General features: G+C 45.8%; 4 protein-coding genes and 1 long non-coding RNA gene across 8 annotated transcripts in view; 3 read left to right on the forward strand and 2 right to left on the reverse strand.

Annotated features, from left to right (window-relative positions):
• Nucleotides 1-694: 694 nt before the first annotated feature.
• On the reverse strand, nucleotides 695-84,109 carry foxp2 (forkhead box P2). Of its 2 annotated transcripts, none has more exons than XM_068307108.1 (19): nucleotides 83,984-84,109; nucleotides 76,033-76,096; nucleotides 75,330-75,395; nucleotides 48,033-48,219; nucleotides 34,907-34,996; nucleotides 26,845-26,982; nucleotides 26,186-26,275; nucleotides 24,526-24,715; nucleotides 23,502-23,796; nucleotides 21,955-22,059; nucleotides 17,129-17,216; nucleotides 14,954-15,037; nucleotides 12,769-12,979; nucleotides 11,888-11,964; nucleotides 11,635-11,736; nucleotides 9,424-9,545; nucleotides 9,258-9,327; nucleotides 8,468-8,775; nucleotides 695-4,661 (listed from the first exon to the last, which is right to left on the reverse strand). In XM_068307108.1, the coding sequence occupies exons 4-19, from the start codon at nucleotides 48,210-48,212 to the stop codon at nucleotides 4,517-4,519; spliced, it is 2,295 nt and encodes a 764-aa protein (XP_068163209.1). In that variant the 5' UTR covers nucleotides 48,213-48,219; nucleotides 75,330-75,395; nucleotides 76,033-76,096; nucleotides 83,984-84,109; the 3' UTR covers nucleotides 695-4,516. The 2 variants fall into 2 exon arrangements, with proteins under 2 accessions (XP_068163209.1, XP_068163208.1); XM_068307107.1 differs by having other exon boundaries at nucleotides 11,888-11,991; nucleotides 83,984-84,108.
• Nucleotides 84,110-87,878: 3,769 nt separating this feature from the next.
• On the forward strand, nucleotides 87,879-94,276 carry LOC137588996 (glycogen-binding subunit 76A-like). Of its 3 annotated transcripts, none has more exons than XM_068306345.1 (5): nucleotides 87,879-88,558; nucleotides 88,734-88,810; nucleotides 89,728-89,786; nucleotides 89,910-90,007; nucleotides 90,542-90,675. In XM_068306345.1, the coding sequence occupies exons 1-4, from the start codon at nucleotides 87,879-87,881 to the stop codon at nucleotides 89,952-89,954; spliced, it is 861 nt and encodes a 286-aa protein (XP_068162446.1). In that variant the 3' UTR covers nucleotides 89,955-90,007; nucleotides 90,542-90,675. The 3 variants fall into 3 exon arrangements, with proteins under 3 accessions (XP_068162446.1, XP_068162444.1, XP_068162445.1); XM_068306344.1 differs by having other exon boundaries at nucleotides 88,422-88,558; nucleotides 88,632-88,810; nucleotides 90,542-94,276; XM_068306343.1 differs by having other exon boundaries at nucleotides 87,879-88,810; nucleotides 90,542-94,276.
• A 12,680-nt stretch (nucleotides 94,277-106,956) lies between these two features.
• LOC137589304 (uncharacterized) lies at nucleotides 106,957-113,502 on the reverse strand. The gene is made up of 3 exons (XR_011034163.1): nucleotides 113,300-113,502; nucleotides 111,377-111,451; nucleotides 106,957-110,053 (listed from the first exon to the last, which is right to left on the reverse strand). It is a non-coding gene; the product is annotated as an uncharacterized lncRNA (long non-coding RNA).
• A 3,233-nt stretch (nucleotides 113,503-116,735) lies between these two features.
• Nucleotides 116,736-117,963, forward strand: gpr85 (G protein-coupled receptor 85). Its single transcript, XM_068307287.1, has one exon. The coding sequence runs from the start codon at nucleotides 116,830-116,832 to the stop codon at nucleotides 117,961-117,963; it is 1,134 nt and encodes a 377-aa protein (XP_068163388.1). The 5' UTR covers nucleotides 116,736-116,829.
• A 24,864-nt stretch (nucleotides 117,964-142,827) lies between these two features.
• tmem168a (transmembrane protein 168a) overlaps nucleotides 142,828-144,179 on the forward strand; it is a 12,873-nt gene continuing 11,521 nt past the window's right edge. Inside the window, exon 1 of the mRNA XM_068307467.1 lies at nucleotides 142,828-142,917. The gene's annotated coding sequence lies outside the window, so the exon portion shown is untranslated. The remainder of the gene's footprint in view (nucleotides 142,918-144,179) is intronic.

A 144,179-nucleotide genomic window follows, 5' to 3' on the forward strand; every position in this document is an offset into this window, starting at 1 on the left:
TTGCTCCATGACCGACAAGGTGTGGTGGGCCTGCTGGAGTTGATTTAGCCACGCAGCCGCCCCGCCTGGCGTGGCGTTTTTACCAGTCAACATCCATCAATCCAAGGCTGAAGGGTCTTTTTTTGTTTTGTTTTTTGAAAAACGGCGCAATGAAATCATTGTTTTCAACCTTAAAGGGAGATTTCTTCTTTTTTTTAAATTTTTTTACGAGTACGACAACAGATTTAATGATGTCGGGGTTTTTTTAGCGCTCGAGAAACCAACTCCTAGCTGGGGTTGCGTTGCCTTTTTACAAAAGCATTTCTAAAATTTTTTTTTTTTTAAAAAAAAGGTTGCGCAGCGGCGCTTACGTGCAAAAACTGGGACGCAGCAACGGGCTCGAATCATACAAAGGCTAAAAAAAAAAAAAAACCATTACAGGTCCAGAGGGGTGGGCAATTCGGTACCTTGTCCCACTCTTCTAAACAAGACTCTAGGTGCTGCAAGTCGGAACAAAGCCTTGTAACATATGCATTAAAGTTTAATTGTTTTTTTTTTCCCCCCTCCCTTCACATCTCTGAAGTAGCAGCTCCTGAAATGTTTAAAGTGTAATGCCAGCTAGATTTTCATGGCTGTGCCTTTGTAGAATAAAAGATATATGTGTACTAGCAGAGGAAGGAGGAGGGAAATAGTCTCTGATGCTAGAGGTAGACGGTTGCTTTTCAAATTCCAAGTTTTGGTCCTTTATTTTATTCAGCAGTGAAATGCCATGAATACAGAAAATAATGTCTTTTACAACTTCTCAACCATGACCTTCTAATGTCAGAGAACCTGGAACGTATGGACACAGCACACGGTAATGAAGAGTATCAAAAAAGTCGTTTGAAATCTCGAAAAAAAAAAAAAAAAAGAAGAAGGAAAAAACGAAAAGGAAACGGAAAAAAAGAAGAAGTTTTCACCAATTACATAAACATATGTTTGCTACAGGTCCCAATTTTACTGTTTACATAGGGGGATCATATTCCCAATTATTAGAGAAGGATAGCAGTAGAAAGGATACATGACTCAACTGCCAGACATAATGCTTCATAAAGTATGCACAGAGGTACAAGCAATAAATACACACATTAGGTTAAGCCTTACAGCTATGCAAAGCAGATGCAGAAAAAAGCAGGTTTTTTTTGCTATTCTTAGCGAGCAATGAGAGAAACAGTAAAAATTCAGGTTAAGTCAGAAAAAGAAAACACTGAGATTTTTTTTTTTTCTCCCTCTTAGAAAAAAAGTCTGGTAAATTTATGGGTCCACCAACAGTTTTTTTTTTTTTTTTCGGTTTTTTTTGTGTGTGTTTTTTTTCTTTACATAAGTATGCACAGTTATCAAAATACAGACATAAAATCAACCCAGAAAAATCCAGACAAATCCTAAAATCTAGTGGAGGAGCAGATCGCAGTTCTGGAGGTCTTTCTGGTATTTATGTGCAAGCAAACTATTTTAGACATTTTTTTTTTACTTAATTTATACAAAACCCATGCAAATCTACAGGTAATATGCATTCTGTGGCTGACAGGTTTTTATCCGCCCCCCCTTAAACCCACCCCAAAAAAAACAAACCAAACAGTATATCTGAGGTAATGCACTCGTATGCATTGTACGTACATTTAGGCCATCGTCTCGATGATTTTTATTATATTCTTTTTATTGGTTCTTGTTTCCAGTCCACCAAATGATTTTTAGACATGCATGTTTTAAAACACAATATTCCCTTACAGGTAAATCTATACATTATCATTCTACAAATGTTTGAGGACAACCTATTACAATGCAAATCTTTCCATATCTTGACGCGCGGGGGGGTGGGGTGGGGGCATGTAAACGTCGGGTTTCTTTTTTTTGAGACAAGCGCAGTAAAGTGTTAAAACGGCTCTTGTGGCGTTTATTCTAATAAGTCGTGCAATCTGTCGTAATTGTTCTGAATTCGCTGTGCAGAGGTAGAAGCTTTTAGAAAGCCTTTTTTTTGGGGGGGGGGGTAAGTGGGAGAACCCTTTTTTTTTTCTTTAAAAGACGCGGCGCCCCCTTTTTTTATTTGGTGTGATAAGATTATTAAGAACGTCGTCTTCAAGTCCTTTTTTTTTTTTTTGCTGACTCCAGCTAAGTGTTGAAGGGATAAGCTTTGTTCTTGGGCCCCAGTACCCGGTGTGTGTGTGTGTGTGTCTGCATATGTGTGTGTGTGTGTGTCTGCATATGTGTGTGTGTGTGTGTCACAACACTTTGAAAAACAACGAACGCACAGTGTTTGCACTTTGGTCAAATCGGGCCGAAGCGTCGCTCGTCGCAAAAAAACAAAACAAAAAAAGAAGGTCGACAAAAGTTCAGGGCCTGTATGTGTGTGTGTGTGTGTGTGTGTGTTAGCATGTTAGCCTCTGACTGTGTGTGTGTGTGTGTTCTGTAGCGTCTTTATCCCGTACGAGAGGAGGCAGAATTTTGTGTAACTTTGGTTTACTGAAAACAGAAATGACCATTAAAGCAACAACACTTTTCTAGATGACATTGGCTGCGATGGAGAAAAGGGTGGGGGAAATGATGGAACGTGGTCGCCAAGGTAACGGCTTCTCTTCAGGCGTCTATAAATACCAAGTGTGTTATAAAAAGCTTGATACCTGTAAGGAACCGGCTGTATCCATATAGTTTAGAAGCTATGAAACCACACGATGAGTATTTGATCACAAAGTTAAAGCAAATATCACCTAGAAAAGGTCGACTTCCACCTTCGGCAATGGCTATTATTTATTTGCGTCTCCATGGTAACCAAGCCACATCATTTCATTTTTGGACTTGAACTCATGACTTACCGGTATTTGGCTTCACTAGATATTTTTTTCATGTTTGGTTAGCGATGTTTTCAGTTTCAGTTTTGACGAGGCTCGGAAAACAAAAAAAATTATATAATAAAATAAAATAAAAATTAAAAAAATTAAAAAAACGCCACAGAAATAAGATGAAATAATTTTTTTGGACGGTCCCACTTACAACATTACATATTCACCAGGTTGTTGTTGTTGTTTTTTTAAAAAAAGAAAAAAAAAACTATAAAAAACTTCACAACAACACACTGTTTCTGCACTTCCATCGAGTACACACACACATTTTTTTGTTTTGGTCATAAATCCACTTTAACAGTTAGCTGCTCTATACCAATCAAATCACTAGCCTGCAGTTAAAATATCACATCACCTTATTTATGTATTTTTTATTTATTTTCATTTTTTTACCTACAGCACCAGCAGAAAACCTCCAAAGTGGACGTCCTAGGAGTCACGTGACACGTCAGAAATCTCTCTTTTACTCGCCATCGTCTTGGTTATCGGGCTGAACGAAACGATCCCAGAGGTTAGTCGAAGGTAGTTAGAGGGAAAAAACAAATAAATAAACAAACAAACAAAAAAAGCTTCTCTTTGTACGAGTTTAAAGTGGCGGAGGCCGGACCAAGAGGAGTTTGGCGGCGTCCGTCTTTAAGCTATTGGCCATTGCTAGTGTTGGCTTTGGTTTGTAGCTGTTGCCTGTGACGGTTTGCAGGTAGACAAAAGCTCAAGAACGAGGAGGTAACAGGAGAACAGCGGGAAGGAAATCATGCGGAGATGCGTTGGTTTTTTATTCTAAATGTTGCTTTTACACCACGATCCTTTCTTTTTCCCCACCCTCTTCCGATTCTTTTTTTTTCTTTTTTTCCCCCCACTTTTAATTACAAATGGACATTTAACCTGGAAGCCAACTGTTTTTAGGTTGTTTTTAACAATTTTTCTAAAAACTTTTTACGTTTTTTTTTTTTTGTTCCTTTCCTGGACGGCTTGTGATGCGGTTTTGGTGTTTTGTTTTTTTTTCCCCGTTTACTGGTGAGATTCTGGGGGATGGCATTTACAGTCGGTGGTGTCTAAAAAGTCATACCCTTGAAATAAACGATGGTCAAAAAAATAATAAAATAAAGTAAAATAAAATACTGGATTTTGTAATCGTAGCGACAAACAGGCAGTGACAGATTTCTGAGACTATTCCTGTGCAAAATGAGAACGGAGCAACAACAACTAGTTTTGGGTTTATTCACAAACATAAAAATGTCTTCCTGGTTTTTTTGTTTTTTTTTGGCAGTAAATGAGGCCGCTTGCTTTCAACGGAACGTGATTTGCTTGTTTGCTTCATGACCCCCCCCCTCCTTCCCTCCCCAAACCCCTCCATAATCCATCCATCCATCCATCCATCCATGAGTCCATCTCCAATGAAATAGAGTTTTTCATGTGTGTGTGTGGTTTTTTTTGTTATAATTAGACATCTCATGCCTGTCATGTTTAGGGAACCAAAGGGCTGCAACAAAGAGTTCCTCTGGACAGGGGGGGGGCCATGCTCAAATAAATAGTCCCAGTGGTGCGAGAGACAAAGAGGGGGTCGGCGGTGAAGTGGTTTCTAGTCTTGCAGGAGGTCTGAGTGAGAGAAACAGTGCGGCGGGGCGAAGAAGGGGTGCCTGGGTAAAAAAACTCCGTGCTAGTCACTCCAAGTCTTCCGACAAGTTCCCTTCCTCCAGCTCCCGGTCGTCGTCCAGCTCGGGACTGTGATTGGCCGTCGTCACCAGCGACATCGGACAGTCGTCGTCGTCCATGTTCAGCGGCTCCTCCTTCACGTGAATGGGCGGCCTGTATGTGGCGAGATCACAAGCGGCGGCAAAACGTTAAGACTTCCTGCGTGTGTTCGTCGCCATCGTACACGCGGTGACGCGTGTATTCACGTGATGTGAACATGTTTCACTATTCGTGCGTTTTGTCACGTGATGCAAATGTCTATGTGTACGATTTACGGCATTTTTATGCGCGAATCTTGCGCATAGTGACACAGACTGTATATAACTATGTTAGAAGCCTATAGCAAACTTTTTGGAGCTCAAAATCAAATCGATGAGCATCTTTTTGGTTTTTATGTGCAATAAAATAAAATTTTTCTATTTCCGAATTTAACTGCATGTGTCTATTTTGCCCAATATGTCAAAATAATAATTTATAGGGAAGTACAAACTATTTCTTCATATAACTGAAGTTCTTGTGCTGAAGATAAACATACCAAGCATGGGTATGTTAAATCATTTTTAATGTGGTATATAGAGACAAATATCAAAAGTAAAGCTATACAGTGATCCCTTGTTCCTCGCGGTTAATGTGTTCCAGGAACAACACGCGAATAACGAATTCCGCGATAAAGCGACAAACTATTTATCTTATTATTTACGGTAATTTAAACGTTTATGAACCCTCCCTATACTGATATTAAACCACCTTTTTCCCACATTCTTACTGACTGTCTTGCGTCTCACGGAAGTCCGAGACTCACGAAACGTAACGCACTCCCGTATGAACGTTTAAATTACCGTATATAACAAAAGAAATAGTTTGTCGCGAAATCGCGTAATTTTGTTTTTCGCGGTTGGTCCTGGAACGCATCTACTGAGAGTAATGAGGGATTATTATACATCACAGATAGCAATGGGGGGATTTATTACATGCCTTTTAGGTAACAGATAAATATTTTTCCCGCATCAAAAAAATAAAAACTGGCGGGTAACAGCCATTACACGCATTATCAAGCAAAAAAAAACCGCGTTGTTTGCCAGACGCTAATTCGACATGATGCCTCACGTCTACTGTAAGTAAGCGCATGAAAATTGCATGAAAAAACACGGCTCCTGTAAGGCAGATAAGCTGTGATGTTCCAGACATGTTTGGCATTTAAAAGTTTACTGATGACACCAGGTTGAAATACATGAAAAAGGAAAAAAAAAAAAAAGGGGGGGGGGGGAGAGAAAGGGGATGGAAGGGGGGGGGGGTAGAAAAAAAACAGGCCACATGATAAATAATGGAGAATTTCTCATCCCTGAGCCCCCTGGAGCAAAGGCAGAGGAGAGGCTTTTTTATCTAGTTAATAGAAAGCGCAGCGACTCGTTAATATGCAGGGGGGGTGCGTGTCGCTCCTCAAGAGGAAAAACCGGCAGCTAGGTTCTGCCATTAATCAACTTCAGCCCCGGCAGTTGGCTCGGACACCATGATACATGTTTTTAACTCTAAATGGATGAATATCTTTAGCCACTGTCAATAAAAAGCGCCGCGGCAGGAAGCGGCGAAGCCGGACGGCGTTCCCTTCAGAACAACAAGAGGAGTGGGCGGATATATACAGCATAAAAAAAAAGAAAAAAAAAGTGTTGGACGACTAACAAGAATAATAATGCTGTCACACAAACAAGGCATAACATGATCTGGGGGCCCCGAGTCGAGGAGTAGGGGTTTGTGCCGCGATGATAAATCTGACAAAACCTAATTATTTCTGACACGTCGGATGCATCAGGAAGTCCCACCAGACTTTGAAAAAGAGAGGAGAGACTCGCGTTTGGACGCCTCCCGTCAGCGGGAAAGGGAACGCCGGGAGGTTTTTGAATTTGAAAAGAATTTTAAAAGGTACAGATGGCTTTAATATTCAAGAGGCTAATACTGTAAATTAATATTCTGATGCGGAGTGGATGAAGAGAGGAGAGCCGAGTCCGGGATGAATGTTTCTGTTTCTGCGCCTCCTGATTGGTCGGGAAAACGGCGGGACGGACGGAAGTTGGGAGGGATGGAACGAAACTGACGAGATGCAACCGAAAGGAACGTCACTTGAACTCTTTAAATGTTCGGTAATGTCAGCCGAAAAAGATGAAACCACAGATTCAAATTCACTATAAATTGATAAATATTTGTATTTTGAATTTAAAAAATGCTTCAATTTGGGTGAAGATGGAAGTTTTTTCTCTACATTTTATGGCATTTTAACTAACAAAAAACTTGTATGATTATGACATTTTTGTATTTATATCATTGTTTTTATAAAATTATACTGAAAATGCCAAAAAAATGTTTATAACACATAAATTTAATCATTAAAGACCCTACAAGCTGTGTTTTCCTATATTCTCACTCCTTATTTTAAAAAAAAAACATTAAAAAAAACACCTTTATTTTATAAATCGTGAACCGGCGCTGTGAAAACCGCGTTCCCCTGAATGCATCACGTGTTATTTGACTGCATTCCTATTTGTGGGGCTTTGAATCTGCAGCTTTACTAAAACACTTGGAGGAGCCGGTGAGACGTTTAATGACCGTCCGTCATCTCGGACTCACTCAGGAGGGAACGCCGGGAATTTGCGGCGCAATAAATATGCAGCGCTTTGTTAGCGTTAGTGTTAGCACGTGCTTTTCCACCTAGCCGCTCTCGCATCAATTGGAGATTAGCGCCGGCGATCATGCAGAGGTATGTCAAGGATGCAAATAAGGTCATTAGTCCAGGGCGGGTGGATGGAAGGCTGGGGGGGTGGGGTTTCAGGGTGTAGATGGAGAGGTGGGGGGGGGGGTCAAAGATAGTCGTAATATCTCACTATGATGCATCAAGTGACGCCAAAGAGGGGCGGCGTCGACCAATCACACAAAGTTGCAGCTTGTTTGTCGTTTCTTTATTGGCTCGGGCCCGAGGGCGTACACGAGTGTGTTGGACACACACACACACACACACACGTGTAGCGTGGCCTGGGGCGATGCGGTTAGCAGTTAAGCAGGTAGCATTAACCTTTAGATGTTTGGAGGGGGGGGGGGGTTGTCTAATTGTGGGATGGGCTCGGCGGCGCTGAGGATTCCTCTCTGGAGGACGGTCCTTGAAGGTGACGCGCGCTTCAGTTCAGCCTCTCCATTATTTAAACAACATCCTGAAAAGACGGTGGAGAAAAACACATTTCTTCCATTTTGAGGTTGTCGTGGGGCGTGTAAAGGGGGGTGGGGGGGGGGTGGATGGAGGGATGGAGGGATGGAGGGATGGAGGGGGCGGATGAGTGCGTCTCATCCTCTGTAGGCGTTGGCGAGAGGGGAAAGGAAACACTAAACTCTGTGCATCCTTTAGCCATTAGCGCTAGCGGTTCGTGTGTGTGTGTGTGTGTGTGTGTGTGTGTGTGTGTGTGTGTGTGTGTGTGTGTGTGTGTGTGTGCTAACTTTGCATTCTTGAAACTTCTGCAACGATTTAGGACCCCCCCCCCCCTCTCTTTTTCTCTTCATTAAAGCAGAGATGGGAAGGGGGGAGATTTTAGTGTAATTAATGCGACACTTGCTGGATATTAATAGGAACACTCGTTCATAAAACGTCGTAGCTCAGCCCCCCCCACCCCCCACCCCCGCCGCCTCCGCAACGCAGACGCGGCTGTAATTAAAGACAAATGTGTAATAAAGTCTATTTATAGAATTGGAACTGACTGCATAGGATACAATACCAGAAAGAAATGGAACCTTGCCCCCCCTCCCCTCCATCAGGACGGCGCTCCGGGGTTAAATATCAGGCAATTAAAGTTACATATGGCATCAGGACAGCGAGTTTCAAGGTGTGTGTGTGTGTGTGTGTGTGTGTGTGTGATGGGGGGGGGGGTCATGTGACTCACATGTGTGCTGGTGGGGAGTATCCGGGGCTGCTGTGTCCGTTGGTGTCTAGGTGGTCCAGGGTGCCGTTCAGCTCCTCGTGGCCGGAGTGCATCAGGGTGGGCGGGCTGCCGCTCATCATACCTGGGGGGCTGCCGCCCAGCAACCCCGGCGGACTCCCCCCCAGCAGCCCCGGCGGACTCCCGCCCATCAGGCCGGACGCGTCTCCTCCCAGGAGGCCGTGGCAGTTGCCCCCCATCAGCCCCGTGGAGCCGCTGTTCATGAGGCCGGGGGTCCCCAGTAAAGGTAGGGAGGTCTCTGCTAGGGCAGCCTGGAAAGGGGGGGGGGGGCAACATGGTGGGGGTGAGAGTTGGAAGGGTAAATATAAAAGTTTCAGACCCAACAGAACAATCAAATCAGCTGTTTGACTGCCCCCTGTGGCAAACCGCTGAGCTGCCATTCGTCTGCCCTTGTCTGCCTATTAAAAAAAAAAAAAAAGAAGTCCCCCCAGAAAACTTCACCTAAAAATTTTTTTTTAAAAAACCCCTCCTGACACTTTCGTCTGCTGAGCATTAAAGTTCTACGGCGATTAAATTTTTAAAGTTTTCGCCATGAGCACCTCGACGGCGCCAAATCATTCATGACAGCCTGGATAAATATTAATGCGCATGTCCTTGCATTTGCACACGTTGCTATCAATCTGAAAGGGAAAGGGGAAAAGGGGGTGGGGGGGGGAGGAAGGACGGAGAGCCGTGTCCTGATTCGACCATTTGGAGGGAGGAGGAAGAGGAAGGAGGAGGAGGAAGGACGCACCTGTAAGCTGGCGTTTAGTGCAGTTCCATAACCCAGACTGGAGGGCAGGTTCTTGACCAGCGATGGGCTTCTGGGTAAATTTAAAGAAAAGGGAGAAAGAAAACAAAAAATAAGTGAGGAAATGAAAATGTAAACAAACGACAACAACCCCCGACGCTGGCCTCACCCCGTGATCTTCTGCGACCTCCGCTTCTGGTACTCCATCTCGTCCACCGTCCACACGGCGCCCTTCACGTTCTCCACGCGGACAAAACACTTGTGCAGGCTGAGGTTGTGGCGAACAGCGTTCTGCATGGGGAGGAGGGGGTGGGTGTACAAGCACAGGTCAGACAGAAAAAGGTGAAAACGGTCGTTTTCATTCAAAAAAAAGAAAAAAAGAAAATTGATTCATCTTTTTTTCTTTTTTTTTTCCGTGCATTTTTGAAGAAATTCTTAACATTCACGCGTCATTGATTTAATTAGTAAAAACTGAGTGAGAGCCGATGCTCTTACAAGTCCTGCACACAGTACATATCAATCAGAGTAAGTAGGCTAAAAGGAGGTAATCAGCATAGCGAATGGCTTATGCTGGTGACAGAAGTGGTAATGGCGGCCTTGATAATGGCGATGTCAGTAACCCCTTCTGCTCCGGAGGAGCGTCTCTCCTTTAATGGACGGAGATGACGGCGCCGTGTTCCATGGGCGTGTCGCACCACTTAAGGTGAACCCGGTTTTTGACGCCCGCGTGCGCAAGAATTCGTCACATCTGGCGCAGAAACGCGATAAAAACGAAAGACGTATCAGAGATGCTAAATTAAAACAGGAGTCGTCACTCATACGGCCAATAAGGTGAGCTGTTTTCATTCATTTTTAATTTTTTTTTTTTTTTTTAAAAGCGTGGATGCAGGCAAGATAGGGGGCCACCTATGGAAAAGGACGTCGTCTTATATTAATACGAGTGTAATTAAAGCATGCATCAGACTCTACAAATAATAACCTTGGCTTTAATATCGCGGCTGCTCGTATTTATCATTTCCCCTTAGCTTTTGGTGTGTTCCTGAGGTTTCTCCACCAAAAAAAAAGAAGAAAAAAAAAGGGGGGATTCAGAAGAAAGAAAGAAAGAAAAAAAAAAAAAAGCTCATAAGCAGATCTCGCATCTGACCTGAAAATCCCAGGATTTGATTGATCTTAATGCCCATGGCTCTGAATATGATAATTTTAATATTAATGAGCAAATGAGCAGTTTTATTATGCATGCTATATAGTTAGAACTAATAAGCTTCTGGGTGAGGGAGAGAGAGAGGTGTGTGTGTGTGTGTGTGTGTGTGTGTGTGTGTCTGGGGGGGTAGATCCCTCTCTTTGGAGCTGATGAGACCGAGCTGAGATATTAAACTACCTTTCATTTCTTTCTTTCTTTCCATCTCACCCCTATTTTTTTATTTTTTTTTTAAAAATTCTCGCTGTTAATCAAACGACAAGCCCATCGCCGATCGTCCCGCTAATACTTACAAAGGGAATTATTGTGAAGATGTAAATAGATCACACGGTGGGTGGGTGGGTGGGATTGGGGGGGGGGGGGTGATTGTGGCTTTATTTTATCATGATGAACAAAGGAAGTTGTTTTATTTTTGCGAAATGTGAGAACACGCTTTCTCATAACATTATTACGCAGCAAACGCTCCCCCCCCCAAAAAAAAAAAACTGGAAAAAGGGGCACCCATCTTTTTTTTTTTTTTTTGATGCTCATTTGCATTCCAAATCCAAATTAATTCACTTTGCTAAATCTAGCGCCGCCGCCACGTCTTGCATGCTGATGAGCGCCTAGTTTGGTGCCCCCCACCCCCCCCCCACTAACCCCTGCAACCCCTCCAGTCCTGGGCACAGCCACAAAAGCTAAAAGGTGGCTAAAGGACGACCAGCGATTCATCGGTTTCCGCTTGCGTCTCCGGCCTTCCCCCTTTTTTCCCGCGCAGCCGGGGGCTGGTTAACAGGCAAACAAGCCATCTTTCTTCCTAATTAACCAATGATATGCGAGGGAAGGTGGCTTCAGGAGACGGGGGCGGGGGTGTCTCCGGGAACAAAAGGTGCTGATGATGGAGTGGCTGCTGTATAATTAGCGCGTCAGAGCACCTCTCCTCTCCACGCCGAGCCTCCCCGCTATTAATTGCGGCGAATTAGGAAAACGATATCTGAGGCAGAAATAATTCTTGGGGGTGTGGGGTGGGGGGGGCTGTCATCGGCAAACAAGAAAAAGGCAGGGCAGCGGGAAAAAGATAAATAAAAGAAACGGGCAGAGATCGAGTAAATATGTGATCCGCCGGAGGTTTCGTTCGACGTTGAAGGGAGGGTGGGGTTGGGTGGGGGGAGGAGGAGGAGGCGGGGCTTGATCCAAGGTTACCTTCCAGGTGGCGGCGTTGCGTCTGAAGTAGGCGAACGTGCGCGTGAACCAGCTGTAGATTTCATTAAGCGTTAACTGCATGTCGGCAGAGTCCATGATAGCCTGAGAAGAGATGACATCAAATAATGGTTTACTAACGACACACACACACACACACACACACACACACACACACATGCAGAGTGAGCTGCCATGATTCATGCAGCAATTAATTTTAATCTAATCAGGCAAAGTTAATTTATTTCCCACTCACCTGTCTTATGAGGGTTGCATAAGTAAACGGCGGTCTGACATCTGCGTTCTTATAAAACTCGTAGTTTGGGGCGATCTCTGGAAAAATAAATACTGTGTCACCACCTGAAATAATTGGTAAATTTCATTCCTTTAGGTGTTGAATTTGCTCAAGGTTTCATCAAATTAAAAAAAAAAATGGGGGGGGGGAGAAGGGGGAAGGGAGGGGGGGGGAGAGGGAGAGAAAAAGTGGGAGGGGCACATCAAATCAGCATTTTCCCATGTATAACAAAATGCATTTTTAATTAATCTGCCTCATGAGAGATCTTAAACACTAATACATCCCATAAAATGAGATCGGTGTCGCTGGTTGAATAATTTATGCGATCACGCGCTAAACACGCGCAGCGAGTAAACACAAACATCAAAGAGACGCGCGTTTTTAAATGCAAAGCTTCATACATGTAATAAATATTGTATTCTCTCGCCATTATTTGAACTTAATTAACATTCATGTAATATTTATGCGGTGAGGAACTTCTTGTCTATTTACATATAGATTGATTAAACAGGCTTTTTTATTATTTTTTTTAAAATATAAAACGACCAGATATCAGATATCAAAAGCTTCTGAATGTGTGTGTGTGTTAAAAAAAAAAAAAGTACCGGGACGCGATTAAAATTAATAAGGTGGAGGTTTTTGCGCGTAATTTGCTGTTTCAACATTATCTCATCGTTAGATTTAAATCGAGATTCAAGTTTAAAGTGAGAAAACAATCAAGTCAACAAATTCTGAATGGAATTTTAATCCCGTGTGTGTGTGTGTGTGTGTGTGTGTGTGTGTGTGTGTGTGTGTGTGTGTGTGTGTGTGTGTGACATGCAGTGCTGAGTAGTTGGTCCTACCCGACGACAGGGGCATGGAGTACTTGTCCGAGTGGCGCCGGCGCATGGCCCCCATGCTGGGGACGTTGGCCCCGCCCAGCACCGACGGCACCTGGGGCATGGCGGCCATGGGCGTGATGGGCGCCGTGGGCGTGGTGGGGGTCTGAGGTAAGTTGGGGGGCGACGCCGAGGGCAGGTTCTTGGACATGGTGACGCTGGACACCAGGTTGAGCTGTGAGGGAGGGAGGGGGGGAGGAGTTATTGTGCGTCTCCGCGGTAACACAGCTGCTTCCTCTAACAAGCAGCCGTCCCAATTACACAACCACCAAATTATATCATAAGAACTCTAATTAGAGCACGCTGTTCCAGATTATCCAACCATCAGCCTCCCTGTTAGCTCGCTTTATCTCTCTATTTATTGCCCCTCCCGTCCCTCCCCCACCGTTCTCCAGCCACCCATGAGCCCTTGCTCCTTCGCCGGACGCAGAAAACCTCGCACAAACTTTCCCTTACTTCCTCCACGACTGGCTTTCCCACCTGTTCCGCGTTCGCCGGCCGAACCTCCTGTGAGAGGCTCTAACTGACAGTAACTGACTCTAACTGACAGTAACTGACTCTAACTGACAGTAACTGACTCTAACTGACAGTAACTGACTCTAACTGACAGGAAAATCTCTAACTGACCTTTTAGTCTGGGCGCTAATTTAGCCGGAACGGTAATGACATCGTTACGTATTCAAAACCCAATCGCCTTAATTGTGACTCTACAAGTGGAAGGAAACTGATTGAGTTTGAATTCAAATGGGGTGGGGGGGGGCAGGGCTGAGGGTGGGGGTATCATTTGTGGCCATATGTTGATAAATACAAGGAAATGTCAAGTTGGAGTGACGGCGGTAGAAGTCGGGGGTTTGGGGGTGATGATAGAGGCCCAATGAGCCGTAATGAGCTGCAGCCATTGGTTGAGACTGTGGGGGGTGGGGATTTTCAAAATAAAAGCCTCTACCCGTAGATACATAAAATAAAATGCTAAAGCCTCATTTCCTGCCCTTTCTTTATGAAGTGTGATTGGGTGAATAAATGGGGTCACATTAGAGCTTGGCTATAGTTTGTTCCCGGGTTTAGCTCATCAAAAAAAAACAGGACTTATTTCCAGCTACGCTAAGCTAACTTGTCGGCGCAAATCTGTTCAAACTGATCCTCATTTTTATTAAAAAACAAAAAAACAAAAAAAAAAAACAGGGGAGCTTTAAAACTGAAGACTTCACTGTTCGTTTAGGAATTCTGTCTGAATTAACCCCCCCCACCACCACCACCCATCAAATGCAATTAGCCACTCTTTCATGTGCGCTTTATGTAATGCAATACTTCATTAGCATCATTCATTCATATTCAGGGACGGATTATAGGCTGCAAATTCTTTATTGGACAAGATGGAACCAAGCTGCTGGAGTTGTGATGATTTAAATATAAAAAATAAAAAGCTACAGCGACAGAAAATGGTAAAAAGGGGGAGTTTGATTCCTGATGGAATTATGGGATAATTATCCTATCTTGTGATTATCTACATTCCATGATGAGAGGTGATGAGAGGAATTATTCTATTGAAAGTAGGCAGCAGAAACACGCTAACCATGTTTTGCTCTCAAATATTTCAAAGCGGGGGGGGGCGGTAAGGAGGTGGGAGGGTGGGGGGGGCGATAATGGTCTCAAAATGCATCGTCTTTAACGTTAAATTCAAACGTCTCGAATGACATCATTTTCCATCTTCCGCGACCTCTTTCACAATTTTTGGGGGAAAAACGTTTGCCCCGCCCCTTTTTGGAGACCAATTTTCAGCCGCGCCGCCGGCTAGCGTTTATGTCAACATCACACCATCTCCGCCACTCGTTGGGGGGTAATTTTCAGGTGTTTGTTGTTCAAATGACACGTCTTCTCGCCTCTCATCCGTCGCCGGCGGCTTGTTTGGGCTATTATCTCCATCATGAAGCGGTTTTGGACGAGGACTCCGCCGCCGTCGCCACATAATACGACCTTCAGAAACTGTCGTCGATAAGATGTGACTCTGGATTACAAACCTAATTTTTTTTTTTTGTTCATATTGTCTCACTCACTCGCACAAGTGGTGATGGGGGGGTGTGTGTTGGGGGTTAAACTGTTCATTTTCTTGGGTAGCTTGTTTACAGTCGCCGGAGCAATATGCACTCACTGGTTTAGGAGATGACTTGGGTTCTGAGGGCCTCATGTGCAAGTGGGCCATCATCGCCTGAAGACGCTCACGTTCTTTAGAAAGCTGTTAGGAGAGAAGAGGAGAGCGCGTTAGGAGTGGATGGGGGAGGAAGAGGAGGAGATGAAGATGAAGAGGATGGGGATGAAGAGCAGGAGGTAACTTCGGGGGAGGAGGGGGGGTTTGCAGAGCAGAGAGGAGAAAGAGAAGGAAAGAGAAAAAAGGTTTGATGTGAAGCAAACGGATCTGCTGACGATGTGAGGAAGGTGAGGATGAGGAAGAGGAGGGGGCAGATGGGGTCAGGTAAAAAAACAAATAGCGTTTCATCTTTTTGTCAATAGGAGGATTCAGGTCAGCGGCTCTGACAGCAACGAGACGGTCGGTTGTAAATTAGGGGGGTCCTGAGCGTCGGCTCAAAGTCCTGTGGACTCTGTTAGGGGGCTGGAGCGCAGCCAGCAGCTGCCGGGAGGTGAAGGGGTCCTCCAAACAGGGGGCCAGGTGGCCCCGCCCACCCGGTCCAGTTAGTGGCCCCCTGGACATCACCTATCATCAATCTAATTCAGCGGGACTGACAGGGACCAGACCGTAAGAACGCCCCCAACACCGCGTTATAAATATAGAGATATGTGTGTGTGTGTGTGTGTGTGTGTGTGTGTGTGTGTGTGTGTGTGTGTGTGTGTGTGTGTGTAGACACAGAAACAGACAACACACACACACACACACACAGATAGAGAGCCTGGTCTCATTACTAGTGACGGCTCTCGTGTTGGAAAAAGAAAGGGAAGGATGGGGAGGAAGAAGAGGAAGAAGGGGAGGAAGAGGAGGAGGCGGGACGCGCTGTAATTGGTCACACAGGCTTCAATGGGTTCGCGTCCCGACGAGGAACGCAACGGGGATGAAATGAAAGGGAATGAAATAAATAGCAAAAGCGCGGTTGTGTTCGACGTAATGACGGCGAGGAGGAAGGCGCCGTTTTTTTTTCCCCGACGCGGAGCTACATATCTATTTGTTTCCGTCTGTCGGCGGCGCTGCTGAGTCATCAGCGCTCTTATTATCTCGCCGGCGTGACTCCTTAATAAGGTCACGCTCCACCTACTGAAAATAGTTCCCTCCTTTTGAGCTTTATTCAGGTGCAAAGTGCAGTTAATTAACACGGCAGACTGGGAGAGATGCACAAGTCATTAATTGGAAATAAGAAGAAGAAGAAGAAGAAAAAAACCAGGATGGAAAATAAAGCACACACTTAATTCAATTAAAACGGACATAATTGCTTTCGTGCTACGGCCCCAGGATTCTTTTGTTTAGCGGCTTTGTTGGATCCGACGGTCCTGCTTGTCGCTTAAAGCCGACCAGACGTAACGCTAACGCTTCTCGTCTCCGCCTCGCACAACTTTATGAGAAATTAAAAAAAAGTTCGGACTGGATGATCACAGTGTAACCCTCGTTCCTCGCGGTTAACAAAACCCGCGACAAACTATTTATCTTAGTATTTACGGTAATTTAAATGTTTATAAACCCTCCCCATACTGATATTAAACCACCTTATATCTGTATTATATCTGTATCTGTATTATAACTATTACTATTGATTATCATTATAGTATTTTAATTCTTATACCTATTTTTCTATTTATCTTGGTGGGTTATTTATTACTCTTTCTAATTGGTGTTGGTACTACTTTCTATGTGCTGGTGCTACTTTCTGTGTGTTTTTGTGTACTCACTGTAGAGGTAAGATCGGGCCTAAAAAATCCAGCCCGACTCGACCCGACCCGATTTCGGCCCGGCCCCAATTTCGGGCCGGGTCGGGCTTGGACTCAGGTTTGGGCTTAAAATCTTACCTCTATTTGGTTTAGAGGTAAGACCGGGCCTAAAAAAGGTACTAAATAGGTACTAAAGCCCGACTCGACCCGACCCGAACGTAATTATTGACATTTTGAGACATACTCTCTACTCTATTACTTTTCCCCCCACTCTGATAAACCGTTTAAAACACTTTTACGTCGTTTAAAGTCCGAGACTCACGGATCGTAGCGCACTTCCGGATGCTGTCAGCCAATAGAATGCGCGTACGGTGTCACCTGACTACCTCCCAAAAATACGCGATGAAGTGAAGTCGCGTACGATGCGGTTTGGGGACAGGAAGCGAGGACTTACTTGTATTTCCAGTTGCTGTACGACCTGCATTTGGACTCGACACTGGGCGGTGCTCCGGTCGTCCAGGGCGTGTTCGCTGGTTAGGTGTCTAGACGAGGGAGGGGGTTGGGGGGGGTGGAGAAAAATAAGGAGAATTAGGCTAATTTTCGGGATAATTACGGTATCAACTTCCCCTTCGGTTTTGTTTTAATGATAATATTTCTATACGGGGGGGTAATTATCTATAGGATACAGGTAGGCGCCATTGTTCCCGTTTGAAACCAGGTAATTAGACGCCGTGCGTGCCGCCATGTTTAACATGACAATAGCCGCCGCCGTCAGTCGAGATGGCTAACTTTGGCGCCGCCTAGAATAAAAGACGCTAGCCCAGCAGAACGGCTTTGTCTCCCTCGTTTAGCCCCAAAACAATACACACCATTTAACACCGGCAACATTTGACACACAAAGGCGGCTCTTCCCCCCCCCCCCGCCGCCAAAAGGTGGCATTATCAGACGTTCGCTTCATTAGGAGGGGAAAAAGGGGGCCGTCGCGCAACCGTAACAGTCAATGAGGGCTTGGGTCTTGATTGGATTTCGTCTGCGGGACACAAAAGAGCTCGCCGCCGCCGCCACCATTAAGACCAGACCTTTATTCCTAGCAAAGCATACGTACACATACGTGGAGTTTTTTTTTTTTTTAAAAAGGGGGTTTTTAAAGTGTTGTGATGCTGGGTAATGAGCCTCTATCTAAATGATCATTGGTGACAAACTCACAAAGCGAGCTTTGAGGAGGCCTGCTTATGAAATGCCAGAGCTGCCACTTTATCTCCAGTAATTACAGGTTAGCTTGCAGACCCTTCAATGATCATTTACAGCGCTGCCTCCAGCGCATTAGAGGGAGGACAAAATCTCTCTCTCTCGCTTTCTTTGGCTTTCACTTCATCAGAGAACACACACTGAGCTGAAACACGACTGAAACACACACTCCCTGTCGCCGATTTCTTCTATTCTTTGCACACAAAATTTCTCTTTTTGTTTATCTGCGACGCGCAAAAAAACCCCCAAAAAAAAACAAAAAACAAGACCGGATTCTCATCGCCCGTCAATCAAAAAGCTGAATGGAACATCTTGTATTCACAATAGCGGCGTACCTTTCAATTTAAAAACACACACACACACACACACACACACACACACACACACACACACACACACACACATCATCTCCACTTCTGCTTTCGGATGTGGAATGAGGTGGCATTAAAGAAGGAGGCGCTGCAGAAGGAGTGGGATGGATGTAGTGGAGTGTGTGTGTGTGTGTGTCGGTCAGTATAATTGCTGTTTCACAATGTGCATGCAAAAAAAAAAAAAAAAAAAAAGGGAGGGGGGGTGCATTCCATTAATCATTTAATCACGTCCCTTTGCAGGATGAGGGAACTAATGTTGCAAATACCCTTTTCATCCCACTGCCCATAATGCTATCTTATGCATTTGATGTATGGCGCGTGTCACGAATTACAGCTGCTTCAAAAAGCGCTCGCCGTCCCTGAAGATACCTCATTACAAAAAAAAAAAAGAAAAAAGAATAAGGACGGAAAAATCTTTATTAAGTTTGTCTCTCGTTGACAATCGGCTTGTTTTCTGGCTCCTTCTTCCACCGCCGGACGGTTAGCGGCGTGATTACAGGCAGATTACGGCGTGCGTTTATGAAATATTCAAATGAAGGCATGTCCTGTTGTGGATTAATAATATAAAAAAAAAAAGAGGAGGAGGGGGGGGAGAGACAGACAATAATAATGAAATAAGGAACACCTTATTTACCAGGTTTAGAAACCGTCTAATTAAATAAGAATAACTTCACCTCCAAGTTGGATGTGGGAAGTTTTTGCAGCAAAAGTAAGAGAAATCAGAGCAAATAATAGCGACTAAAAGCCTGATAAATAGCGGGGCGAGGGGGAGGGTTCCATTCTGTTTTCACCGGATGCAGCAGTTTCTCTTAAACAGCGAAGCTTTTTCCCAGCGGTTGTGTGTATGAATATGTATGGAGCATCCACATCCACCAAGGGCCCAATAATAAATCTACTCAAGCCAGCCAGTGTGGATGATACACTTCTGCTAATTGTCTGTGTGTATTATCAGGGGCAACAAAGGGCCCAGTAGAGAACTGATAGTTACCCCCCTCCCCCATATTACCACCACCCCCACCACCAACTGTCTGCACGTGACGCACAAACAGCTTCAGTCAAAACTAATACACACATTCAGTTTTTATACAAAAGAGATGACGGGGGAGGCCATATGTGAATACACATGTTCTGCACACACACGCACACACACACACACACACACACACACACACACACACACACACACACACACACACACACACACACACACACACACACACACACACACACACTCACACACACACTCCCCAGCGGTGGTGGTGGTGCATAAGTAATGCCCTCCGTTTTAAAGGTCTTGTCAGTGCAGTAAATACGTGCCTGCCTTCGGTGTGTGTTTGTGTGTGTGTGTGTGTGTGTGTGTGTGTGTGTGTGTGTGACGCCGCCGCTGCCTTGTGGGTTTAATTAGAAGTGGGTTACAGACACCGGCGTTAGCGTTAGCATGGAGCTTCCCCCTTCCTGCCAGTAATAAGGAGAGTGGAGCGGTGACAGGGAGAGGAAGGGGTTAAGTGTGTGGTGATGGAAATGGAAGGGGGGGCGGGGGGGGTTGGGATGCAGGTTTGGTCTAAAAGGTGAAAGGTCGCGGTTTGAAAGAGTCAAACAAACCCTCAAACGATCGACGTTTAAACTTCTACGTTTTTCCATCCGCCGACAAACAGCATTTATTTTTCTCCAGCTGACAAACACGCCCCCCCCCCCCCATCTCCCTCCAAACACCCACCTCTCAAGAAACACTTCCCAGCAATTTCCTTCCATTTTTTGAACTTCACAGAGCTAATTCTGGGGGGGTTGGGGGGGTGGCAGCCACCTCGCGGCTACCTCCGCCAGCGCGGAACACTTAAAAAGCGGCGCGGAGCAGCGATTAAATGCTGATCTTGACAAGTTTCTTCATGCAACAAAACAATAGATGACTAAACGTGTCGCCGCCGCCGCCGCCGCCGCCGCCACCGCGCCGATCTCCTGCAGCGTGCTACGAGACGCCGCCCCCCTCCCACCGACACGTGTAACCCAGCGCCCGACTACCTAACATCTAAACTGTCATCGGAATCTGACACCTGCTCCGCGTAACCCCCGTTTAAGCTTGTGTGTGTGTGTGTGTGTGTGTGTGTGTGTGTGTGTGTGTGTGTGTGTGTGTGTGTGTGTGTGTGTGTGAATGGCATTTCCAGAGACATGAAAGGCCCTCCCTATGACACAGACAATCACCCGCTTCGAGGCACGCCGCCGAGCAGCCATCTTTGTTCTTGATGACGAGGCTGCCTTCTTTGTCGCTGCTTGTTTTCATGTGGCGGTTGGGTTACGGAGCCGCGGTGAAGGTTTTTCTTTTCTTTTTTTTGGGGGGGGGGGGGTTATGTTTTATAACAGCAAAAAAAAAAAAAAACATCTGCCAAGATCTGTTCTCTGAAATCTACCTGTTTTCCCGCCGTCTGTCTTCCTCGCTTTCGCGATTTGACGTTTTTTTCTCTGTGGATTCGCACCGCTAACCCTTCAACTAGCTAACCGGGCTAAGCCACCCCCCCACCCCCAACCCCCACCCTGGAATTGCCCTCGGGTTTCGGCTCGCGTCACCTTTAAGGAAGTAAAAACCTGCTAATCCGACGCGTCGCTGCGTCCGCACGGACATGTTTGCTTGCCCGATCCAAAAGGCAAACGAGAAGTCCGGTCCGCATTTCCATAAGCAACCCCCCCCCCCCCCAGCGCACCCCTGGCTTTTCAAACGTGAAAAAAAACCGCCGCTGACATTGACACACACGCCGCGGATGAGCAAAAACACACCTTGTCAGACTAGAGTCGTAATATATATCCACCTCTTGATTTTGTCTTTTGCATCCGTCGCCGTCAATTTACCGTCTCTTTTGTGGGTCTGGCAACGCATTGACGGGGCGTGAAAATCCCAGCTTAAATATGGCGTCACGCGCGGCGTCTTTCAAAGACTGATAAACATGTTTATTAGCGTCGTCTCCCGTCACAGTCACACCTTTTTTTACTTTTTAATTCCCAAGCTGCTGTAGAATTAGTAAAAGCCTGACCTAAATCCTGCAGCGGCTCCCATGGGTGGACTACTTTATTTATTATTTTTATCCCTGCTGCATATTATAGTCACTTCTGTAGAGAAATGCATAATTTTGGTGGGGGGGTGGCGGAGAAAAAAAAAAATAGAATGTCCTGATTTCAAGAGTTTATGCGAATTTGCGCGGACATTCGCTGAAAAACACTCGCCAGATCGTTATTTCACAGTTAATTACAAATCTAATTAGAATATTCAAATTTAAGCTTCCCCTTTTCTTCTCTGTGTGAGAGCAGGGAGCCGGGGAGGGAGTGATAGCGATGATGGTGGTGGTGGTGGTGGGGGGGGGCGAGTTAGAGAGAGTCACTGAGTGGCAATGTGATAACCTGTAATCGGCGCCGCTGCAAACACCTTCTTTTGATGCCCCCCCCCCGCACACACACACACCCGCTAACATCCAGGCAACAAAGCCGGCCAATTACAAATGAGCTAATTAACTAAATTGTTGATGGAGCATGAAGAGTTCATTCGCTCTGGCGCCCGCGCCGTGACAACAGCGAATGGCGGAGCCTTTTGTTGTCAGGACAGGAAGTGCTGCGGGAATCAAGCGCGCTAGGATAAAAATATTAGCCGAGGAAGCACCGATGGCGTGCTCTTACTTCAAAAACTGTCCGAAGTCCTCGCAGATGTTCTCGCAGCCGGGCCACTTGCACACGCCGTGGCCGTACAGGGGGTGGGTGCCGCCGCTTTCTTCATGTAATGAACTGAAACAGCAGAGAAGAAGAAGAAGGAAGGAGGTCAGGTGTGTGTGTTGGGGGGGGGGGGGGGCGGGGTCAGTGCAGAATATGCAAAAAAAAAAAAAAGAGGGAGAAACATGCGACACCAAGACCCGATGGCGGCGGTCAGATTTGTTCGCAGACGTGCGATAATCATCCTAAATGCAACGTAACGCAATCTGCTGATGGCGTGATATGTGGCGTCCCCGAGCCAATGGGAAACCCGTCGCAACTCAGTCTCCGCCTCCTCCAATCCCGTCTCAGAAAAAGAAATAGGAAGGGGCGGGCCTTTCCACGAGAACATTAAAGACCCAGACAGACACATAATTCTCATCAGCGGACTAGTCCTCCGTCTTACTTGTTCATTTGAGGACATGTTTGGGGGGAGGGGGAGTGGGCGGAGCTAAGAAGCTCCGGGTTTTCCCTCAAATGGCGCCATAATAAGTTACAACTCCGCCTCCACAGCACATCCTATTAAAGCCGACAGTTTAACCTTTAGGCGTGTGTGTTTGTGTTTGTCTGCCCGTTTGTCTGCCCCGCTTGCCGCGTTTCACGGAGGCTTTCCCCACATTGATCCGCGGCGTGTTAGTAAGCAGCGCTCTTGACAATTCCCCGTGTTCGATCATTATTAGACCCCGACGCCGCCCTCTTGGGACGGCGGATAAAAAGTCTTTTCCTCCTCCTCGTCTTCCTCCCTTCTTTCCATCTTCCGTCTAAAAAAAAACAACAAAAAAAAACCCGATATCCTTTTTCAAGCCTCTTTTTTTCAGCGGCGCCGGCGAGATAGCATCTACTTTAAACCAATTACGCAGCACTTCCACCTCCAGTGCGAGTCCCCACCCGACATCAACACACACACACACACACATACTGACACACACGTAGCGTTAGCCTAAGTCCTTATTATAATATCGCCAAAGAAAAGCCTTTGAATAATGCATGGGCCAGATTGGCGGATATGTGAACAGTCAGTGTTTTTACGCCGGGGTGCATTTATAAAAGACAGCATCACAAGGATAAACATCCCGGAAACGCCACTCAACGCATCACGGAGTGTGTGTTTACATGACAAGCAAGCAAGGGAGGTAATTTTCAAAAGGAGGAGAAAAGAGGCAAGGAACACTAAATACTTAATGTACAAGGAGGTTAGCGTGTTTGATATCCGTGTGCAACGGCACGCGTGTTCCCCCGAGAGAACAAGGCCCTTTTTTTGACGCATCACCAAGATAGTGGTAAACAAACGAATAAACAAAAACTTCATCGCCCAACGAGGATAAACGCTCTGGAGTTGTGATGTCTTCCGACATCCCCAGAACAAAGGCAAACGAGCTTCTGGTGGGGGTAAGCAAACAAACAAACAAACGGGAAGTCTCACATCTCCGCCGTGTGAGACGGGAGCGGTGACGTCTCAATTATTATTTTTCTTTTACCTCTCCCGCTCACGTTCCCGTTCCCTTTCCCGCTCTCTTCTGTGGTTGAGGACCGGGGACTGTCCGTTGGCGATGGAATGGTGGGAGATGGGCGGCGACGCTTTGGCGGGATTGGAGGAGGAGGTAGTTGAAGAAGAGTTGTTGGTGGAGAGGTCGAGACCGCCGCCGGTGCCGCCGTTGTTGTTGTTGTGGTTGTTGTGTTTGATGCCGTTGTCCTCCATGCCGTGTCCGCCGCCGCCGCCGCCGCCGGTCACGTCTTTCCACAACTGCTGGAGTTCGGCAGGGCTCAGGCCGGCTGGGGGAGGCGGGGGGGGGAAGATACAGGATTGGTGGGGTAGATAAGAGACATGTCAATGCAAAACCGTCTTCTTCTCTCTTATTGGACACAGATCCAACCTGTTAACTCGTCACTTCCTCAGTTGTCTCTAAGACCTGTGCGTCAACCAGGAAGACTATTCGGGTAAAACGCCCTCCTTCCATTCCTCTCTGTTGTTTTGGGCGTCGCCATTTTGGAGGTAAACAACAAACAAAGATGTTTACTCGGCTGGCGGGGGGAGAAAATGGAGCCAGCTCTCCCTCGCTCTGCTGTCCTTTTTTTACTCTTCAATTCCTCTCCTCTCAGGCTAGCAGAGAAGGCAGTAAACAACAACAACAACAACAACAGGGAGGGGGAATCCAAAAGGAGGTGTGGGGGGGGTAGAAGCAGAAGATGGAAAAACAACAAAGACAAACAGGAGGCAGACAAAAGGACGCCACAATGAGACAAGATGAGGAAGAAGAGACGGGAAGGACGACGCTCTAAACAAAGTGATGATGAGGACAGTTAGGGACAAAGTGGATGGACGGCATACAAATGAGCTGGGGGGGGGGCAGAAAAACAAGGAGAATGACAGGTGAGTTGGATGGAGGGGAGAAACCTGACGACACAGGAGACACGTGACCAGTCACGTGATCTCACACTCCTTCTTCCTCTTCCTCCCATCCACCCCACCATTCGCCTGCCCCCACTTTTATTCCTGCTTACCTTGCGGCGGCAGGGTTTGTCCGGGCAGGGCGGCCTGGCCGGGGGCGGGGCCCGGCAGCGACAGCAGGCCCTGCCGCTGCATGTTGAGGAGGTGCTGCTGCTGCTGGAGCTGCTGCATCTGCAGGAGCTGCTGCTGGAAGACGAGCTGCTGGGCGGCCAGCTGCTGCTGCTGCTGCTGCTGCTGCTGTTGCTATAGCGAGGGAAGGAGGAGGACGAGGGGAGCAAGGAAGTGAGCGGAGAGGAGAGGAGGGAGGGAAAATTACATTTGAATTAACAACTGAGAGAGAAAGAGAGAGAGAGAGGAAGGAGGCGCTGTTTTGTACTCGGGACGTGCACTCGTTTGCCTCGGCGGTGACCTTAGCTACACCTCGTCTCCTGCCCCCTCGTCTGCCTCCTCCTCTATTTACTCATTTCATCTTCCCCCCTGTTTTGTTTTTTTGTTGCTTTTTTGGGGATGGGTGGGCTTCTCTCCACCCCACCCACCCTGGTAGTTAATTGTCTCTCCACCACTGATGGTCTGTTACAGCTGATGTGGCCTGAGGGAGGTGGCACATTCACAGCATCACAAGCGTGTGAACGCCCCCCCCCCCGCCCCCATCCTCACTCGTCCCACCCACCCAGCCAACCACCCCCCAGGCTCCCCTCCTGTCCACCCCCAGCCTCTGCCGCCTGGCTGAGTTGTTTACCGCCGGTCTGGTCAGGCGATTGCGTAACTGCGTGAAAAACAACAACAACAACAAGAAAAGGAAAACGAGTCGGGGCGGGGGTCGACGAGCTTGGTTGGAATATATTCAGTCAAGTTTGTTTGTTTGTTCGTTTACTTATTTATTTTCATTCTCCAGTCCATTTGGGGTCATGGCCGACCCGGAAAGTGCAGTTTTGGGGAAGGGAGGGGGGCAAAAGCTTCTCACTGGAGAACAGGATGCATAATGGAATAACGGAGGAAGGTAGACCACCACCCCCCGGCTACTCACCCACACCCCACCATCCCGCCTCCAGAGAAATAAGGCGGCAATTTCTATTCCATATTTGATGGGGGGGGGGGCTCATGAAAAACTCCATTGGCAAATCCAAACAGAAACAAAGCCGCCGGGAGGTCAGCGGCGGCTTCCTGAGGAGGCGACGTAATGGGTAGCTGGAGGAGGCATCGAGAGGTGTGTGTGTGTGTGTTTCTGATCAATTTAACCGCCTCCATGCGTGTAGCGTCGCCTGGATGTGCACCCCCCCCCCCCTTCCCGACTGCCTCTCAGAGTTCAGCGCCGTGTGAAACTCAAACACGGTTACGCGAACGCGGCTGTCATGCTCATCTCCGCCGCCGCCGAGAACGAGACGTCTGTCCACCAGCTGCCTGTCAGCGTGATTTATGATCACCGCGCACTCCGTAACGTCAAGCTGTTTGTGTGTGTGTGTGTGTGTGTGTGTGTTTGCACGCCCAAGGAAAAGCGTTCATTAGCGCGCCGGCCCGACGACCCTGTAGTCGTCGGGATTTTCTCGATAAATCAGCGTTTGTGTCGCGTTTGAGCGCCAAACGACACTCCAAATGCACTCGGATGACAAAATGAGAGCGAAGATCCGCGGACTTCTTTTCAGATGTGTGTGTGTGTGTGTGTGTGTGTGTGTGTGTGTGTGTGTGTGTGTGTGTGTGTGTCTGTGAGCTCACCTCCTTCACTTGTTTGCCAGGATGTTGCTGTTGGAGAAGCTGCAGATGGAGCTGCTCCTGTTGTTTCTTATAAAACTCCTGCAAGTGTTGCTGGAAAAAAAACAACAACACAAAACGGATTTAAGGCAAATTTGGTCCCAACTTTTCTATCGCTTCTGACGTTCGCTTCCTCGCCGTTTTGTGAAGTGTTCTGCAGATCTTTAATGCCGACCATGTGACTGTTTGCTAGGGGTGCGCTAAAAAGGCGCCGCGCTGACTCCCAATCAGCCTGATCGCTATTAATGACGAGGGATAATCAGACTGACGCTCTTAATTAAACCATTCCCTTCCCCTTAATCAAATCTACGAATGAGAAATGAATCTGAACTCCGACAGGTGACTTGCGAGCAGAGCGTTACATCATCTACTCCGTCGGTCCCTGATGGACGCCTGTGAGGGAATTGAACCCGCGACACGCAGAGGACGATTAATTAGAGGCGACGGTTTCAGATTGGAAAGCGTGTCAAGGACGCGGATTCCATTGGCGGGTTTCGGATACAACCGGAGCGCGGATGGGAAAAAAAGGGGGTCGGGGGGTGGGTCATGTTGCATGCATGCATCCAGGTCAGTGCGTTCAGATCATGCTACGTTAGCATGCATGTGCTAAATGCGCTACGTACCTGCTGCAGCATGACGGCCTGCTGCTGCTGGAGCAGCGCCTGGAGCTGCTGGGGGGAGAGGACCTGCTGCTGGAGGATCTGCTGCATCTGCTGTGGCGTTATCACCTGGGGACTCATCATGGCCACCGACACGGGAACCTGGAAGAAAAAAAAAAAGGGGGGGGGGCGCAAGGACAGGAAGTCAAAGATGGCGCCACCAGGAGAATCGGGTCAGGGTGGGATAAAGGAGGGCGTTGGAAAAGTAGTCCGTTATAGATCCGTGACGGGCCTGCAGAAGGACGCCGTTGTGTTGCGTGCAATATTAAGCTCCGCCTCCCCCCTGCTGGGAAAAGTAAGGGATTTAAATAGATGCAGACCTTAATTAGCAGGACCCTTGAACTGCCCCCACTTCAGCGCCGAAACAGCTCGAGAACGCTAGAAAGTTGATTAAAAGTACGCTGATGAAGAGGACGAGTCAGCGGGACGCATGGGGGGGGGGGGAACCAGGGGCCCCACCCCGTGGAAAAAGGAAAGAATTGAGCACATGAACGCTCTTGTTTGTGGAGTACACTCAGAAAGATCGAGTTACAGTTACTATTATACTCGCTATTCTTTAGTTTCAATAAATGAAAGAATTTAGTAAATACAACTACATTTGAAGTAAACTTTACAAGTAAATATTTCGTAAACTTAACACTTTTAGTTCTATGAACTTCTCTTTTTAAGTGCAATCTGTTTCCTGGATTCTTTTAAGTAAACAGAACTTCTCACATTTTAGAGTGCAAATGTTTTATTTTGGTGCCAATCTTTATTCCAGTGTCAATAAAACGGAACGCGTCTGAGATCGCACATTTCTAGTTCCCGCCAAACTGATTTCTGCTTCCAATCTACATCCGAAACGACGCCGGCGCTCGATCGTGACACTTCCTGTCGGCGTTTCGGAAACATTCTGTCGGGTTCAGATGCCAATCAATAACGTACAAGCTGTTGATGATGCGTTTGCAAAAGAAATCAAGGGGGCGACGACGGGGGGGGGGGGGGGTTCAGAAGCAAATCAATACTTGTCTGCTCACTCCGAGGCTATTAGTCTTGTTACGTTTGCGTTTCTTTTTCTAAATCCAACATTGGCATTGATTAAATAAGAAGTTTTTCCCCTTTTCTTTCCCGTTTGACCTTTGGAAACCCAACGCCATCCTCCTGGCTTGACGCTCCGATCCGATCTGTCCTCCCCCCTACTTTTTTTTTATAAAGCCTTACAATGAAACGTCGCCACCTTTACTTATTTTTTCTTTTTTTTTACGGACACTAATTGCGACACTGTCTGGCGTGCGGCTTCCGTGACAGTAGCTCGCCTCTACTGGCGTGTCAAGGGGCCAGTAAGACATCCCCGTCCTCATCGCCGGCTAATCAAGCTGCCTTGATTACTTTCCATGCTTGTCTCTCCTCCCTCTTTCTCTCTCTCTGTCAGGCCTTGACACGTCCTTGTTTAGCTCTCCTCTCCTCGACTACCCCCCCCCCATCACCACCACAGGTTTTCCCCCCTCTTTGATTAGCCGAGACATTTGCATGGTCACTACACATTTTTCATTTTAGAAGTCATTATGCATTAGTGGCTCCTGATCGCCCGCCTTGACTAATCCTGATGAACTGAAAATCACAGCTGAAGGTCAACTTCCAGCCGGCCCCCGCTCGCACATTCATATTCATATTCAAACAAATCCTGCCTCCATTGTTCATTAGGGGGGTCTCAGAGAGAAGGGACTCCATCTAAGGAGGAGGAAGGAGGAGGAAGGATCTCTTTTCTTCTCTGAACTCCTCGATGCAACGGTGCAAAAAAAAAAAAAAAAAAGCGCGCTCACAATAAAGCGAGGTGGCGAACAAAAGCCATCAAAAGTTGCAAATTAAACAGTCCGTGTGTAATTATGCAAATGCTCTGCTTACACCTTCAACGTTATTAACCCTTAAAGGTGCATTTGCGAGTAAGTAATTACCCCTGCAGTCACTCCTGGTTTTTGTTTTGGATGCGGCGACAATGGGACGAGTTCAGCTGGAGAAAAAACATGAGTGATGCACTCATTAAGACTATTAATTGGATGCTGGCACAAAGACGTTTGGTTTAACAAAAGGGATGTGGCACAAATGTGTGTGTGTGTGTGTGTGTGTGTTTATAGAATAATTCCTGCATTGCACTTTGAAAAAAACGATTTACGACTTCTAGAAGTGTCGTAATCAAGAAAAAGAAGAAGCAACGACGCCAAAAAAAAAAAAAAAGTCAAATAACCGGATTATGAAATCGAGAGCTCCCTTTACGTTTTCATTAGCCTAACCCGAGATAACCATCTTCATTTCACCTTTGTTCCAAACAAAACAAAAAAAAAAAAACAAGAGGAAGAGGAAGAGGAGGAGGAGGAAAGAAAGAGAAAGGAGAGAAAGTCCATTGTGAAGAGCGGCACAATTCTAATTCCAGCATTTAACCGCATCCTTTTCTGCTCGACGTACCGGAGTCTCCGAGATGAAAGCAGATAAGTAATTGCTCTCCTGGTTCTTATTCTTCACTGACAACCCATAAATTTAATTTTACACACACGTTCATTTACATTTTCAAGTATATGACATGATAATTGCAGGAATATAACACCTCCATTTTTGCGGGATGCCGCTGCCGGGGCTTGATTGACGGGAGCGGTGAATTGAAAGGAACAGGGAGGCTGACTTGCCTCCCCCCCTCCCCCCCCCCCGCCGCCCTCCCCTCCCCCCCTTTTCCAAATGATTCCGCCGCGAAGGGATGAAATTAATGAGCATTTACGCCACGGCGCCGTAAACATCCGCGGGATGGAGGGAAGAAGAGGAGGAGGAGGATTCCCTGGAATCTTAAAAACGCGATCAAGCCTGTTTTTAATCCCCTTCACCGCCGTTTGAACCCGTTTTTTGTTTACCATCCCGCGTGTGGAGGAGAGCGATGAGCGGTATTGACATGAACTTTGAAGCCATGTGTTCCGCCATTGAGGTTGGAGAGCAAAAAACAAAGGACCTTTAAATTGGCTCCTGATGTGAAAACACTGGCGGGGGCCCCCATCGCTTGGAGCCGGCAGATCATTACCCCACTCCTGTCACACTTTGCAGCTTGTAACCGAGCCTCTTCAATGCCTTTTCCCGAAAAGGTCAAGTCCTTCCGACGGCGCGAGCCTTTCGGTATCTCTGAGCGCGCTCCGTTTGAATTAGCTCAGCGCTAAAAAAAAACAAAAAACGCGACGACCTGGACCGATGGACGACGACAATACGCATCCGGCAATTACGTCAACTGGAGATGACGTAAATCAAATAATTAAAGAGGAATTTCTTTTATTCAATTTGCCCGCCGCGCGATTCACTTAGCGCTAATAAACTAGCGTCGGGAGGGAGGAAGTGGCGGTTAGATGTCAGTGAAGGCAACGGACGTAGGGCAGTTATCAACCGCAGAGGTCGTTTCCCGTTTCGCTGGTGTAACTGGACAGAACCGGGCGGCGGCGGCGGCTGGAGAAAAACGCTAGCCGACAATTACCGCGGATCCTCGGCAGCGAGCGCCGCCGCTAATTAAACCACACGCTTTGTTTTACACGCGGAAAGTGAGGCAGAAAAAAAATAGAAGTTTCAACCCCCGTGCCCTATTTTCATCTCCTGAGCATCCCTGGGGAGGGAGCAAAGTCAGACACCCCCCACCAATTCAACTTCTGACCTCTCAACTTCCTCGCAGCTGACAGCGCTCGTTTGCTAACCAATTACCGCCAAATGCAACTGCGCAATTATCGACGCCTTTAGCGGAGGATGACCAGGACGGAAGGGGCGGGGCATCCCCGGCTCTGAAGTTCAAGATCGCAGGAAGTCGCTTTGTTTCCCCCCCCCCCCCCCGACTCGAAGAGATCGATTCTCCGGATTGTCGGGAGTGAAGCTAAGTGGATTACAGAATGTTTTCCGCCGCCGCGATCGCGGAACGCCATTTATCACAACATGAAGACCCATCATGGGATAAAAAATAAAAAGCCCTGGGGGGGGGGGGGGTTTAAAGCACCGTTTCCATATTGATTCATCTCGACATGCAGATAGTCATTGATTGAGCTCTACAACTGGAGTAATCGGCCGTCGCCGCCACCTCAGCGCTGGTTGTTTGTGTCATCATGGTTACAAATGGTCGCACCTTTATCATTAAACCCCGCCCGATTGGCTGCCGACTGACGCCTCCCTGCAGGTGTACATATTTCAGGAGTAAATGGGAGTGACAGACGGAGAGAGGGAGGGAGCGCGGCGTTGTAGGGGTGGTGGTGGTGGTGATGGTGGGGGGGGGGGTTGGACACTTCCCTCTGATGTTGCAGGTAATATGGCCTCCGCTGGATCAGCCTCTTCATCAGTGACACACAGTAAATTACAAGTGCTTCAAGCCGCTGGGTGAATTATAGTTCATCACTTGGAAAGGCTTCCCCACTCAGGGCCCCCCCCTCGAATATCAGATCTGCCGGTTAGGATCCAATTAACACCCCGGCCGGAATCATCAGATTGCGCGTGTAAGGGCTGGTATAACTCGTTTATTGCGCCCATGTATCTTCTGTCACCAGGTAAATTTGTTGCTGCTACATCAAAGGTCTGAGCTACTCGTCTTTTTTTTTTTTTAGCCGTCCTTCCCCTCCCTTTCTATTTCTCTTGATCCCCCCCACTTCGCTTCGCTTCCCCCCCCCTCCCCACGCCGAACTCAGCTACTTCGCCTCGGGGTTGCATTTCAACTTCTTTTGCATCACAATGATGAACCTGCTCCGTCCTCGCAATTTAGCAATCTTGTCCTGTAGGTGTTGTAAAAGCAGCAGCGATGGGGGGGGGGGTGTTGGGGGAGAAATCTTGTTTTCTGGTTACAAAAGCAGTAACCAAGGCTGTTTGACTTAAAATGTGCTGACGATTTTTTTTCCCTCCCTCTTAGAGTCAACAGAAGTTTTCCTCATGAATAACATAATCGTCCCAGCGATAATTTCTTTTTCTCTATTTTCAGATGCAACCAGAGGGGATGCGGCGGGAAGATATTCAGACATGTAAATGCGAACTGCCATCTTTTAGCCTCGTGTGCCGGAGTCTAACCTGCACTACTTCCTGGCATTCCGGTCCTTTTCCCTCGCATTCATGGAGGTAGAGGTAGCGCTACAGGGACTGGGGGTTGCGGGACTGGGGGCGCAAAAATCAGCCTTCCAATCATGGGATTCCGCGTCATGACGACGGATCCAGAGGAAGACGAGAGAAGTTGCGAAAGCTTACGTTGCAACAAATTGGAGTATGTCGGAGATAGCCCACGAGCAAACACAGTGTTGCTCTGAGCAAAGCATCATGGGATCGATCAAGTAAAAAAAGATTAAAAAACCCAATAAATGTCCGAAGGAGATCGACCCAGCACCCAAAACCAACCTGACTGGGCCAGAAAGGACCATCCCCTGTTTTTACCTTCCTTATATGGTAGCGTGTCCCGTTACTTTAGGCGATGAAGGGGGTGTGGTCATCTCACCCTGGCGTTCCTCCAACCATCGGCGACCAATCGTTTCTCGAAATTCAACCGGAGGAAGCCCCAACAAACTCCACTTGAACAAAGTCGTTCCAGTTGAGGTTAAAACTTCGGTTGAAGGTTGAAGACGGAAAAGTTGCGGAAGCTTACAATGCAACAAAGTTGGAGTATGTCAGAGATCGCCCACGAGCAAACACAGTGTTTCTCTGAGCAAAGCATCATGGGATCAGTCAAGAACAGAAAGAACTCGACAAGTGTCCGGAGCATCTGAGAAAGTCCACCGAAGGAGATCGACCCAACGCCAAAAACCAACCCAACGCGAAAGGAATCTCCCATCCGTTTTTACGTTCCATGTATGGTAGCGTGTCCCATTACTTTAGGACATGAAGGGGGTGTGGTCATCTCGCTCAGGCGTTCCTTCAACCATCGGCGACCAACTGTTCCTCCAAACTAACTCCACTTGATGAGCCCCACCAAACAGGAGCCCCAACAAACTCCCCTTGAACAAAGTCTTTCCTGGCGAGGTTGAAACTTCAGCGTTGGCGTGCAGGCGGTGTGTGTGTGTGTGTGTGTGTGTGTGTGTGTGTGTGTGTGTGGACGTATCCCGTACGTGTGTGTGCAACTGAAACAACTGTCAGATCCGTAGGCCACTGTAATCCTCTCCGCCTCTCCTTGTCCGCGTTTCTTTATTTGTATTCCAAATGTCAGTGTATAAATGGCTTTCGGAGGGGTGGCTTTGGCAGCGTTGGGGGGTGGGGGGGCGGGCGGTGGATGAACAGAGACGAGAGGGTGTTTGTGTGCCTTAGGAGAGCCGTGTAAGCAGCATGGCGGCGGTGGGTGGGGGGTTTACAGGCAGAAATAGGTGTTTATTGAGTGCTCCCGTGGGCTTACTGTGTAATAATAGACCTGTCACATTACGCAAATGTGGAGAAGCAGCCTGTGTGTTTGTGTGGATGTGTGTGTGTGTTGTTTTTTTGTTTTTTTTTTACTCGCGAACGCCGCCGCCGCCGCCTGCCTCCGCATCATCAACTACTGAGAAGCGGTGATGAGCGAGCAGATAGAATTAGTCAGGCGAGAGCCTTTAGCCGCTAATACGCGTAATTAAAACTGCAAGCAGCGGCACTTAGATGCTTGTGTACTAAATAATTTACACGGCGCGATCTATGGATCATTTCCCGCTCTTAAATACCAAAAGAATAGGGAACAAGAAGGGGGGGGTGAGGCTGGCAGAGGATTTATTAGTATCTCTGCCATAAGCAGGATGTCATGGTGGTATTAATCTGCCCCCCTTCAACACAAACACACACATACACACACTTTCTGCTGTGCTAATCACATGCGGGGATCAATCGACATGATTTCCTGTAGCTTGATTTGCCGCCACTGTTGCATCCATGGCGACCCGGCGACAAGACAGAGGTGACGACCTTAATAAAAGCCGGATTAACAGGTGAGGGGTAAGGAAGGAGTAATCCAATCGCCTTTGCACATAGAACACCTCTGCAACACCAGGGGGCGCTATCATCTTTAGTCCTCCAGCTAAACAAATAAAAACATCCTTTAAAGCCACGCCTGTAACCCTCGATGAAGATAATGTCGACACCCCTGAAAAAGCGCCAGCGAGCGTTCGACAGTCTTATTTCGGGGAGGGTGCGTAATGAGGAACACGATAGAGGGGTGGGGGGTGCGACTCCAATCGGAGGTGTCGCCATTGTTAGACTCTGTGAAAATATCAATGGGTGAGGTTAACGCCAATTTCCCTGACATTAATGAAATGCACAGATCCCCCTAATGAGGTAAACCACTGCTCCTTGATGGCGCTTATTAGCTGAGCGGAGGGCGCCGACTCCTGCACTCCAATTTCAAACGGCTAAAAATAAATTAAATAAAAAAAGGCGCTAATAAAAAAAAATAAAAAAAAACAGGGAGCAGATGTCGAGGAGGAAGCTAACCGAGAGTCTTGTTGGTTTAAACGAGCGGAATGTAAAGAGAAGAGGAGGAAAAATCTTCAGCAAGGAAGAGGCTTGCAAGGAGATGTGTTAATATGTGTGTGTGAGTGTGTGTGTGTGTGAGTGTGTGTGTGACCTTTGTCGAATCACTGACAACAGAAATAGACAGCTCTGCGAATCAATAAGGCAAATTAGCGTTGGAGAGGAGAAATGACAGGCAGGTAAAATTAGCTGTCTTGGTAGCCTAGTGTCTTTCAGATAATATCTAACCTCTGGAACTTCCTGTGTCAACGGCGCCGCAAATGTAGCGTGCAGGCGTCCTAGCTAGCGCCACTAGTTAGCATCTCAGTGCTAATTAACGTCTTGTTTGCCTAAAAGAAAACGGCTTCGTGGGGCAGACGGATGAAACTTCCTGCCCTCTGTTGTGTTTTCCTTTCCTGTCCGTGTGACGATCGGACCCCTGGGAGTCCGGCTCGTCGCCGGCTTTAGGATTCCGCTTGGCAGGTCGGAGGATTGCGTCGGTAAATCAAACACACTTGTGGAACAGAGGAAATCTTCTTTTCGGGAGAGCATGCATTATGGATGGACTTAAGAGATTAGAACGGGGGAGCTGCTTTACCTGCAGTGGACGCTGCTTGTCCTGGCTCTTTGGAGATTTCAGGCCGCTGCCTGGCTGCTGCAAGAGTAATTGCCTCGCTGCTTGTAGGGCCTGAAGAAGAAAGGAACACAAGACAGGAAAAAAAACGGTGAGAAAAATGAGAAAGGAAGATGATAGGATACAAATTCCTGAGGATATTTGGTGTTTTCTGCAACACGGGATACACTTTAAGGGAACAACTGGCAGTGATCAAGGGCAAAGGCAACTGGAGTACCCAAGAGGAGGGGGTTGATGCAGAGCATCGGCAGGATTGACCTGTCTAGTGCGTGCTCCACTGAAATACCCACTTCTCCTGGCAAATTACAAGCCTGCATTTGCATATTCATAATATCAATTTGATGTCGAGGCGGCGCCACGTGAAGTGTCCCCAGGAGCTGTAATTAAAGTTGACAAAATCAACATCAGATTACATTTAGAGTGAATTAACTTTGCAGGCGGCGCAGGTTTTTTACACCGCGGATTACCAGCTAGAAGGACGGAGGGACAGACGGACAAAAAATTAGGCTAACGAGAAAACAAATCGGGGGTTTGCGAAACGCGGGGAAATTACTCGGCCACGGGCGATAAGAATCGGGAGATGGTTGGGATTGCGTTGGAATTCATTCCTCTCGGGGTCGGATGGGATTATGGATCCCCTCCCGCCCCGCCCGGCCCAGCCTGGCCCCGCCCACCCGGCGCCGCGCTTCGGCTTCACAGGTACGGCGGCAGCTGGGCGAGCAGCTTCACTCCGCTTCTTCAAGAGCAGACGGGATGAAAGAAAAAGAACATTGTGCACAGCTGCTACTACCGCGTCTGTTCCACATCGTGTTCTCCGGGCCCATGAGCATCACGTGGTGGAGTACACACACACACACACACACGCACACGCACACGCACACGCACACGCACACGCACACGCACACGCACACGCACACGCAACAACTTCACAGGTGCTTTCTTTTTTTTGATGCAAAAACAAGAGGATGAGGAGGAGGAGAGTGACACTTCCTCAGGAATCAAGGGTGCTCATTTGATTTTGTGGTGCTTGCTGGTATCCATGACAACGCCTGCCTTGACAGGGCGTGCATATGGTGCCGCTCCGCCAGCTGGTGGGAACAATGTTTGAACGAGTACATTGAGATCCTGAGCAAACAAGAGGAGGAGACGGGAGACGGGGAAGAATGAGAGGAGGAGGAGGAGGAAAAGTTGCCATGTCTTCACCCCTCGGGGGAATGCAGCCCCCCCACCCACCCCCGCCTGATCAATTATGAAAAGGTAGGGGTGGTTTTGAGGGGGGGGTCTGTCTGGCTAGGGGGCTCAGGAGGAGCCAGGCTTTCTGAACTCCAGTAAACAAACACATTACACCGGGCCCTAAACGCATCGATCCGTCTCCTTCATGAGGAGCGTCGTCGCCACTGGTTTATAAGTGTGTGTGTGTGTGTGTGTGTGTGTGTGTGTGTGTGTGTGTGTGTGTGTGTGTGTGTGTGTGTGTGACATCTGTAAACTGAGCTATAGCCTCACACACACACACTATGAAAAGTTGCCTCCAGTACTCGGGGTGCATCAACACCCGGAAATGCAGCTCCGCCCCTCCCTCCTCCTCCTCCAGGTGGATGATGGGTAATCGAAAAAGATGCTCCAGTTGGGTTTTATGTCGCCAAGTAAAAGTTTATCTCCAGTTAACTCTGATTTGAAGTTGGTGGGGCGAAAAGAGTCACATGACACGTTTGAGGCGCTTTTAAGGTAAGGTAAAGATGGATGGAAGCCGGCATCAAACTGACCTCGGATCAGGCAAACTCTTTTTCCACTGGCGCCATTATAGCAAAAACACACACACACACACACACATATAAAAAAAAAAAATCACAAAATGCCAAGAAAAGTCATCATAAAGTTTCCTGAAGAGCCGTCGGCGGGGACGAGCGCAGGAACGGCGTCTATTTAACCCGGGTTGCTATGCTAGAGAAAAGAAGATGACATCCGCGCTCTATTAATGCTCACGTTGTATAAACAGCACAATGTGACACATTCCTCACAAGCAGCCAGCGACTGACAGATAGAGAAGAAGAAAAAACACACACAGCCAGACCTGGCTGTATAAATAACAAGGCACTCAGAGGCATATTTGATGTTGATATCCATCACCGAGGTTGGAAAAGAGAGAGAGGAAAAAAGGAAAACAAGGGGGAAGGAGAATAACCGGAGGAGCGGAGCGAGACGGCGACACGGGGATCCTTATGAAAATAAGATTCAGCCCAAATGGATCTGGTGTAATTGGTTTCAGATAGCCGGGTCAGGAGGAAGGCGACGCCAAGCGGACGGGGGAAACAAGAATGTTTACACAGGCATTCCTCGGACGCATTAATAGGCATGCGGAGGGAGGGGGTAGGGGAAGGGAAAGGGTGAGGAGGGGAATGTAAAACACCGCTAGATATCCATCCCATCCCTGTTTAGACGCCACAGAGAAGCAAACACCTATCGCACCTTTGTTCTGAGCATGCAAAGATCTGAAACAAGCAAGGCAGAACCAATCTGAGGGGTAGGCGAATAAAGAAGCCATCCGCCGAGGGGTGTCACCACCCGGAGACGGGTCGGCGACGCGGGAGTGGGATTTATCTGAAGGTTGGAAAGGGGGTGGGACAGCAAGGAGTCACTTCCTGGTCACAGGTCATGTGATGCAGGTCGTTACGGATACAGGTAAGACGACAAACTCAACAGGTACAGATCCAGGAAGTAGTTGCGTCCATCGATACGCAACTGATGGAATTAGGCGGATGGATCTCGGCGCCGGCGTGCGGAACAGATGTTTGGCGTGTGTGTGTGTGTGTGTGTGTGTGTGTGTGTGTGTGTGTGTTGTGGGGACTAAAGGCGCTGCTGTTCGACACCAGGCTGTCGGCCAGAACGACTCCAGTCGCGCTGACAGCTTTGATGACTCCCACGCACACACACACACACACACACACACACACACACACACACACACACACACACACACATACATACATACACACACACACAACACCAGCTTATCTGTCTGTGCTTCCAGGAAACAGACAAGAGGAGGATGGGGGGGAGGAAAAGGAGGTGGGGGGGTGAGAGAATGGGAAAAAAGTGACACTTTCTCGAGCCGGAGAGAGTCGCTCACCATGGAAAACAAGGCACAAACAGTTTAAGCCGAGCAAACAAACACGGATGATTGGACTGAGGCTGGCGGGCCGCCGTCAGGGGGCGGGTGGTGGTGGTGGGGGTGGGGGGGGGTACGCTCTGACACTCCACGCCACAATATTTACACCTTATCTTCTTATATAAGTGGATTCCAGGGCTGATGGACGGATGAATATGGATCGGATCGTCACTGGAGAGGAGGCGAGGACGAAACGTTCCGAACGGAGTCGGAGTATCAAAGCGCAGGACTGTGACCGGCGAGCGTTGTCGCGGAAACGGCGTGGGGCGTCTTCGAGATCCGACCGCGTCACCCTAATCGGACTTTGCGCGCTTTTTCTTTCCTGGAATCAGGCGTCCCTGAGTCCGCCGTCGATCTCCTTCGATTGGAGAGCAGAAGGACTCCTATCTTTACACCGGAAAGGTCAGAAGCTGCGCCTGTGCCTCGACAATGGCGGCGGATCGTGTTCCGTTATCGCCGAGCGCATAAATAGAGAAACGAACAGGTGGAGTGGGGAGTATGAAACGGTGACGTCTTTTTGAGGAGCGAGCGTCACGGTCACCGCCACGCCACAGCGCCACCTAGAGTCCTGGAGGTCAGCGTTTGGGCCGCGGAAGCGCAGAAAGAAAGAAAGAAAGAATGGAAAGTAGTAATGAGGATTTTCATGTATGACTCAATAAATCAACACAAGGGATTGGGGGGGGGTGGAGCAATGAAGGGGGGGGGGTCGTCCATGGAGAATCTGCCTGGGCCTCAGGACGGAGGTGAACAATGGGTTCCTCCTTCATCTCCATCTGAGGAGGTTACAGCTTCCTGAACAGAAGAAGCTCCACCCCCCACCCCACCCCAAAAAAAAAAAGGACAAGAAAAAATAAGAAAACAAAAATAAAAACTACTTTTTTTAAACTTATTTACTGTCGTTTCTTCTTCCCTAAGTGGATAACAACCCCGCTCCCTCTCTCTTCTCCTGTGTCATATTGTATTATTCATTTCTTCCCCCTCGTCTTCCTCCCGTCTCTCACCCATTGTTTATTGATTCTCCAGATTAAGAATTCCTGGGGGTGGATGGATTGTAACACACAAGCATCAAATTATTTTTGGGGTGTGCTTATTTGCCTTTCCCTTGCATCTATTTGGCCTGTGTCTGTAGACAATTACGGCGCCGCCGCCCCAGACTCAGGTGCTAATAATGAAGGACAAATAGAATCGTATGTGTAAACTTCCCCCACTGATGAAAATTTATATTAACTTTCTGCCACAGTAAACAGAGCTGCATAGCGACACCCTCCCCTGAGGACTGACAAGATGAATTTGCTCGCTGCTACCCCAGGAAAGAGGCTCAAGATGGAGGGGGTCGGGGGCGCCATTGTGTAACCCCACACTTATTATGTTTCCACCAACAAAGAGAAAACATGGGTCTGTTTTACCCATCAGAGATAAAATGTGTGTTTAGACATGTGAGAAGAGGGTTCTTTTAGGGGGGGGGGGGCAGCCGTAGTAAAGAAGATGTTGGTTTCAGCTGCCATCCGACTGACCCAACCGCTTTGTCATAGTTTTAAAAAACGCTGATTAATTATCTCTTAAGCGTTTTAAAGGCCTTCCTCCATCATCTCTTTACCCCCCCCCCCACACACACACTCACTGCCCCCACCCCCCCCGTCGCCGCCTGAAGATAAGGGCAACGGCGGTGCTCTTTATCTGCGACACACTCAAGGAAGTCCTTCAGAAAAGGACCACAATGCATTGCAACAAAGAGGCCGGAGAGGAAGAATGAAGAGATGAGGAGAGAGGTGTGTGTGTGTGTGTGTGTGTGTGTGTGTGTGTGTGTGTGTGTGTGTGTGTGTGTGTGTGTGTGCGTGCGTGTGCGTGTGTGTGTGTGTGTGTGTGTGTGTGTGTGTGCGTGTGTGTCCTACTCGCGATTCCAGGCGAGACGAGGTCACGCAGTCGGACGGGGCCCCGAAACCAAATCCAAGATGACGTCATAGCGTCACGGTGTTGCCATGACGACGCCGCCACGTCATCCGACCGTTCACATTGAAATCCATTTCCGGAAAAAGTTTTTACTTTCACTTTCAAGGCGATTCCGCTGCGTCTTCATCGCTCAGTGAACAACCACTCCATCTGTGGGGGGGGTGGGGAGGACAACAGATCGCCTCCCTCCCCTGCCTCCCCCCCCATCTCCTTTCTTATGTAACTCCTACCCCCCCCTCCTTGTACCTCAGTCGTTGTCTTCTGAATATTCCAATTACAGCGGCGTGCGTTTGACCTTTAAATGTCCTGTAGAAGATATAGTTATCTGCCTTTCACTCCGACACCCGGCGTCTATCAATCAGCATCCCACCCCCCCATCATCATCACCACTACCACCCCCCCACCACCCATTCAAGAGCAGGCTGGAATACTGAGGTTTTACTGAGTCCAAGTGATAAAAAAAAAAAAGAAAAAGAAAGAAGAAGAAGTAGAAAACGCATATTTGCGCGTGAATGCATGACATTTTTATTTTAAATTTCATCTGATCCTTTCTTCCATAAACAAAAAAAAACCCTTTTTCTCCTATATCATGCTTCTGGGAACAGTTCCTCCTCATCTACATCTTTCATTGAATCAAGAATGGAAATACACCAGAAAAATGCTTCTTTTTCAATTTCATGCTGAAGTGGACAAAGTTAGTGGATGTAATTTCTCCTAACAAGAAAATTTATCACTCTGTTGCACAACTGTGTGAGAAACGCGTTTTTTTTTTTTTACTTCTTGAGCTTTGATAAATGTGCCAAAAAAGCGTGATGATCACTCCCTTCATAGGATGGGACGATTACACGGTGGGGGTATTAAAAATTTTTAAAAAAACATAAAAACCTCTGGCTGAAACTTAAAGATAAATGACATATCATTTAGGAGCGGGACGGCATTACAAAATTAATTCGGAATTGAGCAAATTACGAAAACCTCAAACTTGCGAGTCAGAGAATTACGTACTCTTGTTCCGACAAATTACTTACGCAAAGACGAAAGAAAACGTGAAACAGATTAAGTTTTCATCATCAGTTTCAGCCAAACAGGTGAGAGAGGAACGCGTGAAACAATACCACGCATGGCCAAGCTAGCAGGCTAATGTATATTTATCATGTAAACCGCTGATAAACGCGTATGCAGAAACAATCTCCTCGCCGGGTTTCAATTGGCAGATTTTGGCGCCGCGGCCTCAAAGCGTGAAACCAATATCAGCTTAGTGTCTAGTGGAGCTTGAAGTGCTCCCCCCACAATGCAACGCTCTGCACACGCTCACGGCGCGCAACTGCTTTTTAAATTTTTTTTATTATTTTTTTTATCAGGGCGGAACAAGCAGCTTTCCGGCCGCTATCGCCAATCAATTCGTGCGAGTTAAGTCGGGTAAATAAGCAGCGGTTAGTTCTTGATGAGGACTGGCGGTCTGTTTGGGTGGCGACAAAAGAGGCAGGGCTGGAATCCTGGTGCGACGTCCGTTACTAACCTCGGGCCCGGGGTAATCCTAATCTCTGTATCTGCACAAAACAAACGTTTTTGCGTTCCTGCGGGACGCATTTATTTGAAAACAGACAAGATTTGGAGCGTTTGGAGGAAGTTCGAAGTGATGCACCCCCAAAAGTCCCACGGCAAAAAGAACCGAAGCCGAAAGCCCAGTTGGTGAATCTTCAACTCCCCGTGACCCAAGATTATTCACCGCGTTTGTATGAAAATATGCGACTACCGATGATGCAAACCTCAAGCATGCAGGATGGAACGGGTGGAGGAAAGTGTCAGGTGTGACGTGTGATAGAAGAGTTTCAGCTGAAATGAAAGGAAAGGTGTACAAAACTGTGGTGAGACCAGCGATGTTGGACACTGGAGGACACTGATTGGCTGTGGAGACCCCTGAAGGGGAAAGCCCAAAGGAAAAGAAGAAGAAGTGTGAGGGCGCGCACAACAACCCGTCATGCGAGTGTCTTTGGGGGTGTGTGATCTGTTACTATTCACGGCTAAAGCGGCGCGGAACTGTAATGCGGGACACGCTTGTTAAATTCACAACACTCCAAAGCTGCCTTCTAGCAAATCCCGTCTGTTGGTTGTCAGCTTAGAGCGGGCCGTCATCTGCATATGTAGGATTTTTAAGCTCTGTTAAATGGATAGCGGTGTCGCGGCCTATCAAGTGACTGTAAGCCACTTGACTTTTTTTTGAGGATGGTGGTGGTGGGGGTGGTGGGGGTGGGGGTGGGGGGCGTTTGCAGTGGTAGCAGAATGCGAGTTCTTCAAGTTAACTCCACATTAGATGCAGACGGAGTCATTTCCGCGTGTGTTTGTGTGTATTTGTGTGTGTGTTCGCCTCCCCCCCCCCCCGGTGGCGGCGGCAACTGACAGCAACGCTCCCCCCCGCTGCCGTATTAACAACCGGCGCTCTGTTTAAGCCAATGACAGGGGAGGGGCAACAAACAATGACAGAAAGGCCTGCTCTCGATTGTGGAGCCCAGAAAGATGAGACGTGGCGGTTAGCAAATAAATGATTGTGCTGGGGGGGGGCTGCTGAAGCTGTGCTGTGTGTGTGTGTGTGTGTGTGTGTGTGTGTGTGTTTGGAGTGGACTTATAGATCCAGAGCCATTTATTTCCCAGAGCTGGAGCGCGGCGGTTAGGGAGGCGTAAAAGGAAATGAGTTGTGAAGTGGACATTGATCCGCGCCAACGCGGGCCGGCTGAAGACAACAACCGGACTGCTAGCCTCAGTGTGTGTGGGGGGGTGGGGGGGGGGCAACGGCCGCCAAGGTGGTAATCACACCAGAGCGGCTCATTTATCGCCCAGCTAACGTTGGAGAACGCGGAACAAAAAAACCTTGGATTTGACGCAAAAAAACCCCCCATCACGATATCTACAGTGGGTACCTCGACTTACGAAACGCCTCAACAGGAAAATATTGCCTCGAGTTACGAAAGGTACAAATACAGTAATGGGCTGATACTCGCAGCTCCCACTGGTTCCTGAACGCAACATTCAAATAGCTGCTCTGCCACTGGCTATTACCTAGTATCCTGGCATCCCATTGGCTAAGAGGGACCTCTGTGTGTAGATAGATAGGTGTCTATGCAGCGTCCTCGTCATTCGGCCCTCGACCAACGAGGTGTTCTGATAGTTTTACGCAAATATATTAACTTTTAGAGTATTCACTATGGACCCCAAGAAAGTGAAGTTCAGAAGGAGGACTGGAATTCACTCTGTTGTTCATGGGGGGGCAAGAGGGCATGAACCAAAGAGGGCAAAAAACAACGAGGACAGCAGTTAAAAGGTAAATGATCATCATTTTTATTCTTTACCCTTTTCTGTTTTTTACGTTATGCACAACTCTCATTTATTGTGTAATAATCTAATCGTAACATGTATTTGTTACATGTTTTGATGCATTTTTATGCTTTATAAAACATTTATGTCGGAATTTTTGGGGGGGCTCGGAACGGATTAGGGCATTTGCACGGAAAACGCGGCTCTACTTACGACATTTCTTCCAGAACCAGTTAATTTCGTGAGTAGAGGTACCGCTGTATGTCATTTGATGCACTACCCTTTGACCACGCCCCCCCCCGCCCCCCCATAAGTGTTTATTTCCAGCAGATTTCACCCCCGTCTACCCCCTCTCTCCCCCATCCCCGCCTGCTTTTCCTCGCTGCTTGACATTTCCGCGGTCTCGGGGGGGGACGCCGGTTGGGAATGGAGTTACTGGGGAGAGCGCCACTGTAAATTCCAGGAGGCCGCGTGTGGCGTGTCTTAAACACAGATGGACGGCGGCGGGTTTCCGGTGGCTGAAGAATGGGATTGTGGGAGCAGGGGGGGGGCGGGCATCTGGATAGATAATAGAATAATACTGTGTTCCATCAGGGGAAGGGCGAGCAAACAGCGGCCGTGCTGTCATTCACACCCTATATCTTTAGTGTCATCGCGGGGGCCTATATGTCACAGGGCTGTAGGTACGATCCTGGGGGGGGCGGCTGCATTGAGGGTGGGGGGCTTTCATTGTAAATAAGTCAAGCAGGAAGGAGCCGTCTCTTACAAAGACGTCGCGGAGGCTTATCTCCACCGCCGGCGCCGCACAAAAGACTCCTTTATGAAACCCCTTCATATTTCAGACGAGGTCCGTCTGTCCGGAGAGGTGACGGATGCACGTGGGGGGGTGATGGTGGTGAGGGTGGGGGGTGATGGTGGTGAGGGTGGGGGGGGTGGTGGTGTGCTGGCGTCTTATTTACACAGTTGAGTGGGGGCAATCTCAGGCCTGAAAGATAAACCTAATGAGCTTCTTTGTGTAAGAGTGCCAATGAGAGACAACCCCCCCCCGCCCCCGACCCCCCCCACACTCACTCACTCACCCCCCCCCCCCTCACCATCCCCATCCCCATCCAAAGGGACAGTCTGGGTGATTAGGCCTTTAAATTATGCTCAAGGGCAAAACCCAGATTTGCATCTTAGGTGTGTGTGTGTGTGTGTGTGTGTGTGTGTGTGTGTGTGTCTGTGTGTGTGTGTGTGTGTGTGTGTGTGTGTGTGTGTGTGTGTGTGTGTGTGTGTGTGTGTGTGTGTGTGTGTGTGTGTGTGTGTGTGAGGATGGAGAGGCAGGTGAAGGGCAGAGGGACGCTTGAGGCTCGCTGGTGAGAGCTGAACGCTGATTGTCAGTATTTTAAGTATTTACTTCGCCCTAAACAAAAAAACACACACACACACACACACACACACACACACACACACACACACACACACACACAGGTGTCATTTTGTCCCTTTTTTTCTCCTCAGGTTAAACTTCCTCGCTAATGATTTTCATTTTGGGGGAGAATTTCATTCGCCCCTAAACCCTGAATCTTCCTGTCACCCTCCTCATCGCTGACGTTTCCTCCAGCTAAACAGCGAGGGAGGGGTGGTGGTGGTGGGGGGGGGCAGGTTAATTGCTGTCACTCTCAAGTTGGACCACTGCCTAACTCTCCTGTAGCGACTGGGGTAACTTATTGTAATTTATGTCGAGACGCCGCCGTCATTTAAATGTGACGCTTTTTTTGCATTTCTGCTGCATCATGAACCTTCGGATGCATCGCTAACCAGTTTACCAACACGCTAACCCCCCCCCCACACACACACACCCCCACAATTTGATGCAAAACTTGCACGGCGACACATTTAGTGCAAAAGTAAACAGATTGTTGTTTCATAAACAAGCGGGTTGACATTTATATACAGAATAAACCGCAAAAATAAAACAGAATAATCCGACGCTGCTTCGCTTTTTGTGTGTTTCTGCAGCCTTCCTGGGGTGGGGGTGTGACCCCCCCCAACGACTACAGATAACCCCGGGACCTCCATCCTGCTCGGGTATCAATATGTTCTAACACAGACCGGGGGGGGGGGGCGGGTGTAGTCTGGAGGATTGGCTCATCAATCCCACTGATAACCCTTTGCAGGATTAAGTCGGCATCCTGCTGTAATCAACTAACAGCCTCATTATGGGACATTATGGTATGGATCTGCAGATCAATGCGTGTGTGTGCATGTGTGTGTGTGTGTCTGTGTGTGTGTGTGTGTGTACATACACACCAGCAGCTGATATTAAAACGATCGATTTGATCGCTTCTCTTCCTGCTTTTTTTTATTTTTTAAATTATTTTTTATTTTTAAGCCACGAGGCTTTTTTTTTTAAAATTTATTTTATTTTTTTTTAGCGTTTATTTAGCATCGCAATTATCCATCATCCATCCGCTCCGATGATGCATATCTTGCAGCTGGCAAATTGCAATCAGATACAGTCGGTATCTAATCTGTGATCTCAAATCAAATTAGGTCTATTTAGACAACCTTGGGAAAACGAGGGCGACGAAACAAACCCCCCCCACCCCCCCAACAAGAAATTGAAGGGTTGAAAATAACGACTTTTTTCACAATTGAATTATCGGAATGCATGGATTGCTAAGTGTGTGTTTATGTGTGTGTGTGTGTGTGTGAATTGTAAGAAAACAGCTTTAGATGCAAAGAAAGATGCAAAAATAAAGGAGGATAAACGGGTTTGGAGGCGGAGCTACTGGTCTAATTATACCTGTAGGTGGTATTTTGGAGCTGCGAGGTAATGGCAGAACCCACAGGGACAGTGGAGAATTCATCAGTGCTTATTATTAATCATCCCCCCCTCCCCCCCAGCAGCGTGATGAGAGACCGGGGGCTCCTATACCCACCGGACCACTCAATGTCATTCCAAATATGGATGGAAAATTACGCCCAACAGCCTTTCCTTCAAAACGGACCTGGATGGGAATATTTTTATGGATATATATATATATATATATATATATAATACTTTTTTTTTTTGCATGCAGGTCAGAGAAACGAAGTAAAATATTCAAATAAAAACACCCCCCTCTACCCCCCCAAAAAAGTGGACTTTGAAAAGGAAGGAAGGTAGAAGGAGAACCTCCAGTTGTGTTCTCCACCCGTAGTGATGCTGTGTGAGCGTCACACAGGAAGTGTGTGACGTTAAACAGCACCCCCCCACACACCCCCGGAAATAGCCCCGCCCCCGCCCCCCCCCCCATGGAAACCTCAACCAACCCCCCCACCCACCCACCCACCTTAAAAAGCCTTCAGAGACCTGTTAAGGTGGACGGATCGTTTCAATGTGTCGGTCTTTTGGGTTGATGGGGCGGCCTGGACACACACACACACACACACACACACACACACACACACACACACACACACACACACACAAACACACACAAACACACACACACACACACACACACATTTTTGGATTTCAGAACTTTTAAGATGAATTTGCGCTAAAATGCACAAAAAAAAAAGAAAAAAAGAAAAAGCAAAACTATAATTTTTATTTTTTTTTCACATTTACACAACTCTCTGGGTTTAACCCTTTATCTCCTGGCAGAACTCGACCCGATAGCAGCAGACGTGAAAGAGTGATGACAGAGAGAGAGAGGGGATTGACCCCAATCAGGTGTGTGTGTGTGTGTGTGTGTGTGTGTTAGACCACAGCTCCAGGATGCTCGCTGTGGATGGAGGATGGGTGTCGGTGTGAGATGGGGGCGGCTTTGTGGGGGGTGGGGGGGTGGACATGAGTCTAACACATATCACCCCTGACCGAACTGACCACGGGCTTTCAGCTGCTGCTGCTACACACACACACACACACACACACACACACACACACACACACACACCAAAGGTGACACCCCCCCTAAGGCGCCGCCCTCTGACCTCGCCTCCCGCTGCTCTTTTGGCGAACTGTCAGAGCCATCATTCACCGTGAAAAGACACGAGAGACACTTGACTCCTCCGCTCTGACTTTCACAACTCCTGCCCCCGACTACAACCCCCCCCCCCCCATACTGCCACCACCATACTCCCACACCCCCTCCCTCAACAAATCGCTCTGATGGAGGAGAATACGAGAGAGGAAATGAGATGTGTGCTTAGAAAAAAAAAAGAAAAGAAAAAAGGACACAATCCATGCAAAATGTGTGGCTTCACACAAGCAGCGCCCTCCGGTGGCCAGAGCACAACACGACACACACACGAGTCAAACCAGTGGGTAGGAGTGCTCACACACACACACACACACACACACACACACACACACACACGGCACCGCAGTATCCACACACAAAAAGTTTACGCCAATAAATAAAAACAGCCACAAAAACAGTCAGAAAAAGAGAAAAACACGTCGACTGCACAAAAATCAACAACAACAACAACACAAACATCTTTTACCACACACTAATAATAAAACACTCATTCACACACACACACACACACACAGAGAAAAACATTATTTTGTGGTGCATCCTGCCTCAAACAGACACTCAGAAGAGAGAGAGAGAGAGAGAGAGAGGAGAGATGGGGGGGGGTAACAGAGAGACAGGGTGAGACGGGGGTGGGAGAACCACAACTTACCTGCTGTTGTTGCAGATGCAGCAGCTCGACTGTGCTTACTTCGCTGCTGGTGTCGCCAGCGCTTGATCTGCCGTCTCTAGCGCCGGCCTCTAATTGGCTGCTGCTCAGGATGCTCATTCCATTCTGACTCATTGAACTGTTGCTTATTGTCTCTGTGGCCGACTCCTGCATCATCATCATTTAAAACCTAGAAGTGATTAAGAGGCACCGGTTAGGGCTCTTCTGGTTACAACCACCCCCCCTCTGCAAAAAACAACCCCCCTGACTTTTTTCCATCCATGCTTCCATTATCAACCCCCCTACCACCCACCCACCACCACCATCACTACCACCACCTCTGGAAATTAAAGCATTTAAAAGAAGAAGAGGAGGAGGAGGAGGAGGGATGCAGGAGGAGCAATTATGCATTCATTGTGTAAATGAAGCAATACAAAGAGATGCACGTCCCGCTGCTGTTTTTCAGATGGGAGGGGCGCTTTTTTCTTTTTTTTTGTCCACTCAAAATTTAAATCTATGCACACGGCTTTTGAAGATGCATTGTTTTTTTTATGCAAGTGGGGGTTTTTGTTTTTACTTGTTAGAATAAGCTTTATTGACAGGAAGAGGAAAACAAAAAATATTTGCAGCTCTGTATTTTTATTTTTTTTTATTTTTTTTAGCGTGTTCACATCTGAATGAAGTCGACTAACGACGCGCAGGTAATCGTGCAAAAATTAAAAAATCTGGTGGCCGGAAGGAGGAGGAAGAAGAAGAGGAAGGAGGAGGAGCTAAGTCATGTGATGCAGGAGCGGCGATGGAAGGCTACGATGGTCTTCGTCGTGCATGAAATCAAATCTGCCTCGCAGGCCGTTCCGTCGGATTCTTCATCACACCTTGGTGGATTCATTTTTTTTGCCACGTTTTTGAATAAAAATAAAATAAAATAATCTGCAGTTCTGTCTCCTGGCATCGAAGTTTTGCAGCCGGAGAGCTGCAGGATTTTATGAGGAGATGCAATTTTTTTTAAAGGGTTTTTTAATGCATTTTCTCGACTTGAGAAAGAAAGGAAGGAAAGAAAAGAGGAGTGAGGAAGAAGAGGAAGAAAATCTATCAGGAATATCACTAATGATTGTGCTAAAAACAGCATGAATTATGCATATTACCTCCTCTCTCTCTCTCCTGTAATAAATGTTTCATCATTTCCCCCCACATTTAATGCCGTCTACCTTCAGAGTATCGCTGCCGTCACCGGCTGACTATTCACTCTAAAAAACACTCCGGAATTACAGTTTTTAATAAAAAGCCTCAATTTTTTTTTTTGGGGGGGGGGGGGTGCAGGTTTTTTTTTTTTTTTTAGTGCAAAATAGAAAATTTGAAAAATAACACAATTAATATTTAAAAAGGAGGAGAAAGAAAAAGTTTCTCAAGCAGTTTTTGCAACTTTTTTAAAAAAAACAAACATTTAAAAAATGTGTGTGTGTGTGTGCATGCATGTGTGTGTGTGTGTGTGTGTGCGTGTCTGTGCATTTGTGAGCACAGCCACCAGCCTGAGTATAATGTGTATTCTCTGGCTGGTAAATACAGTTTTAATAGAAGTGTGTGCACGTTCCTCGGCCTGTTTGTGTGTGTGTGTGTGTGTGTTTGCATGGGGCAGACACAGGACGGGGTCTTAAAGGATGTCCACCTCCAGGATAAACAGGATCCGGGTTGGTGGGGGTTGTGGGGAGGGGGGGGGGGGACAAACAGGGCGACAGCTGCCCAGGACACAAGCAAACAGGGAAGAGGAGCGCTTGGGAACAAACAGCCTCCTGTTTAACACCGGACCGCTCACCCCGGATGGAGAGGAGGAAAAGAGAGGGGAAGGTGTGTGCAGGAGGAGAAGGGATGGGGGGGGGGGTTGACAGATGAAAAGAGAGAGAGGGAGAGGAAGGGGGGGGGGAGGACCGGCGCGATGTGACATCCAATCCGGTGATGAATCTCAGCAGAAGAAACTCAAGGATGCAGCCGAGATCAGCCGACTAATAAGTATTCAAATTAGGCATAAATTTTACATGTCGGATGTTTAAAATATTCAGAGAAAGACTGTCTGATTGCCTTTACTACAATTTTATGAACATTCTAATGGAGCCTGCATCTCTTTTTCTTTTTTTTCTTTTTTTTTTGGACTCGGACCAGAGATGTTCAGCAAACTTAGGTGGGGGGAAAAAAAAAAAGAAAAAGGGATTTTTAATTTTTAATAAAAATTTCGATGTTAACGTCTGGTGTGAAAAACATTCATCTTGTCAAGTCATAAATTTATTTATTTATTTTTTTTAATTAAGAGAAATTGAATGAAAGAATGAAAAAAAAAAATCTGAGGGATTTGGATTTAAGGTGCAAACAATAAAAGCTTTTTTAATCTGAATGTTCTGAAAGTGTAAAATAAAATCTGTGTGTTCTGACTGCAACTTAATGATAATGCAGATATATGCAAAGTGTATTCGCAGAGATCAGATGGTGCTTTAACCTTAATGACAGCGGTGAGATAAATTAATTAGCCATCTAAGGGCCGCATTCAAATCTGCCAATTAGAATGTCAATTAGAAACACAGCCGGGTCTGCCGTTGATGAGCGGCGAGCGCGCGGCGGATCCGACTGTGGCGTTGATGGAACTGTCACACACACACACACACACTTACACACACATAATACTCCAGAGATACAGTGACAATACTCTGCACCTCAGGGCGTGACTAAATGTACGTCTGCATCTGCGCGTGCATCGACTGCCCCCTTTCTCCCTGAGGGATACCAGCCCTGACCCCGGTTCAGCCCCCAGTTTCGGAACCAACTGGGTCGGAAAAGGAGCCGCGTCGCCCCCGGCGACGGGGTCCCTTCCCTGTGATCTGGCGTCTTTTAATACCGCCAGAACACTCGTGTTTGACATCCCAGGGAATCGGTCGGCGTCGCCCTGCCGTCCGACTCCGACCCGATGTTTGATTTGCTCCGAAAAGGACGGGGGGAGGAAGTTGATGCTTCAGCGTTGGGGTTGTTAAGGCGGAGTCTCCACGCCATCGACAGACGCAGACACCCCCGGTATTCACAGAACCTTGGATTTCGGCTTTTTTGTCTCACTCCCACCCCGGCTTACTTCAGCCCGGGCAAATATTTACGCTAAAATCCGGCGCTAGGGCTAATCTCTCTCGGAATACCGGGAACGGTCCCCACCACGTATTTGGCCCCCGAGATTGAGAAAATATCACCCCCACCTTCTCCCTAGAAATGACACAACAAAGGTGTGAGGAAAGGAGCTGAGGCTTTCACACACACACACACACACACTGAAAACACACACCTATCATTAAAGGGGAAAGAAGCAGCCCTCCATCTTTGTTTGTGAGCTCTAAAAGCCCTTAATGTAGCCTCATTACCTGGCCTGTCTGCCTCTCTATCATGCGCAGTAAACACACACTATGACACAGGACATCCATCTAGAGCCAACACACAGCTGTCGACACACACACACTCACACACACACTCACACACACACTCACACACACACAGAAACACACATGTCACACCGTTAGCACTGAAGCTGGTTTAGGTTAAAAATCTTGGGCCCGTCTTTTTTTTTTTTTTATTTGGGTGTGATTTTTTTTTTTGTTTAGTTTTTTGGGATACACGCCGACGATCCACTCCTTCATTTTTTATGCATGAGTCGCAAAAAAATAAATAAAAAAAATCAAAAAATCTTTTCATTACATTCGGATTAAAACAAAAAAGGAGTGACCGGTCAATCGGTGGCGTCCATTCATTCATTATCACTTCACATTCTTTTGGTTTGGTGTGAGATCAAAATAATAATTATAATAAAAGAAGGAGGAAAAAAAAAAAATAGAAATTACATTTCACAGTCTGCTGACTCCTCACGGCGCCGCGATCAAGTGGAGATACGGTTACCATTTAAAATAATCATAGATTCTGTGCTTGAGTGAAATTAATTCATCATTGCCATAAGTTAGTCCGCATACAAAATAAAGAAGTAACTGGGGGAAAAAAAAAAAGGGGGGGGGCACATATTCCCTACTTCAAATTGCTTAATAAATCAAAAATGCCACGTATGTGCTGACTGAAAAAAAAGAAAAAGAAAAAAGGTTTAAAAATGATGAATTAAATCCGAGGGAGAAAAGTTTGAAGGAACTTCTTCGGGTCGTCCTGAAGGCGTCATATTTGGTCCTAATCGTGTTTTGTGTGTGTGTGTTTTTTTTTGTTTGTTTTATTCCGGTTTATTGCAGCTTTTGGCTTCAGGAGCGAGTTTGGAGTAGGAGATGGGGGGAAAAAAAAAAAGAAGACTTGGAAAGCCTCGTTCGACAAAACCCAGTCCCCCGGATTAAGGAAGGCGAGCCAGGCTGCCATGCCTTAGAATTAAAAGCTTCCTCTTTGGCACTAAAGGGCTACCATAAAAGAGCATTAATGACTACCTCTTATAAACCTGTGTATGGTAATGGTTTCTGCTTTCAGATAGAGGAATTTCAAAAGTGTTTCACCGGTGTATAAAGATTGCTTTTGGGCGGAAAGAAAGGGGGCTGAAGAAATCATATTTACAACATCAGGAGGAGCGGGAAAAAAAAAAAGAAATGAAAGGAGGAGAAGATGAATAATGGACTTTGCCTTTTCCAGGATTAATATTATTCAAAGCAGAGGAATCAAATGTGGTTATCTGGTGTCCGACGCGCCCCCCCGACTGGAGGAAAATCTCACTCGGGTTTCAATCCTTCATTTGAGCGGACAATAAACGCTCAGTTCCTGTGATGGAACACATTCGAACACAGAGTGTTCAGAACTTAATTCTCTTCTATTTACAATAAGGAGATGATACGGAATAAGATAAACGACGAGTGTGTGTGTGTGTGTGTGTGTGTGTGTGTGTGTGTGTGTGTGTGTGTGTGTGTGTGTGTGTGTACAGGAATAAGGGTGTGTTTGACTGTATAACTGCACAATGTCTCCTTAGAATAACACGCAGGAGGAGGTGATGCTTTATTTATTATAAAATATTAAAAACTCCACATCGGATGACGACTATACGACGCCGGCACGGTGATAAAAAAAAAAGTGAAACATTTTTTAAAAGTGGGGGGGGGGGTCTTGGCGGCTGAAGGTGTCACCCCCCCCTCTCACATGAAGAGGAAGAGGAGGAGAGAGGCAGATTTCTCCCACGTTTAGACTCGTCCCATATCGTTTACAAGCCCCCCACCCCCCTTCCATCCGGGGGGCTGACGAAAGCCGATCGAGCCCGTCTCTCATTTGCATATTCGCCAATTCCATTAATTAACTCTGCCCACCTAATCAAGGCTAATTGACCTATAAAGAGGGGGAGGCCTCGTCGTCTCGTCCAATCATCTTTAGCGGGAAGCAGAGGAGGCGCGTTGCTTTCCGACTCGACTGTATTTATAGACCTCACCCTCTCGGAATAAGAGCTTCTTCTTCTTTTTATTTTTATTCCTTTTCTGAATTGAAGAGAAAGAAGAAAAAAAAGAAAAGAAACGGGAATAATTTCCACTCCTGCCGCACCTCCTTCGCCGACGGAGATCAGAAGGGCTAATTACGGACCCCCGGACCCGGCCCCGGCTCGAGCCCTCGCTCGGGGGGTGGCTCGGCGGGACAGCGGGTGGGTGGGGGGGTGGGGGGGACATAGCTCATGGTGACGTTTCCAGTTATTCCTGGTTGATTAGGGGCCATTACGTCTCCGGCTCTGATTGATGTCGTCATTCCCCTCCAGCCGTCCTGCATCGATAGATCTTAATGAATTGGTAAATAAGAGCCAGGATTGCAGTTGACAACAAGCGAAACATTCTTCATTCATACCAGACAAGATTTATGTAACCAATTAGAAGCATGGGGGGTGGGGGGGGACCTTTCTACAGGAGGATTTTTTTTTTTTATAGATAAACGGGACGTCTCTCCATCCATCGCTTTAAAACTCTCCGGGAACAAAAACAAAAAAAAAAGGAATAGATGTGGGGGGGGGGGATTGTGTTTTTTTAAAAAAATACATCCGACAAGTCGATCCACATCCGAGCTGCAGCTGGAGACGGGATCAACAGATTAAAACACGCTGATGTGAGATATTAAATTCAAGACGTCCACCCCCCCCCATCCCCCCCCTCACCACGTTTCCTCCTCATGTTAAAAGCATCTAATAATGACATATAAGTGTGTGTGTGTGTGTGTTTCTCATAGATTTATTGCTTTTTATTTCCTTTAATAATCTCCAGATTACGCTACTCCGCTGTTAGGGAATAAATAACGGCCTCTTTGTCGGAGAAACCTGGGATGAAAGTTCTGCTGGTCGGCGTTCGTTCAAAAAGCCCCCAAAGGGGGCAGGAGGGGAACCAGAGGTGGGCAAATGAAAGCCGGCTTCCTTCCAGCCTCCCTCCTCTCCTCTCTCCCTTCTCTCCCCCACCACCCCCCCCTCTTCTTCAAGCACATGCAAATGAGGCGTCGCTGCTTAACTGCATCATTTATGTGGATAATAGCGGCATCATCATTACGGGAACTCAAATTAAATTACATCACAATTAGCATAACAAAGTGATTGGTTAAACTTTCAAAAACAAATAAACGCCGGAGCTGCTGCTAATTGGCCGGTGGTGCATTTCTAAATAAAACATGTGGGTAAACATGTGTTCTACTCTCCACGGGCTTTAAAAATAAAAATACGTATATATATATATATATGGATATATAAGAAGATGGAAGACAAACAATGAAAATAAAAATTACCAAGGGGGATTTTTTTTTTTTGGAAAAAGCTGAAATTTTAAAATGTGCAGCATTTAATTTTATTGCTTTAAAGCAGCTATTATATTTCCCAGACTCTGGAGAACAATGTAAATGGAGTTTGGGCCAATCCTGCATGTGAACTAATCACACAGCTCATTATGCATTAGGGTATTAAATTATGAAGAGGAGTCCCTTTTTCACATTCCTGCACAAAAGCTCTATGAAATGTTAATCATGTGCTCACAATCGGACCAATGCGATGCCGCCGCGCTCCTCATCAATATTTAAGTCAACAAATCATCCCACTTGCTTTTGATAAAGATAATTAGTGCTTCACCTTCAAAACACACACACACACACACACACACACACACACACACACACACACACACACACACACACACACACACACACACGCTCCAGATCAGTTCGGACGGAAACAAACTTGGGACTAAAAATAATAATTTTAATAGATTAAATAAAATTTAAAAAAGCGCGCGTAATCGATGCTCCTGACAGGTGAGGCAGGAAGTGGCGCGACTTTCTTTATCATAATGATCAATTATGGAGCAAAATTACCTGTAAACAACAACAACAACAACAACAACAACAAACGACACGTGAAATTGTGTGTGTGTGTGGGGGGGTGTTCGCGACGGCGCGCGCACACACACACACACTCACACACACACACACACACACATAAAAAGCACGCAAACAAGAGAGGCGTGCGCGCACACACGCCGAGCAATTCATCAGAGATAATTAAGCAGCTGATTAACAAGAGGCTGTGGGACGATCCGGTGAGGTGGGGGTGGGGGGTGAGGAAGGTGAGGGGGGGACACAACCACATACACACACACTCACACACATCCAATAAGCCTGGACCCACGAGCACGGATGACACGGGATGGATGGATGATGGATGATGGATGGATGGATGGACTTTTTTTTTCTTCCATACCTGGGGGGTTGAGGAGCGACCACGCAACGTGACCCGAGTGCAGACCCGCCGAGGGTCGTCTGGCAGCGGCGGCGGCGCGTCGACTTGTGTCACCCCCGCGGAGAGGCAACACTATCTGTGTCATCACTCCAGCCGTGTTTATGGGGGACGGCATCATAAACAAGCCGCCACCCCGCCAACCGCCACCCAGCCCCCGCCCCGCGTCCCCCCCCCCCACTTCTTCTTCTCCTTCTTCCTCCTCTTCCTCTCTCACCGCCTCCGCGCCATTCATGCATACTTAAATCACCCCTCGCCCCATTAAAAAAAGAAAGCCCAGACGCCCCTCCTGACAATTATTCTATCATTTCCAGTTGTCACCGGGGCAATTACCGACCGCCCCCCCCCCACACTCACACACACACACACACCTCCACCCCCAGTGTGGGGGTCAGACACGCAAGGCCCCCCGATAGGGGAGACTTCAGCATGGGGGGGGGGAGAAGGTAAAGAGAGGAAGAAGTGGGGGGGGCAGCGGAGTGTGTGTGTGTGTGTGTGTGTGTGTGTGTGTGTGTGTGTGTGTGTGTGTGTGTGTGTGTGTGTGTGTGTGTGTGTGTGTGTGTGTGTGTGTGTGAGACTCCACTGGAAATAATTAGCCCGTCATTTTTCTTTTTAGGCGCGTCGCAGATGAAATACATCACAGTCACTCCTGGTTCTATCAGAAACGAGAGACGCGCTAATTTATGACTTTTGATGTTTTTTAATCCAATAACCAGTAAAAAAAACATGGAATTCATGTTTTTATTTGACTTTTTCTGACAGTAAAAGAAAGAAAATTTAGCTTTTTTGGGGGGGGATATTTCGGTTGAAAGTGTGTGAGTGTGTGTTTGGGTGGGTGGGTCTTGCATGTGTGTGAGTGAGTGTGTGTGTGTGTGTGTGTGTGTGTGGGGGGGGGGGGGGGGCTCTTCACACAGAGAGCGCCGAGGCTCCACGCAGGACGCGTCGCCGGCTCCGTCCGCGCGTCGCGGCTGAACGCGAACCAGGAAGCTCGCTTTCCCATCTGCTTCTCTCTCTCAAGTGCGCACACACATACACACACACTTGTCTCACACACACACACACACACACACACCCTGCTGGACTGCCTCTCTACTTCCCTTTATGCGCCCGGCGTCGCGGAGACGAGAGGGGAACGGAGCGGCGCTGGAGGACGGCGCAAAAAAAACGCGGCGCATTTTTACGCGCGGAGGTACGTGGGTCGGTGCTTTTCTTTACAGCATCAGATTGTGTGCATTCTAAAGTGTGTGTGTGTGTGTGTGTGTGTATGTGTGTGTGTGTGTGTGGAAAGAGTGTGAACGGGACTAGTGGAGGACTGAGCGGTCGAGCTCCGGCAGCGTTTTGCGCTCTTAAAAACGATTAGAGCCACAACGGATCCACGCGTAACACACACACACACACACGAAGCAGCAAGAATCACGCCATTCAACAAAGTGATGAACAACCAGGAGGCGGATGGAGGGAGAGGGGGTACGGGGTAAAAAAAAAAAAAAAAGAAGACCTACCTTTAAAAATCCACTCTCCTCGGTAAGAAGCATTTGAAGAAGTATTCTCAGAGTAAATCACGAGATGAGGAGTGTGTGTGTTTGTTGGAGGGGGTGGGTGGTGGGGGGGTGTCCCATGGAGAGTCAAAAGTGAAGTAAAAAGATTTTAAAAAAGTGGAGGAGCCCGCCGGTTCCGTCAGGAGCATCACCGGAGAAGCGTTTCCGTTTCGCGCGTCCGGGAGCGCAGCTCCGCCCGGTCCGCCGTTCCGTTAGCGCGTAATTAAAACGAGCCGCCGCGGCCCCCGCTGGATTGTTTTGACGCCCGAGGACCAATAGTACACAAAAAAACCAGTGGCTTGATCGGTGGGTGGGTGTGTGTGGGGGGGTGGAGGAGGGGGGCAGCTGGGAGAAGGGGGCGGAGGGTGGCGAGAAGCGGCAAAGGAATGGTGTGTGTGTGTGTGTGTGTGTGTGTGTGTGTGTGGTGTTCAGAAGAAGTGTTTTGTAGTCGAGTCTGACAGGAGGAGGAGGGGGGGGGCACAAAGGTTCAGATGCAAGGAGCCCCCCCCATCCCAGGAGGAAAAAAAAAGACCCTCACATGAAACCCACTTTTATTCTAAGGATTTTAATTCTAAGGATTTTAATTCTAGGATTTGACCGACACACACCTGGACAAACTTTTAACACACACACACACACACACACACACACTGGTGTGGGTTTTAATTAAAAAAACAAAACAGCCCCCCTCCTGTCAGAATATTACAAATCTGGGTTTACCACTGGCTAAAAAGCCAAACGTGTCTACAGATGTTTAACACGTCTATTTTTTGTCTTTCCTGATCATCTAGTTCCTTTTTTTTTTTCCTCCGAATTGGAACCGCAGTCGCCGGATGTGATGGATCAACACGTGTGTGTGTGTGTGTGTGTGTCCCCCACCCCACCACAGCTGTAAACAACACAACAGGCCAACGAGCCGGAACAATTATCTCCGATGCTGTTTGCAAATCCTTTCTGTCATTTCTGTGTTTATTAATTCCCCTCCTCTCTTTCTCTCTCTCCTCCTCACATGCCACAGATGTTTTCCTCCGTCGCTCCAACAGACAGGAATCTACTGGCAAGAAGAAAGGCTCCGTCTTCCCCAGGAGAGAAAGGAAGCACAAAGCCTGCCCCCCCCCCCCCCAGTCCTCACCCCCCCACCCCCCAGCAGATGCAGAGGGCCCGGTCCATCTGCCACCAGCTCTCTCTCTCGGCCACGTCTAAAACAAGAGGGCTCCTCTTTGTTGGTGTTTTTGTTTAAATTTTGTGCCACATAGAAAAGAATCACACACAAACACGCTGCTGATGTCTGGCAGACACCCCCCCCTTCAGTTTCCAACCCCCCCCCCCCCCCCAAATTAAATTCAGATTTATACGCACTTGCAGGCGTACAGGAAGCCACAACACGGGGTTACGGGGAGGGCAGAAACTTGTGTTTTTTTGCACTCCGGGCAAGAATGATGGATTTATTTAGGAGGTGTAACCCCCCACCCCACCACCCCCTCCCCGACTACTTGAACTTGCAGTCCCCCCCCATCCCCGACACCCCCGGCTCAGCCAGAGCGTGTTTCCGTCTCGTGATATCATTATTTGGAGACCGCTTTCATTCTGGCGTCGGAGGTAAACACTAAACAAGTGGTGGCAGGGAGCGAGGGAGGAAAGCCGGGGAAGAAAAAGGGGGCAGGCAAACGGGGGCCAGCATGAAACAACTGCTGTTAATTGCTCTAAGCGTCCGCATTACGCCGCTAATTTTTCTCGTTTCTCTCTCTCGGCGCTTGAGGCTCCTTCAACCCCTTTAATAAACTACTCAGAGCGCCTCCCTGGAAAAGACAAACAAGAGGCCCCCGGCCCCTCAAAACACTCGCTTCACAAGGGGAGAGGGGGGGTATTCCTACACATCTGTGACAACTGTGTGCCCCCCTCCCTTCAGGTGTTTATTCTCTTCTTCTCTCTGCTTTTCTGCTGCCAAGGTCAACGGAGACGAACGGGCCTACCAGCATCTTGATGTGGTGGCAGCAGGGGTGTGTGTGTGTGTGTGTGTGTGTGTGTGTGTGTGTGTGTGTGGTGGAGGGGGGTACACGGCGAGCACCGTGGGGAGGGGTGATGGTGGCAGCAGCTGGTTACTAACACTGGCAGCGGGGCGGGAGGAGGGAGGGGTAGAGCGGCGGATCTGTACATGACGACGAGGGCTGATGATGCTTCCCATCTCCCTGATCACACACACACACACACACACACACACACACACACACACACACGCACGCTCTAACTATTAATTTTCAATTAAAGCCCCGGTGAAGTGCGTTGCCCCCCGGGGGCATTAGACAAAGTCAAGCGCCCGTCACCGAGGAGCTTCCTGATGTCAGTACCGAACGCCTCCGATTGGTCCAGCCTCCATCACGTGACCCCACACCCCCCCCCCTCTCCACCCCACTCCTCCAAACTCTATTAACCCTTCAACGACAAAACTTGTGATAAAAAAAAAAAAAAAAAAAGTTCAAATTAATACATGCGTGACCTTTTGAACACACACAAATGGATGGAAGCGCGAAAGACAAAGACAAAAATAGAGGAGGCAGAAAACGACTTCTTGTTTTCTTTTCTTTTTTTCCCCCGACTGTTTGCCGAAGCTCAAACAGCGTTAATAACGTTTCCCCCCCCCCCCCCCCGTTTGACTTCCCTGCATCCTCACAAAAGCTTTACCTATAATGCACTTCCTGTTGGCTGCTAATGTTGCACAAGCACAATAAACAAACAAATAAATAAACAAAAAGTCAGAATGGCGACACTGATCACATGACGCGTCGCTTCTGGCCAGAAGAGCACAGACCATTACAGGCTGGTTATTATATAAGTGGCTGAAAGGCAGCACCGTTTTAATATACTGTACTTAAGCACCGGTGGGTATCCATGGCAACTTGCCTTGTGCCTCGCATTCAGAAAATCCCTAATGAAATACCTATTAAGTGGCTGATAATGACGATGTCCAAATGCATTTGCATATGCATTTCATGGCGTAAATGAGGACAGAGAAAGGATGTAGAGAGGGGGCCGGATGGATGCAAACGCGACAATAACACATTTTATTTGTTGCGCGGGAAAAGCTGCGGGGAATATACGTTTCTAGATGAGCGGTTGGTGCCTTGAAGGGTGGGGGTGGGGGGGTGGGATAGCGTCTTTATTAAGGATAAGGACTGCGTTTTGTGTGCACAAAGACAAATAAAGATGTGTTTGAATGGAGGGCCTCGCTGCCTTTCTTTCGGGAGTCTGACTTCCACTTTGGCGAGACGCCCAACAGGACATCCCTGAGAGAGTCTTTCTTGACTCAATATCAGGGCGTCAGGGAGGTGGAGTGGGGGGTGGTGGTGGGTGGATAAAGGGGGGGTCCGAACCCGGTCGCCTTTGAAAATAAACCAGTCTGTACTTTCACTGGACCTGGAAATATCAACACGCGCCGCGAGGAGCCACGTCTAACACACAGCGGCGTTCCGCCAGTGGCTCTCCAAGGCTTAATGATACCTGCGCCTCCCCCCGCCCCCCTCCAGCTGCTTCTGCCGCCGCCGCCACCACGCAGACAGCAGGCGGGCGGGGGAATTAAAGTATACATTACAGCATGAAAAATAAAAAAAGATCGAAGCGACAGAAGTCAGACAGTTCAAGCTGACCAGACCTCTCGAAAACAAAGGCGCCGCTAGACTTGGTGACAAGACACTCGAGGCTCGAGGCTAAATTGGCCCTCATGCGACTCTTTATTTTCCCACCGCCACAGCTGCCTCCGATACCTAAAATAAAAAAAAAAGAAAAGAAGAAAAGGCTTTTCTCTTTACTCAAAAAAGCGCATTTGAATTAAACGAGTTGGAGAAATCAAAGGTCTCGGCCGAGCCGGTTAAATTTAAACAAGCAAGCGCGGCTCACAGCAGTTTACCTGTTATACAGCAGATTGGAATTAGATGAAAAGAGTCGAGCACGGAGGACGACTTCCCTTTTCTCACAGCGGTAGATATTATCATACAGTTAGGGTAGTCCTTCGTAGAGGAAAGTATGCGCTACCGAGACTCTGGTTTTTAATGTTCCTAGTCGTGTCATTAAGATGAAGGAGAGGCTTGAAAAAAAAGGAGATACTACAGTCTTCACGCTTTCGAACTTCCTGTTGGAGATTCATCTAAATCCCCCATTTATGAAAATGATCCGGACCGTCTCGGGATGGCAGGACTGTGCCAAAGATACGGTCCTTCCCAAGACCGTTGAAGACACACTTGACTGGAAGCAAGACATGCTCCAGTGGTAGTCAAAGGAGAACAACACCCTTTAAACGCTGTGCAACAACAACAACGGGCGAAAAAGATCTGAGGTATCCCACGAACGCAAAGATGAGGAAGACTTCCAGCAAAAAAAGGAAGTTTGGGGAAATCGTCTCCGTCCTGGTGGCGATCCATCCATGACTAAAAACACCCAACACCCCAAAAAGTGAATTATTTCAGAAAAACTGCGTCCCAAGAAAGAATAACAAACTCATTTTTATGGATACTTCAAACTCTTCTTCTCCGCACCACAGCTAATTCAAAACTAATTTTTACTAGCCACTAATTTGAGGGCGAAGGGCAGGAATGGGGGGGGGGGGGTAGGAATTACATCTGGAGGTAATTCATTGTGTGGAACTGAGCCCAGTGGAGGCTGTGATACCCCCCCCCCCACTCCCACTCACAAAAAAGAAACTGAGACAGGCAAGATGTAGAGAAGGAACTTTTTAGGTGAGTGAGACTACCAGAGCTCCAAAACAACTCTATTGGACTAGATCTGGGCACAAACAGCTGCATCAGTTCAGGAGTTAGTCATTATTCAGAGATGTAGAGTCTCAGGACGGGTGTCAGGATATCGGGGGGGTTAATTTTGGGTGTTATGCCCACTTAAAAGAGTTTATGAGGACGTCTTCCTCTCAAATGACCGGCTACAGCTGGCCTGTCTAAGTGGGCTACCCAATAAACGGCACACTTTTCCAAAGATCTGCAGTTTCAAAGCAGAAAGCAAAGGGTATCCAGCTGTATCACTTTCACTGCACACATTCAAAGTTAACACTCATTTGCAAGGAAATATTTGTGACCTGGAAAAGACTCCAATTGGACGAGATTTCTCTTGATTACACAAAAGAAGCCACAGGAACAAATTATTAAGTCTGGCCAGTGGATATTCCCCCCCACCACCACCACCACCACCACCGCAGGAGGAGGACATTAACATCGCCTCGGTCTTTTCCCCATCAGGAGTCTGCTTCCATCCTCCAAACGCTAAATGTGTTTTCCAAATGAAAATAAACGGAGTCCGACCGGTTTGAGGCGGCCACCACTCCGGAATGAGATCAAATAAAGGCTTCTGTGGAGGCTGAAAGGAGAAATGAAATGGCTTCAGAGGGGAGATGTACCAAGTAATAAAATTACTCCTTTATATCTTCCTAAACAGCACATGTTCCCCTGGAGTGGGCGAAGACTTCACTATGTGTCCAAGACAAGTATGCAAGTGGCAATTTTTCCTTCAGGGAAGATCCCCTGATACACTTCTCCGGGCTCGGCGCACCGCAATTTTCTTGAAAACGAGAAACTATTTCAGCAACAAGTTAAGCGGAACTTTGGAAGTTTCACTTTGATGATGTGCCGGTGCACGCTGTCATTGAAAGGTATGTTCCATTAAATTGGAACAGCGCGATGACTCATAAGCCTATTGCTTTTCAATGAGCTCAAACTAGGCTGAAATGTTCAGATGAGCAGTTTGTATTGTACAATAAAACATGCAGTTGACTTGGAACTGACCATGATGTCTCCTCCAAATTGTTTGGCCGTCGCAGAAAACGCAAGCGCCGTTTTCCATTTGACATTGAGAGAAATCCGCAACAAAGGTACGAGTCTAACTACTTAAAAATCATGCAATTGATTTGTATTCTATAAAAGCTGGTCACAATAACATTCAGATGGACTTTTTTTTTTTTTTTGCTCCAACAGAAGGGCTGTATTAGAGGACATTTGCAATTGGAGAGAATACATTATAATTCATTATACAGTAGCTATTAAACCCTCAGTAAAAAATGCTTTAGTACAAGGATTGAGCCACTTATCAGACATACTCGCTACCTTTAAAAGCTGTCCGTGTTCGCTGCTCTGAGTGGTAAAAAAAAAAGCGATTGCTGATGACTTTGAAAATGGGACTAGATGTATAATTTGTCAAAACAGAAACGGCTGGCGGGGATTTCAGAGAATCGGGGAGTCGTAACTGTTTGTTCAAGAATCTCAGGGGGAAGGGCGACTGCAAGTTGCAGCAATTACAAGAAAGAAATTCATCAACAGTTACCTCTAGTTAGCAGCAGATATAAATTATCTTGTGTTTCTTTATAAAGAGGCCAGCACAAGTTTGTTTTCTGACGGAAGATCAAACTTAATAACTCGCTGTTTTTGTTTGTTTCACGCACTCCTTGGATGTAATTAACGGCTTCCGCAACGAGTTCACGACGTTTGTGCCACAACTGTGAATTAGTTTACGTCGTAATCATCGTATACAACTTTATTCTTAGCGTTGACGTGCAAAGGTGCTACTTACAAACAAACACAAGCCGTGGGAAACAGACTCATTAGCGATCGCACAACAAACGAGGCACCCGAGTATGGCGTGTGGAGCTGGAGCCGGGTTGTCAAGTTGTCAAACTTGGCTTGATGTGACTTTTAAATTTGGGCAAATTGCACCCAATTGAACTCACAGGCAACATTTGCAACAGTTTGCAAATTTGGGACGCATCATTAAGTTTGTCTTTTGCCCTCGTCGGAGTCGGTCGACGTCAGCCAAAGACGGATGGCGAAGGGGACGTTTTGTGACGACTTGGAAGTGCCCGTCGGATGCCTGCGAGGCATCTCCCTGCACATCCATCCCAAACCTCCCCAAACAAACAGAAGGCTCCACTCCAAACACATAGCAGGACTATTAGGTAATCTTCTTTGTTCACTCTCCCTGAGCCTCGGTGACTAACCTAAATCTCCCCCTTGTTCCACCCTCTGCCTTCAAAATGACAATTCTTAGCACAGCCTGGACTACAGGGCCCCCCCCCATAATGATTAGGATTGGAACGCTTGCTATTTTACCTATTTAAGAAGTCGTATTTGTTGTGTTGCGTTGACCGTACCGTTTGGTTTAAATGGAAAGTGAAGAGAAGGGCGGCAAGACAAGGGCTCTTTGTTTTTTTGGGGAAGGGACAAATCTGGGGTTTCCTTTTGGTTATTTGATATCCTGCAAGGTACAAAACAGTTACAGTGGTCTAGTGTCTGGGCTTTTTCTTTTTTTTTTTCTCATAAGGAGAGGGGTGTAGAGGCTGGAGACGTGTGTCTGTGAATTGTTGTACGCTTCTTAGTCAATTGCGTGGCTTCACGAAGAGTCGCTTGCAGCGAAGTCTGGGAAAACAATCAATCCGCGAAAGAAGTACCTCTCAGTCCAGATGTGGCACTTGAAGAAAGAGGAAAAAGTCTCGCGTGTTTTATGGATTCTAAGGTCTAAATATATGAGTGAATATATACGTTAGAAAAGGAATCCTGCTGTCAAATGCAGTCGCTCTTTCTTGCTTCTCCAAGGCGAAGCCCATCAAGCGTGTAAAACTCTGAAACGCATCTGTTTACCTTAGTAAGTTGCAAAGGAGAATGAAAGACAAATGTTTCATTAGCAGGTGACTTTTTTTTTTTCATTTTATTTTTTTTTTACGAGTCTTGGGTAGTTCCGTTCCTTGACACATACACACCAACCCTTGCATACGCTGAGCGTAATTATAAATGCAATGCTTGCTATAGGGAGCTGAACTTTTCACACCTTTCAAAGCCACAAAATTGGATGGTTTTGTGGTTGTGCAGCTGCTGCTGCTCCGCACTAATGCAAGGCGGTGTCATATGAAAAATATTCCTCTCCCCAAACCACAGGGCTGGTCATTAATGAAACACAGGCCGCGCAGTGAGGTCATACAGAGTCTAGATTTCAGCAGCCACACTTAAAAACCGTTCAGAGAGAATAGAGAAACATGAACACAAATCAGATTCCAGCTCCAAGGACGGGGAAAATAAATAAATAGAGAAAGGCACTGGCCCCTCTCACATTTTCCCCCAGCACTCTGCAAACAACCGTCAACTGCAGCTCAGAAACAGCTCACAATGAGAGCAGACTAAACAATCCGGTCCCGGCCAAGGAAAATGCTAAGCAACTCTGCACACAGGATGTCTCACCCTAATTGCCAACTATCAAATCTCACAATGGAATCTATCCATTTGGCAAAAATCTTCACAGTAAACTTGGCAATATACTTTTTTTTTTTTTGGCTTTTAAAAGTGTCAACTTTTTGTGATGGGAAGACAGTATGTTAAAAAAAAAACAACAAGTATGGAGATGGAGAAACACAGTTGTCAAGAATTTCATTCCTGTCTTGAATTTGCTTGGGGTTTATTGAGCTTACAGGAAAACTGACAATAATGTGTGCTGAGAGGTGGGAAAGTGTGTTTGGGGGGGGTCTATGATTAGATAAAGGAGCTGGGGGTCTTGTAAACGAGTGATTAAAATCCTCAGCATTAAGATAAACACACTAAATAGGTCCCTGAAGAGGAGCGCAATCCGGAAGGAGAGCGAGCGAGGGCACGCTGAAGTCAGCAAAACGGACTGACAGACGGTACTGGAGGTGGGCACGGAAGCATAACTGGAGCCTGGGGACTGGTGGAAGAAACGGGGTTACCGGGAGGGACCGGGGGGGGGGGGCTTTTAAACAGGAAAGCTAATGGACAGCCTCCACCATCCCGCCATGTGGCGTTGCGTTTTCCAGCCAGTCAAAGCCAACGCTCACCGAGACCCCGTGACTTCAAACAGCCAAAATAGCAGCGCATTAATGAAACAGAACAGAACTACTGGGAATTAAGGAGACAGGGGGGGGGGAGAGACATTGTACACACACACACACACACACACACACACACACACACACACACACACACACACGCATGGGCATAGAAAAAAGTAGCAGGCCTCGACAGCAGATGGTAAAATTAACATTTCAACAGTTCCTTCCTTTCATGTAGGTCTTGACAGAACTTTTTCTTTTTGGGAAAAAAAAAAAAAAAAAAGATGGAAGGGGGGGGGAGGCTTCGACACAGCGAAGGCATCTGGAAATGAATGGAGGTGGGAGGGGGGGCGGGAGAGAAGAAGAAGAAGGCATATTGGCTTATTGCTCCTGATGGCCCTCCGCTATGAAAAATTAAATAGGTCTATTTTGCAGGTCGCCCCTCTCCGGAGGGTCCTAAAACCGTTATGGAAACATCATCTCGGTCATTTACGCGCAAGGAGAACACCTGGTGATGAAAGGAAATCAAGCGTCCCCCTCGTCCCTTTTTTTTTTTTTCCGTTTCAAACCCCGAACACTTCTCTCTCTCTCTCTTTCTTTGATGTTTCCTCTTCCACCTTTTTTCTTTTTCTTTATTAAACGTTAATTTATTTATTTTTTGTTTTTTTTCTTCAACTCACGGGTTGCTTTGTCGGATACCCATCTCTTCATCTCGACACACTCTTCAGGAAACGGTGATGACGTTATCGCGGCGGCGACCCGGTAACGCCGAGGCATCTCTAATAAAGACCCAAACAATGGACGGCCTCTCTCATTTCCAACCCTGTCCAATGGAGCGTCTCAGTGGTACCCATTAATTTGGACACAGTTCTGGCTAAATTACATGTGTTCCACCTCTGTGACATTTTAAATGCAATTAAAAGCTGGTTATGGAAGTGCGCGCGGACTTCCCTGTGATGAAGGGAAATCACCGACGTGATTAACATGCAAACGAGCTCACGCTGGCAGCTTAGATTGGGGTTTGAAAACCTCAATTACTTTTGTGTGATTATCTATTTACCAGTACACAGATTTCCATTTCTCATCTCCAGCCGGGTTCCCCCCCCCCACCACCACCAACCCAACGCTGGGGTCTCAATTATAAACGTGGCGCACCTTTATTTATGATGCGCACGATGCTGAAATACAAGCCGCGGTTATTTTTCTCCGTGATGAATGGCGTCTTTACGGGCGCGGCGGCCAGTGGACCAACGCTTCCTAATGCTGAGCCATCACACTTAATATGATCTTCATCCCCAACGCGCCGCACCTCAAATCCATCCATCCAACGCCTATTTAAACCCTGATTACACGCCCGACCCCCACACACCCACACCCCCCACACACCTCCGACGCCTGCAGGAAGCAGAGGTAATGGACGGAGGATGACCAATTGTCCATTTGAGTTCATCTTTACACTTTTATTTATTTCCAAACTAAAATTACAACCTTTTAAAATGCATGACCGACTGCGTGAGGTCTATTATCCTGATGCAGACTAAATGCAGGTGAGGATCAGACTATATCAAGTCGTAGATGAGAGAAAGGAGTGGATTAACATGAGCTGCTGGAACACTCCAGGCTTTATAGTATGTATAATCTTGTTGATGCAATTATTAAAGCAATGCCTGGAAGCACAGGAGGGAATGGAATTTAATTAATTTTAAAAGGCTGAATAATGACAGAATCTTTAAAAAATACGTGCCGTTTTTACGAGACGGCGCAAAATCTAAGATGCGGAAAACAGTTAGGATAAAAAGTAGGAGAATAAAAATATCTCAAAAAACACAAAATATTAATGGACGACGGCGCGGTAACCGTGCCGATGAAGTGTAAAGATTTTCTTCTTTTTTTTAAAAAATTGTATAGCGCTTTCTTTTTTATTGCCGTTTCTGCTGGTTTCCAGGTGCCCATAGGGACAGAAGGGGGGGTACATATCTGTGGCACAGCCGTTGTGCCCAGCATACATAAAACATACCCTGTTGCTTCAGCTGAAGCAAAAAGGAAAACAGTGCCATCAAGTGAAAATTCTGAGGACTCCTCAAACCCATCAGGGGATCAATTGATCGATTGATCGATCAATCAATCGATCGGCTGATCCGACTAAGCGGCGGGATGACAGAGGCGTCGCTGCGAGCGTTGACACGCTTTTGCATCTTTTCCTACAGAAATCATCTTCAAATCCGAGTGGGAACATTTTGACACCAGTGCATCCTGGGAGAAATAAGAGCAGAAATGTGATGTTTGAGGTACCTCAGGAACAAAGGGAATGGTTATTACTGTTTGAACTCGGTTGCCGGGACTTGGCTTCGACACTGGAATGAGGTTGCTCGAGTGGGAAGAACAAAAAAATATATATATATGGGTGCAGCATATTGAAGCGAGTGGAACGGGGTGGTGATGGCTAGAATCATGAGTGAGGGAGAATAAAAGAGAGAGGGAGGGGGGAGAGAGAGAGTTGGGGGGGGCGTAGAGCTTAGATAATAGTAGATAATGGACAATTAACTCGGGCCGGTAGTGCCGGCTGCACTGAATAGCAGCTGGAGTCCCCGATCGCCACTCAGCCATATTCACATTGGGAATACAGGCGATATCAAGCTGCAGGACCACCAGGGGCCTGAACGGTGCAACAACACGCTCGCATTAGCAGTCGCCGCAGTGATTTTTCCAACAATGCACCATGCTAACAAAGTGTCTCAAAGTGCAAACACAAGCACTCCGCCGATGGGAAGTGTGTGCATGGTTTGCCGTAACCTTGCCCATTGTTTCACGTCCTTTCACTATCAAAATAAACCACAAGAGCCGCCAATCCATTAAAGAAGTGACGCGCCCGTCTTTCCTGGAAATGAGCATGATTAAACCTTTATAAAAGCTAATTGCGTAAATAAATGAGCGGCTATCGCCGCCGTGCATCGCGACACGCACACACACACACACAACTACACATGTGTCCCAATCAAGTGTTTTTAACTGCCCACCACCCCCTTCAAGCTTCATCTAAATCTATTGATCTGTGAAACGTGGATGGGGGGGGAGGGGGCCCAGGGGACGCAATTCACTTAATATCATAAATCTAATGATGAGATGAATAACGATTATACCATTTGGTAATTAAACGTCTTACAAACCATTTGACTGACTGCACGTCAGGATGTGGGTGGTGGTAGTGGTGGGGGGGGGGGTCGCTGCGATTGTTTTCTTTTTTTTTCCAATCAGGCAAGACGTGCAGGAGGTAAGACTAGCATAGCATAGGGTGGGGTGGGGTAGGGTTGTGGTGGGGGGTACATGACACAATAGTAGAAACACTATTCTATCTATTCTTGTTGGCAGCTATGGCACTAATCCCCCAATGTTGTCAAGACTTTGAAGGGAAAACAATTAGGGGGGGGGGGTGAGATAAAGTCTTGCTAGCATCTTAGCTTCCCTACATGTCCTTCTTTTCACTCGTGCATCCTTTGAAAATACATATTTACATGTGAACTGTATTATGGGGGGAGGGATGTGAAGGGAATGCCTTCACTTTTTTTTGCAAGAATGCATCAGAGACACACAAAGGTGTGTTAAGCACATGTTCTAAGAGCCAATTTACTGTCAACATGCCCAGCCCTAATCCCTACTTACAGGTAATAATTACCCAGCATCGCCATGTCAGTGTTGTTTCACTTTGGGCTGCAGGTTTTGCGTGAAAAGCACTGCTAGAAATGAAGTTTGAGAGTTCGTTGCACGGTCGGGTGAACTCCAAAGGCCTGTTCTGGGTGGGTGGGGGGGTGTTCTGCAACTATAATGCACACGGTGAATATATGCAAGTCAGGTGAAAAGTTTTAGCGGGTTTTTGCAGACGGGGTACGACTCGCGCTGGCCTAACAATGCCTGTTCCTTTTCTTTTTTTTTCCTGTATCTGCTGCAGGCGCATTCAACCATCCTGTACCGACTGAGGGATGTGTGTCACGCTCCTGACTCCTTATTGAATGATAGCTGGTAAACATTGTCATTCCAAAAAAAGGAGACAGGATTAAAGCCTGCTTCGCCCATTGAGGGGAAAGAGAAGCGGAACAATAGCCAAATGGAGGACGGTATCACAAGGGGTCCAATGTCTGCCGTGATGAATATGTGGGAGATTATAACCCATTCCATCATTTCCATAATGTAAAAGTCTTTTTTCTTCTTCTTCTTCTTCACCCACTGACTATTCACTAAATAAATGAGAAAGCTATCACCCGCGCAGAAATATTCAACAAAAGGCAGAAGGGGAGGGAGGCTGAGTTCTGAATGACCCCCGTGCCTTTGACAATGCCGGCGCTGTTCGGACACATTGGGAACCAGCAGAGTGAGGCAGACCTGGAGGGTATTTATCACCCGGCACAATGCGAATGTATTACCATGTCACCTATACCACTTTACGGAGCAGAATGGGACCACGGCAAATACAAGGGAGTTTATATAAAACCAGGTGGAAGTAAGAATGCAGGCGTTCTCGGCTCTGGAGCCTCGCGAGCGTCCCGAAACTAAGGGATCATTCAGCAGACGGCTGTCTGAAAAAGGTCGCGGCCACAAAGAGTCGTTCCTCGCATTTAACCGATATGCTAAGTAGCCTGGCTAATAAGTCATGCCAAGAAAAAAAAAAAAAAGGTTGTTTGAATTGGACTGACTGATGCCGGCTTGTAAGAAACTTCTGAAAAGAAAAGTGGAATTCAGTTCAGACGAAAGAGAGCGTGAATTTTTCTTAAAAAAGCAAAGTGATCACGATTAACTATGGCTGTTCGTGAGTTAATAACTTTTCTTAAAAGACTTTTTCTGAACGTCTGTGAAAGCTATCTGGTTAAGTATGGCTTCCAGGGCAAAAAAATTAGTGTCCTTCGCGTTATAAAGTTTTGGTTTTGGTGTGTATCGCAGACTGAAAATATAACTGCAGGCCCTCCGATCCAACTTTAAAGAGGGCATCCTCCTCAAAAAACATTCAAACTTGTGGAACTCCTGAGTCATAGGAGGTATCTTCCTGCTGCTTCTACCACTCCTCGACGTAGCCGACATCTTTGGCGCTGTCCAATTGACAGCGCGTGTCTGTTTACGTGCATGTGTGTTACGGTTAATTTCTCGACAACACGATGCTTTCGGAGAACGTTAAAAACTTTTGAGACCGACGATTAACAAGATCGACAACGACGGCGGAAGAAAGAGAAGAAGAGCAGAAACAAAAAGGAATAAAATCGTTCCAGACAAGAGGGAGAGGAATGGCTGATGGAGGTGGGTAAAAAAATACCCGAGGATGTGCAGGAGACGGATGGAATGAGTGATAGAAATGGACAATAACAAAGCGAACGAGTGCGGGGGGAGAAAAGCGAGGCAGACAAGCTGTTCTGCCTGGGTAGTGTGGAGCAGGTCTTGTCCAATAAAGGCAGGTGAGCAGCTCGACGGGCCAGGACCACCAGGACCACGAAGCTGACTGACAGCTGGGAGCTGGCCGACCGCTGGCTTTGTGTTACATGACATGAGGAGAGCAGCTCCACTGACAGAGTTGCAGGAGGCGAAAGGGAAGGATCGGCGAGAAACGCGCCGCCGTCGCAGGCATACGCAAACAGACGTTTTGCTTCACAGGTGAGCAGAGGAAAGGAGAAAGGCTTCGGTTGTTCGGTGGGAGAAAGTGAGGAGTGGTGTGGCAGGACAGAAGGAGAAAAGTGGGGAGGGAGGTGAGGTGGTGGGGGGAGTGTATGCTGTGTGCCGACTGAATCTTTTCCACATGAAGGGCCTCGGGCTGTTTTTGTCAACTGCACTCCTGCACAGCGAGGAGTCAGGTAGTGTGACCACATGATTGCCCATGAGGCATTGTGGCGAGAGAGGGAGGGGGGAGAGAGAGGGAGAGAGAGAGAGAGGGAGAAGGATGGGGGGGGGGGGGGGCGGGGATAGGACCTGTACGGCACGCATGATGAGGTGTAATCACAAACCCCATTCAGAGTGCAGTGGAGTTTGTCAACATACACACATTCACATTCCACTGTCTGTCAGCTCTGTGACCCAAATCCAGCATGCTGTGTGTGTGTGTGTGTGTGTGTGTGTGTGTGTGTGTGTGTGTGTGTGTGTGTGTGTGTGTGTGTGTCCCACAGTTTTCTAACCGTTTCAAGCCTGACCAGGTAGCAACATTTTTTTATTTATTTTAAGGTGGGATTCTGAGCTTCGGACAGAACAAATCATGTAATTTACCAGCATTTGCATCTTATTTCGTCACAGGAAGTTAAAATTTTTCACTCTCATAAAGTTAATTTCTATACGACAAGCAGGAAATATTCAAAATGAACCCACAACGGGTGTGTTTCATTGAAGACGCACGCAAGATAAGGATAAGATGCACCTTTACAGCGATTCTGGAAGTTTTTGGCCACTCCTTGGAATTTACTTTCAATGAATATCTGTGGAAAAAGTCACATTTTCAAGATGAAAATAAAAAGTAACGAGTAAATTTTCACCTTTATCCGAGACGTTTCTCGTTCACAGGAAAGACTAGATTGAATTTACAACAATTTAGACGGAAAAAATAGATATATCAGCGCCTCGGTGCTCTGCTTGATCGTTTTCTGAGTCACACTCTGGAAATAAAACAACAGAAACCCAATCCCATCGTTCCTAGGAATGCAAAAGATGTGTTTCCCAGAAACTGATATTCCATATGTGACGGTATTAACGCAACGCTTTTATTTTGGAAACATCTCGACGGATCATCGGCGGGTTTCTGTCAGTGGCAACGTTGGACGGCGAAAGGCTAACGTAAACTGTGCACTACGTGTGCCGGCTAAAAAATGAGGCCGCTTGACAGTTTGGTGATAACACAAGAGTTCAATCTGTCAAGACAATCAGCATTTAGACGGCGGGGGGAAGAATGTGCGACCGTGTGCGACCGATTCATTGGACACGATCACCTGCCAGCGAAGCCATTGGTAATTCTTCCCACCTGAAATGAGGAGTTCAAACCGGTGTCAGGCCGCTCTGATGTCATACCTGCCCCGGGTTGGATTTCACAATAATCTCAGGCTCTTGGAGAGATGCCACAAGAGCCCCCCAGCTTCCGCCCCCGAAAGGTTTCTCCAATTAAATCAGGGGGGGGGGGGGAGAGAATAACACGCGAAACTCTGAATTCCAACTCGTTCGGTCGAGAAAAAAAACAAAGGTGGCCAACGCTCGCAATCACTCGTTTCTGGACTTATCGGTCATCTTTAGTGTGAGGAGTCTATAGATTGGGCCCCAAAGTATGTTGACGCCCCCCCCCCACTCTGATGACGATCATGAGGATCCAGTGTTTCAAACAATAATTGCAAAAAAAGATAAGCAGTGGAAGAATGAGGTGAAGCCAGGAGGATCAATAGGTTCTCATGGAAACTGTCAACTCTGGACAAACACTCCCCAGGCGTTCTCTCTCTCTCTCCTCAAGCCTTCATCATCGTCTCCCTCGTTTATTTTTCCCTTCTTTTTATCAGTCGGTGGTTTCGTTTTCACGCCATGAACACGTCTAAAGGACAGCCGACGTTTGTAGATGTGGATTGAATTCAGGATTTAAGTTCAGCAGGAAGTAAGAAAAAAAATATCGGGAATGCTCATTTAAAATATTTCCTTTAAAAGATGTCAATCCGAAACGAGATAGAGGGATTTGGCGAATGGTGGGACGTCGTTGGTCCGTCCGCTCAGTCAGCCTTCAAGCGTCGTTAAATCAGAATACAGGAAGTTGGGGAACTTTGAACTTCCTGTGCCGAAGTGTGGAGTTAAAGCAGCGTCCCACAAGAGGGAAGTGTGCATGGAGAGCGAGAGGGAAAGGGAAGGAAGAGAGGGAACCTTTGATGACTAAGACTTTTTTTTGCTAAACCAGGGTTCTTAACTTTAAAATATTCCGGGCGGCGGTGAATGGGGGATTGACCAGTGGCCCTGATCTCAAGGAGCACCGGGGTTAATGGAGGATAAAGATTAGGGTAGGGGTAGGGGGGGGGGATCTCCATCCACCCCCACGGTTTTCACCTTCTCCACCAATCCCAAATCAGGCAGACAAAAGGGGACCGCGCTGGGGGGAACGATTCCCCGTCCCTTTGATTTCTGCTGCCACCCCCTCGGCTGCCCCCAGCGCCCTGGGTAAAGACCCGTGGAGGTTCCCGCTGTTCGCCCACTCCCACGGAGAACCGTCAGAAAGCGTTTGAAGACTGGAAGTAGAATGACGAGGTCTGTGATCTACGACAAGAAATCAATTTCCCACTGAGAAGCCCGAACCTCTACCTCTTTAAAGATAGACTTAATCGCTGTGGATTTTATACGTACGTCTAAAGAGGAAGTCCGCACTTTTTCTTTGCAACGATTACAACTTTTTAAGGCCAGCAGATACGTAAAAAGTTCATCTTTGAGGATTTAAATGAAAGTTAGAGAAATTAGGATCCAATACAAAAAAATCTCTTTAAGGTGGGAAAGGAAATCTGGAACTCTTGGGAAGGTGTCTCCGATATGCTTTAACCATATCTATACCTCAAAGGCTCGGCTTCACAACGGGGTCGTGAAATTTTATCTTTCAGGTCAGGGTGGGGCAGGAGAGAGAGAGGGGTACTATTTAAATAAACCCAACCAGAAATGTTTAAGCAGGAATAAAATCAGCTACCTCATGAAGTCACTGCAGATGTATTTAAACGATGCATACCACAAAGGTCGCCCCCAACCTGTAGGAAATCACCGCTTTCGCAACCACGATACTCGTTTGACCCGACACAACCCCTCAAAGCAACACAAATATGAATCTACAAACAAACGTCACTTCATTGGATAGGAACTGATGATATCCGATATCACACCTGGATTCTATTCACAAGTGTTTAACATTTAATAGTTAGATGAAAACTGTGTAAAAAAATCGTCTGTGTTATTCCAGGAAACGTGCCTGATTCTCTCATATCCAAACAACTTTTTAAATGTTGGCATTTAACTGTAACGGCCCTTGAATGATGAATTTTACTTAAAACAAAATACTTTCCAACCAGACTTCTTTCCTCACACCTGGCTCAGATGTTTTGTCATTCCTGTACCCAGGATTGTGTTGTTTTACCGCGGGGAACATTAATCTGTGGGTTAAAAAAAAAAAAAAAAAAAAACCCCACCACATGCACGCAAAGAACATCACAAATGCCTCCACTTACCACTTTGGACTTCAAGCTGCTTGTCGTCTGCTTTTTTCTACGGGTGCCGATTGGGCATATTTCATCCTGGAGAGAAAAAATGAGGTTGGAGTCTTTAAAATAGGATCGTTTCAGAGAAAAACGGTGCATATCTGCCTCCTGTGGGGTCTAAAAGATTAACGTACGAAAGGCTAAAGTAACCCCGCTCGGGTTATTTTCTACAAACCTCAATAAAGACATATAGAAAGTAGATTTCAAACAGAAGATACACCCGCGTTCGTCCGCTATAACGCATATCATAACTTCTAAGTTGGAGTAGATTGAAAATCCTTGGGGTGTGAAAACCAAACAGGCACAACTGAATGGTTGCCCAGTGGAGGGGGAATTCTATCAAGGTGTTCAAGATGAAGATTTGTTAGGTTGGAGCAGGGTTGGGATGGCGAGGTGGGTGAGGGGGGGTGCGGGACCTCCTTGACCTGGACGAGTTGGAGCGATCGCCAAAACACAACCGGGGCTAACAACCCTAACAAACCAGCGTCTGCGTCTTGTTGGAAAGTTTGACTTGGACCGACGGACGTTATTGAGAAGACGCTGTAGGGTATTGTTCGTTTTAGCGCTGATACTTGAAAAAGACGCTGCTAATGCTGCTCTTATCGCCCCGCCCCCACCAAGGTCGGGGATCGTCTGACAGATGGACATGAAGGGGCCGTGTTCAAATACTCACCCTGAGGGAGAGAACTTGCTGTTGTCCGTCACGGGAGAGGAAGGAATCCGGCAGAGTCAGCTATCTGAGGGGAAAAGGAGGTTGGGGGGTGAGGGGGTGGGAGTGGGGTGGGGGGGGGGTAGAACAAGCAAGGAGACCATTAGTCCACCTCCAGTCATTAAACGTCGATCTCTTTCTGCGTCTCCTCGGCACATCCAGTCCCACCGTGGACGTGTGCGGGCTAGCCGGTGTCTTGCATAAGCAGTGAAGTTTAGAACAACAAAGTACACCTGGATTTGGAGAATGTGTGTGTGTGAGTGTGTGTGTGTGCATGCACAAACAGGCAACATACAGTATATTACAAGCCACCCACCCTCCAACCTCTACCCACCCAACGCTGGAAGGCTGGAGCTCTCAACGCAGACTAAATCACCGCGTTAACCCGACACCATTGATTTGTCACGTAGGTCCAACGGGATGGTGGCGTGTAGGAACGCGTGTGATAGCATGCATTAGTATTGATGATTTTTTGGGGGGTTTTTGCAGGTATGAATCGCCCAGAGAGTTCCACTCCCGTTTTGTTTTGTGATTTTGCAGGTCTGAATCGCCTCCTGCACATGTCACTGCACATGCATCGCATTTAGAGGTTTGAGTAGGCAAACTTTACCCAGCTGGGGGCAGACAAGTCGTTGTTTGGTTGTTGTTTGTTTTATTCTGCCAGAATTCCAATGACCCCTACGAATGCGGTTTCTAAACGGTATGGAAAGCCCTCTGAAAACAAAACATGCCGACTGCTGTAATTTTTCACTGCAAAAGACTTGGTGGAAAATATTGCGGAGCGAGGTGAGGTGGTGGTTGGGGGGGGGCAACTGAGGGACTGGATAGAGAGCTGACAGGAAAAGATTCAGGATGCAGTTATATCTTGTAATTAAAGCGTAATTCCGTACTGAAGACTAGACGAAAGGCCTCAATGCATGGGACGAATGAAAAAGTCCGAAATTGTTTTAAATATATTTTCGATTTCAACTTAATACCCCTTTTGCTTCCAATAACTTGTTCTGCCCGCACCTCCGGGCTGTGAACACATCATATTTTATTCACTGGAACAGCATTAGGAATGTTATTAGTCTGCATGACCTCCAATTGGTGGGGATTTACAAATACCACACATACCTTTATGCCAAATACAAAAGCGCCGGTAAATTCTATCAACTTATAAATATGTCATATGCATTGAAGTATTCATGAAGGCCTAATAATGCTATAGGCTGATATTTACATAAAGAGCTCGGGCGGCTAAGTCAAGATAAACTATTTAAGACGCGGGACCACAAATACCTCCACGCGGCAGAAGAAGGAGTGTCCCGCCATGAAAGAGGACATTATGCTAACAAGTCAGATTATTGTACGCAATAACTTTATCTTAAAAGTAAATACCATCCTCGGCGTTTGGATTGAGAGGGGTAGGTGAGTGGTTTGGGGGGGGGGGGGGGTTGCAGCGGACAAGTCACTGGCAATATTTCTGTAGGAACCAAACGCTTCTTATCAGCGTTAGTCAAGCAATTCAGGCCCGCCTGAAGAAAGAGGAGTCTTCAAACTCATTCTATTCATGGTCAGACGTGTAATTACCCTCAGCTCACAGTCTAGACTTAACCGCTTTCACAGTATTTAAGACCCCCCCTATGCAACGCGTGGACGCCGGCTCCCGCACGTTAAATCTGCGGGCAGATAAATTAGCGAAGAATGCAATAAAATAGACACAATGAGGGGAACTTTATCCTCCCCGCTGCTAAATGAGATTTCTTTGAAATGCAGATCAGCGGCTCCAGATTAGTGAATTTTAGCTGCTGTCAACATCATAACAAAATACAAATGCGATTGTTCGCCGCCGCCTTATCTGCTTGCTTCCATCTGTTGGCTGGTTATTTACCGCTGCACCCCCCCCCCACCTGATTTACTATGCAGATCTAAATAAGTCGCATCAAAAGGAGGGCTTTACTGCACAATGCCTTCTTAAGCTTCGACATCAAGGTATTTGAAAGAAAAAACGGTAGTCACATGAAAAGGCTGCCCATCAAAGGCACATCTCTAATGAACTCTCCCGTATCAGAGGGGGCTTGTGGGGGCCGGGCTTTAATGCCTTCTGTGTGCACAACTACAAATCAGGCCCACCAAGCCACGGTGGAGGAGTACGGATGGGAGGGGGGGGGGAGAAAAGAAAAGGATGAGGAGGAGGAGTTATCCTCAGTTATCGGACGAGATTAGCTTCGCGGCTGGACTAGGCAAACTAGGCAAACAATTTTCCATCCCCTGTGTCCGAATTGAGGGACGATCGTGAAAAGGTTTCAATAAAGATCAGATGAGAGGAAGCAGATGGGATTAATCTACAAAAAAAAGTTTTTAAAAAAAAAAAAGTACACACACATCTTCATTTTTAATCCAACTGCAGTTTTGTTGAAGTTGTTCGTTCGAATCCAAGATTCTTAATACGTATCTGTCAAAAAATAATCTCTAAGAGGGAGTTTTTGGACACACACACACACACACACATTTTTTTACCCTCCCCAGGTGTGCAAACAGCGTTGGTAATCTCAGACGGAGCTTTCTGCATTACGCTTCTGCAATAACCTTTAATTTCATGGTGTATTTGTTGCATTGGGCGCAGAGGCCGGATTACAACCGCCAATCTCCAGACTTATACTGGAAAAATAAACTGCGTGGAGAGATCCTGATCACCCTCCCCCCTCCGCCGCCCCTCCTCTGCCGTCAACGCCGCCGCCGCCGCTTTGCAGCTGTGTGTCGAGATGAAGGGAAGCCCCCGCAAACAAGTATGCAAGTTTACCAGTGAACAATTAGCCCCCGAGCTAACGCCGGCACATGTGGTTAAGAGGCGAAGCGCTGCAGGAGAGCGCCAGATGATGAAGGGATGAGGATGGGGAGGAGGAGGAGGGAGCGAAGGGTGCTGAAGGAGGGGGTTGAGAGAGAGAAAAAAAAAGGTGGGGGGGGTGGTTGCGTGTGCCAGACACGCGTGAGTTTTTCTTTTGGCTACCGAGCGTCGCAGCTACTCGCGGAAGATAAAGACGGATAATCGGAGGGGAAGTTACAATTCCAAGACAACTTTCATTCCCAATTCGATGTGAAGGCATCCAATGGCGACGCAACTTCTATGTCCCCTCCCCCCCTCATCCTCACCCCGCCTCCAGCATCCCTCAGATGAGCAGCATGCCAACTGGGCCCGGTGCCAGTCGCATTGGCAACCACAAGGGAGCCTTGTCTCCTCGCCTTGCCTAATGAAATGACAAAACAACAGATTTGCATATGTAGAAACAGGTGTTGTAACAGGTTTGACTCCTCTTGACCCAAACCATGTTAAATAAAGAGGGAAAAAAGGGGGGGGGGGGAGAAAGTTTATGACCAACAGCTGCCTGGAGGTATTTAGGCTCTAATGGGCACTCCAGTTTACACCATCTGCCCCCGCTGCTCGCCAGGAGTGACAATCCAAATTAAAAACCCCTGCTCATCAGATTGAATAAAAACGCGTCGATGTGTTTTAGTTTTAGCTTCTCCGGGCCTGCAGCCGTGATCCGAGAAGAAAATCCACGAAGCTGCACAGTAGTATCCTGTAATTACCCTTCCACCGATCCGCCGTCTTTAGACCGGAGCCCTGCGTCATCCCTACACATCATCATCCAAGTCCATCGTCTCCACATGAAAGAGGAGAAACCCTCACAGGATCAATGCGGTGAAAACACCGTCATTGTTTAGAGAGGGGGATTATGGGCTTTCGCCATCCCGGAGGAGAACAAGTTGTGGGTGTTCACGATGAGGGGAAAGGAGATAACAAAAACCACCGCCGTTGTGTTTGGATGTAACCGGATAGCTGCTATTACGTGTTGTGTAAAATGTGCATTCGCCACAGTTGAGACACGAATTGTGTTGCTGTGAAACAAGATAAACATTCAAAAAAAAGTGATGCAATTTGGAAAATGTCAAGACGTCTCCCTCTGCAAAACGATGACGTCCAGACTGGGAGGGTGGCTTTTTGTCCTTTCCTGATGGACGCAGACACTACTGTACCACCACTCCCCCCCCCCGTCCTGTTTTTATTTAGACGAACGAGACAGAAGGAACAAACCTGAGACAGTCGTGACCCTGCACGAGTGTGGTAACTTGTTCTAGAGCTACGCCAGCAGAAGGCAGCACCATATGCCCTCAGCCCCGAGCTGGATGCTCTTTCTGCAGCCTAATGTGCCTGTCAAAAAGTGTTACTGTCACACACACACACACACACATTCCACCTCCTGCATGTATTTTCCCCCCACAAAACATGTCTGAAATAAACATTTTCTGTCTGGATAAAAAGGAAAACACCTGATTTCTTTTTTTTTTTTTTTGGCATCGATTCTCCTGATTGACCCCTGGGGGTCAGGAACGACGCTGTAAACGACTCAACTTTCTTCTCCCTTTCCCTCGTCTTGTCAATTTTATAGCATATATATATATATATATATGACAGAGTATGTAATAAAAAAATAATATTATAAGAAAAGATTTCCAAAAAGCCCTTAGCACGCAAGTATTAGCTGTTAGCTTCCCTCACATGACTCCGCCTCACATGACAGCTGACAGGTCGGATGCGGTCGGAGCGTCGGCGACCTTGCCTTTTACCACAACTGACCCTTCCATCTTTAATTCAGGGCAAGACCCTCAAACCCAACACATTTTTTCACCGCAGGACGCCGTCCATCTGAGCGTGACTGGAATAAAAAGCCATTGTGCTTTCACACCACACTGACCAGCGAGTAAACATGCAATTGTTATCTGGACGAGGAAGAAGTGGGGGCAGACAAAAAAGCGAAGGGGCAGGAAAGGGAAAAAAAAAAAAAAAAAAAAGGAAAACAAGCCCGTCTGCGGGTGCTGGGATTGAAACGAGTGCATAGTTTATTGGATAAACAGACAGGTCAGCTAATGTTACACGCTAGCGTGTTAGCGTGTTGGAGCATAGCTGGCGGCGGGAGGCTAGAGAGTACCAGGTCACGATTACAGAGAGAGACGAGCCTCAAAACCGACTTGTTGAAAACCCGTAAATCACTTCACGAAACAAAAAAGTATGCAATGCTAATGTTTGCTTTCTAAGTTAGCGTGGACGTCCCTTCTTATTTCACATCATGAAACACCATGAGGTCACAAAAAAACAGCCAATAGCTTTGTTTTTTTTTCAAAAAATTTTTTCGAATCGACGTTGACGTAAGACGTGACATTCGTAAAACAATCTTCACCAGATATATTTGACATTTGATTTGTTTTTATTAAGCAAATGCATACATTTTTTTACATTTTTTTTTTTTTCTGCCAAAACTTGGCAGAAAGGAACCCCATTAAAAAATAAATCCTGCACAGGACTGAGATGTGATGACACAGAGAGAAAAAGTAATCCACTGACATTACTTTAAAGCCCTGGTGTGGGAAGCCAGCGATCCCCTTTTTCTAAAGCCCTCACCCCTGTGACCCCGCCCGGGTCAGAGTGACCCCGGCAAAAAAAAAAAAGACTCATGGAACATCATTACAGTGATGTGGATAATTACAGTGCAAAAGGCTGGCCTCTTAAGCATGTAATGCACTCTTTTATCTCCAGAAGTCAATCTAGTGGAGTCTGACAGCTGCCGGCATTCGATCCCGGCAAACAAATACTTTTGAGGGGCAGAAAAGTGCCGTTAAAGGCCAAGACTGTCAACACAAATAACATTCTTACAGCCAGGGAGTGGGGAGGGGAACTCAAGTGGGGTTGGAGGGAGGGAAAGGAGACTTGATCACTTCGGGTTGCTTTAACTTGCGTGGGTTGTCATGGAAACGTGAAGTTAACAGGGATAAAACCAGAACGTTTGTCATTTAATTACCTTTGAGTTTTAGCAAACAGGGTCAGGCAGACGAGTCGGGTACTACGGTTAGGGAAGGCGCACCACTCCCAGGATTTTCTTACCCGTTTTCTCTCCCCCCCCCACCTCCCCAAAAGGTTACAACACCTCCAGGGCTGAGCGAACAGTCGGTTTCATTACAGAGGTGTTGGGGGATGGGCGATGGTGCAATTCAAAAAACCTGATCCAAGTGGTGAGCAAGTGTTTTACTGCAGGAGACGTCTGACTGCAAAATTGTAGTGCGTTAAAAAAAGAAAATCCCACTTTTTTTTTTTTTTTTTTTTTTTTACGCATTCGGAAAAAAAGTTTACCTGACCAGCAAAACATCGTTGGCATCTTAATTTTGATAAATGATTGAAATCTATGACAGGGTCTACACATTAATCCCGTGGAGGACATTCATTTTCCTATTACCATAATGTAGAGCGCGACCGCCTGATGATAAATGCGGCAATCAAAAAATGGATGCGGAGCAGGGAGAGCCGGGGTAATAAGTGCACCGCTTCCAATAACGGTCAGCCTGGGAGGAAGAGTAATAACAAGTATCACTCAATTTCTACCCCCATACCCCCCCCACCACCACCACGAAAGGTTTGCATCCCGATTTGCAAAAAAAACCCCAGAAAACGGATGACCTTGAAGGCACGCAAAACCGCCGTCGACAACAGGTAAACAAGAGCGATTGGGGGCAGTTCGAAACACGCTCGGAGAAATGATTACAGGGGGCCACAAAGGGGCCGATTGTGAACTGTCGCTGACATATTTCACAAAAGGGCATTTATTGCCGCCCCGGCCTTTGAAGAGCGAGAGCTGCTGAGTGAGGGTGGGGTTGTTGGGGAGGGTGGGTGGGGGTAGGGGAAGGGGAAGGCTGGCCCACACCTGCATAACTGAAGAGTGGAACACCTGTGCACCCTGCGGCTCGAAACGAGGAGGGTCGATCCGGCTAATCCAGGGGTGAAAGCTGATCAGAGGACGGCCCCTGGAGAGTTTGGCTGCCCCCCCACCCCACCCACCCAGTCTGGTTAGCCTAAAAAAAATTAAAAAAAAGTTGCCATCTATTGATTTTTTGGGGGGGCAACAGTGATTGAGAACAGCAGCAAGACACAGAGGGTGAAAGAGAGGAAGTGAGACGTGGATTTGATCAGCTCTCAAAGTCCATTATGAATTCCAGGTTAATCGTTACGTAAATTCATATTGGTTTTTTTCTGTTTTTGTTTTTTTTTTTTTTAAAGTGAGGCTATTTTTTTGTTTATTTGTTTGTTTCGGGACAAAGATTTTTTTTTTTTTTTTTAAAAACCCCCCAGGAATTTAAAATGGAGCAAGCAAACCCACGGTAAGGTGTGGAGAGACATGCATCATATCATGCAGATATCAGCATTTCTAACCCGAATAAAGCCTCTTTTAAGCTACTTTTTTTTTTTAATTTTAGTAACTTTACCTGCAAAAACATGTAATACAAGACTGAGGGAATTTACTGCAGTGATCCTATTAAAGCAAATAAGACGTCATATATATTTACAGCGTGATAAAGCCTCCAAATAACAAGCTGCATATAATTAATTCACTGCTATTAAATGACTTTAACAAAGCATTAAGATATAAATTACAGGGAGCTGTAATTTGCACTAATTATGATATAATTTGTTTTTAAAGATGGAGTTTAACATTTAAGTGTAAAATTATTATTTTTTTTGGTAAAATTACAAAACGCACGCGCTGCACTTTGAAGGTTTTATAAATGTAATAATAGTTAGCGGAGGAATATTAACTGATTCTAGTCCGGGTTAGCAGGTTAAGACCCGGGAACAGCTGCTCGGTAAAAAAAACAAAAAAACACAAAAAACAAAAAAACACAAAACGTCCGCGCGCGACGTGGAATGAAATAAGCTCGCGACGCCTTAAAAAAACAACAACAAAAAAAAAACAAAAAAACAAAAAAAAAAACTTGTGAGCGGCGGCGGAAGACTTCCGAAATAGTGAAAGTGTTGTTCGGACGTTAACAAGTCAAAAAAAAAAAAAAAAAAAAAAAAAAAAAAGAGCGGAGGAGAGAAACTTACCACGCAGGGGGGGGGGGCGGTAGGTAATATGTCCCTTTAAGTCAAAAGGGACACGCCGCTTCGCTCGCCGTCCTCTGAACGCTCGTGCTGAAGTTCACACGTGACCGTCCAAGTTCACCACCACAACGCAGGAAGGGGGGGAGGGGGGGAGGGGGGAGATGAACAACAAGCTCGTGAGTAAATAAAAAAAAAAAAAAAAAAAAAAAAAGAAAAGGTCGAAATATTCCTCCGCTGGCTTCGGAGACACGCGCTCGCTCGCTCTCTCCTGCTGTCTCGTGTCAGCGCCGCTGTTATTACTAACGCGACGCAGCGCAAGCAGGAACACCGAGTCCTGTTTGAATGACGCGCAATGCGAGGAAGACGCGGCTTGTTTTTTTTTTTTTTTTTTTTTTTCTTCCCTCCTTTCCTCTTCTTTCTCGTTACGATTGAAACACACATCAAGCTGTATCCCAGCAAAGCAAGTATATTTGGTGGTAGTGGTGGTGGGTGGTGGTGGTGGTGGTGGGGGGGGGGGACTAGATAAACCCCCTCCAGAGGGGAAGGCGCTTTGCACTCGCTTTCACTCAGGCGCGGAGGTGTGTGTTGTTATTTTTGGGTGTACTGCGACCCCGTGTGACGTCAGGGCCACCTGCTATCTAAACAAAACAAAAACAAACAAAAAGATGTTTTTGGAAAATAATTTTTTTCTTGAAAATAAAAAGTTTGCGTTGTGTGTCAGTCACGCGCGTTGTTGTTTTGTTGTTGTTTTTTGTTTTTTTTATTATTATTGTTGTTGTTATGGTAAACTTCCGCAAACGCGACTTTAAACGTTTAAAAGAGAAATCCGCCTGTTGTGTTGTGATAACTTTGTTATTATATTAATTTAAAAATGTCTTTATTACACATTTAAACCACAACAGGAAACTTTATATTATAAAAAAAATAACACAATCCCGTTGCGTTTCTTTAATTCAATCAACAAATATACTTTTTCACGAAAACATATTAATTTTAAAGCCACAAAAAAGTTGTTTCACTTGTGATTTTTTTTTTCAACAATATAAACAAAACACACAGCTTCACCACTGGTGTGTGCGTTTGTGTGTGAATAATTATGTACATTCGTGTGTATTTGTCACAGATTACTTTAATTACACGTTATTTTACACTCAATCTGCAAAAAAAAACTTTCGAAATAATGAGACTACAGAAAAAATAATTTCAATATCTTAGAAATCATTGCTATTATTTGCATGGGAATTTCGTATTTTTAATTAATGTGAGATTTCCAAATAAAATAACCACTAAATAAATATTTTACGACAATAAGAACGCATCGAGATGCAATGATGTCATCTTTCTTCCTTGCTTTTTGTCGCTCTTTCACGATATAGTTTGATTTTTTTTTTTATCCTACAAAGCCAGAAGGAAGCCTTTGAGCAACATTCACGAAGGTTTGCTTTATTCTCTCACCTTCTTTCTCTTTCAAATCGCTGGAGGAATGTGTCCGTGCCCTTCTTCCTATCCTGTCATCGTTTTAAAAAGGTTATAATTAATTAAGAATATCGTGCAATAAAGGAATAAATGTAAATAATGTGATCTGTGGACGGATACACTTCTATAAAACCACAGCCTGCAGTTGATGTGTTCTGAAATAAGACATTCAAATTACATAAATAAATATTTATTACTATATTAAATACATTTTTTATTGATCTTATAATTATTGAAATTAATATGAGATAAAACCTTATAACTACTTCTTGGGAAAATATGCATTAAAGCGTCGAACGTCCTTTTTGTCCAGTTTGTTTTCTAAACTGGTCAAGCTTTAGGAAAAAATAAATTGTGTAGTCAAAATCCTGTTTGAAGTGATTTGTTTTAAAGTGTTGTTCTAGTTTTAATTGCAAAACAGGTATACTATGTTGTTATTAAATCATGTTTTAGTCTGTTTTTATTTGTCATACATTCCGTTTGTAAATTTAAAAAGCAACAAATATAAGAAGCAGCTGGGAAATAAGGAAAAGCGACTCGTGGAATTCTGCTGCCACCTACTGGTGAGAAATCATAAGTTCTTCCACTGTAAAAACCTCAATTGAATGTGTAAAACAAAATATTTCCTATTTCCTCTCTGATTTATTTATTTATTTTTTTACAAATCTGTGCTTTATGGAAGCACAGATTTGTTGCAAACTTTAATTCACTAATTTCCTAGCTTAAGCTGACCTATTTTGTATTTACTGACACACAAGTTTCCCTCATAGGGTCAACAAATTTCCACAATAATAGCACCCTTAGATCTCCTTTAGATAAGCAACTATTTATAGAATTTCCGATAAAACACAACATTTATTTTCACCGGGATTTAGAATCTAATCATGTCATCTATTTTTAAAAGCTGTTTTTATTTTGACAATGGAAATTACTTATTGTAGGATTCTTTCTCGAGCAACATTTTGGATGTACAGATCATTTCCAACCCGACACTTTTCCTTGAATTCTGCTTAATTCTAGAATTATGGATGCTTTTAGTGGAGTGAAAAGAACCTCATCTTCAAAACAAAGGGTGCTTTGAGGACAAAAACTCCCTGACTTACCTGTGAGGGATTGTATAACCAGCAGTTAAATCTATTTACAAGATATGGAGTGTTTGGGGTACAGTTACGCTGCATATAATGCTTATCAAGGATTAGCTGAACCTCAAAATGAAGGCTGCCTCCACCGGCGACGATACGAGGAGAGATGTTGATACTCAATCCAGACGCAACACAATCTTAACACAAAGGCCTTTTAACAGACAGATGCAGTGACAATTTGAGACCTTTGTTTTTAACCTTTTTCTTTCTGCACATGGAGGTTTCGGCTGCAGACTCAGACCTTCTGCAAGGCAGGGTGGCAACATAAACGCAAAAATTATCATGCTAATATGTTCACACTGGCATAAATGATTTGATAATATCCTTGCTGGCATGTTAGCATATGTTATTTAACATTGAGGACAGGGTGAACATTATTAGTTAAGCATTCAAACAATTTAAGCCGAATTGAAAAGCTTATATTGAGATGATGCTTGATGAAAAGTCAGGGGGTCACCAAAGTTTTTGTAATTCATATAAAGGTGGTCATCAATGATTTGATAAAAATTAATGGTAATCCAATCAATAATTGTTCAGATATTTCAATATTGATCATAATAAAAGGTCACTTTCACTGGTTTCCAGGAAACTTCTATTCGTCACTCTTCATGCATATTTTTCAAACTTTAAAAATATTCAATTTATTGCTTTAGTGACTTTAAATCAGATTATTCAACATCCAGTCAAGCTAATAAAATATCACTGAATAATTGAAAGTACTGTGTTGCTAACAAACCATTCACTCCCCATTCTGCAAAATTTGCTCTTCTCTCTGCTGCCCTCTAGAGGGAAATACGAGAGGTGCAGGAGCACAAAAACCAACTCTAGAACAAGTTCAGTCCCTGAGCCATTAAAACCCTCAAGACCAAAAATTAAACCTGATATTTATTTATATGTAGTATGAATGCAATAACCAGTAGAAAACATATGATTTCTATGTTTTACAGAATTCATTTCCATGTTAAGTCGATTTGTCTTGTGTCTTATGTACATGCTTTTGATTTTTATTCTTTTTCTAAAAAAAAAATACAGACAAAAGCAATGATGCTTACAGATACAGATTTTAAGTATCATTTGGGGATTATTTTCACATTTAAGGAAAATGCAACTTAGATCTGCACCTTGTGCATTAGTTTTGCTTGAAAGTCCTTTATAAAAGCGGTGATTTCATGTATTTATTCTGTAACTAGCAAACATTACAGGAGGATAACTGAGCGTACAACTGGCCTGCCCTCGTCCAGTCATACGCGTCCTATTAATAGCCCTGGCTGGGACTCACAATGCTCAGCTGTAACCCAACTCCATCTGTCCAGTCACGTCCTTTCCCTGCTCCCCCACCCCCACCCCCACGTTCTACAGTGTCACTGCAGCCGGTTTGGGGGCACTCTGGTCGGTGCCACCCTCCGAGCCAGACAGACGGCAGGACGGGCAGAAAGTCGCACATCATGGAGGCCCTGTACATCCAACCCTGGGAGAAGGAAGAGGCGACGATGATGGAGGAAGAGCTGGAAAGCGGTGTCGAGCGAGTAGAGGGAGGAACGGAGGCCTCGTCTACCCCGGGTTCAGACGAGGAAACGGATGACGACTCAGACACGGAGCCCTCGCCGGTCATTCGGAGGAAGGTGTCGTTTGCCGATGCTTTTGGCCTCAACCTGGTGTCGGTTAAGGAGTTTGACAATGTTGACATGAAGGAGACAGAAGTCGACCAACTCCCTGAGAAAGAGACCAATCGTCCGTTGGAGGAAGTCTACCTGACCTGTCTGTTCGCGGTTCCCTCGTCCCAAGAGGAGCTGGACCAGAGGCTCCAGACGCAGATGGTTGAGCTGGAGAGCATCGAGCTCCTTCCAGGAACCAGCACCATCCGTGGCATCGTCAGGGTGGTCAATCTCTGCTACAGCAAGACCGTTCACGTCCGGATGAGCCTAGATCGCTGGCAGAGCCACTTTGACTTTCCGGCAGAGTACGTACCAGGATCCAGCGATCGGAGAACAGACAGGTTTACCTTTAGGCATGATCTGGTTCCTCCTTTTCAGAGAGACGGGTCTAGGGTGGAGTTCTGTCTGCGCTACGACACTTCGGTGGGCACCTTTTGGGCTAATAACAAGGAAATGAACTACGTGCTGTTCTGTCACCAGAGGGGTCTCCCCAGCGAACAAACGCCAGAGGAGACCGGCGTCTGCAGGAGCAAGAGGAGCTGCCTCAAAGCCAACAGGTGAGAGAATCCGATGCTGTAGGTTTTTTTTAAACATGCCTTTCACGGAGGAATTTGCATCACCCTTTGCATCACCAATCGATGTCCGTCCATCCACAAATGAAATGAAGGTTGTATGCTATTTACGTGCAAAAGTAGAAGCAAGAAAACATCCCAAATATCCTGGTGAAACTTTTCCCCTGGGATTCATGAATGTGTTAATATTGCCCACTCGTCGTGCATTTACACTAAGCTGTCATGTGACTTTTAAGTAATGGATGTTGATGGACTGTACAGCTCTTATTGCCCATTTATGGTTGAGTGTCTGTCCAGGTTTCCGTGACGTCTCAGTGTGAAAAGGGAACCCAGATATCCTCAGCTTAATCTTTGTTGACACCAAAGCATGCAAACATGACTTCTGACATATTTATTTGCCTGATTGAATCTCTAGACACAGTGCACTAGTTCCTTATTATGTATGAATGCATGTATAGAATACAAAAGTCATGCAAATAGGATAATTTAGCCATCAAACACACTGCAGACAGTAAGTTTTCAAAAATCTGAAGAGTGTTATTAAACTAGATGATCTTTTACTGTGTTGCAGTAATAGCACAACCTTTTATAGTGTAGTTACAGTCAGACAAAATGAAGACAAACACAGAACCAGCAGTACTCACCATTTTTGATGATCTTTGATTGGTTGACCTTTGAGTCATTTTGAGCTTCCTTGATGGCGACTTTTAATTTGAAAAACTGAAGTGTTCTTCCCCTCCTAGTCCCATGTCATCCATAAATGCAGCAAACGAAAATAAATACATATATGACAAAAAGCAAAAGCAACAACTACCGAAGCAAATAATTTTTTTTACAGGGATTATTTTCGTTTTGTTCTGTAAACCTATTCGGTGCTATTTCTATTTCCTTTTGAACCACAGGAGGGGAAGTCCAGAGGAAAAGGCCAGAGAGACCAGTAACACATCGCCAGTTGCTGGAGGTGTGTAAGCTTTAAGTTAAAATGAGTGGACATGTGAATAAATGCATGTATTTTCTTAAGCATCTGCGTTCATATGCAAGCAAACTTTGAGCCTTCGGGTGTGTCTTTATTTTTTTTTTTCAGAAGTGGAGGCCTTGGGTAAAGCAGAAGAGGCCAACAGAGAGATGATTGACGGAGCACAAATAAAGCCTGCGCTGTGCTGCAAAGAAAGCAAAGCCCTGGTGTGGTTCATTTATTTTTCTTTTTTGAATTACAGACTCTTTTCAAAGTCACAAAAATCGATACTTCAAGATCAGTTCTGGAGGCATTTTCTGTGGTGGGTCCTGTGTCTTGTTTGTGTTAAGCTGCAGATATGAAGTGTAAAAAGAACATTTGTTCTGTCTGCGGAGACATGACAGCTGAGCTCGGTGCGTCCGAGAGGGATAGGAAAAGTCAGCTGACCTGAAACTTGAGAAATCAGTCATGTGCAAACTATTAATAATAATGGCAACTTGCTTCAAGACACGCAATGAAGTTGACGAGGTAAACAAGAATAGGTGTATATTCTGGGATTGGGTTGCGATACACAACATCATAACAGTAACACTATATCAAAGAGGATTAAAGTTTAGTTTTAGTTCTTGACGTCACGTCATTGATAGGATTTAAAGTAACTGCCGATGTCAAAGAGGAACAACGTGGTGATGATACTTTCAAGTTCCGGTTCAAGTATTAACACTTGGCTTGACATTTGACCTCTGTCCTTTTTTTGACAGGTGGACGGCATTAAAAGTAGACACCGGGCGACACGTCTGGCCCGTGTGCAGGACAGCCTCGCCCAAAGGACCCAACACATACCAACGGCTTATTCACATGACTCAAGCAGTGGTTGCAAATTTTCTCAACCTTTGCCAACTCCGTGGGGTTACTCCGGGAGTTCTCTCCACAGGTGGCAAAAGGAACTGTCCATCGAGAGTCCACAGGTTCTCACCTACCACGAGATTCCTCTCCTTACCCTTGACTGGAACGCGAACAAAGCCCATCAGTGGGGGACGGCGGAAATGGATGACATCTGGACTAGGAGCACTGAAAAGAGCCTGAGAAAAGCATCAGGGGAAAACAAAGAAGACACACTTTCTGTTAATGACAAGTGGGAGATGTTTTGCAACGGTACAGATAAAAACGCATCTGTATTTGAGGTATGGCAGCAATTTCTAAATGGGTCGGGCAGTGCAAGCGATTCGAGCATTCCTGAATCCGAATGGCTGCAGACAGCAACGTCCGTATTGCCATCAAATGATAAAGAAGCCAAAACTTGGTATGCAGGAAGAAGTCAAGACTGTGGATTTCAGGTGGGTTTGGAGCCACCCACCACCTCACACGCTCACATCTCAACTTCTTGTCATTTGCTGTCAGACACTTGCAAAACATCTCTGGATAATGTTGCCTTGAACACCGCAGACCGGCAGCCAGGACAGCCGTGTGTCGGCAGCCCGACAGATGACAACACGGGGACACGGGATGCCTCTGGAAGGTCAGAGACAAACTCCGTAACAGACACTCTGCAGGAATTTAGCCCCGAAGGGCTACCGCTGGTGTCCAAGGGCGATGTTGAGAGTTCAACCGAGTGGCACAAGCATGAAGTGTGGGAGATAATAGAAGGAGTAGGGGGAGACAAGCCCTTCGAACCAAACACGGCTGACTTAGTAACAAGCTCAGGAGAGCTGGAAACAACAGACGTGGCAGCAACAGCGGAGTGTCGGAATGCCAGAGCTGTTGATAGGATCTCAAGGATGGATGAGCTTCTTTCTTCCAGTCAGGAAAGACAGGAAACTGGTACCAAGAACGATATGATGGATGACAGGCTGGCATTTAAGGAGACCGTCAGACAGGATACGAACATTGGGGAGAGGTTCGTCTTTTTGGCATCCAGACAAGGAGTGGAGGAAGCAATTATGAATAACTGCATGGAAAATAAAGCATCCACGGGAGAGGAGATATTTAGGCCACAGAAAACAGAAGAGTGTGAAATCTCCCAGAGGTATGCAGATGAAAAGCAACGCGATGAATTCAGGCTGAACCGAAACATCGAAAAGCCATTAAGACAGGATGAGGTCGATGAAAAGGAAGCGAGACCCGCGCAGTCACAGGTCGTTGAATTCAGTGCAAACCGAAGTGGTGATGAGGACTCTGAGCGAAGGCAAATGACAGCGAGCAAAGTAAAATGTGAGGAATCGGGGAACGTAGATGTTGCATTGAATGACAAAGATGTGGTAGCATTCAAAAAGACAATGGCGTTGCCTTCCTGTTCTACAACAAGCAAAGAAATGGAGAGAGTAACTGATTTACAACAGTGGGAAAATAGCACAATCATTTCAGGAGCATGCAATGGACAATCAAGGCCCATCCCAACAGGTGAAGAAATACACAACCAGACCAAAGAGGAGGAATCAAAAGCGGCACCCATACAGGAAGATGTTCAACCGGAGTCTGAAACTGGTGAATGTCAGTTAAGGGAAGGAAATCAACGAAGCTGTGACGGACAAACAAGACCCACAATGGAATCACGGGAAAAGATTAAGGTCCTCCTTAGTGGACATGAGGCATCTGGATCATTTCCATCAGATGAATGTTACACAAACACCCTGGAGGGCATAAAAATGACGTGTAGTCATTTGCACGAAGATGCAAAGGGTCAGGAAGAGGATCCAGGTCATGGAATTAGCCAAGAAGTCACAATGAAGGAAGACATTGACACTACAGCTGAACTTCAGCGTCAACCTGAGATATTACAAGAAACAGAGGAGGATCTGAGTCAGACAGACAGAGATGAGAAGGTGAGTATTAGAAAGTTGAAAATAGCCACACCGGTGGAGTCGATGGGTAATCCAGGGTTCTCTTGGGGGGCGAGTAAGAATGCGGAAGCTCAATTGAAAGAACAAGAGTTGCCAGAAGTTGAGAGCTCTTCACATGTTGAATGTAAAAGATTTTCAGAGGGAATAAAAGACCCAATCAGAGCAGACGAAACAACAGCACTTGAAGGGATAGAGTCTGAATTGGGAAAGACTTTCGTAGAACGATTTGGAGATGATTTGATCAAGAGGGTTTGGAAAGAGGTATTCAATCTGAAAGCACGGGCGTCTAAGAGAGACCTTAAAACGGCAGACCTACCCCAAAACATGAAAGAATCATTTCCTCTTGAGGAAGACCTCAGTAATATTTCTGAGTCTTGTGTATTTGTCCTGAGAGGGAACTCAAGTCTCTGTCAAGGCCTGGAACAAACCTTAGCTGCTAAGAGTAACGAAGACTCCCCAAGAGAAAGAGGCCAGTCAGTTGTCCCTGCAGAACAATCTCACATCCTCTCAGGATTACAGAGAGATTCCGACTCAAGTGCTCATTTCGGTCAAGAACTGGCTTCTACTGGTCTTCATGACCAGGAAAAGTACACCCAAGTAAAAGAAAGATCGGTCACCCATCAAGAGATACGTAGACAAACAGAAAAGCATGTCGTCGATCCACCAGATTGTCTAACTTACAAACCTTCTTCCTCTGAGAAGTTAGAAGAGTCTCTTTGTTGGAGTGTTTTATACATCCTGGTACACATCACCAGACTTGTAATCTGTATCCTTTTCGTGGTTGGATTCTTCTACATTGTTTACCTGTGTGATTTCCCAGCATTCTTTGCACTTTACATTTTTTCACTGGGCTGGTGGTTTTACAAGTGGAAGAGGCACAGGGGGGCGACAAACAAGTCAATGGCGGTGGATTAGTTCAGGCATAAAGAGGTAGGGAATTGGCGTTAATTGGCATTTTTAAACACTGTTGGCTGTAATGGCTTTTCTGAGAACTTTGTAAAGAAGCTACAAAACTAGTCAAAGTTAGGCTAAAGGCTACACAGATCGGTAATTAGCTTGTCTGGTTGTTTTTTGCTCTATTTTTTTGTATCGATAACTTTTAGATAGATAGATAGATAGATAGATACTTTATTAATCCCGGAGTTTTAAGTGCAGTTGGGGCCGGGGTTTCCTTAAAAACAAAAAATTGTGTACTTGTGACACCTCATCAGGAGTGGCACAAGTCTACAAGTTACAAACAGTTTCACTAAAGAGTGATTAGTGATTTGTGTCTGAATGTGTGTGTATGTGTGTGTGAGCCCTTAAATGTTTCCTTGTGGTGGCCCTACGCCCGATTTTGGGAGCCACCGAATTCGGAGGAAGTTCAGCATTTTTAAAAAAATCAATGCTGATTTTAATTTGATCATCCAAACAATTAAATCTGAATGAAAGTAGTTGATTTATTTTTATATGAATGCACATTGCTGGTAGTCTTAGTCAACTATGCTAAACATTATGTGTATAATGTGTGAATATTTGCTGTGTTCAACGGGCCCAAACTCACTTTACAATCCACCACATGGAGCAAAGTGAGTACGTGTAGATAACGGGTGCAACGTAGATTTGAAACTTTTGAAACATTTTTCCTGCATTTTCTTCAATAAAATTAATTCATATGTCACAGTATCAATTCCAAACTGTTTTTTTATGGGTTAGAATGCATGACATGTAGGAATTGCTAAAAACATTGATTAGTCTGGATTATTTCCACAACCCATACATCAAATTTGTGTTATTTGTGCATCCGTTAGCTTTGGGTTCACGTGTTGCAGGCACCTACGTGTGCGCCCACCATGTACCGACGTGAAAAACATTCAACAGATCCAGATGGGCGGAGAAAAACAGCAGAAATGGATTTTAACATTGAAAGTTCCCTCCCGCTAATAATGATATCCTTGTGTCAGGTTTCGTGCTTTACAAAGATGCTTCTGTGCTGGTGCGTCACACGATCCGATCTCTGGCGGCATGTGCGATAAAGCGGCGGTTTGAGTGACACTCCTCTTCAGTAGGAGTCACTTGATCCCGTCTGGGGTATGCTGACCTTCTGTAAGCTACCTCCCAACCCATGCTCGGCACTTTAAAACCAACTGGACACCGGCCAACGTTGGCACAGCCGAAGGCGCCGCTCTCCAGAGACGCAGAACCGAACGGCGGGGCGCGGAAAGTAAGTAGCCGTGATGGGCGGTCAGAATCGGTCTGCTTCTCATCAGGTCAATAAGGTCAGACAAGAATCCAACATCCACCCACATATTTTGGGGGCTCTTATCACCTTACAGTGTGAGAATGTAAGGACAGAGAGGTGAACTATAATAAGGGCCGTCCCGTTACGCGAGAGCCCCCCCCAGCGGGTCATATAAGTCAATTTAGCATTTGGTCCTGTTGTCATGGATGGACCTGCATGGTATATACTGTATAAGGGTGTCAGGCAGAAAGTGCTCCTCGTTGCACTGTGGCATTCCTCCCACCAGGGGGCACTGCAGCTCCACCTCAAAGACCCGGTGCTTTGGTTGGTTTGAAAATGACTGCTGATGATTTCTTTGTGTTGATGCTAAAATGACGTTTGGCGTGATCGCGCTAAACTCCTGATATAATTTTACATGACAACAATATACAGTATATTACAAAATTAATTAATGTGTTTAAAAAATACAAAAAATTGGGGGTGGGGGGCCTGAGGATGTCGGCGGATGAGAGCAAAAGGAAGCCGGGTTGTGTTCCATTGTTTTGTTGCCTGAAGGCACCAGAGGAACCCAGCCGACAGATCGGAGGCCTGACAGACTGCATCGTACACCCCCCCGCAACCCAACCCAACTCAACCCCCCCTTTACTAGAGAACCACTTTTTATTCATCCGCATCTCCATTCTGTCTTCACATCCTCCCCGCTCCCTTAACCTCCAACCTCCGCGGCTTCATCCCTCTGCCCGGTTTCTTTCCCATCGAATCTTCTCTCCCCCCTGCCTCCCCTACTCCACCCCCCATCACACACCCCCGTTAGCCTCCTTCCCCTTCAGCTTTCCCAGATGTCTGCAGGTTCTTGCATCAGTGAGACAGCCACAGGCTTTCCACTGCTATCACTTGGCATTTGAAAGCTGTGCATGCGTGGGACTCAGTCACCTCCCATTCAACACTAATTGCAGTCCGCTGACGGCTGGAGGATTCATCTGAGAATAAAGCAGTGGAGTGCTAACGCGAGGTTAAAGGTTGCCGGGTAACATTTCAATGTGTTTGTTAGAAGATTAAAGAATGAAGTAAGTGCAAGTGTCTGATAGAGGCGGTGCACAATCAATCAGCCAAGCCATTTTTCAAGTTCGTTTCTGTATTTACTTAAAAAATGCTATGAATTCTTGTGATTGTTTGATTCTAAATGAATTATTTATCTCCTTTTTGGACCAAATATGCTATTTGTTTTTCATTTTTTTAAGGATTATATATTAATTTACAACCTGAGTAGCCTCGCATATCGTGTACTCATCACGGCGCTTCCCCCTTTCCTTGTCTTTCATTTGCTGAATTATCATGTGATGACAGAGGTGTTTGTCATCTTTAGTGCTTGTCGGCTGGGTTTGTTTCATCACAACGAGGAGGTGTGAGAAAAGAAAGAGGAGGAAGATGAGCAGCAGTGGAGGAGGAGGAGGAGTAAGGGCAGATATTTCACTCGTAAGGACTGCTGTAAAATAGTTGCCGCAGTCGTCAGATGGAGTCGTGGTTTGGCACAAAGTAGAATGGAGAAGAAAGGGAATACAGTAGCATTACAACCTATTTATGGATTGTTGAAAAGTTAGGAAGAGCAAAGTTAAAGAGAATAAAACAGGGTTTCGGTGGGGATAAAATCAGGGACACTGGAGGTGATAAAAGTACACACCACCATTATTTTGGTTTGATTTAGTTCAGCTCTAGTTTTCTTTTGCAAAATTCTCCCTTTCATTGGTTATCCAACTCTAATTTATTTTTGCCTTCAATGCATGACAAACTTTTTTGTGTGCATGTATGAGGCTTGAAAAGAGGAAAGTTCTTTCAACTGCAGAGTGAATCACGACGTGCTGTTTTCAGCCAACGAACACAAGGAGACGCGGTAACCCTGAGAAGAAAAAAAAACGGCCCTTCGGCGCTCCTTTGTGAACCTAGTCAAACGACAGGCGCTGCTTGGCAGCCTTTTGTGCAAAGATTCCAATCACTCGCCATTTTCTGAGAAATTTCCAAGGTGAGAAACTTTTTTCCTTTTTTTTTCTTCTTCAAAATATGGTCCACATTTCCCAGTGAGCAACTAGCAAATAAAGATTAAACAACCAGCTAAGGGCAGGACGTCAATCGGATGGACAAGATGCTGTCAAGTGGCAATGCTCCAAGTTTGGTTGGGATTTATGCGAGTTTTGGGGAAGAAATGTGATACTTTATTAATTCTAAATAATTCCCTTGATTGTCATACCATGATGCTATTGATGCTAATCGTTCTGGTTTGGGATCTCTCAAAGACTTGCCACCAAAACTGCTTGATTACGTTTGCGACACATCTTACTTTGGTTTGCATTATTCAAATTATGCAGATACATGTATGCTTGTCCTTTGTGTCAACTTTAATATAAGTTAAATTTACTTCATGTTGAACAATCTCTGTAGTAACAATCTCATGTTTGACTCATCTATCCTCTCTGGCTGTAAATGGACGGAGCCCCATTGTTCCTGCAACGTTTCGGACGACTGCATCTTGAATATTTCGTAGATAATATTCCAAGATAATCAATAATGTAATGTCGATAGAAGATTAATCACTATTGATCCGTGGAATTCCATATCGGAGGCTTTTTGCTGGGCTACCCCTTACGGGAATCATTAAATCTTCATTCTGTCATGTAAAAGGAGAACACATGGTTTTAAAATACGTCCCATAAAAATAAATCACTCCTTCAATGTCTTTGGCGTGAGCACGCTGGCTCTCTGCTAACATTAGCATTTGAGAACTACATCAAGAAAGGTTGGGGAGACATTTCCTTCCCATTTCCTTTTATTCCAGGGACATGAGATTACTCCCGCATGTCAAACACCCCTGGGAGAAGCATGACTCCGGTTGACTTACCGCAGACGGACAAGGCAGATGCTCCAAAGCTTAGCAACACCAGACCATAAACAACCCATAATGGTAGCACTCTCAGAGATGATTACGAGGATTAGCGAACAGCTGAGGATGACATCATTATTTGTATGTCAACAAGACAATAACCACTAAGTCTTGAGTCAGAAGGAACAGACAGACACAAACAGTTTCAGAGGACTCTCTCTTCGACTGTAGGTTTGTCCAACTCCAACCGTTAAACTGTCTCCAAGTTGCAGTAAAATAAACCAAGGCTGTTTTCGAAGCCATTGATTCCCAATAACAACTCCCTCTTGTCACCAGCCACTTTGAATGGTGTTACAAATTAAACTGTCTTTTCGACGGACCCAACAACAGCAATAAAAACAACCCAAAATAACATCGAACTGGAACAATCTCAAGCCCGAAGCTTTGGAAGCAAAATCAAAGCCTCCCAGGAGAGAATCCCATCGTCCTGATTGGGAAAAAGTGGACGGAAAAAGTACGAAAACGCCTGGAAAAGGTACTAAAAGGTATGAAAAGACATATTTAAGGATTAAATTGATGTTAAAAGTTGGGAAACACTCCAGCGATGACCAGGCAGAACCTCGGAGACGAGGAAGTTGTCCTCGATGGAAGCCCTCCGTAAATCTGTCTGCATGCCATTTAGAGCGTTGGCCTGACCTAAATGTCAGCGCAACATTTGACACAGCCATATAACTCTCTAACTATCCCTCTTCTTCTCTCCTCATCCTCTTTCATTCCCGCTGCGTTATCGGTTCTTCCAAAAGGGTTAAATCACTCAGACGGCCTCTCGATGTTTGTTCATTTCAAAGCCCCTCAGGCTCTCGTAAGACTGGCAAAATGGAAATTGAATGGGGTGAGGTATGCGAAGCTATTGACATCCTCTTGTTTGTTGCTGATCCTGTTTTAACCCCTTTCAAAGCCTAAAGATACACATTCATTGTTGCCGGGATGACAAAACCACCATTACCTGTCAAAAGGGTAAAAACGGCGCGATGGAAAATGAAGGCTTTTATCCGCAGCGTCTGTTGTGTAATACCTTTTTACCTTGCAAGGGAAGCCATAGAGACGCAAACGCAACACAATCCTTTGATTTTGTTGCCTGGTCTTTATGACAAAGTGGGATTTTCGAGGGAGTTTTTAGACATAAGGGCCGGATTTTGCGGGTGATTCACTAAAGTGAGCCTGAAGCCAAGGTAAACTGTCGTGTTTGGTGCCTTTGCGCCGCATCTACGTGGGTTTCTACAAGTGTGTGAATGTAGATACGGGTGTGTGAATTGCTGCAGAATGTGTAGAGTGTGTGTGTGTTTCTTCTAAGTGTGCTTGTGTACAGTATTATATAGTCGCATGTGGGCAGTTAGGATTACACAAGAAGCGCACCATATTGAGAATCAACATATTGCTGGCAGCCGGGCTCACAGGGACAGGCTTCATCTTCTCGTCTCTCATTTTGGTTTCTCCCCATTGGTGCAACGCTTTAATTTTCCTTTACCCAGTCTTATCGTTGGGTTTTGAAGAACTGAATCCCAACCTTGCGCTGAAATAACAAAAAACCCCAATATATCATCGTCTTAGGCTACTCATATTTACTTCCATACCACCAAACATGACGTTCTTGCTCACTCTAAATTCCCGTCTTCGTCTAACCTCCTTTCATCTCCATCTCTTCTCATTGTGAGACTTTGCAGGATTAAAACACCCAAACCCATCCTCACAGGACGGGATTCCACGAACAAACCTATCTTTTTCTTTTCAAAGACGGGCACAAACAGAACTTTAGAAACCTGATTTCACCAAGTCACATTGGTTTATGCACACACACACACACACACACACACACACACACACACACACACACACACACACACACACACATACACACACAAACGATGCCACATGCAGACAGTCGAAGCTTGAGAGCTGCTAACAGCGTATTAGCCTCCAGAGCTAACAAGACTAGATGAAAGGGCATTTTCTAGAAGTTGACATTCTCAGTTAGCGTGAAGTGGTGTTTGCGTGTGTGTGTGTGTGTGTGTGTGTGTGTGTGAGACCCTGTCATTCTGTCACAGCACATGATGTAATAAAGTTCTAACTATGTCCTAATTATGTTCTTTAGTGAGTCAATAATTCAACATCTCCAAGACGTTTGCATGCGGGAGCTCAGATTATAATCCACAGGCCAAGAAGTCTCATTCTGGGAAACATCATGTTTCCATGAACAGTTGGTCTCATATACGAATGTACAATTATCCACTTTGGGTACACTCTGTCTTCAATGAAAGCTTCTCTTTGTGCAGGTAATAACATTTTTTTTTTTTTTGCGCGAGATGTTAGCATTAGTATTTCAAAATGTTCTTCAAAAGTAAACATTTGATTCTGTCACTTCATAAATATAATATTATATTGTTATTCATCCATACAGCTCAGATCCTGATGACATCATATGTAAGGCTGATTGTGGGGACTGTTTTTATCTCATACTAGATGATCACATTTAATAGGTTCCAATAGAAGTGAATACAAAATAAAATAGATAAGGCAGAACAAGATGAGGTATGGTGGGTGAAGATGAGGAAGGCTTAAATTAAGACGCAATATAGGACGAAATCGTTTAAGGTAAGATAAGTAGAGAAGGTAAAGTAAGATAAGTTGAGACGAGATAAAATGAGGAGAGATAAAAAATAAGACGAGGTGACATAACGGAAGGCGAGAAAGAAAATGAGATGAAATAAAGTTAGATGAGATGAGGTAAGAAGAGGAGAAAAGAGAGAAAATGAGGTAGTCTGGGATGCGATCTTGCATCCAGGCTGGATCAACATCAACCATCAAGGTCGTGGTTCCCAGAGGATGAATCTTCCTGATCTACTTCCAGAATCCAGTCAAACAGGGTAAACATTACCCCCCGCCCCCGCCTTCCCTCTTTGACGTACAGTAACCCCCCCCACACACACACTTAGCTCGATGCTAACAAGGCGAGAGCAAAGGGAGACAGGCGTGTTCTGGTTCACTAGCTATGAGGCCGGAGAAATGAGAGAGGATGGGTGTGAGAGGAAGAAAAAAAAGAGAGTGAATGCGTTGTGTGAACGCGTCCCCAGGTGTGTGTGTGTGTGTGTGTGTGTGTGTGTGTGTGTGTGTGTGTGTGTTAATGTGTGTTTATGTGTGTGTTTGTAAATGAGAGAGAGTCCAGTTTGCCTCGTTGCTTTTTACACCAATTGATTTTAGTTTGAGTGGCAGGCGAGAGGAAACATCACCTCACCCTGCTGCTGTCAGCTTACGTGAATAACTGCCTCTTCGTCCTCTCTCTCTCTCTCTGACATCCCTTTCCTTTCTTTTCCTGCACACACACACACACACACACACACACACACACACACACACACACACACACACACACACACACACACTCCATCTTCCTCTGCAACACTTAGACAACACAACCACGCAGTCCCACAACCTTTCGTGCACTTTCCCCTCCTGTCTGGGTCCATATCTAGTTGGAGTCAGAGGGCAATTTAATGACCCCTAATCCCCCCTACCTATAAACACAATATTTTAAAAAGCTGTTTTAGAATTTTGGACGAACTTGAGGAAATAACTGGAAGTCTTGGGAACCCGCCTATCGACGCTCCATCAGAGGGAACATATCGTAATCGCTCGACATCGACGGGTGTCTCCATACCTTGTCGGCGAAAAGAGCGACGGGGGGCGGAGAGTGAAAGCTGCTTACAGCGGGACTGCTGTGTTGCCATGGAGACTGTCTTTGCATTGAATCAATAGAGAAGGAATACTTAGATTTCACACACTTCCCCAATCTCTCTCTGTCTCTCTCTCTCTCTCTCTCTCTTCCAGTACTACTTTATTTCTTTCTTCCTGCTGGCTTTGTTGCTTTTGTTGTGTGTGAAGTGCAAACACACACACTGAAGCAATGCACACTTTTAACACACACTACAAGCTCAAGCACATTGGTATAAACACATTTTCCTAGCAATTAACAGGGGTCTTTGTCCTTTTCCTTCCCTCCAGGGCCATCCAGTTTTCTATTTTAGACACTGAGCTGCAAAAAACGTTCGTAGTTTGGATAAAAACATCCAGGAATTTGCAGACTTCTCTTGCCTTTTATACGTAGACAATGTGTAAAGTCTTGTATGACGTGTCAGATACGGTTATCCAGTCATCAAACATGTCCGTGTAGAAAATATAACATGTAGGTTGGAGTTTGAGCAGATTCCAATCATCATTTTAGAGTAGATGGAAAGATCACGACTATGATTCCGTAACAGATGCTTGATCGCTGGGAATGAGTGTTCTATGTGAGGAGAACGCAATGAGGCACACACACTTTCAGAGTGTTTCGTGATTAACGCGATGACAAATGGTGAAATTTCACCATGGTAACGGATCGGTTTCAGTCTTCGTCAGCGTAGCTATTCGTGTTTCCATGAACATCTTGTGCAACTTTACCGTCGCCACCTCTCATGCGTGCACGCTAGTCGTTATCTGGGGTTTGTCGAGTGAGATTTCGCTCCTTATAGGCTGGTCACAGCTAACCAATAGCGAAGTGACATGCCTTCACTGATAGCCTATCACCTGGCCGCTGTTAAACGTGATAAACTATTTACCTCTGAGTCGTTCACACTTTCTAGTTTCCCATCACTGTCAAGTCTTTGCAAATTGACCAACTTGATTGTTTCGTCTCAGCAGAGTCATCAGCCACCGTCACCATCACCACGATATCTGGACTCCAGCGGTATGGGGGGGTGGGGGTGGGGACTAACTTGTGTAGCTCAGTCCAAATGACCTCAATTGTAATCTCCCTGATGAGCCTGAGCAGCAAAATCTTTCCGACAGACAAGAAAAAGGAATTGAAGGGTTCTATGCGAAGGGTTCAACCCAGTCTAATATCACCATTCGGTATCCGTAACAACGGAGATGCACGATAGTGATCACATGCCTGACAGACCGGGTGACACAAGAGACTCATTTGCCTCCACCGCAAGCATAGAAACACAGAACGGCGAGAGAGAGATAAACAAATAAATGTAGAACGACTTCTCGATTCTGCCTCTCTTACTCCGTCTTCCTCTCTGCCCTCGTTTTAGGGGGCGGGGATTCCATTAGAAACTAGCAAAGCCTCTGTGTGGCTTGACTCAAAAAAAAAAAAAAAAACAGAACGAGAACTGGAGCAAGCAGACGGCGCAATCCCCAGCAGGAGCATGCCAAGCCGTCCACCAATGGCAGCTCACGCATGGAGGGTTTCCACGACTATCCTCCCCAAACCTTCCTCACCATCAGCCTTCCTCTCTTCTTCCCTCCTCTCATCTGCTTTAAAATAAATGTCAAAATGTCCAACAAACAAACACAGCCAACAGTCTGGCATACCGTACACCCTTTTAATACTTTGACGTTGCAAGATCTGCATTTCGGTGTGCAATCCTGGATTGTTCTGTGACAAGTGAATGGATCCTTGAACCTTGACCCAACAAATGTCGTACACCAGTCATTACTAGAGTATCTTCCTGCATGATGCACATGAATATTTTTGCGTGCATAGCTTCAGATACTTCATTCTTGTGTCTTTGCGTGCATTGATCCAGGCATTTCGCTGTTTTTTTTGGCGTAGCAAATGAAATCCTAAATTTTTGCCCCTACATTTGGATGTCTGATGTCGGCAGGCAGGCGGTCTGCTAGGCCGCTGTGAGAAGTGGCACACTCGGATCATTAATCAGACTCGACGGCGCAGCGGGTAGGAGGCGAGCCACGGGAGAGCCCTAATGCATGCAAATGTGCACTCGTTTTGGGGGCAGGTTGAGCCAAGGACAGAACCTAGCCAACAACAGAGACAGAATAACACATCACGGCTCGAGCGAGCACCTATTCATCCTGCCGATTCAACGCAGCCAGAGCATGAATGTGCTCTAAGTCATTGTGACAGTCTGGAAAATTTAAAACAGAAAAATCGCTCAGGAAATACGAAAGCTAGCAAAGGCAATCTAGAACGGGAGTCTTCAAAGCTGCTTCCAGTAGATATGAAGTATTACACGATATCAGGTTATATAAGGATCAATATCAAGGATTTTTAAGCAAGACATCGACAAATGAGTGAAGGTTGATTTGTTGTCAACCGAGGGCACAGCTTAGCGTTCAACCCTTATTATTCCATTCGCCGCTTGAGCCTCATTATAGCCGGGATTGGACCTTGGCGAAGATAACCTCACATGACTTTTTAAGATGAACTTCAACAAAGGAGCTTAGGAATGTGAATGGAGTGGAGATAGACGCCGGCGGGCATCGGAATCATCTAAAGCGCCGTAATTCCTCCTTGGTTTTTCGTCCGTTTTGTCCTGAATCATTGAATTTGTATTATTTATATCATCCTACTTAATTTTCCCTCAGATGTCTGTCTGTTAACCTCAGAGCTCAGGACTCAAGGTTTCTGTACTTCCTCCCCCAAAGATACCCTGAAGACGGCGCGAACTAGCGATTGTTCTGCTCAAAAAGGGCCATTCAAGGGAAATACTCAAGGGAACGGAGATTTTCCAAGGTTGCGTTCCCGGTCCGTCAACTACCTCCGGTGTGAGTGCATGTCGTCCTCTGGGTCTCAATGACGTCCTGTTAGACCGATACGTCTTCCCTGTTCACAAAGGACTAAAAGTGAGAGACGCGGACGTCCATTTGTGTTTTGCGAACACGCGCTGATGTGGCCAGAGGTTCGCGAGTCTCTCAGGTCAGATGGAAGGTTAACAGCTGTTGGCTAGGAATGTTCCCTGTGCTCACAGCCGAGACACGCCAGACGACCGGAATTCAAGACTGTGCAAAGGAAGCGACTCTAGACTGAATACATACCTGCTTTGTGATTTTACATAACACAAACAGTTTCTATCAAAAGGTTGCAGGCATCCAGGCTGCACAACGTCTTACGCGATAAGACTGTATTTGTCTGTATACTCCAGCAAGCGCAACACTTTTAATTAAGCTTTATCCTCACTGTACGATTGCTTGATTGAAAAAAGACGTCATTGCAGACAAATGATCACCTTTGTTTCAACTCCTGCATCCAATACAGGAGAAAACAAAAGAGCAAACTTTACTTCTGTTGGCAAAACTTTCCTCTCCTGCATGCCATTAAAATATATTATTCCAGTCCCCGCTCCTTGTTTACAGTGTTTGTTATTCGAACAAGAGGCATATGGAAATATGCCTGAAGGATTTCAGTGGTCTGCAAATTGCGTCTCCAATCAATGTCGGGAATCTGCGAGAAATCTTTGTAAGCCGTAATCGTGTTTTCATAGATGAGAGTGGAGAAATAAAGCTTACAAACACTCTAGACAAAGAAAAGTAAGAAGCATTACTTTGAATTTCAAGTATTTTCTTCCAAAGCCGTATAAAATGAAGGTAGGAGGAAATTAATTAAGAGAAGAAAGTGAAGGGGGGGGGGGTAACATGGCTTGATTTTTTACGTTGTTTTTATGTCTCTAAGACATCGACCTGCTGTTGCGATGACATCATTGATCTCTGTGTTCCTTTGCTGGTTCGTTGGGACCCTTATGTAGCCTTCGTAGACACTACGCCCACGCAGCCAACATCAACTCGAGCAGAAGGGTAGACGCGGACAGCCGGGCAAACCGCGGCCTGTCCAAAGCGAGGCAGATAGAGGAAGATTTATGTAATGCCGCTGCCGGATGAAAGGTTTTGAGATGAAGAAGAGTAGCGGTGACCCTCACCCAACGGCTCTCTTTCTTAAGAAGGAAAAGAAATGTTTTGTTCACACCATTGAAAGTTCTGCTGACGCAAATATGTCCCTTTCCCCAATTTAACTAGTTTCTAATCGTTTTCCAGCGTCAGGATGCATCACATATGAAACCGATTGAATGAAAGCAACGTCAATACTTCTAAATACATAAATTTTCAAAGCAAAATGAGATGCACTTACAGTATCATAGTTTCCATTTATGCATTATTGATTATTTCTTGCCTTCCTATGCCGTGGTTTCCCTCCTATCCTCTGTATCCTGGGTTCAATCCACTCATTCCGGTCACCTGCGTCGCCTCAGCCACCTGCTTTCCATTCTCTAATCAGACTCCACCTACTTACACTCAGCTCACACCGCAGTTCCCTTCCACATTTCTTTCAACCACTCTTTGTGTTTCTTGAACTCTTTGAGATCTTGTAGGTTCCCTGGATTTTGCCTCTTGGTCTTTTACTTGCTGTCCTCAGAAACCTTTTTTGGGATTTCCTTTGTTGTTCAATTAAAACCATGAATGGGGACGTCTCTTCCGGTGTTCTGCATGTGGGTCCTAACCATGATTGCATCGGTGTTCTTTTAAAACGATAATAGAGTTCTGAAGTATGGACCGTTTACCCACCAAGAAATGACGTTAAAGATGCTGAAGTTAGAGATCGTTTGACTGATTGAGTCAAAGATGTTGCACTAGTACACATGTATAGGCAATGCTAAGCTAACTAATAAGACAAGTTGCACAAAGCAAATATTCTCAGAGCTTTGCCTCGTAACAAAATGCTGCTTGCTTCTTAATGATGGTGCTCCTTGAGCCATTAGCTAATGGACGGCTGGTGCTTTGAGAGCTGTGACTAACATCTGACTCACCATCGTAAAAGGATCCAAAAATCTACTTCAACAAAAGCCTTCGTATTTACCTCTACCTGGTCTCTGGTCAGTTATTGTTGGTTTAATGATGTCAGCAGAATTCAAACAAGGTGACACAGCAAATCGCACAACACATTTTACATTCATTACTTGTTTTGGAATATATTTTGTATTTGTTTGCCATCTCTGGCAGCTTGAATGCCGACTAAAAAAAAAAAAAAAAGTCTGAATGGCGTGATTCACCCTTCCTTTAAATATCAATGCTCTTCAAACAACATAAATGGCCAGCGCCGCCTCAGTCGCTGGATTTCTAGTCGCTGAGATAAATCTAGGTCTGTGTGTGCATGTGGGAGTGTTTGCAGAAAGATGAGAGGGAACTTGGTTCCCCTCCCACCGTTTTAGCTGCCACAATCTTTCTGGGTCAGATTGATTGGTTTAGATTGGGTCAAAGCATGCCCACTCATATACATGTGCAGCGTCGGTGGGCACGACTCGCTGGCAGTTGTATCCTCTGCTCGATAATAGCTTCTTACTGAAACCAGCGGCGGCACGTCAGACAAATACGTTTCAATCAGAGGAGACAAGCAAATGAGGTCAACGCACTTGTTTATTGCAGCAAACGATCTGTCATATTTACTCTGTCGGGAAGTCTATTGGCTCTTCAGAGAGATTGAGATTGAAGGTCATCGTATCCGAGTAGCAGGAAGATAGATCCCTCGGTGGAGCTTACACTCTGGTGGTGGTGGCCGATGGCTCTCCAGAGACTGATGTGAATTAAGGTACTCGAGTATGTGGACTCAAACCCAAGGATGGACTAACGATACAGTTTGGAGGTCACCGACATTGCTTCTTGTCCTAGTTGCGTTTTGTGAAAACAGTGAAAACAGTTTCAATCACAGCAAAAAAACAAAATATTTCAACCGGGTTTTCACAGCAATGACCCAGAATGGTATGATTTAGTTTTCCCCTCAGGTTGACTGTCTCATTTTGTTTATCAGTTTGTATTTTATGGGATGTGAGCACAACCCAGAGGCTGTAAAGCAGTGGGAGAGCTAAAGATCATTGATCACATCCACAGCGTCCGTCCGAACATGGAATGTCGTCTTATCGGTTACCCTTTTCTAAAGGGATCAACATTTGCCCAGTGTCATATATCAATGAATATGTTTTCTTGGTTTCTTTCCAAGAATTAGATTAAATAATTGCATAGCCACATCTACGAGTGTCTTTCTTGGGCAAGACACTAAAGTTTGACATGACGACTAGCGGTTTCTCGGACAGAAACATGGTCCGATAGTTGACTCTCCCTTCCAGATGGTCCTGTTAAAAGCCCCTAAGTGGCAGAATAATTTTCCAGACACGGCTTTATGGAACACTTAAATTTTATTCCCTCAATGATGTAGCATTGTTTTTAAATAACACTCCTTGATTTAGCGGGAAGATTGCACGTGTAGAAAGGCTCATATATCTTAATGGTTTTGCAGCCTAGTAAATCTCATTTTAGAAATCCTCATAGTCGTAAAGATTAGGTGCACTGAAGGCTCATTACTACACAGTAATAATCTACTGGCAGTCGATGAAAACACATCTTTTTTCAAAAGTGTTGGGGGGAAGGGGGAATGAAGCCAAGTGATTCCCTTAAGACCTGAAGACAAGAAGACAGTTTCACATGCAGGCTATGCTAATCTGTGCACAAGGAGCCGGATCCCTGTAGGCATCGGAACACCGTGGGGACGCTGATGCAGGAATCATTTCGGCCTACCCTGGCTCCGAGTTGTGACACAGGCTGTTTATTCCCGATTATACCTCATGCGCAGCGACGTAAGACACAACACGGTTACTTTTCACAAACACTGTGGTTGGGATTTGCCTTACACTACCCAAAAACCCGCATAACCAATCATTATTTATCAATCTGATAACAATTCTTAGCGATGCAATGATTTTCTTCTCCGTTGAACACAAGGTTACTGAGGCATGAAAGTGCCTTCTGAGTGCGCAGACATCTGTGTCCACAACTAAGTGCAATACACAACAAGAGTTTTGAGGGGTAATAATTTCAAAACCAAATTATATATTTTTATTGATTATCCATTCCTTAAAAGCTTTTTTTTGCTGGACTCCTCACACGTAAGCCTCTGGTGCTACGAAACCATTGATTTAATGCCATAATTCATTTTTAGAAATGACAAATAACTCCATAAAAACACACAACTGAAAGGTAAAACGTGGTAAAGTTGATTCATGAGGTTATAAAGGGGGGTTTGACGTCATCTTTGCAAAAGGTGCCAATTGGGAGGCAACTTCCAGGACATCTACCCTTAATTTTCTCGAAGGGGCCCCTCAATGTTTACCTGGATTGCCTCTCCCCTTGAACACTGAGCCCATGTTTGGAACTTCCTGCTAACAAAAGAAGTCTTTCCTTCAGGGATCAATAAACTGCATACTTTATCACACTATAATTAGCTCTGCATCATTGCAATCATTAAGATAACGGTTATCAAGGGCGACTTGTAGTGGGCAAGCAGGTAAAGAGTTCAGTCTTTATGAAGGACACTGAGCGCTTCATCATGCCCGGACGGAAATTAACTGGTGACTTTGCGGTAACGCCACTGCGTCTCTAAGCACTCACTGCTCCTGTCCGTTACGGATATCACCTGTGGTCAGTAAGAGGCCCTTGGCTGGTCCTCTGTAGAGCATTATTCGACCTGGCTGTTGGGAGAAAAACCAGACGTAAGCTTAAAATATCCCCCATGCTTGACACGGCACTGCTCCAGCTGCACTCTGTAATTACCAGCAGTGCAATCAGCAGACTCCTTAATTTCCCCTGACTGACAGCCGCTGACGGCTCAATTGCAGAAAATGCACTGGTACAACTTCATAAGTAATGGAGCTGACGTGCCGAGGCATTCTTCAGCCAGGGAGGCTCTACTCAGGAAAGTGCACATTATTCCAAACACAGGAAGACATGCCGTTCCAGACGATGTTCCGTCTAGCTGCCATCGAGATACCTGCTCCCAACAGTCTTTGGTAAGACTCATCGAAAGCACGAGTCAGGGAGAAAAAAAAAGGAGGTTGTAAAGGAATAGGAATACTTCTTCCTGTAAAATGAGAGCAGCGTTCGCTCAGCTACACAAAGCACTTACCTTATATAACATGTTTAGAGCGCCACGGGAGGGGATGCTGACAGAGCTGCGACGCGGAAGCACTTTCTGGTTTTTTGCAGAAGTATTGATTTAAGCGTAAACCAATGTGAAGTGGTCCAGAACAGACGTTCCACCGGCAAAGTAATTGGAGTGAGTGAGCCAGCAGAATTGGCCCGAATAAATAGGTCACTTAATAGCTTGTTTACGGCGGAGATTTGACATGACACACGAGAGAGCAGCCAGAGACTGGGTCGAGACGAAACTGCAAGGTTGCACAGGTGCAACGGCTAAAAAACAGGGACTACAGGAGTGCAATTTGTTGGAATAACATATCTCTATACATGGGATATACACCAGGACAAGGTCATTAGAAATAGGTTAGTAGTTGACTAGGATCATATTATATACACAAAGCAGAACCAACAAACGCAACTGTAGCAGCAGACTCTTGGGTTTTTGTCAGGGTTCGTGGTCCGGATGACTCATAGGGGGCATTTACGCTGATGTAGCACCTCTGGTCTCTGGTCTAGAGCCTCCAGGTCCGGCATGCTACAACCCATAGGGGAGAAAGAGAGAACAATCAGTTCAACAGAAAGCACCTGTGACCATTAAGCTCTCCCTGGGACATTACCTGAACTACTCCCCCTTCCATTACGAAGGTGACATCGGTTCGTACCCCTATTTCTTTAGTATCCAGTTCAAACATGTGAGTGAACGATGTCATCCATCTTTTGACCCTTTTTTTTTTCCAGTCAGACCGATATTAACATGGAAATGAACGCAGCAGATGATGAACCAACCGGATGGATGTTCATCATCAGAAGCGAAGGAGGTAATACTTACACCAATGACAGGAATCGTGATGAGCTGTCATGCTGGTACATGTGCACAACCGTTGCCCCGTGAGCGATGGCGACGCAAACAACTGTCGACCACGTTTGACGGAGGCTACACATTAGCATGCATGTTGAGAAAAAACTTAATCACCTTGATTAAACCAATGCTGCGTTGTTTTCCATCTATTTCAACGGTGCCCATCTATTTTGTTACGGAGAAACTCATCAGGTAAACGGACGGCGAATAAATAAAATGATTCAAATGGTTCTCAAAAACACAATGAATCTGCGTGAGAAAAAAATATAGTCCTTGGGATTCATAACCCAGCATTTGAAAAATCAACCAGTTTTTGTTTTTCAAGATTTTATCGTAGGATGAAGAATGATTTTTTTTTGGATAGTAATGAAGGGGAAGAATCACGAATTTAAATTTTATACTATTTGTAGCATTACGTAGCGTAACATTGATTTACGTGTTTTATTTGCAGTATTCAAAGGTATGCTTAAATTTTCCCGCCAAAATGGTTAGCAGCCACATTAGCTATTTCTTAGCTCTGTGATAGTTAAAGGTTTTTTTCTGCATTTGTTAACGTTATCTTGAATAAATATCGTACAGATCGAAAGTCGCACTCATACATTCCCAACAAGTCCGTATTTGGTGAGCCGTGATTTTTATATAATATTATAGATTGATTTTCTCCCTTCCAGGCAGTCATTAATTTCAGCAAATGAAACTGGAACTTTGTCGAGGTTGGAAATCAATCACAGCGAAGGGGAGGAACAAGAAAAAGAAAACAACTGGTATACTTTTTCTCTTCCTTCTCGCCTCTGGGTAAGTAAGACTTGGCAGCCGGCAGCGGAACGCTAACTTTATTCACCCAAATTTAAAAAAGGCTAACATATTTACATAATCTTTTATCACACCATCAGTGGATTTTTTTTTCTGAAATCAGTAGTCTGACAACTTCTGAATGTGATGCCGCCGGGCAACAAATATTACTTGAATGCACATAGAAGAAAGATTATTCATGCTTACCTTGTCGGAGTGTCACATCGACACAAAGGATGACTCGCTAGTCGCTGCCACGATTTTTCCTGTAGTCTGCAAACGCTTCAAATGAAGAGATCAATCTGTTAGCTTTTAAATAATGATATAACTTAGTTAAAGTGCGTGATTGTCAAGGATCCTCAGGCTCCCCCGTTAGATTTTTTTTTCTCGGTTTTCCGATATTTCAAAGAGTCGATTCGCGGACGCTACGTCACGCGGAACCGTTCTTCTTTTCTTTGCTCTTGATTCGGGTTCTCTTAAGTACTCCGGCATCTCGAACACTGCCACAAAAGACGCAGGAAAATCCATTTGTCATGTCCCTTGCAGTACAATTCATTATGGATGGTGCACTGAAGCACTACAAAAGCAGCAATTGCTTTAAAGGATCAGCTTTTCAGTGTTTTCTGAGAAACCAATTTCGGAACATAATTAATCTTCCAGGATGGCTGTTTTGTGCTGGTCGGTAAAGGTGGAACTCTGTCATCACTGTTGTGGAGAGTAATTGAGAATGGATGATGCTTACATAGCCAGTGACATGCGGGAAGCTGGCCTTTTTATTTCATTGCTTTTTTAACATTTGAGGACAAAAATGTCAATATAGCATCCTCTGCAAAAGAAGAAAAAAAAATACAAAAATATGAAAAGTCATCATCCTTGAATTAAAAAGTAAAATAACAGAGCGACTTCATGAATAATTTATGAAGAAGATGCACAAGAATGGAAGATAAGTGAATTGATCACGGTATATTTATCTGTGATTGTTTGTCTTTTGTGTGGCTCTGTGATGAGCTGGCATCTTACTCGGGTTGTACCCCGCCTCTCGCCCATATCTTGCTGAGATAAGGTGAATAAGCATTTTAATAGCTTGTTTTTTAAAAAGTTTTTACAACTGGACGTTTTGCACATTGGGGCTTTTATTTATTAAAACCATTTCCTGTCAGCCGTCCCAGATTCTGCCTTTTCGCCTCGGCGACCTCTGACAAAAACAGACAAGGAGCATCCGCCCACTGATCAATTACTAACACCGGGGTGTTTATTGGTCATTGAATCTGGACAACATTTCTGGTGGATTAATACATTTAAGACATCTCTCAAGTCGGATTTTACGTCGCCGAGGGATTCGTTTTGTTTTATTTTCGGAAAAGAAAATGCATAACGACTTATTTTGGAAAGTGAGACGTCCCTTTGGCCGTGTGGTCGGCGGATTGTAGCCGTGGAGATCGGACAGGGTTCAGGAAGGTCTTGTCTGTGTTTGATAAATTGCCAAACAGACAGCAGGAGCAAAAGGGATTGTATAATGAGGAGACGAGAGGAGGAGTAAATGGAAGGGAAATGTGCATCTGTATCCTCAGTCGGGGCAGGGAGGTCCAGCAGCATGGCAGGTATACAAGGTCAATATTTTACTTTGGCTTGTCCACTGTAATTAAATTACAGGAAGAGTCCCTCAGGAAAACCTGGAGGTACACACTACCACCACCCCCCCCCCACACACACACACACACCGCCAAGCCATGCAATTTGTTTAGTCAGCACAACACAACCAATTTGAGGTCATTTCAGCAATTAATATGGAAAATGATTGGCCAATCAGAGCCGGCCTGTCAACTGGATTCTGATTGGCCAATGTACAGTATATATGTATATATATGTATATACATATACTGCATATATATATATATATATATATATATATATATATATATATATATATATACACACACACATACATACATACATACACATATATATATGTGTGTGTGTGTGTGTGTGTACACGGTATATATATTATACACACACACACGTGTGTAATTATATTAACAAATAAAACAAAAACTGAAATATATTTGCGGGGGGGCGGAGCGTCCAAAACACGTGTTAGAATAAAGCGGCTCTTCGATTGGCTGATCCTACCAGGAAGTCTTGACGCTCTTGATGACGTCAAGGCGTCAGCTGCTCCAACAGGAAAGCTCCAACATGGTTCCCCACGTCGCGCTTCGGAGCTCGGCTGCGCTCGTCCTGCTGCTGGTCCTCAGCTTGGCCCCCCCGGTGGAAGCGTACGACGCGGGGGACGCGCTGGCGCTGCTGCTGGGGGCCATCCTGTCCGTGGTGGGGGTCTGCGCCTGCCTCGGCTGGTACACCCGGAGGCGGGAGGCGCAGCTCTGAGAGACGTTGACGCCGCTCCTCCGCGCCCGGACCCACCGCGTCCTCCCCGGGTTCTGATCCCGGATGGAGCCCCCCGGCGCCGGATGAGCCACCGATTACAAACGTGCCTTGATGGAACGAGTGCGTCAAACGCACCTGGAGGCGCAGGAGCTGGGTTGGAGACTTGCGTGGGAGGGGGGGGGGGCATCCAGGAAGTGAAGATCCAGGAACTGTTACACCCTGTTACAGACCGAACACTGTTGGTTTGCGTTGCTTATTGCGGGTTGTTTTGCGGGCGTCATTGTGACGCAATGTATTCCCTGTGCAGTGAAATCAATAATCAAACAATAAATTCATTGATTATGAACGCGCGTCACAACTTATTTCCACTGAGACTCAATTTTATTTTTTAAGTGTGTAAAAGTGGAGCCGACAACTTCCTGGATTGGCCCCCAAAGAGGGACGCGTTCCGTTTTGGTTCGGATTTGAAGTCACGTGGTCTAAATGATTAAAAATGATTCTTCATGATGGAATGAGACACAAGCATCAAAAGAAAAACCGCTGAGTCTGTAGATCCTCCCTTTACGCAGCTTAATTATATATATTTTGCGATCTATGACTGAAATTTGATGTTTAAACTATTTAAGGGTCCCAGTTTGAGGGTCACGTGATCGACCTTTGGAGCTCTGAGGTGAATTAAAGTGTAAAAAGAGACAAATAAGCTCCAGACTTCATTTTCAATCCACTAGAATTAGATTTTAAATGTGAATTAAACCTCATGCCGGTATTGGAGTTGGAGAACAAACATCTGACGGATGTTGAACAGCAGCTTCCATGTATGATCATCATATATTCATGTCTTCTGGCCCCCAGGTAGGTTTGGTTGGTTCACCTGTTGCACCGCTGGAGACATCACATCATACATGGAGGAGAAATCAAACCCGGTGAATTTATCATGCTGCTCCAGCAGAACGAACACAAAGTGCTGGTTAATAATGCACATCCGGTCCAGGGCGAGTTCTTTTACCTGGAGGTGGACCTGATATCACCTTTCACTATTTATACCATGTGCTGGACCATCTCAGGGGGCTCCCTTGGGTCTGATCTACTTCTAAGGCTGTTTTTATTAAGGCCTGTAATAATAAATTATTATATGTACGGGTGTGAATATATACATATAATCATCTAAAATATTTACTTTTTAAATTTTATTATACTTACAAAAAATATTTTATTTTATATTTATATCTCATATTTACATGACAGTTATATAATAGAATTGGATTGTGGGTAAAAAAAAAGAAAAAAAAAAAAGAAGGTAATTTTCTTTGTTTTGGTTTTTCAAGAAAATGTGTCGTTACATGTTAGAGAGGCATCGAGTACGGCTGTAACGCGTTACTGGACCCGTTGAACAGATGTTACCGTGACACACACACACACACACACACACACACACACACACACACACACACACACACACACACAGAGAGAGAGAGAGAGAGAGAGAGAGAGACGCTCTGTAACAAGAGGCGAGACGCGTGTTGGATCACAAATAGGGATGCAGGGCGCATGCGCACTGGGCTCGGTTCACTGTAGGATAGTCACCGCGGAGGAAAAAAAGAGGGCAGGCAACAAATCGGGCTTTTTAACACAGCGGGGGGAGAAAAATACTAAAAAAAAAAAAAAGAAAAAAAAAAAAAAGGAAGGAACCCATGAGTGTCGTGATGTAAATGACCCCCCGGAGGAGAAAGGGATTATGATTATCAACAGGTAGGGTTTTGATTGATTCGGTGATCGGCTGTCTGTCTCGGTCGCTCTCCTCTCTCCGTTTCTTTTTCTTTCTTTCTTTTTTTTTTTTTTTTGGCCTGGGCTTGTTGGGTTTTTTGATGGCTGCTGCTGCGATTCCTAGCGGAGACTTGGGGGAATGATTGGAGTCGGACGCCGCGATGCTTCATCATCTTGGCGGCTGGGATTCAGGACGACGCCGCGTTTTGTCTTTTTCCTCCTTTCACTGAAAATCCATCACCGACGCGCGTAAAAAAACCCCTCGCCTGACCGTTCGGGAGGACGCTTTTTCTATGCGTAAGTATACGCGCAAAAGCCGGTTTCAGAGAGATCAGTCATTCCTGGGGGGGGGGGGGGGGTTGATGGTGGTGTTGGTGATAATGGGGGGTCGGGAGGGGGTGCATGTAATTTCCACCAAACCGCAAAAACAGCTTCAGCTCCAACTGCAACGTCTCATTTATCATTACCAGCTAGTTTGTTTTTTACCACTTGCTACCATCCATCCATCCCCCCCCCCACCCCGTGCGGTTATCACGCAAAAAAAAAAAAAAAAAGATGTCGAAATGCGGGTTTTATTGTCAGCAGCGCGCACAGTGTTCCCCCAACTCTTTATTAACGAGTAAAAAGGGATGAAACGGGAAATGGAGGCAGACTCGACAGACGCGCTGGGGAGGAGAGAGATCCGGTTCGGCTTCAATCAGACCGAAAACACTGATGGCATCATGTGTGTCTGCGTCTCCACGTCGGGGTTTGGGGTTTTTTTGTTGTCTTATCCACAAAGAAAAAAGAAAGAAAGAAAAGAATAGCACACACACACACACACACACACACACACACACACACACACACACACACCCAAGAGCGCGTTCCATGCGCGCTCTTGGGTGTGATCCGAACGCGCAAGAAAAATGTCCAAATGAACCCCAGCCGGATTCATTCTGTCCAAACCCGAAGTCTTTTCAAAAGAGAGAGAGAGAGAGGGGTGGGGGGGGGGGTGAGAGAAAAGGGTGAGAGAGATGGAGGTGGGGGTGGGGGTGGGGGGTGAGACAGTCGGGCTGTGCTGTTTTGCCTTCAGTTCTTTTGTTCCTTGAATCTGTAATTGAACGTGGTGGTGGTGGTGGTGGTGGTGGGGGTGTGGATAGAGGTCCGTCCAGATGTTTTAAAACCAAACCGATACCTGAATTGATTGGAAGCAGGTTGGGGGTGGAGGTGGTTGGGGGGGGGGGGGGGTGACTGCAGCGCTGACTGGCTGCTGATGTTTTTCTTTCTCTCTCTCCTCTGTTTTTTTTTGTTGTTTTGTTTTTTTGTGTGTTTCAGGGATTTTCTTTAGGTGTGATGAGACAAAGGAACAAAGGATGCCTTAGAGGAGAGGTTGCCTATACGCCTGGAAACCCCTTCAAAGCACACCGCCAAATGGATCTAACGCCTCCTCCCCCCGCCGCCGCCGCTGCCACCGCCTCTGCCACCGCCGCCTCTAGATCATGATACTTGGCTGAAGCTGTTCCGCTATCTTTATGATCCCTCCTCCATCTATGGCGAACTATAGCCATGCAGGGGACCACACCATCTTCCAGAATGTCTCTCCTCTCGCCACCTTCCTCAAATTGACCTCTCTGGGTTTCATCATCGGAGTCGGCGTGGTCGGAAACCTCCTGATCTCCATCCTGCTGGTCAAAGACAAGAGCCTCCACCGGGCGCCCTACTATTTCCTGCTGGACCTGTGCGCCTCCGACATCCTGCGCTCCGCCATCTGCTTCCCCTTCGTCTTCACCTCGGTCAAAAATGGCTCCGCCTGGACCTACGGCACGCTGACCTGCAAGGTGATCGCCTTCCTGGGTGTGCTCTCCTGTTTCCACACGGCGTTCATGCTGTTCTGCGTTAGCGTCACGCGCTACCTGGCCATCGCCCACCACCGCTTCTACACCAAGAGGTTGACCTTCTGGACCTGCCTGGCCGTCATCTGCATGGTGTGGACGTTGTCGGTGGCCATGGCGTTCCCTCCGGTGCTGGACGTGGGGACGTACTCGTTTATCCGCGAGGAGGACCAGTGCACCTTCCAGCACCGCTCGTTCCGCGCCAACGACTCGTTGGGCTTCATGCTCCTGCTGGCGCTCATCCTCCTGGCCACACAGCTGGTTTACCTCAAGCTCATCTTCTTCGTCCACGACCGCCGGAAGATGAAACCCGTCCAGTTCGTGCCTGCTGTCAGCCAGAACTGGACCTTCCACGGGCCCGGCGCTAGCGGGCAAGCGGCGGCCAACTGGCTAGCCGGGTTCGGTCGAGGCCCCACCCCGCCGACTTTGCTTGGCATCCGGCAGAACAGCAACGCGGCGGGCCGCCGGCGCCTGCTGGTGTTGGACGAATTCAAAACGGAGAAGAGGATTAGTAGGATGTTCTACATCATGACGTTTTTCTTCCTGGCGCTTTGGGGGCCCTATTTAGTGGCCTGTTACTGGCGGGTGTTCGCCAGGGGCCCCGTGGTTCCCGGAGGATACCTGACGGCGGCGGTTTGGATGAGCTTCGCCCAAGCCGGGGTCAACCCTTTCATCTGCATCTTCTCCAACCGGGAGCTCCGGCGCTGCTTCAGCACCACGCTCCTCTACTGCCGAAAATCCAGGTTACCGCGGGAACCCTACTGCGTTATATGAAGGTTTTGCGATTTTTTTTTTTTCTTTTCTGCGTCTTTATCTCTATTTCCCTGATTGATCTTGATCTGGGTTCGTTCCCGTTGTACAGCGTACTCTTCCTCCTATCTCTATTCTCTTCATCCTCCACTCTTCCTTCTCCTACAAACTTCTTTACAGAGGTAGAAAGGTGGACGACCAATCACGAGGCTCCGCCACGCCCCTGCCCCGCCCCTTTCCAGGGTAGGGGATTGATTATAAAACGCGGAAGGGAATGGGAATACTTGATTCGCTCCTTGGGTTTATCTCGTGATGACAAGTACGACATAGACCGCCCTCGGAAGGCCATGCCAATTTCAGAGAAGCAAAAAGTTGAGAGGAAATAAAAAGAGAAAAGAATTCACAAAACGACAGTAAAAAAAAACCAAAACAAAACATAAACCTCTTGCTTTTTGGATGTTTTTTGGAGATGTAAAATGAAAAAATCCGAAAAAGACAACGAAAATAAACAACAACAACAACAACAACAACGACAACGACAAAAAAAAAAAACGAGACCTCTCAAGGAATCAACCGGAAATGTTTTTACACTCTAGGAGTTGCACTAAAAAGAAGCTCTTTTGGTCAACGGTTGCCAGTTATGTTAGCGAGGACAACCCGCCCCCCCACCCCCCATCCAAACTCATCTCAACCCCCCCCCCAAAAAAAAAAACAACTAAACAATGAATGCTTTAATTTGCAACAGACTACACAATCGCTGTAAGTAAAGCAAAACTTGGGTGACGGTTGGAGTACACCATCACAAGAGGATAAAATGGTTTTAATGTAAGTGATATCTTTTTCATTTATCAGAGGGGGGGGCGGGAAGGGGAGGCAAAAATGACAGGGGGTGGGTGTGTTGGGATTTGGGACGGGGGGTTTGGATTTACGTGTGTTTTTTGGGTTGCAACTTAAAACCTAGAAATGATTTCTTGTAGTTTTACGATCCATCCGTCCCGAGTGTCTGGCATTGTTATTTTCTAATCACCTTTTACAGACAAATAACAAAACAAAAACAAACAAAAAAAAAAAAAGAAGAAGAAGAAGAAGAAGAAAAAAAAAAGAGGAAATGATGTCTGGATTGATTTTTAAAAAATAAGTTGATTTTAAGAACAACCTTGTGCTTAAAAAAAAAAAAGAAAAAAGAAAAAAAAAGAAGTGGTAGTTCAATGTGTCATCATATCCATGTACCTAAACACTCATGTCGTTCCAGTATTGCTGATGCCACTCCAGGTGTTTCTTGCCTTAATGGTTATATTTCATGTTTCTTTGTTGTTGTTTTTTTTATATTTTAATCACCCTGAAAAAGTTTTTTTCTTGACATGCAAAAGGGATTTTTTTTTTTAATCCCTTTCTTTTATCGCATCAGTGTGAAGTGCATGTGCATTTTTTTTTTTAAAAAGCTGGTCCACTCCCACGAGCGTCACAGGCCATACACTGAGCAGCCCATTCTTATTCTGCAGCGGTTTGCTACGCCCAACAGAGTGCTCAGCGCACAGGGAGGAGTGTGTGTGCAGGTGTGTGTGTGTGTGTGTGTGTATGTGTGTGAGTGTGTGTGTGCTGGGTGGATCAGACAACAGTCACTTCAAGACCAGAGCCTTAGTATGAAATCTTGCACAATTTGTAAAAAATGTAAAATGAAAATGCAAAAAAAAAAAAACCAGACAAAAAAGCCCCAGACATTTAAGGCACACCGTCTTGTTTCTACTTTACCTACATTTGCTCTCTACTGATTGTTTTCAATGACTTTTTTTTTCTCTCTCTCTCTTGTGGCCATTTTAATATTTATTATGTAATTCTTTTCTTTTTTTTTGTATAATATAGATAGATTGTGTGTAAGAATGTGAGTCTTTCATTTTTTTTTTTGAAGTCCCGAATGTGAGTACAGTTTTCAGTTAGGATTGCATTTGCTGAAAGTAAACTGTGTAATCTGTTGCTTTTTTTTTTTTTTTTTTTTTTTTTTGAAAATAAAAACTTTCCATTTTACAAAAAAAAACAACAAAAAAATTTGTTTTCAATCCCTTTCATTGGATGGACCATGAGTTGCTAATGCTAATAAGGCTAGCATTCGCGTAATTGTGGCTTTGCAAATATCTATCGCGTTTTTAAAAAAAGACATCAAAGCCGTGATGTTGCTGACACTGCTGCTGAAATGTTATGGATTTCATATAATATGTTTTTGGTTATATATCATTAATGATCACGAGAAAGTGATAGAATTTTCTGTCATCTGTGTCCTTGGGAGAAACTGTCAAAATATGAATGTATGATAAGCCTTGTCACTGGATGTGAAGTGTGTTTGACATTTAATGGGAATAATCTCCATGAATATATCCACGGGCGCTCTCATCCTTGCAGTGTTAAAGGGGAATACCACTGAATTTCAGATGGAATATAGATGATTTCCATGCGGAATAATGCAAAGCCTCTCTTGGATTAATGGATGCCCTGTAGTGGTTTTTCCCATCCCTCCACGGTTTAAGGTCACGCTGATGTACATTTGCCCTTCAAATGAATAAAATGAGGACAAAACGGCAAAATATTCTCCATTTCATGAAGGATTTGCATGGAAAAACAAAATTATTTTGCACACCTCCGCACCTTCCAGCTTTTTCCAAAAACGAAAAGTGAATAATTTTTAAGTGAAATAACCAGCGGATTGTGTGGTTTAACACCTTAAAGTTAGCGTTTCTTAAATTGAGTGGTATTTCTCTGCAGAAGACTGTGATTACAATGTGATGACAATGTGTGCGACGGAGTAATGCATTTGTAAGAGCCAATTTTTGTACGAGTCAGTGTAGCTTTTTTATGTATTACCTTGGGTTACTCATCTCCCTTAACAAAAAAAACAACAACTTTAATTTAGCGGTTACCACAGCCCGTGTGCCTGGAAACACCAAATATGATTGGGAAATTGGGCTTGTAAACACTCCAGGTAATTACACGCCGGGGCAGCGGGTTCCGCTGATTGGAAATATCTATTAGGAATCCATTTTCATTACCAGGTTTGCAATGACTTGTTTTATTTTGGGCATCGATTATTCCAATTGAAAGCCGAGGGAGTCTTTCCGGGCGTTGGGGGAAGTACTCGTCGAAATTTGACATCCGGAAACGCTCTTTGTTTGTTTCACGTGATTGTTCACCACAAAACTGTGCAACTGGAAACCGAAGAGGCAATTAATATCTGACTTAGGTGTATTCCATGTATATTTTATGATTCGGCATATGCAGGAGAGGCGCAAACATCTCCATCGAGCACATCCGGCCCATTTCCTTCCATGTTCATCCGAGTGCCCCAGTAATTTGGTTTCGCTTCTCATCTGAGGGAAGCTGACAGGCAGGGGAGGGGGGTTGGTCGGCCTGAAAGACGAGCTCTCGTGTTAAATCCTCTTCCCTCTGAGGTAACATCTCTCCTGAGAAACACTCGGAACATATTGTTCATAATCAAAGCAATTAGGATGCCGCACGCTGGGCTGTACCATCTGACTGGGATCGCTTCTTTTAAGCGCTTCGCATTTAGATCACGGAAGAAAGGAAAAGTTGTTTGTCGTTTAACCATCAGAAGGTTTTTCTATTGGATTTTGGCCGCCGATGAAGACCGACCATCTCTAATTTGGTGTCACTCCCCTCGTATCTCAGTGGATTTACGCCCCTTTTTTTTTTTTTTTTCATGGACTGCCAATGGGGGCCCTGAAAACAAGAAATCCAATCTGCCGTCTCTCATTCCAGTAAATACCAACGGTGGTTTCTGATCTAATGTGAGCCTTTCTGCACTCTTGACTATCTCTGTTTGCACAACGCTCACAAAACCTTAATTAAAGTGCAGGAAGGGTTAGAGCCAGGAAACGCTCCAATATGAAAAGCTTTGTCCAATCTGAAGAGTTGGATGACTCAATCTTCCAAAGGAGAAAATCGCCACTCTTTTCTTCATATTGGTGCGATTGTGTGTTTGAGAAGGAGACAGGAAGTGTAGCAGTTCTCCAGGACATCCATCCTGTTGTGTCAAACTTCATTTATTCCCAATGTGTTGGCTTTCCTTAAGATGTTTTCTCAGATGACTCGTCTTTGTGTGCTAGCGTTGGTTCGCCGGCGCCCTGATGGCGTGTTTGGTGTTTGCGAGAAGCCGGTTTTTACGCTCGATACTCGCCAGACGGATCCATTTCTGCTCTGGTTCATGCATGGCTCATAGAGCGGCAGTTTTCCCTCTAATGGCTTTGCGGCTTTGTGGCTAATGTGCCACGGCAAATTGGTAATGGTCAAATTGAACGATAATGCGAGGATCACGAATGTGTGACTGTATGTCTCCTGTTGTTGGCGTTTAATTCTGACCCAATCCATAATCCTTTGTTTCTGCCTGTCATTTTCCAAAAGCTATTAGATGAAATAACACGACGACACATTGTCTGTCATCTATGTAAACAAATTATTTTACAAAAATAGCTTTTTAATCTGAATAAATGCATGTACGGAATTTAAATCAACACCTTTCTAGCTACTTTCCAGGTTGTTTAAGGTTGCCTCGCTCCAACGCCATCCCACCCCAACGCACTGCCCCGTCTGGTAACATCGCCCCAAGATAATGAAGAATAAGACATCATTAGGTCGAAGATGCAGGAGGAGAGAAAGTAATGGAGAAAGAAATAAAACACAGCATAATGATGATTTCTATTCCCCGAGGGTGCAGCCCTGGGAAAAAAAAATGTTGCTGCGTTTATTGTCTGACAACCTATTACGGGTGGGGGTAGGCCCCCGAGCACCGATGATCAACGGGACGGCGGGTAGAAGACTAGATAAAGATGCCCCCCCTACAACGTCTTCGTTTCTAGACATTCCCATTACCCCTCATGCGAATGCCTTCTATAAAGAACACCCCCCCCCTTTAAATATTAACTGATTAATTTGCAGATGGAGCTTCAAAGGTTCCATCCTACATATTTAAAGAGGTTTTTTTTTCCTAGCGCTCCTAGAATGTGAGATTCAGAGGTCGGACCATTTCTCAGGAATTTTGCTCGGAGTGAGTTTATAGAAGGGAAACTTTCTATCGTGGTACCACATAAGGCCACATAAGGCATGTTGTTAAAACCTGATCGAAATGATTCAATCTTGGATAATCAATCATTCTCTAGGAGTCGAGCGTGGACTTTTGGTCTCAAGAGTTCAACAGCTTGAGAAACACACCTTTGTGCCGTTTTTCTCAAGATTAAATGGAAAGATTGATCCCGTTCTTGTGTTTGCTGCTTAAATATGTAGCTACCACCTAGCCGTTTGCTAGCTTAGCAAAACAGGGCTTCCTTGAGGATCTTCAAAGCTTGGTCGATGTCTTGGAGTCAACGCAGGTTACCTAGCAACTCCTAGACTTTGGTTGTCTTCTGACCTTGGATACATATTTACCCTACAGCGCTGTCGATCTGCTTGTAATTCTCAAAGAATTGCTTCCGTGAAGCTAAACGACAGAATCTTAAGTTGTTCTGGTGTGAAAATTTTACCATGCTAATGCGAGGTGCAGAGTTATATCCATATATGTTGGGGAACCCAATCTCGCAGGACTAAGCCGTTGGATCGTTTAGCACGTGTCGTGGCATACGGCGGTGAATGGGTGATTTGAGTGGCGGGACCTGCTGTCACTGTGCTTCGGGAGCACAGGTCAGGATGTAAGCTCGCAGATGTTCCGTTTCTTCGCCGTTAAATCCTCTCGGCCGCAGCGGGAGTCGAGCGTAAACACGTCGCTCTCGCCGCTAAGACTCGGGATGAGCTGAGCATAGATCACGATTGGAGGGTAGGCGCTTAAACACATGTACGCCAAAGTTAGAGTATGTGAAGGGAGTACTAGTTGGGAAGTAATCCTCCATTGAGGATTTCTCTTGTCTTTCATGCAAGATTAAAGGGTCCCATGATACCCCGCCGTGCTGTCCTGAGTCCTGACAAGGAGCCTCGGAAATGCTTGACAAATTATCGCCACCATCATCTTTTTTGTTATCGATGTCTGCTAGATAGCTAGTCTCATTTTGGTTGGGCGTTCTTAAATACTCCAGAATCAGGAAGGCTGACCAATCGCAAGTCTCTTCCGTCTTTGTCTCACTGCGAGTGGGTTGAGATAATCATCTTATCTCCGCCGCCACTGCGGGCACTGGAGTTGGAAACGAGGAGCTCTCAGATGACGTACCTACAGGAGTCAGCAGAAAGGCAAAAGAAATATTTGGGTCACATGAAAATTAAATAGTGTTGTGATAATTTTGGATTGCTGCTGGTGGTAAAAACGCTCCTCCGCCAATGAGAGAGCTCGTCCTTTTATTGTACTTAAAATAGACGGCGCTTGTAGGATAAAACTGACAAAACTAGCAGGCACTGCAAACATTTTCCTAAAGGACTAAAATATTCAGAAGCTGCTGTGTGGCTTATAGGAGCTTTCAAAGTCTTACGATTCGCTGCAACGAAAGCCGAGACGAAAATATTCTCGCAGCGCTGCATTCGCCGACGACAAGCTGTCGCTACAAAAAGCCAAACATGTACATTATGGCGACGACGTTCAAACAAATGTTCTTAATGGTGTAGAAACCATAAAGAATTAATGTCTCCAAAGCTTGGAGATTTAACTCTTTCCAGCTCGTTGATGGCAGCATTATTTGATTATTTGTCCGGGTTTTTGCCTCGTTTAGGGGATGTTTATACGGGCGATTTGTTCCCACTGATTTTGTGAGGAATCCAAAGGCTTTGGGAAAACGAGGGGAAGTGGGGGTAGGAGAATGAGGGAGTCAAGCCACCAATTTCCTCACGCCCCATCCTGTTCAGCACATCCTCTCTTCCGGCCTCTCCATCCGGCTCCGTCCTTTATTTTTGGAAGCGGCTCGTTCTCGTGAGTCAGACGTCCTCAGAAGGCCCGGTTTCCTCCTCCTCCTCCTCTTCCTCCTCCTCTTCTTCTTCTCCTCTGTTGTGGAGCAGGACGAAACAGTACTCCCCCTCTCAAACATAGACCACGGGATTTTTGATCCCAAGGTATTTACTTGGCTGACAGCTAAGGGACGGATGCTTTGGTGGAAAAACGGGGCTTTGAGAACATGACGCAGCGTTTTCTAACCTGACATTGCAAATTCGAAACTCGCCGTTTATGTTCCATTTGTGGAGCAAAATCAACACGATGATGCAAACACATTTCCGCAATCCATCTTAATTTGTCAAGTGGCGCCGATGGACCGGGCTGATTGATGATACATGACGTGACTGATAGTCGCGTCACCTACAATTCTCCTGCCCATTTGTCGTTTGTCTGCCTATTTTTTTTTTTTTTTTTGTTTTTTGACAGCGGGGGTAATTATCACGTTTGCGATGCAGCGGCGTGTGTCGACTCTTTGAAGAGTTTTCTAGAAGACAAGGCGGATCGCTCTCAGGGAACTCTGCTAAATTACGTTGCCGTGGAAACACCACATTATACAACAAACGCTGACATCATCTTCCTGGCTCACTTTGGGCCCAGAATATAGGATTAAATGGCTCGTAGAGGCAGACATTGTATTCCCTATCATTTTCCGAAGAGTATAATCGACTCCGACAATGTTCCCGTTATCTTCTAACGCACTCGGGAAAGGGATGATTCGTCTTTTCTTTTTTTTTGTCACTAATTACAGAGATAACCTGCTGTAGCAAATCAAACATTTCCTGCACCGCACCAAAATAATAATAATAATAAAAAAAGAAGCGCTATTGTTGCGCAGGGTAAGGATTTAAATTTGAATTTTAAAACATTAATTGAATGGTTTCATTTTCCGTCGTGACATTTTATCAAGCCTGCTAGCTCCAGGCGAACATCCATGCTCCCTCCCCGGAGACTCTTCCACCTGATAACTTGCTATTTAAAAAAAAAATTATTATTTTTTTTTTTATCGTTATCACAAACTTATAAAGTGATTGCTTGGAACCAAGTGGCCCTGCAGCTCACCTACAAAATGAATCTATCCACTGTAAACACGCTTGGCGCTGTTGAAAAGTCATTTTCTACTTTCCGTGTCCAATTTTCCTCTTGAAGAATTATATTTGCTGCATTGATATACTGTAATAGCTTTCTTCTCAGCGGCTGAATGCTCTGTTTGCGCGAAGTAGACCTAACATAGCTCACATATAGGGGAAATTACATATTAATGCTTTATAGTGTGGTTTGTGTGATTTTATTGGCACCTATAGGGTGTATCTTAAGTGTACCACATGCTAATGGCGATGAAGTGCGAACAATAACGTACGGTCCCCGAAGCATTTTCCTTCGCTGCACGGTGGAAAAGAGAGCGATGAAATGGTCCCCAAACAGGAAAAAAAAAAAAGTCGCAGAGTAAAAAGCGACGCATGCAGAGTCATCATCATTAATCACGGACAACAGCATACGACCCCTCGGAGCGGGGCGCAAAACTTTTCCTTCTGATTCACTGCAGCCGTTCCTGCAGCCGCTCCATCCCAGGTGCCCCGCGGGGGCAGGAAGCTTTCAGACGCCTCGTGTAACGCCACGGAAAAGCTGCACCTGATAGATGAATCATTCCATACGGGATCTGTTTACAGGATAGGTGCCGTTGTTGGTGTTGTTGTGATGGATTGGATTCAGATGAAATGGATTGATTTGGTTGATTGATTGGTTGAATGCAGGAACTGTTAAAGCTGCTTTTTGCATTGGATTTTCTGACTTTTGTTCCACTTTCAGCCTAAAGTTTGACTTTTTTGACCACATAATTCTCAAAGTTATTTGATCCGTAACAGAATCCCTAAATACGAAAACACATGTTTACAAATCAGAAGTTAAAACGTTGAACTTCTTCAAGCTTCATCCTCAAACTCCAGATGGATTCCATCAAGGATCAGGCGATCCTAGAAGAACACATCTGAAGCTCTGATGTCATTGGAAGTTCAGAATCCATCAAGTCTTCATTTGGGAAGAAGTTCAGGAGGCAAAGCAGGAATATTCCAGCTTTCATCCATGAAGAATGGGCTAAGATTCTTCAGCAATGCTGCCAGAAGCTGGTGTCTGGATCTGCATCTGGTTTGAGGTCTTTTCTTCCAACTTCATGTACAATTGTTCTGCAGATGATTTCAAGGATTAATATTCCTCATCCCTCCTTTCTCTCTTCTTAAATCCAGCTCTTAGACAATGAAATTTGACGATTTTGTTCTGGGCTTTGGGAGAAAAAAAACAAATATTCCACCTCTGTGGCATTTATGAACTGACATCAGCGGGATTGGAATGAGATTTCCAAGATGCAACCTTGCTGGATTATCTCAGATTATCATAGTTAAATTACAAATGTAGATTTTTGCTGCTGCTGGCATTATATTCTAGTATAATCTGTTTGGAGGGGGATTAAAAGGAGAGACACAATTTAGTCCTTGGAAAACAAGTGAGAGTTATTCTGATTGAATCAGTGCAAGTAAACTGACCATAATCCAGGCTTTGCTGTTTTTTGCTTTCTGAGTTTTGCATCGTGGGATTAAAACTAAATTCCATACGATTTCTCTTTTCCAAATGAGTGCTGTTCTATTTCCTCCTCCTGATCTTGTTATTAGCACTTAACCTCCTTTGCGACGCTCTCGCCCCCTCGCCACGCCCTCAAGGTCAGGACGTTAGATTCGATCAAAAATTCTAATCGTTCCATTTAATTCATGGAAGTCCGGGGTCGCGTTCGTCCTCCGCCGACAGCAGAAGATCAATGTTTACATGGATTTAAATCTTCCTTGTGCTCTTTTGCATCACTTGTTTACATTCAACCAGATGCAGTGTGTATGTGTGTGTGTGTGTGTGTGTGTTCCATACTGTAGGATTGTATATAATGGGTCTTAATCGGCAGCTTTGAGGGCTTTGAGACTCAGCCGGAGCTGTGATCTCAATGTTCCCCGACATGAAGGTGACTGGATAACACACACATAACAATGTAAGAGTGTCCTGCAGATAGAAGCGTCTGTGGCTGCAGAAAAAAAAACAACATCCTGAGGGTTAAAAACATCTGATTCCGATGCATCACCAGCTTCGACTCCCTGGTGATGCACCGAGTTCAAGGTTTGTTCGCATCCTTCAGAACGAATATTCACTCCTGCAACACACCGAGATGTGAGACCTGCTTTATACTAACAGCACCAAACAGGGTAAGTGCTAGTCTTGACTCTTGTTGTTGCTTAGCAACAATTGAAAACCGTGTGAGGCGTGCTATCTCTTTACTGACATTCCAAATATATATATATATATTTTTATCTTCAGTGTACAACGCGGCGCAGGAAAAGCGTGCAGCTTCGACCCGAATGGAATGAAAGGGTCAACGTGGGAAAGACAGATCCCTCATTAATGCATGAGCTAATTGTCCCAGTGGTGTAGCACAGTGGTTAATAAGAGACAACTGCAAGCTCGTTTGGAAAGCTTCCAGATATAGACATGTAGAAGCGAGGCCTGTGGTATAGTTGTCATCATATCATCCTGAGCCAAAGGAGAATTAGACTCCGAACAAATCGGTGCAAAAAACTCCAAAAAACCCACAAAAATATTCTGTTTTTTGCGTCCCTGGGTGTTTGAAGGAGGATGAATCCTAATCCAAATTGGAGGAACGCGGCCTTCGTGTCCCACGAGGAAATATCATCTCTCGGAAATGAGGCCACGACAATGACCTTTTCCGTCTGCTTTATCCCCCCACCCCCCCACCTCCGGGTGTAAAGGTCACCCTTCGCCGCTGTCACCAAACTTTGTGCAACAATTCCAAAGCGAGCAATCCGCATTGCTTCATCTCGACTCGATAAGCGAAACACGAAAGAGAAAGAGTTTCAAAATAAAATGTGAATTCCGGCGATAACTTTTAACTTCGGAAGTGTTTTCGTTAATCTGGGAACCATTTGGCCCCCGAATGGATTGGAGCGCCCGGTCCCAATGCAGAGACTCTTACAGTAAGATTACATTACTCAGCACTGAGGGTTATTATACAGTACATTATACACGGATAATGAACCCTGTGCTGAACGGAGGAGATACTCCCGGGTTGGTTTACACTTCCTTGCCTCCGTTTGGTGCTTCTCCGGGAACACTGCATCGGTTCAATGAGGCATCGGTACCGTCGGCTCATTGTGCTCCCTCCGATTGTAAAGCCGTCTGCCCTCGCTCGAACCCGCTGAGCGAACATCCAGAATAAAGCCCGTGTATAATTGAGTCATCTGGACTGAAATAACAATTACCAATTCTGTGGGAGCAAAAAAAAAAAAGAAAAAAAGAAAAGCCCTCGGAGGAGCCATGAATGCAATCACGGAGCGCGGACAAAAGGGAGATGTCATGTTGGCTTATAAAGTGATAACTCCGGCTTTCAAAACACGGCGCGGAGCAAAGCTGAATTATACCGGCGACAATGCCGTCGCAGGACAGGGTAATCAAAGCAAGGAAGAAGTGTTCAAATAAATATGTGAATCCCAAAAAAAGCCTCAGGGACGATATTCTATTTATTTGCTGCCGGGCTTTTCATTACGAGAGCAGGGCTTGATGCTCGAACCGGCGGCGGCTGATAATGCACATTGGCACACAATGGCTCTGAAAATGAAACTGTCAGGCTGAGGTAGTGCGCCGATCAGCGGGAGAGCGCCTGAGCGTTTCTGACTAGCCTCATCTGGTTTCTCTCCTCTATCTTTCGCTCCGCCACCCTTCTCCACCCCCCACACCACCCTCCTCAGACAGACGTATTCTCATCTGCAGTCTCACCGCATTGTGTTGTGCAAGCTGTAAGCCGAAGCTGCCTCGGTGTCCTCACGTACTTTGCTCTTTTGGCTTTCTCTTTTTCTCGCCCGGTTTGCCTTGGGTCCAGAAGCTACATCATTAGCACCAAGAAATCCATAGACCTCCACGATCTGTTAAAGTTTCACACCGCAGCTTCTTGTGATCGTTTAGCATTGTGGTTTGGATCCTAATGAGATTACCTTGTGTTTGTCTTTTGATATTTAAAAGCTAAGCTTCCTCTTACGGGTTAGCTAAAATGCAGATCTAAAATGCGATCGACGGAACCTCTCGAGTCTGTCGTTAGCCACATTAGCGGCTGTATCATTATGACATGGGAATGAGGTAAGTGAGTGGATATTTGCCTAAAACTGCCCACACATGACCAGAATCTATGCTTACTTTGATTTTATTAGCAAATCCACCCATGAAACGTCTTTGTCTTGAGAAGTTGTGGCAGCAAAATCGATTATATTTTTAATCCAAAATGATTATTCGTTATAAATTAATGTTCTTTGGGAGGTAAGACAAAGATATTGATGCCAAATGAAAGACGGCAGAGGTAAAGAGCGCGATTCACAATAATGTGTTTTCACTCACTTTTCGTTCAAACAGACGGTCCTTCGACCGGCATTGTTCATTGTTCAAGTTCAGCCTTTGTAAACCTGACAAAGGAAAAACAAACCGGAGCGATTGAAGGTAGAAAATTCTCCTCATTAATCAATGAAATCCAAATAAATCCAAAGGTTAGGATGTTTTTTCTGTGTCTTTTCAGTTGTTTCATTATGAGTGGACAATAAGGGGAGGGGCTAAGCAAACAATCACCTAGTGAATGGAAAGAAAAAATTCAAATTTCTAATATTCATGTTCGTATCTTCACTTCACTGGAGGCTTTAAAGTATGCCTGCAAGCCTGAAGCCTACTCTGGGGAAACACAGGCACAACTTTGAATGTAGTACTCCACTCACTCCTCCGCCTTTCTGTAAATACATCACAAGTTTACAGAGTTGCAGCAGATCCACCAGAGCTGGAAAGTTCCATTCTGTAAAACATCCTCTGCTCAGACAGCTTCCCAAAAGTACCGGCACCCGACATCTGCTGCAAAACGTCACTCTCCTGGAGAGAGCTAACAAATCTGGGTAGATCCTGGGACATTTTATCGTATAAAGGCTCTATATGGATGACAGGTGCCTTAACGCTTCCTGTTAATCTATTTATACTATATTCATTCCTTTAAACTCAATCTTAAATATGCTGGTAGGTACCGGCAGGCTCTAAAAGACTATTCAACAAGCAGAGGCTTGTAAGCCTGTGATCCCGATCCGATCCATTGAGCGCCAAGAGGAAGCCATTTGATGGCGGAGCAGACCGCTTCCAATCCCGCCCTGACCACGGACAAGCCGTTAACGGTGTTCCTGTCTGCCTTATCTCCCAGCGTGCCGGCTCGGCTTCAGACCTGCGCCTCATGCTCGGCCCGCCGCTCAAGATAAAGCCCAAAATAGACCACTCTCTCTGACAGCAAGGAGGCACAAGATAAGACTTGTGGCCACAGCATTGAGGTACAGATGGGTATACGGGAAGGGGAATGGAAAGCAGACAAACAAAATAATGTTGTGGCGAATTAACTCCCTTTTACTCTTTGACCCTCTTGTTCAAACAAGGGTAGAAGTTACGGGCATAGAAACTCACAAATCTGTTTCCCACATTCGAGGCCATTGATTGTGCTTATTGACCCGCGCAGGCTTAGCGTCAATCTGGTCGCCTTGGCTCACGACGATAAGAAAACGACCTCCGTGTGCACGTGCAAGCTGTGGTACACGTGCATCCCTTCACAAGTCCATACCCTCTCATTGAGACGCAAGCCGCAAACACGCATCTCAAAAAGGTTTTCCTCCGTCGGCACGCGGAAGCCAATCAATAACTGTGTGTCTTAGTAAATTAGATCATGTAGACAAGAAGCAGTCGTCAGCAGAGTCGTCCCAGAGTAACCTCTCGCCTGGTTAGTTCATTCTCCATAGACGGCGCCCTGCGGTAATTGAATTGGCCTGAGCAATCTCAGAATGTCGGCCTTCCCCTTTCTTTCTTTTTATTTTTTTTTTGCCTTTGACAGCATGTATTCCCCATCTGATAACTTTATAACCCCGGCCATGTGTAGCAGCAGAAGTACTCCTTTGTGTCTGGAGATAGTGTTAGCAGAAACATAACTTCTTATCAGGTGCTTTAGCAAGAAAAACCACGAAGAACTACAAAATTCTTTCACAAACCTGCAATACAGAAATCCTTTGGACATCGAGAAGTGTTTTAAAATACTACCAGTGTAGACCTTCAGGGCCACATAGTTAAACATTAATACATTATAGAGGCTAATTAAGATACCATTAATATCCCCACTCTGCTGCCCTCCCTCCGGCCTCATTATTACAGGACTTCCGTAACTGTTGCTGGCAGGTCAAAAATGCCATTTATCCATTTCTGTCCATTACTCTGGTTACTCTACTCACATTTACATAATTATATAAATGCAGGACGAGTGCGCACCTCCATTTCTGAAACATATAAATGCAACATCATTGCTTTATATGTTTTTTTTGACTTTTTTAGGTAGACTTTATTCTTTGAGTTAGCTGCTAGCCAATGGAGCCAATAACATGTCACCAAATGGTCACATTCCTATGCAGCATTTTCCACCTCACATTGACATGGACATACGACTGTTATGGAGGTGGAGAAAATTTTTTGAGGTGTATTAAAGACTCATCAGTCCTACCTTGAAAGGCCAACTAAGTCATTCATAGACTTTCTCTGCATTCAATCCTCGAAGAACACCACTTTCACCAGTATGTCGCCTTGGGAAGCCAATTGGGATACTCAAAAGGTAGACTTGCAGGGGCTGGGTAATCAAACCATCAACGTTCGTTAAAGGTAAGGATGGATTGGACAACTTCAAGACTCCAGAGCAGACCTCCAACTCAAAGAAGCTGCGTTAAAGTCATCCATCCAGATTCCTTTAACATTTAGCCAGAATGCTAAGCTACACTGCTACGTTGTGAAATTGCGACTGGTTTAGATGTCCTTTCTTAGAGACTTCTTGGTGATCATAAAGCTTCCTCTTGTGTTTTATGGACTATTTATCTGTATAATCTGCTTATTTATTGTTGACCCTTAAGATGCAAATCACTCTATCAAAGCAAAGCTGTTTATAAAACCCCAAAAGGATCAGGTGGCCTATTTAACACAAACACAATTTCCGTCGCGGAACATGGAGTAATTGCTTCGGGAGCGTCCCATCGTGCTGCTCTAAAACAGGAAGGTGAAAATCTGCTGTCTCAACATGCAAACTGGGGGGAAAGTGTCTTTCTTTGGCGAGTGCGAGTGTCTTTACAACATCCAGTGGCGCACGGCGCCGTAATCCGTTGTGACGTGGGCAGTCGGGGGGAAGGGATCGGAGGGCTCGGAGGGAAAAGACAGGGGATGACAAATCTGACAAGGACAGAGCAACAGAAGAAAGCATCTTTGCCTCGTCTTCGCAAACAGAAAGACTGTCAGTTTGAAGATAATGCACCCATTTACACCCCGAATACACCCGGGGAATAAATGCACCATGCAAGGAAGGGAAGTCCTCGTTGAAATTCCTTCAATTTATTCCTTCCATTTGATCCGCCGTTTGGTGAGACTCTACCGTCTGAAGTTGCGGAGACAGTTGGCCAAACACAGATTAAACGGGAGCTCCACCGGGGGAGCTCGGCTAATGCTGGAGCTTCTCTCCAGCCGAGCGGCTGCGTGGGAGTTTGGTTTATCACGCCTGGGAAAGTAGCTCAGTGTGTTCAGACAGAAGACTGTGATGATGGAGGCATGGTTAGCATGAGGTCAGGGTAGGCCTCCATATACCCCACGGTGGGTATTCCTCATATTTATTGTCCATACTTGGCTCCAACCCTGATCAGAAATGTATGAATTTTGACCGATGAGGTCGTGAATTTAACCGCAGGGAAACATTCATCCTTTAATTCCAGTTTCTCCTGCATTCCGGTATCTCCCCCATCCATCTTTCGCTCCCTCTCACCCTTATCTCCCCTACCCTCCGTCCTCCATCCTTCATCCTTCATCCCCTCACCGCTCTTTTGTTTATCGCTCCATCTCCCCCTGTCCCTTTCTTCCCCCCACCTCCCTCCACCGTTCCTCTCCGATAACGGTGTCCTCAGCACCAGAATCTGCCGCCATACATCCCAAGCAGCAGGTAATGGATTGAGCTCTGGCAGCGGATGATCCGGCCCGTGGGTGTCTGAGTGGGCGTTCGGATGGATTTGGAGAAGCCTGGCCTTCAATAACACGTTTTGTCACCACGAGCTCCTTCGTCATAGATCTCCCGCCTCTCCACCCCTTTCTTCTTCTTCAACCCTCCCTTAAAAAGACAAGCAACTCTTTAAAACATGACAGCGTTGCGTAGGCATCGATTCGTCTATCGCCGGGATGTTTCTCGTTAATCCCGGAGGTGCCACATCACCGACCTGCTCCACCTCTCTCACAAAAAGCAAATAGATCAAGGGGATTGCGAAAATAAGCGGTACCAATGTCGGAAAAACATAAATTACCTCGACAGGAATGTTGTTAATAGTGATTCTGCAGACTTTTGCTTGCAAAGGGCGTTGAACTCGGTCGCTAAGGAGCGGAATAGATGACTCCAAAAACCACAGGGATGTTGCAAAAACCTGCAAAACCACTATCAACCAACATCTGGTGATGAATTATGAATGGAGATGAAATGCATGTCCTCAGCCAAGCTCTCTGCAGGGGGTGTTATTTACGGTCGCGTAGAAATATGCTTCCTATCACAGGCGGGGCGGGAACGGCTACATGACATGTGTGGTATTGTGTTTCGTGATATACAGTTATAGATTATTCAGAAGCCATAAAATGCGGGAACGGAAATGATATGTCCCCGAGAAATATTTACATTGGCGCATTAACATTTATAAAACCTGATTACGTGCCGATTGCGTCTCCTTTAATGTGGTCGAACAGGTATATTTCCTATGCAGGTGATTAAAACGTGTTTATCAGCTGCAATAACCTTTGTCATCGGGTGACATACGGCGCGGCGCCATAAGGAGAAATATGATCGTATAGATATGTGTGCATGCATGTTTACGTAATTAGCATACGACGGCGCGTCCAGGCGGCGATCCCAATGATGGAAGAGTCGCGATGACTCCGCCTGGAGGCAGCAGCCAGGGTAGGGGGGGAGGTGAACACGAGGCCAGACACCTGTTTTTACCCAAAATGAATTATGGAATGAAGCCAAGCTGGTGTTTGTTTCTCCAATCACGACGGAGGCCGAAGATCCGAGGAGAAGCCGAAAATGAGCGCGAAAAGGCATGAAGGTTATGAGTCCTTGTTTTCTTTAATAGACTCTCTTATAATGAGGAATGGAATTCTAATGGACTTTTGCGTTGCGTGCTTTGCTTTGTGGCGGATGCAACTCAATTAGACTTGCTGGAGAGGGCCATTTAAATCTTATGAAATATTCATTGTTTACAGGGAGTTGCGTTCAGACGGCTCACAAAGCAAACATTACCTTGCATAAAGAAGGGGGGGGCGGGGTTGCATTGCAATATATCATGAGCCATATATGCTTTGTTTGTTCCACAAATCTCCAAAAATCCCAGAATTCCAAAGGGCGATGAGGTTTTCCAAGCGGAAAAGGGTGGTGAATAAAAAAAAAACAGTGTTGCATGCTACATCTTGGTAGCGTTTGGTGCATCACCTGCACCAGTCCATTCATGCAATCCAGCGTACGTCTATATATAAACGTTCTACGTTCATTTTCACACCTGTCCTCACCTTCTCAGGCTGTGACTGCTTACGGAAAACGGAGCCACAGGTAATGAAATGAAGAGAGAGAGGGGGAAGCGAGAGTGTGGATTTTACCGCAGAGCGTGGGTGACTGTTGAATGTAGCTAACCTTTCGACCATTTGAGTCACACACACACACACACACACACACATAAACACACACACATCAGCCGAGCTGTCAGAATTTTGCTCAGATCTGTAAAAAATGCCCTGCAGATGTGGAAAGAACCCAACACGAAAAGTAGACAACAAATTTACATAAATGCATGCTAGGGTTTAAGCTACCATGATACTTTAAACGCCATTGTGAGAGCTCCAGCATGCTAGCTCTGCTAGCGATATCGCCTCAAACCTGTTCATTAGCATCCGATCACGCAATGTCAGACCGCGAACGTTGAGTGTCATCTGGCGAGAGCACCATGGCCGTGATCTTGCTATTGATTGGTTCGCGATCTGGTGATCCGGAGACTGAACTCAGTGCCGATCCGCCAACGCGCGGAAAAAAAACATCGGTGCGTTTTTTCTTTGAAGCGTCTGCATGCTTTGTAAATCTAACAGCGGGCGAGTATTTCAGCTTGATGTCCCACGGGAATGGAGGCGAGCGCTGCCCCTTTAATGTGCACTGTTCACACCTGGGGGGTCAGAAGCCTTGACTAGCATCAAAGGGAAAGAGCTCAATAGGCCGTTTGTATTTTAGCGTTAAGCGTTCCGGCCGGAGGACGTTCCGTGCGTCTTCCCGTGTGCGTTGGATGTGGTCAATATTCTCTGGAGGTGTGACTTTACTACCGGCCATAAAACCCACCGACGTTCTCCGGGACACGTTTCCACAATGTTTAGTTTCTGGGGGGTTTTTTTTGGGGGGGGGGGGGGGGGGGGTATTGACTAGACTCGCCACCAGACGCGTGACTTTCCCTGTAGGTGAACGCGGACAGATGTCCAATTGAGAAAGACGCCATGGCTCCTGGTGTTGTCAAATACCCCTTGGGGGGGCGGGGGGGGGGGGCTACCCCCTTGAGGGTAAAACAAATTGCAGAATGTCTGCCACTGCTTTCTGCCTCTCATGCATGCTTTACTTAAGTTTAATTTCTACCCTCCGTGCCCACCCCCCACCCCTAAATTATTGATGTCCACCAGCGGTGGTCATTCGTTTCGGAAGCGGCCGAGAACAGAAACAAGCTAAGACGGAGTGGGAGAGGATGGGGGAGTCATCTGCGCTGCTTGTCATGCATGATAAACAAACACAAGGGGGCGGGAGAACGGGCGTTGAGCTGTGGTGGGGTAGGGGGGTGGGATTATTATAGAGCAAGAGGGGATGGAGGAGGGGGATGATGGAGATGTGACACAAGACGAAGAAGGAACCCAAACGGCGGAGAAGATGATTAACGCCTCGCTCTGCTTCCTGGTGACCTCCTCAGGGTCAGGAGGTCGACATAACCCCCCCCTACACACACACACACAACCCCCCCGCACCTCATCCACCTCCCTCAAGCCTGAGCACAGAGGGAACGCTATATTTAGCTGAGACCAGTATTCTGTTTATCGACGCTGCCCTTGGAAAGCAACCGGAATGCCTTTGCCTGCATCTCCATCGCTTCCCGCTTGATCCCTTCATCCTTCATCTTTCTCGCCATCCAGTTCCGCTCACAACCTTTTTCCAATCCGACTGCTGGAAAAACTGAACGCTACTCTTTCCTTTTCGTATTTGTTTTCATCTATGATTCTGTCACTTTAGCAACAGGGCGATGGCGGAGTGGGTGTCATATTTTTGGAGCGTTTTATCGGAACGCTCCACGGAAACATGTTACTGACCTATATTTCTCGGCCCTAGTAGAGCGAACTCCATCCCTTCGACATCGGCCCCATCCATCTCGTCTCCCGAGAGCCCCGGGAGGAAGTGATGCGGCGCTGCTTCCGCGTCTGACAGGTGGAGCCGGGCTGCGACTTGAGTCATGGTCGCGTCGTCGCGGAGCCATTCTTCACGGCGACCCTACCCCTCCCTCGGGTGATTGTGCCACCGTTTATATGTCGTGTGCACACGCCTGTGTGGGTTTGTCTGACATGTGAACCATCAATGGAATCATACCCGGATCACCGGTTTGGACCGGTTGTTGGCCGCCGTCTCCATCAGTCATGCGGAGCCTTCTTTGGGCTCTCCTCGGATGTCCTCTACGGTCACGACCGACAGATAGAGGAGAAATTGGTGGAAAGCTTTTAAGGAAGTCTCTCCCTACCTTCCCTCAACCCTCCCCCATTTCTTCCCTCCCCCTTTTGTGAGAGAAGAGGAGGTGGCTTCGAATTGAAACTATAAAACCAGTTTTGTTTTATTTATTTATTGTACCAGTTTGATATTCTAATAATAATTTTGACGTGACTTGACTCGATTTTGACTCACTTATTTCTGACCTTTCAGGCTTGGCTTTATTTTATCGGATTTGATTGTTTATTTGTTTGTTTTCATACACAAAACCCTGACTGATGAAACCCGAACCCCAACCAATTTTGGACGCTGCCTCCCAGGCTGAGTTGTTTACAACCCTCAGACGGCATACCTGCATCAGGACAGTTGGTATATTTATCGCCATTTGTGCGCGTACGCATAAAAGGAGGCGGTTCATCATCATAAATGCGAGGACATAAAGTTAAATGCTACAAATTTATAGTAGAAAAACGTACATAAACGTGAAGGTGGCGGTGTAGCAGCAGGGGAGCGGCGATCGTCAGGTGGCTCGCGGCGATCCAAGGGGATATAAATTTTCATATTTATGACACAAGTTCTTTTTTGAGGTGTTTTTGCTAAACTCGCCCACCTACAGGCGGGTAAACAGTCCCGGAGGAAGTATTTATGGTGATAATAGTGCCGTAATAACAACATCAGACACATCAGAAGTGACAGAGCGCAGATGACCATTAGCCGCTGTCGCTTCCAATGCAGAAACAAGCGGAGGCGCGCGGTGCCTACGCCCAGAAATACCGTCAGGCAAAAGAAAAAAAAAAACCCAACCTCTCAGACTGTTGGTAAAACATCTCGCGTTTCATAGTCGTCATCTCCCTCAGCCTCCTCTTCATCTTTATCGCCTTGGCGGCGGCGCTCTCCCTATATCTTATCCACATCCCATCTCCTCTTCCCATCATGCATCATTTCCCCCTTGATAGCCCCCCTCACACACACACACACACACACACACACACACACACACACACACACACACACACACACACACACACACACACACACACACACACACACACACACACACACACACACACACACACAGTTCAATCACAGTTATCCACTTTGGAAGTCATTGTCTCCTCCATTGTTGGGTTTATTTCCTGTTTTAAAGTTCTTGCTTAAAGGGCCTCCATTCAGAGCCGATTAGCGCCGCGGATAAAACCTAAAAACTTGTGTGAGGAAACCGTCGATTGATCCGGAGGTAGTTTCAACAGATTTATTGGTGTTGAAGTTTCAGGAACGTCTGGAAATAATAGTAATATTTACAACGACCTCCTTTATTTCTTGTGTTGCGCCTCTTTATCGCGTCTCCATCGCCTCATTCCGACATCAGTACAAGGCGCCGGTTTTGGCGGCCCTCAGATGGTTGTTTATTGGTAACTGGGCCACCTTTGGGGGATGGGAGCATGGAGGGGGGGGGGGCAGTTATTTCTCCAAGCCATCTGTGGGAGATACATGACCAGACTACATGACAGACTGATATGTCATTATCAAACACCGGCCTTCTGGCTGTGAGTGAGTAGAGAGGGACGGAGAGACGGATGCCAGGGATGGAGGGGAATCTAGGATAAATGATGTAGAGTGGAGTTCTGGTGGTAGAAGGTGTGTTTACACGTTTACAGTCTTGTGGTCCCAATGCCAAAAGCTTTTCGATGTAAAAAGCAAATATATGTCAATTACGTCTTCCATCGGAGAGGGACGGGGAACGGTCTGGCGGATCCGGCTTTTAATCCTGGAACAAAATTGCGTATTTCAGCATTCAGCCGCGTGCAAACACGGTGTTGCTCTAAACAAAGCATCTTGGGATCAAGAGCAGAAAGAAAATACCGATAAATGTCCAAAAAGTCGGAGAAAACTTTGCAGAAGGAGACCAGTTGATTGAAAGCTCCGGTGGTGAATGGGTTAAAGACCAAAATGGTGACAGCTGCCTTGTCGCACAATGTTATGAAATCATTCCAACCATTCCAGAATCTAGATTCTTAAATGGATCGCCACCAAATTTTAGTCTTCTGTAGGATATCCTGAGGTCCAACTTTGGTGAATGTTTCATGCTAATCTGTACATTATTTTTTGTGTAATCTTGCTACAAACCAATAACATACCAACATGACCCCTTCGTTGCCGATAAATCAAAACCACACCCTTCGATTGTTGTCTATCCGCGGACGAACTCACGGCGTGAACCCGAGGAAACGGCAGCGCCGCATAAAAAGCCAGGAAGCCGGTTCTGAATAAACATGTGTGGTTTTTACGACTGGAAACTCGGCGGCAGATGCGCCGTGCCACCGATGGCTCTGCCGGGAAATGAAGAGCAGGAGACGAACAAAAGGAGAGCGAGGGCGTTGAATAATGGCGAGGGTTTATTGTGGTCCCGCCCCTCAAACTGCTCCAGAAAAGGGTTTGTTTCAAAGGCCTTTTAAAGCTATCTCTCTCTTTCCTGACGCGGACCCGCCAGCAGTTTTCATCTGGACTAATATTTGCTTAGTGTTTTTTTATTTTATTTTATTCCAAACGCTCCGAGTCAGCATTGCAGTCAAATTCGATATTCAAAGTACCTGCAGCACATGAGGTAACGGCAGCTTCCTGTTTGCTCGCGGAGGTTTGGACTTGATAATAAATCCTCACGCAGCTTCAGGGCTCGTCATACTTTTTTTTTTTTGTTCTTCTTCTTCTTCTTCTTCTTCTTCTCCATTCATTTCTTTTCATCTGTTCCGGACTCCCCCTATCCTCATCCCTCTCTTTCTCTCACACTCCGGCAAAATCCCCGCTCGCTTTCAATCGTTATGCTAATCTGGTTTAAGAAGAGAGATCTCTCAGCTGACTCAAAAAATACCCATATTTTATTTTTTTTAAATTCCCCCCACCTCTTGTTTATTAGCCTGAGAGGCTCACTGTGACTAGAACACATGCTAAATCACACAACATCACAACAGCTGTTACACAAAAGCTCTTTCTGGATGGAGGGTTGCCTTGGCGACAGCTCTTTCCTCTCTCCTCTCTCTCTTCCTCTGCTGATTGGCATCCCTTTTTTACTAACGCCACTCGAGGCTCGGAAAGAGAATGACTCAGGACATTTTTTATTTTTATTTTTTTTGCGTTTGTGTCACCGCAAACGCCTCTGACAGCACATCTGAGCACTTCACATTTCATGATGGGGATGGTGACTCAGGGGAGTTTGCAGGAAAAGGAGGTCGTTCGAGGCTCTCTAGCGTAGGATATATAGTGCTTTTCGCGAATGCATGCTATTGATATCGATTAAAGACAAAATTAGATTACAATTGCATTGATGATTTCAATTGAAGACGGAGTGCATTTTTGATATTCACATAAGCACGGATTAAATCTCAGAAATGAGCCGAATCGGCGGAGAGACGGTGCAAAGGAAGGATGGAGTGTGTTTACAAGTCAGTGATGTCTGTCTGCAAAAGCTAATTACTATGTCAGGCTGCACACTTCTAGTAATTTAGCTACTTTGGCTAAAACGCAAGTCCTCATATGAGATGATTACACGCCATCGCCCATTGCCAAGCCTAATTACCTGATTTAGCCATCCCTCTGGATCATTGATGATGCAATATCAGCCTACATGCAGCAGGGTTTTTTATTTGTTTGGTCTTGATTTCTATAAGTTTGCATGCAATGTGGAAAATTATGCATATCTCGGAACAGTTAGGCCTATATTTCAGTCAAATTACATTGATCTTGCTGAGAGATGTCACCCAGGCCCGTGTCCGGAATTCTGAGGTGATCAAAAGTTAACTTTCTGTCGTATTTTGAGACCAAGTGTAGCTTTAGATGTGTAAAATGCTAAATCTTACCTTCTTGTGAGTTTGCAAGCGAGATGAATTATGTTTGCCAGCCTCTCTGGGGAAGAAAATACAAGCTGACAGAGTCTAGAATCTATCCTCAGGTTTGTCATCATATAAATTGAACATACAGTTGATAGCTTCAAAAAATCTGTTCCTTTAAATATTTAAATAGGTTAAATCTTCGGCACTGGGACTTATGGTTAACTCTCTGGAACAGAAGTGCACATAAAAATGAGCTGTCAGCAAAAAACGGAGACGCTAATGTCATTTTCCAGCATTGTTTAGAGAATTGGAACTAATTGAATGATGCACATCAGCGGTAGCGTCTCGTGTTGAATAACCGAGTTTGTCACTGATTTGATGGGACGTGATGTTCCAGCAGAAAGGACTGAGCTGCACTGGAGCTGATTACACAGGTGGAACGCAGAGTCACTTCTGTCTGGCTTGTAGCCCGAGTGCACTGACATTTGGAACTGGGCAATCTGATTAAATCCGCAATAAAAAGAAAAAATAGATGTCATTTATCACATCGGCCGCCAAAAGGATATGAAGGCACGTTGGTGGAAGTGCTGCCGAACCAGCGGTTTAGCTAAAAATCACACGGGTGTCGATAAAAGAACAATGTGTGACCGTTGAGTCTGAGCACCGGTGAATTGGACAATCCCATTATGGCGAAACAGTGATTTGCTGGCGGAGGGAACCAATTAAAATCCTAATCCAAAGTTCACGTCTATAGATCTACCCCAGAATTTAATGGCTACATCTTTGGCACCTGTTCCAGTCTTCCACCTCGTACATTAAGACCTGGAGATACGAGTTTAACTCATTCCGTGATTTAGTTGGTAGTCAAACAACTCGCAACTCAAACAAAATTTCCCCATCATTTTCATCCGTTCCAGCCTTCTAAAGAGCTCCAAACCACCTAAATTATAATGAAAAAATATATTTTTATCAACCAATAGACATACAGACTTTACCTGTGTATTATTCATTATATATAAGTTACGTAAACAATGATAAAGAACTAAAAGAAACACAAAACAAAACTCTATCAGGAGTCCACCTTGGACTTCTCATCCCGCCATAGGCCGGACTTTCCCGTCATAAAGATCTGTCAAGTCATATTTGTCTGCTGCTTCTAAATAGCAGCTACACGAGGGGATTTCTCAAGAATATCTGCAAGCAAACATCTTAAACATCCTATAACATGTTTCCAACCTTGGAAAAGGGATGAATCTTGTTTGTATGTGACTATCTCTCTGCTAACGCTAGCGGCGGCCAACTGTGAGAGGTGTAAACCCCGGCCAGACTCCACCCCTGCTACAGCAGCTCAGGTAAAACAATTCAGACGAATTTTAAGAGCCTCTCCTTCTTATCTTTTCTTTGTTAGATTTTCGGAAGCCGTATCAAAGACGGCGAGAACGAGAGCGAGTGAACGATCTGAAGAGAGATGCTAAGTGAGAGGAGGAGTGACTAAAAAAAAACAAAAAACATGAGTGACACAGTGTAGGAGAGAGAGTGTGATCGAGTCAGACAAAGAGATGATGCATGCTGGGATGTGAATCACCAGCTGGCGAACAGAAAGAGTTCCACTTGTTGTGGATGAAGCGTTTCGAGCTCTTTCATAACATTTGCACAAATGCAAGAAACGTGTGTCTATCTCCAACGTTCATCCAATTCTTTGGTAGATATACCAGATTGGACTGAGATGGACTAGAAAGACTCAACGAAACTGGGTTTTATTAATAAAGACTAATAGAAAGGCACCGGTACAAACTGTGTGGTCTATATCTCGGTAACCATTTCCATTTCCTCTCCTCCTTTATCTCTGCCATCCAGGTTGGAATCAGCGGGTATTCTGGGCCGGTTGTACCGGCCGACAGATGCTGATTTGTCAAACCTGAGGAGGCACAGCGAGACACCTGAACGCCGCCCCGTTGGTTGGCATATCTCTCCTCTACCAGGCCACTTTGTGCCGGTGTGGGTGTACCACAGAGAAGGGTAGAGGGAAATCAGAGACCGAATCTTCGCCTGAGGGCATCTGCAGAGGGGAGGCGAGCGCGAGTGGACTGTCTTCACACTCGACAAACCACTGACTAATCCAGGACAATTACAACACGAGCGCATTAAAGCCTCGGCGAGAGGGAGATAAGTCAAATCTCTCATTTGTGAAACCATGTGTGTTTAATGAACAATGTCATTATCGGCGGGCGACGTTGGCAATCCATTCGGCGGAGGTGCAACGCCGACTTTAGGGGAGCGTACCGCATTTCTCACCGCGGCACAAACAGATTAATTATTCCAAAAGTAATTTCCCCCTCGTCGGCGCAATTATTGAATCAGACTCTTCATCGTCACGAGTCAATGGGACTGAACGGGTTAGGTTAATAGAAAGCTATTGCGGCTTCGCTCAGTGATCTCAGGCAAGAGGCGAGATTTGATTGGTAATGAGTGATTGCCCTCGTTATATTCAAAGTTCACATCCATGGAGAAGCGGGATATCTACACCGTTCTGGGTGATCCGGTGTCAAATTGCGATACGTGAATCAAGACATGAGGCAAAAAGATCTCTCTGGCTTGCCTTTTCGAGCAGGAA

The sequence above is a fragment of the Antennarius striatus genome, chromosome 22 (genome assembly GCF_040054535.1).
Source record: "Antennarius striatus isolate MH-2024 chromosome 22, ASM4005453v1, whole genome shotgun sequence".
NCBI classification, from domain to species: Eukaryota; Metazoa; Chordata; class Actinopteri; order Lophiiformes; family Antennariidae; genus Antennarius; species Antennarius striatus.

What these genes read in the sequence shown, in the direction of transcription:
- foxp2 (XM_068307107.1), bottom strand. Translation starts at nt 48,212, where the DNA reads ATGATGATGATGCAGGAGTCGGCCACAGAGACAATAAGCAACAGTTCA. An exon ending in TGCATCTGCAACAACAGCAG is followed by an intron (nt 34,997 to 48,032) that starts GTAAGTTGTGGT and finishes TTTCTTCTTCAG; the next exon opens with GCCCTACAAGCAGCGAGGCA. An exon ending in AGGTCGCAGAAGATCACGGG is followed by an intron (nt 9,328 to 9,423) that starts GTGAGGCCAGCG and finishes AAATTTACCCAG; the next exon opens with AAGCCCATCGCTGGTCAAGA.
- LOC137588996 (XM_068306343.1), top strand. Translation starts at nt 87,879, where the DNA reads ATGCTCAGCTGTAACCCAACTCCATCTGTCCAGTCACGTCCTTTCCCT. An exon ending in CACATCGCCAGTTGCTGGAG is followed by an intron (nt 89,787 to 89,909) that starts GTGTGTAAGCTT and finishes TTTTTTTTTCAG; the next exon opens with AAGTGGAGGCCTTGGGTAAA. An exon ending in GCAAAGAAAGCAAAGCCCTG is followed by an intron (nt 90,008 to 90,541) that starts GTGTGGTTCATT and finishes TTTTTTTGACAG; the next exon opens with GTGGACGGCATTAAAAGTAG.
- gpr85 (XM_068307287.1), top strand. Translation starts at nt 116,830, where the DNA reads ATGATCCCTCCTCCATCTATGGCGAACTATAGCCATGCAGGGGACCAC.